Here is a 144,179-nt window from a genome sequence, read left to right as displayed (position 1 = left end):
ACCCACAAACAACCTAAGGTATTGAAGAAGTTCCTGATTCATCCTTTCAGTCTGACCACTAGATTCGGGATGGCAGGGGGAGGAAAAAGATAACTCAATACCGATCCTCTTACAAAAAGTTCGCCAAAATTGAGCTACAAATTGGACACCACGGTCAGAAACAATGTTGGTGAGAATGCCGTGTAACCGAACAATCTCCTTAGTGAAAACGGTGGCCAACTCAGAAGCAGTGGGTAATTTCTTAAGAGGAACAAAGTGAGCCATCTTGGTAAACCTGTCGACTATCACTAGGATGACGGAGTTACCTAACGATTCCGGTAAGTCCGTGATAAAATCCATAGAAAGGTGCGACCACGGTTTGTTAGCAATGGGTAAAGACAGAAGCGGGCCCTCCGGATGTCTGCGAACGGCCTTCCCTCGGGCGGAGACTGAACAGGCCCTAACAAACCTCTTAACATCCCGCGACATTTGCGGCCACCAATAAAGACGCAAACATAAATTCAGGGTTCCTCTAATGCCTGGGTGCCCTGCTAATCTTGACGAATGCACTTCCTCCAAAACCACTAATCTCAAGGTACTGGGAACAAATAACCTCCCTTCCGGAACACCTTCTGGTGCTGTCTGTTGTTCCACTTGAAGTTGAGTTGCCAAGCTAGAGGAGAGAGTTGCCACTACAGTGTCTGGTTGTAAAATATTTACTGGTTGGCACTCCATAGAATCAGGTGCCTCAAAATTGCGCGACAGGGCATCCGCCTTGACATTCTTAGTACCCGGAATGTACGTAACCATAAAGTTGAATCGAGAAAAGAAAAGCGTCCATCGGGCTTGTCGAGCATTAAGGCGTTTAGCCGTTTCCAAGTAAATTAAATTCTTATATCAGTAAGTACTGTGATTGTATGCCGGGCACCCTCAAGAAAGTGTCGCCACTCGTCAAAGGCCCATTTCATGGCCAATAACTCCCTATTGCCAATATCATAGTTTCACTCGGCTGGGTTGAATTTCTTAGAGAAGAAAGCACAAAGCTGCAAGCCCGAGCCTCCCTGGAATTCCTGCGACCAAACTGCACCCACACCATGCTCTGATGCATCAACCTCAACAACGAATGGCCGATCAAAATCAGGTTGAGTAAGAACTGGTGCAGAAGAAAAGGCCTTCTTCAACTGAGAAAAAGCTTGGACTGCCTCTACCGACCAAGCGCTAAAGTCCGCCCCTTTTTTAGTCATATCAGTTAAAGGTTTGGCTATAGTGGAAAAATTCCTTATGAATTTACGATAAAAGTTTGCAAACCCTAAGAACCGTTGTAAGGCTTTCAAGTTGGTAGGTTGTGCCCATTCAGAAATCGCCTTGACCTTGTCAGAATCCATTAGAATGTTGGTAGGGGTAATTACATACCCTAAGAAAGAAATCTTTTGAACCCCAAAAATACACTTCTCAAACTTGGCAAATAAGTTATGAGTGCGAAGACGAGATAACACGATATGTAGGTGTTTTTCATGTGTTTCCCAGTTGGGGGAAAAAAATCAGTATATCATCAAGATAGACCACCAAAAAGGACCCACAAATGTCATGAAAGATAGAATTCATGAAACTCTGAAAAATGGCAGGAGCATTACACAAGCCAAAAGGCATGACCAAACACTCAAAATGACCTAAGGGCGTATTAAATGCAGTTTTCCACTCATCACCCTCTTTTATGCGAATCAGGTTGTATGCTCCTCGAAGATCTAACTTAGAAAACCACTGGGCTCCAACAATCAGATTGAGCAAATCGGGAATAAGTGGCAACGAGCACTGGTTCTTAACCGTGATCTCGTTTAGAGCGCGGTTGTCCACGCAGGGACTGAGAGACCCATCCTTCTTTTCAACAAAAGACAATCCCGCCCCAGCGGGTGATTTAGAGGGCCGGATGTGTCCCTTATTCAGACTCTCAGTTATGTATTCCTTCATAGCACTATGTTCGGGAATAGACAAATTATAAATCCCTCCCTTGGGGATCTTGCTACCAGGAATGAGGTCTATCATGCAATCCCACTCTCGGTGTGGAGGCAAAGACTCAGACAAACGTTTAGAGAACACATCCGTAACTTCTTTAATGTATGAGGGTAGGCAAACCTCGGTACCTGATATGGGGGGGGGGGGGGGGGAGTACATGAGTTAAATGATCTCGGCTAGAAACCCCCCAGCATACTAACTCAGAATTTACCCAATCAATTTGGGGATTGTGGAGCTTTAACCGGGTAAACCCAAAACTACATCTACGGATAAATTATCCATAACAAAAAACGAACACGTCTCTGTGTGTAAAGCCCCCACAGAAAATAAAACCTCAGGAGTCTTTTTAGTAATGAAGCCAGCCTAGAGTGGTGTTGAGTCGATCCCAGAAAATCGGATAGGAGACCTGAGAGAAATAAAGGAAGAGGACAAAGACTTGGCAAAATCGGCATTGACAAAATTTGCGGCTGCACCTGAATCAATAAAGGCTCTCCCCTATAACTTGAAAGCTTTAAATGAAATGACGCAAGGAACAAACAATTTAGAAAATCTCGGAAGTACCTGTTCTCCTAGACGATCCTTCCGCAAATCGCCTAGGAGTGGGAGTTTTCCTGCTGTCTCCTCTTATAGCATACAGTGATCCCATGGCCTGGTTTGCCGCAATACAGACATAGCCGATTCTTGACGCGAAACTCTCTGCGCTCTAGCGGGGACATGGAATCCACATCCATAGGTTCAGGTGTGGACGAAGGAGAATCCTGGGCCTCCTTCCGCTGAGGTGTAACGACCGGACCCCTGGGAGGCTTGCGACTAGCACGAAGCCGACGGTCAGCTCTGACTGCTAATGTCATGGCCTGTTCCAGAGATCTAGGCTCTGGGTGAGACAAAAGCAAATCTTTTAGTGAATCTGACAATCCAATGAGAAACAGATCTTTAAGAGCGTGGTAATTCCACCCAGATTCCACCGAACATTGTCTAAACAGAGAACAATAGTCCTCTGCAGAACGTCTATCTTGACGCAATTCTAAAAGTTTGCTGACGGCAAAACCGGCACGATCAGGCTCATCATAAATGTGACCGAGGTCTCTAAAAAAACTATCAACCGACAATAGCGCGGGAGAATCGGCTGGCAAAGAAAAAGCCCAATTCTGGGACCCCCTCTTAACCTAGAAATAATGAGACTTACTCTCTGTGCTTCAGTACCTGAAGAATGGGGCCGCAATTTAAAGTACAATTTGCACCCTTCCTGAAACGAAAAAAAAAGTTCGCCGATCCCCAGAAAAAAAGTCCGGCAACTGAATCTTGGGTTCAGAAACCGGACGGGGCATCGTAGAGATAGTCTGTTCCTGGAGAACAACTCTGCTGGACAATTCTTGTACCACACAAGGTAGGTTTCTAACCTACTCGGCAAGAGTGGTAAGCGCATCCATACAAACAAAAAATGGAGCGCTGAACGCTGGGGGAGAGAGGGAAAAAAAAGGTTCCCCCTTTTTTTTATTTTTATTTTTATATGGCCAGTGTTTCTGTTAGGCGGGTACAGAGAAAAGACTGGGAGTCCCTAAAAACCACCCACCCCTCTGACCCTACCTACTTGCCTCGCCCTGGCTAAACCCAGGGGGACAACTGGGCGGCGGTCCCTATACTGTCTAGGGATACCTGATACTAAAGGGGAAAAGGAACACTAAAACTAGGAGAAACTCAAGGCTGAATAAACCTACAGCAAGGGATAGAGCAAGGGTTAAAGCAAGGGTTTGAAGCAAGGACTAAGAGGACCAGAGAGACCTGGTTAACCTCACTAGATACAAACAAACACTGGCAATGAAACTTGCCAGCTGCTGCCTCTTATCCCTAGCAAGTAGGCGGAGCCAATGACATGCTGGTGGGTGGAGGAAGAAGACCCACCCACTATATTCAGAAAAGGCTCTCAGAGCCGCGCTGCCGCCCTAAGGGAACCGGCGCCAGACCTGGAAGGCAGAACGCCGTGCCTAGACCCCTGCAGCTGGACTGGCATGCTGCCGAGAGCCGACTGCGCTGCTGGTAAGTTTCCTCCTAACAATCATATCTACCAGATTACTTAGTTTTTCTCACTGAGGACAATCACAGGGGTGTCTGAGACAAACACACAACAATACTGGGGCAAAGATATAGGATTCCCAGCACAGCTAAATAAGGAGGTAATTACCAATTAAGCTGCAGCTAGGCTGTGATCACTAAGCAAGGTTAACTAGTACAGTGCTGCTAGAAAGTGGAAGAAAAAAATACATTCATACAGAAGGAGCAGAGTGATGCCTACGTCTGCCCGGAACAGCAAGAGAGCGACAGACACGGATAGCAGACCTAATAATTACTCTGCCATTACCAATCTCCAGAGCAAACAGTCAGATCTTTCATTTACTGGTGGGGGAGGGGGACAAGTTGTTCAAACAACAACAACACCTTTTTTCCCCTTCGTGACTCTACCACACTGCAAACACAACAGTAACACCACTACACTAGTCAACAATTATACACACTTCAAAACAATCACAAAACTTACATTTACACAAATAACAGCAGGAATATACATCTGCCTGGTTCTGGGACATGGATATCAACATGACAATTGTGTTTTACCCCAACAGTGGATGCTGGACAGTTATTATCCCAGGGAAAGAAAGATAAAATTGCAAGAATGAGCTTTTACCTTTTAGTAGCTCCATTAATCTATCAGTCCCAGTGACAAAAAGTTAACCATCGAGATCCGCTAGTGACAAAAATAAAATCCGTGCTCCACGTTGGGCGCTAATTTTGTTAGCACACTGGAGTGCTGTAAGCTGTTTACAGACATAACTTTTGCTAAAAAATGCAACTGAGAAAATGTTAGGAAAATCCTACTAGATAGAACAGCTGAACCTTATATGTTCAGCCCTAGTTGAACTGTTCCCGATTTCTGTAGTACACCAAGGCTTACCTACAATCTCAGCCACATGCTCTGAAAGGTTCACTTAGGGCTGGGTAAATGTGCAGTTTAACTGCTGCATCAGCTCTTTTCTAAGGGTTAGTTCATACATAACAAACTTGGTTCAGGTTTTCTATACCAAAATCCACTTGATATTCCCAGTCAAAATCCACACCATTGGTACAGACTTTTATGTGGATTCACAATAGACTTCACCAATTTAATTGAAAGAGTGAGATCTGCTCTGGATTCGCTTTAAAAGCGCAGCAAATAGTATGGATTTTGGTGCGAATCTGAGACAAAATCCACAGCTCAAATAATGTTGTGGATTATGGTGTGGAACAGCACCGAATTCCGCTAAGTGTAAACCACGGAATTATCTATGTGAATTCTGTCTCAAAAAACATGTCAAAATCTCTTTTTGACCTGCATCCGTATATGAAATTTGCTCTGTCTTTGGGCAGAATTCACGTACGGAATTGTGACCCAGAAACTAAAAGGCGGAATTCACAAGGGAAGTTCTGCAGTAAATTCCACTGTGTGAACATACCATTACAAGAAAACAACTAATGTGACAGCTGATCCACCAATTTACTTATCACTGATACGTTAGAGCTCTGGCACAGCCAACAGTGACACTATAACCTAATGCAGGGCTGCTGTGTCAGCTGATTTCCCTTTGAGGGCCGAAAAGGGTGTTAAAAAAAGGTTAATGTTTAACAGAATATAAAACCGTAAAGAAAAAAAAAAACAAAGTGCCTTTTCATGAAAAAAAATAGAATAACCACTATGTATCAACATGTTCATAAAAATCAGTACTAAAAATATTATTATCCCATATGGTGAATGGCATAAAAAATGCCAGAATTTCATTCATCTGCCTCCCACCAAAAAAACAAGAAAAAAGTTAAATGTGTCCCAAAATCGTATCACTGGTACGTAGAACTTCGAACAACTTCCGCAAAAAACAAGACCTCACACAGCTCTGTTGGCAGAAAAATAAAAATCTTATGGATAAAGAGAGATTCAGCAGTTTTCTTAAACACTTGCTTTCCACGGAATCTGCAGAATTGCGGACGGGCTGCGGATCAGACAGCTTCTATTGACTTCAATGGAAGCCATGCGTGCGGGAACCGCACTGAAATGAAGCATGCTGCGATTTTCTTTTCCGGACCAACAGGTTCGCCAAACAAATCCAAATGCTTTAATTCAGCTGCGGACGGCCATGTTTATATATGGGTGGCTTCAACTGCGGATCCCCTTTCGCTCAGGAAATGATTGATAACTTTAGGCCAAGGCGCTCTAAGGTTTTTCTTCTTTAAAGGGGTTGTCCCGCGCCGAAACGGGTTTTTTTTTTTTTTTAAACCCCCCCCCCGTTCGGCGCGAGACAACCCCGATGCAGGGGTTAAAAAAACCACCCGCACAGCGCTTACCTGCATCCCAGGGGTCCGGCGTCTTCATACTCACCTGCTGAAGATGGCCGCCGGGATCCTCTGTCTCCATGGACCGCAGGGCTTCTGTGCGGTCCATTGCCGATTCCAGCCTCCTGATTGGCTGGAATCGGCACGTGACGGGGCGGAGCTACACGGAGCTACACGGAGCCCCATAGAGAACAGGAGAAGACCCGGACTGCGCAAGCGCGGCTAATTTGGCCATCGGAGGGCGAAAATTAGTCGGCACCATGGAAACGAGGACGCCAGCAACGGAGCAGGTAAGTAAAAAACTTTTTATAACTTCTGTATGGCTCATAATTAATGCACAATGTACATTACAAAGTGCATTATTATGGCCATGCAGAAGTGTATAGACCCACTTGCTGCCTCGGGACAACCCCTTTAAGCAAATCTAAAATCCTTGATTAAAAAAAAAATAGAAGAATCCTTTTTGGAGATTCTATGTTTCTAGGGCTGATGAGGAAGTGGCTGATTGGAGTAAGGCTCCAAAAATTAATGCATCAGTTACTAAAATTTAGACTAAATCAGCCTTTCTGTTTGAAGATCTAGGATGTTTAAAGAATGTTTTAGATAGAAGAGCGGAAGTTTACCTTAAAAAGTACTGGGAAGCAGTTACGAACCTCTTTTAAACTTTGTATTGCAGTCACCTCTGTAGCACAATTTCCTAAATCATAGTTGGAGTAGCTATAGTTACAGATCATTAATAGAACTACGGAGCAATTATTTCCTACCATGACCAAGGTGTTTGACTTTATTTCAGATGTGTCTGCTGATGCATTGAGATTTAGTGCCAAAGCAGCAGCTTTATCTAATTCAGCAACAAGAGCCTTATGGCTTAAATGCTGGAATGGGGATTTATCTGCAAAACCTAGGTTGTGTGTGGTTCCTTGCCAGGGTAACTTATTATTTGGTCATATCTTGAATGATATCCTGGAAAATGATTCAGATAAAAAGAGGGGTTTCCCAACCACTAGTTTTCCTAAACATTAGAGGCCCTTTCTTAGGGCTCAGTCACACAGACGCATCTGTGCGCCGATGTGCCAGTGTAACTGCACGAAGAAGACGGCCGCACTGCAGGTGCGAACGACTTTCCGCACCACCGGAAGAAAGAACACATGACCGGCAATGACTGAGGCCTTAGAGGAAAGAGGGACAGAAATAGAGTTTAAAATAAAATAAACTCTGGAAATTCACAGGTGGTAAAGGCAAAGGTTTCATGTTCAGTAAACAGTCTGACTTGACCAATAGAAACCAACAGTGACACCAGGCCCCAGGTCGGAGGTTGTCTTTCCCTCTATTTTCAGGCCTAGGAAAAGACTTCAGCAAATCATTGGATAAAAGAAGTTGTAAAAGAAGGATACAGTCTGGACTGCTCTTCTCCTCCAGAAGAATTTTGCCTTTCAGAACTTAAAGGGGTTGTCTCGCGAAATCAAGTGGGGTTATACACTTCTGTATGGCCATATTAATGCACTTTGTAATATACATCGTGCATTAAATATGAGCCATACAGAAGTTATTCACTTACCTGCTCCGTTGCTGGCGTCCCCGTCTCCATGGTTCCGTCTAATTTCGGTGTCTTCTTGCTTTTTTTAGACACGCTTGTGCAGATCCGTCTTCTCCCTTCGGCTCCGCTCGGCAGCATCTGTGTTTTGGCTCCGCCCCCTTGTATGCGTCATCGCGTAGCTCCGCCCCCGTCACGTGCCGATTCCAGCCAATCAGGAGGCTGGAACCGGCACACGTCATGGGGCGGAGCTACGCGATGACGCGTGCAAGGGGGCGGAGCCAAAACGCCGATGCTGCCGAGCGGAGCCGAAGGGAGAAGACGGATCTGCGCAAGCGCGTCCTAAAAGAGCAAGAAGACACCGAAATTAGACGGAACCATGGAGACGGGGACGCCAGCAACGGAGTAGGTAAGTGAATAACTTCTGTATGGCTCATATTTAATGCACGATGTATATTACAAAGTGCATTAATATGGCCATACAGAAGTGTATAACCCCACTTGATTTCGCGAGACAACCCCTTTAAGGTCACATTCCTCAAAAGAGTCTGCCCTCTTAAAAGAAGTTTTTTCTCTCATAGACAAGAATGTTTTAGCTCCACTCTTTTTCTAGTAAAAAAAATGAACCATTCCTGTAGTCTATGTTGCGTCCTACGGACGTGCAACCACAATAACATACATCAAAGGCACAACTGTGCAAAGGAAACATAACACTAGAGGGGAACACTCTCCCTATAGTCCCCTAACCCGGGAGGGGGCCCTGCCTACTCGGCGGACCGATCGCTCTGACAGGTGCGAGCCCACACGCGTGCCTGGGCCACTAACAAGTCCCTATCAAGGAGCCCTTGCACAAAATAGAAGTGAAACAGAACCCAACAAAACAGAAAAGAACTTAGCTTGCATGGAAAGCTTCCGCCAAGCTGTGTTGCTCCGTCGCTGTCCAAAATGCAACTGAAGTGATTGACCAGCACAGGAGATAGTGCTGGCCCTGTTTAAATAGGAGGCAGGCTACACAGCACCAGGTGCTGACTGACCTTCCTCCTGCAACTACCACACCCTTCAGCTCCCGGAGAAGCAAGGGCACACCCAAAACCTGGTCTGGCCTGCAGGCAAGGTGCAGGCCTCAGCACGGCTGCAACAGTCTAATTGTAATTTTAAAAGACCTGAACAGATTCCTTGTACAGTAAAACTTCTGGATGGAGCCTCTTCAGACAACGGTTCATTATCTAGATAAGTGTGTAATGCATTGATGGACATCAATGATCCCACATCACAGAAATAGCTCAGAGTAGCAGCAATGACCAAGTATTCAGTATTGTATCTTCAATTCTAGGCCTTACCATTTGGGATATCTCAGGCCCCGAGGCTTTTTACTTAATTGATTGTGGAGACGATGACTCATGTAAGAAAGCAGGATATAGTCATCATCCCATACTTGGACCATTTTCTCCTGGTTGGTCCTTCAGTGGATTCTGAAAGTTCAGATCCAAAGGGTTTTATCTATAATGTTTGACTTAGATTGGAACATAAACTGGGAAAATTCTTCCCTGTGCCCTAGACACAGAATGCAGGTTTCTGTAGTTCCTCCTGGATTCCAAGCTACAAGTGTGCCTTCTACTTCAAGAAAAGACTTAGTTAGTAAAGAGAAGTTGCGGGAGGTTAATGAGCTCCAGGAAAATTTCTCTCAGACAAGCCATGTCTGTTCTGAGTCTACTGACTTCATGCATTCCTGATAAGAGTTGGGCCAAATAACATTACAAATAACTCCAACTTCAAATTCTGGATTTTTGGGACAGATCCCTTTTCTTCTTGGGGCAGAAGTTCAATACTTCCAATTCAGTGAAAAATTCCCTTCACTGATGGACATTGCCTGCGAATGTAGAGAAGGGGTGCATTGGCTAAAGAAAGACCCTCTTATTACTACAGATGCGAGCCTCTGGGAATGGTGTGCCTATCTGGAGGGTTATCATATTCAGGATTAGTGGGATCCACCATGGCAAGTAGAATCCCAAAATGCAAGAGGGTTGAGAGGCATACTGCTAGAGATGTCCCAGTCCATACACATAATTGCAGGAAGGCATGTAAAAATATTTTCAGACAATATAACTGTAGTTGCCAATGCAAACAAATGGGGAATCAGGTCCCAGAAACTGCTGCATTTGAAGAATCAAGGTGCCATTTTGTTGAGAACATGAGGAGTTAGGTACCATCTATAAAGTATTTTACAGGAGTTTTCAAAGTGATTGGTGCATTTAGAGATCGAGTTGAAGAGTATGCCTCGCTCCACTGATCATCTGTGATCTGAGTTTTTAAATCGCTTTTTCCATTGCTAAATTTTCCATGGGATCTAATAGCAAGTGATTTAGTATGAATTAGCAAGTGGATAGACCTCTCATGGAGCCTTAAAGTGAAGAGAGCCAGGCATCTAATTTGGATGATATGTTAACTGTCGTGGGAGGGGAAAATGGTTTTAAAAGGTGTTTAATTTGGAGGTATTTGAAAAGCTCTGACTGGGGAATATTAACCCTACTAGATAGTTCCGAAAAAGACAAAAAAACTTTCCTATTCCCGAAATTGGTTGATATGGGTCAGGCCTAATTTTTTCCAATTGGAAGGTGACAAGTTTTCAGTGGCTACCTCCAATAAAGTTATATCAGTTTTATGAATTGGAAAGGAGATTAACTTTATCTTTTTTGCCACCACGTTTCAGATGCTAAGAACGGCAAGAAAAGTAGCTAAACTATAAGGGAATTTAGAATTTAAAATAATTGAGATTGGTATAATAACTAGATTATTAGGAAAATAGGGACATTACGGAAAAAAATAAAGTATTTAAGGAAAATCATCATTTTGGTCACTGAAATTTTTCCCAGCCAAGAATTCCAATGTGTCTAAACTTTATTTAGTTCCATTTTAACGGATGAGGAGAGGAGTATAAAATTGTATTCAAATAATTTAGATGAGGGGTAGTATAACAGGAACATGAAACTAGTTTAACAGGAACATGAAACAAAGCTAGGTTCAGCAGAGCAGCTTGTCCAGCAAGCTGCATAGCTCACTGGTGAGACACACCATCCAGAGCACAGGAAGTCCTAGGTTCAAGTATTGACAATGCCCTTTTTCTTATTAATGACACGAGAGAAAAAAATATGAAAGAATTCTTTATTTTTCTGCCCGTTGCATTTTTGTGCGTTTCTTGGGCACAAAAGACATCGCATTTTTGTTTGATGGCTTCTTTCCAAAACAAAAAGATTGTTTAAAAGCGCTATTGAGACCTTTACATTTAGAGAAGAGATTTCGATTGCCATATGTTGTATTAAAATACTATATGCTGAATACTCCCCCCTCTCAATTCCCTCTTCTGGAATTTCCCCCTCCAAAAAAGGTATCTCCTTTCTCCATCTCCCACGTTATAATTTAAAGTTTCTCTTCGGCACCACCGCAGTGTGCCGTTGCTGTCAGCAATTGCTGCCATGATCACTACGGCAGCCTTACGGTTACAAGATACTTGTCTTACTGACAATCCCATCTTATCCAGTTGGCCATCCCTCCCACCTCCCACTGCCCTTCACCTCCCCCCCATCCCTCTCTCTCGGGTCTGGAAAACCAAAAAATTTTTCATTTTCTATAACCTCGTAAACCCGCCCCCATGGATTTAAAAATAGTTTCACATAATGTGCAGGGCTTCAACTTCCTTAATAAAAGATCCAAAGCCTTTCGTTATTACAAAAGTATTCACGCCGATATTGTATGTTTACAGGAGACCCACTTCTCTGACCACTCCTCCCCACGCTATCTTTCTCCTCATTATCCCACATTTATTTCAGCAATGGGACCATCCAAAACAAAGGGAGTGACTATCTGTTTTGGTCGATCTGTTCCTTTCACCCATACTTCAACAATATTAGACCCCGAGGGTCGCTTCCTAATCCTGACAGGTGTTATTCAGGACGTCCCGGTCACCATTGTAGCGTACTATGCCCCAAATTCTAGACAAATTAATTTTTTCACAAAGTTATTCGAAACGGTAGAAGCTAATAAGAGTGGTACAGTTATCCTATGCGGAGATTCCAATTGCATCTTTGACCCGAGCCTGGACAGGAATGCCATCTCCCTTCAAATGCCCCACATACAACCACAGCACTCCATTTCACATAACCTTAAAATACTTCTTTCACAATACCATCTCGTTGACTCCTGGAGAGAAGTTAATCCCACAGTCAAAGACTTCACACACATTTCTGCCCCACACTCCCTATACAGGAGAATTGATCACATACTAGTACTGGCTTCATTTCTACCCCAAATTTCACAATCTAAAATCCTTTCTGTTCCCTGATCTGACCACAGTCCAGGTTCCATAACCTGCAACTCTTTAATGTCAAAACCCACTAATACCTCCTGCACTATTAACGATTCTTTGTTAGCGCTCCCCGAGATAATGGCTCTATTAACACCTAAACTTGAGGAATATTTTACCATTAACAGCCCTTCTGCCTCATCCCCCATCTCCCATCTCCCTCTGGGAAGCTCACAAAGTGGTACTTTGCGGTATCCTGATTTAAATTTCCTCTCGGAAAAAAAAAGGAGCGCTTGCAAAGACAATTAGACCTCAAGCAAAAAGCTCCACAATTAGAAGAAGCCGCTAAAAAATGCCCATCCCGAGAAAATACGAAGATCCTTTCGCAAACTAAGACAAAAATGGATCTGTGTATCACAGAACTGGTTGAAAGAAAATAATGTTGGTCCCGTCAACGATATTACATACTAAATAATAAACCAACAACGCCACTAGCCCGCAGACTTCGTGCCCACCCCACAGTGAACCCCTTCTTTAGGCTCCGCACACAACAGGGCACTGTCACGGCAAACCCACTGACCATAACAGCCGAATTCAGACGTTTTTTAGCCAAATTATATTCTCAACCACAAAACATGCCAACAGATCTTCAGGACACATACCTCCGAGACACTACACTACCAGAATCACTACCACCTGGCTGCCAAAATTGCCCCAGATGAGGTCACGGATGCGATAAAAACACTTAAAGTAAATGAACGTCCAGGGCCAGACGGCGTCTCCGCTTCCTACTATAAAAAATTCTCTCCACTACTTCAAACCCATCTTGTTAATTACTTTAATGCAATGCGAGATGGCCAGCACATTGGACAAACATCACTTATGGCAGCTATCAGCATGATTCCCAAGCCCGAGAGAGATCCGCTGGACAAACAAAGTTACCGGCCTATTTCTCTAATTAATATTGATATAAAACTCCTCACTAAAATTCTAGCCTCGCGATTAAATACGGCATTACCATCTATAATCGGAAGGGACCAAGTAGGTTTCGTCCCCGGCTGCCAAGCCCCAGACAGCATCCGCCGGATAACACACCTCGCACATATCTGTCAAGCTAGGGGCATCCCTGCAATGCTGCTCTCCCTGGACGTCTACAAAGCCTTTGATACCTTAAGCTGGACATACCTGTTTTCGGTATTAGAGCACTGGAAGTTTCCCGCTGAGTTTTTAACTTGGCTACGCATCCTATATAACTCCTCAAAGGCCTTCGTTCGTTATAAAGGCTTTTGCTCTGACAACTTTACGATCCAGTGGGGCACAAGGCAGGGCTGCCCCCTCTCCCCGCTCCTCTTCATTTTGGCCTTAGAGCCCTTAGCTATAAAGATTCGAAATAATCCTAACATTAGAGGAATAGAAATTGCGGGGGTCCACCACAAATCAGCATGTTCGCAGACGATATTCTTGCCATAATATCATCCCCTCACATTACAATCCCAAATCTCATGGCGAAACTGTCCAGGTTCGGGTCAATATCTGGTCTAAAAATCAACGAAACCAAATCAAAAGCCTTCAATCTCACCTTACCTTCACATACACTGTCCTTACTACAATCTAATTTCCCGTTTCAGTCGTTGACGGGGTCACTGAGCTACCTGGGAGTGAGCTTGACAAATTCATATGAAAAGCTATACACACAAAATTACATACCACTCCTCCGTAAATTTCATCTAATGTTGGAAGGCTGAGACAAATACCACATATCGTAGATCGGGAGGGTAAACTCCTTGAAGATGTCGTTTCTTCCCAAACTTCTTTATTTTTTCAGAGCTCTTCCAGTTCAAGTCCCAGGGCATTTCTTGAAAACACTTCAGCAGATGACCCTCTGCTTTATCTGGAATAACTCTATCCCCAGAGTGGCACGTTCCACCTTGTACAGACATAGACGACGAGGAGGCTTGGGACTCCCACAGCTTACAAAATACTACCAGGCGGCCCAGTTGGCTTCCCTACACTCCACCACAAATACCCCTCTTTAGCTTTCAATAGAGGCTATGGAAATTCACCCCCTCACAATAGATTCACTATTATGGATCCCCCCGACTCATAGGCCCGTAATATCTAATCCAATTATAAAACACTCTCCAAGAGTTTGGGATTCCATAAAGCACTCCGGGAATCTGCTCTCCCCCCACCTACCCTTGCTGCCACTCTTACGTAATCCACTATTTTTGCCGGGTCACAACTCCCCTTTGGCCTTTCAAAATTGGACACAAAAAGGCTTTACTAAGGTCCGCTACTTACTTTCCCGTGAAGGTGTGACCACATTCCCTAACTTACAGAAAAATAAGGACATACCACTCTCGGAATTATTTTGTTATCTACAGTTAAAAAACTGGCTGTCCTCCTTATTGAAAAATACAGATGCTCCACACACCCTTACCCCCTTCAAATCCCTCTGTCTCAAACACCCGCAGGGAAAAGGCCTCATTTCTCAAATATACTCGAATCTTGTTCATGCCACTTACCGCACACAACTACCTTACGTGGCCAGGTGGGAGCGGGACTTGGGGGACGTTTTAAGTGAGGGGGAGTGGTCACGGATTTGGAATTCAACCAACCAAGGGGCCCGCAACACATATTGATGTTGGAAACCTCATACAAAATTCTCTTTCGCTGGTATCTGGTCCCAACACGAATCGCACATGCGGTCTCTGGCTACTCAAAAGATTGTTTCAGGGGTTGTTCTTCTCCTGGAGACATGCTCCATATATGGTGGTCCTGTCCCAGGGTCAAAAGACTTTGGATCAGAACATACTGCCTAACTTATTCTGTAACGTTTCATAACTTGCGCAAAAACCCGTGGGAGGCCCTGTTGAACAAAAAGATCAAGGATATACCCCCAAACTCCAGAAAATTGATAGCTTTCCTCTTCTTAGCCACAAAACAAACCATTGCCCATTCCTGGCGTAAAGCATCACTAGACTTCACTGAAGTTAAATGCAGCATGATTTGGTACTTGATAAACAAGAGGCTAACCGCGATAACAGAAGATAAAAATGACAAATTCCTAAGCATATGGACCCCATGGATAAATTATGCCCTCCCTACAGCAGGAATGAACCTACTAACCTAAACCTGACCGCCATGGTGCCTCTGCCCCTACGGGCGGCAGTCCTGAGAGAGAGGGAAGACCCCCACCTCCCTATCCCCCCCTGAAATACTATTTGGCCCTGGCCAGGCCATTGTTTCTTATTACATACTGTTTTTTCAGAAATTTGCATTGACAGTTGTGATTTAAAATAACGAATGTTTGCCATTACCTTATTTGAAAGATGCTAGGATTGTTATATTCTCTTATATCAAAACTGGAAACCTTTTCATAATGCTTTATCCTTGTATGTATGTTTAATTGAAAAATCAATAAACATTATTGTTAAAAAAAAAAAATACTATATGCTGAAATTGTTGTGAATGTCCACAGGTCCCCCTCTTCTGAAAATCAATCCCAAATAAATAATACAGATCTACAGAGAACAACTTAGAAAAATGTCTATCAGTAATAATTTCTGAGAAATTTAGCAAAAGCCTAGTAAAAAGACATATAGCATTCTAAATAAGAGAGGAAAAGAGAATTAAAGATGGAGATAAAAACAAAACATTTTGACCAAGGCACAAATTGCATAGGTAGACAAATTATGGAAAAATCCTGAGAGGCTGCCACTCATAGTAAAAGAATAAGCAAAAAAAGGTGTAAGCAAATGAGTGGCAGTACTGTATTCAAGCAGAGATTTTGGAGGATGCTTCTGAGGTATTTTAGACCTTTCCTGATTGAGATATGGAGGTCTTTTTCTGGGAGACAGTTTGGATACTTCTTCTTGGAGTGGGGCAATGGACCATTTGGAGAACAAAACTTCTGCTTCTTTTGGTGAAGAAATAACATGTCTGATACCACTTTTGAAGACTAGAAGCTTTACTGGAAAGCCCCATTTATAAGGAACTTTTTGATCTTTAATGATTAGAGATGAGCGAACGTACTCGTCCGAGCTTGATATTCGTGCGAATATTAGGGTGTTCGGGATGCTCGTTACTCGTAACGAGCACCACGCAGTGTTCCGGTTACTTTCAGTTTCCTCTCTGAGACGTTAGCGCGCTTTTCTGGCCAATTGAAAGACAGTGAAGGCATTACAACTTCCCCCTGTGACGTTCAAGCCCTATACCACCCCCCTGCTGTGAGTGGCTGGGGCGATCAGATGTCACCCGAGTATAAAAATCGGCCCCTCCCGCGGCTCGCCACACATGCCTTCTGACTTAGCTGAGGGAAAGTGCTGCTGCTGGTGCTGCTGTAGGGAGAGCGTTAGGAGTCAGTGTAGGCTTCAAGAACCCCAACGGCCCTTCTCAGGGCCACATCTACTAGTGTGCAGTACTGTGTTAGCACAGTATTTTTTTTTTGTCCAAAATTGGATCTGCAGAGCATTGCGCCCTGCAATAGGGACAGAAGTGGGGGTTAGGCAGGGAGAGTGTTAGGAGTTAGTGTAGGCTTCAAGAACCCCAACGGTCCTTTCTAGGGCCACTTCTATCCGTGTGCAGTACTGTCCAGGCTGCTGTTAGCAGTGTTGCATATTTTTTTTTCTTCTCAAAACCGGCTGTGCAGACCATTGCACCCGGCATTAATACTACAGGGATAGAATTGTGTAGGCAGGGCCAGAAGACATTTATTATTCATTGAATACACGCAGTGGGTTCTTCCCTTTGCTAAAAAGGAAAAAAATTATATTTTGCCTGCCTGTGTCAGTCCTAAGGTCTCCGTGTACGTGTGTGCTGCGTGTACTACGTACAAAAATCAGACGCAACCAGCTACGCTTTACTGCAGCCTAGCGCCATTGTCTTTCCTGACTGGCAAATACCTGCTCTGCTAGAGTTAATAACTCTGCTACACTATAGTTGTGTGACACTTTTTGAGGGCCACACCACAGATATTAAACTTCTTGTTCATTGAATATACGCAGTGGGGTCTTCCCTAAGCTAAAAAGGAAAAAAATTATATTTTGCCTGCCTGTGTCAGTCCTAAGGTCTCCGTGTACGTGTGTGCTGCGTGTACAACGTACAAAAATCAGACGCAACCAGCTACGCTTTACTGCAGCCTAGCGCCATTGTCTTTCCTGACTGGCAAATACCTGCTCTGCTAGAGTTAATAACTCTGCTACACTATAGTTGTGTGATACTTTTTGAGGGCCACACCACAGATATTAAACTTCTTGTTCATTGAATATACGCAGTGGGGTCTTCCCTTTGCAAAAAAGCGAAAACATTATATTTGGCCTGCAGGCTTGCGCCAATTTATTTCCTGCCTGGGAAATCAAATCACTGGTAATACAGCATGCTGAGGGGTAGGGGTAAGCCTAGAGGACGTGGACGTGGACGTGGCCGAGGACGCGGAGGGCCAAGTGAGGGTGTGGGCACAGGCCGAGCTCCTGATCCAGGTGTGTCGCAGCCGACTGCTGCGCGATTAGGAGAGAGGCACGTTTCTGGCGTCCCCACATTCATCGCCCAATTAATGGGTCCACGCGGGAGACCTTTATTAGAAAATGAGCAGTGTGATCAGGTCCTGTCCTGGATGGCAGAAAGTGCTTCGAGCAAGCTATCATCCACCCACAGTTCTGCGCCGTCCAGTGCTGCAAATCCGAATCCTCTGTCTGCTGCTCCTCCTTCCTCCCAGCCTCCTCACTCCACTACAATGACACCTGCTCAGGAGCGGGAACACTCCCAGGAACTGTTCTCGGGCCCCTGCTTAGATTGGGCAGCAGTGGTTCCTCTCCCACCAGAGGAGTTTATCGTCACTGATGCCCAACCATTCGAAAGTTCCCGGGGTCCGGGGGAAGAGGCTGGGGACTTCCGCCAACTGTCTCAAGAACTTTCTGTGGGTGAGGAGGACGATGACGATGAGACACAGTTGTCTTGCAGTGAGGTAGCAGTAAGGGCAGTAAGTCCAAGGGAGCAGCGCACAGAGGATTCGGAGGAAGAGCAGCAGGACGATGAGGTGACTGACCCCACCTGGTGTGCAACGCCTACTCAGGACAGGTCTTCAGAGGGGGAGGCAAGGGCATCAGCAGGGCAGGTTGCAAGAGGCAGTGCGGTGGCCAGGGGTAGAGGCAGGGCCAGACCGAATAATCCACCAAGTGTTTCCCAAAGCACACCCTCGCGCCATGCCACCCTGCAGAGGCCGAGGTGCTCTAAGGTCTGGCAGTTTTTCACAGAGACGCCTGACGACCGACGAACAGTGGTGTGCAACCTTTGTCGCGCCAAGATCAGCCGGGGAGCCACCACCAACAGCCTCACCACCACCAGCATGCGCAGACATATGATGGCCAAGCACCCCACAAGGTGGGACGAAGGCCGTTCACCGCCTCCGGTTTGCACCGCTGCCTCTCCCCCTGTGCCCCAACCTGCCACTGAGATCCAACCTCCCTCTCAGGACACAGGCACAACCGTCTCATGGCCTGCACCTACAGCCTCACCTCCGCTGTCCTCGGCCCCATCCACCAATGTCTCGCACCGCACAGTCTAGCCGTCGCTAGCGCAAGTGTTGGAGCGCAAGCGCAAGTACGCCACCACGCGCCCGCACGCTCAATTGTTAACCGTCCACATAGCCAAATTTATCAGCCTTGAGATGCTACCGTATAGGGTTGTGGAAACGGAGTCCTTCAAAGCTATGATGGCGGCGGCGGCCCCGCGCTACTCTGTTCCCAGTCGCCACTACTTTTCCCGATGTGCCGTCCCAGCCCTGCACGACCACGTCTCCCGCAACATTGTACGCGCCCTCACCAATGCGGTTAGTGGCAAGGTCCACTTAACTACGGACACGTGGACAAGCACAGGCGGGCAGGGCCACTACATCTCCCTGACGGCACATTGGGTGAATTTAGTGGAGGCTGGGACAGAGTCAGAGCCTGGGACCGCTCACGTCCTACCCACCCCCAGAATTGCGGGCCCCAGCTCGGTGGTGGTATCTGCGGCGGTGTATGCTTCTTCCACTAAAGCACCCTCCTCCTCCTCCTCAACCTCTGTCTCGCAATCTAGATGTGTCAGCAGCAGCAGGACGTCGCCAGCAGTCGGTGTCGCGCGGCGTGGCAGCACAGCGGTGGGCAAGCGTCAGCAGGCCATGCTGAAACTACTCAGCTTAGGAGATAGGAGGCACACGGCCCACGAACTGCTGCAGGGTCTGACAGAGCAGACCGACCGTTGGCTTGCGCCGCTGAGCCTCCAACCGGGCATGGTCGTGTGTGACAACGGCCGTAACCTGGTGGCGGCTCTGCAGCTCGGCAGCCTCACGCACGTGCCATGCCTGGCCCACGTCTTTAATTTGGTGGTTCAGCGCTTTCTGAAAAGCTACCCACGCTTGTCAGACCTGCTCGTAAAGGTGCGCCGGCTCTGCGCACATTTCCGCGAGTCCCACACGGACGCTGCCACCCTGCGCACCCTGCAACATCGCTTTAATCTGCCAGTGCACCGACTGCTGTGCGACGTGCCCACACGGTGGAACTCTACGCTCCACATGTTGGCTAGGCTCTATGAGCAGCGTAGAGCTATAGTGGAATACCAACTCCAACATGGGCGGCGCAGTGGGAGTCAGCCTTCTCAATTCTTTTCAGAAGAGTGGGCCTGGTTGGCAGACATCTGCCAGGTCCTTCGAAACTTTGATCAGTCTACCCAGGTGGTGAGCGGCGATGCTGCAATCATTAGCGTCACCATTCCTCTGCTATGCATCTTGAGAAGTTCCCTGCAAACCATAAAGGCAGCCGCTTTGCGCTCGGAAACAGAGCCGGGGGAAGACAGTATGTCGCTGGATAGTCAGAGCACCCTCCTGTCTATATCTCAGCGCGTTCAGGAGGAGAAGGAGGAGGATGAGGAGGATGAGGAGGAGGGGGAAGAGACAGCTTGGCCCACTGCTGACGGTACCCATGCTGCTTGCCTGTCATCATTTCAGCGTGTATGGCCTGAGGAGGAGGAGGAGGAGGAGGATCCTGAAAGTGATCTTCCTAGTGCGGACAGCCATGTGTTGCGTACAGGTACCCTGGCACACATGGCTGACTTCATGTTAGGATGCCTTTCTCGTGACCCTCGCATTCAACGCATTCTGGCCACTACGGATTACTGGGTGTACACACTGCTCGACCCACGCTATAAGGAGAACCTTCCCAGTCTCATACCCGAAGAGGAAAGGGGTTCGAGAGTGTTGCTATACCACAGGACCCTGGCGGACAAGCTGATGGTAAAATTCCCATCCGACAGCGCTAGTGGCAGAAGGCGCAGTTCCGAGGGCCATGTAGCAGGGGAGGTGCGTAGATCGAGCAGCATGTACAGCCCAGACAGTGCAACAGTCTTTAAGGGCCTGGCCAGCTTTATGGCTCCCCAGCAAGACTGTGTCACCGCTCCCCAGTCAAGGCTGAGTCGGCGGGAGCACTGTAAAAGGATGGTGAGGGAGTACGTAGCCGATCACACGACCATCCTCGGTGACGCCTCTGCCCCCTACAACTACTGGGTGTCGAAGCTGGACACGTGGCCTGAACTAGCGCTGTATGCCCTGGAGGTGCTTGCTTGTCCTGCGGCTAGCGTCTTGTCGGAGAGGGTGTTTAGTGCGGCTGGGGGAATCATCACAGATAAGCGTACCCGCCTGTCAACCGACAGTGCCGAGAGGCTAACACTCATCAAGATGAACAAAGCCTGGATTTCCCCAGACTTCTCTTCTCCACCAGCGGACAGCAGCGATACGTAAGCAATACGTAGGCTGCACCCGCGGATGGAAGCTACGTTCTCTCTCACCATCCAAAACGGGGACATTTCTGCTTCATCAATCTGTGTCTAATATTCCTCCTCCTCCTCCTGCTCCTCCTCCTGAAACCTCACGTAATCACGCTGAACGGGCAATTTTTCTTAGGGCCACAAGGCTCACTCATAATTTTTCTAAACAATTTTTAGATGTTTCAATGCTCTGAAAAGCGTTGGAACTTTAACTTGAACCAATTTTTCGTTAAACTGGGCTGCCTCCAGGCCTAGTTACCACTTAAGCCACATTAACCAAAGCGATTAATGGGTTTCACCTGCCCTCTTGGTTGGCCATGGCCAATTTTTTTCAGGTACATTAGTACTGTTGATACAGCAATTTTTGTGGGCCCTCGCCTACAGTGTAATCAAATAAATTTTTAGCCCACCTGCATTAAGCACGACATTACTACCTCAGCTGTGTTGGGCAATGCAATGGGATATTTCTATGTACCGCCGGTGGCTTCCTGGCACCCACCCATGCTGTAGGTGCACACGGAGTTTTTACTACATCTGTACACTTGAAAAGAACCCCAGTCAGACTGGGGCATGCAGTGTGGGCCGAAGCCCACCTGCATTAAGCACGACATTACTACCTCAGCTGTGTTGGGCAATGCAATGGGATATTTCTATGTACCGCCGGTGGGTTCCAGGGAGCCACCCATGCTGTAGGTGCACACGGAGTTTTTACTACATCTGTACACTTGAAAAGAACCACAGTCAGACTGGGGCATGCAGTGTGGGCCGAAGCCCACCTGCATTAAGCACGACATTACTACCTCAGCTGTGTTGGGCAATGCAATGGGATATTTCCATGTACCGCCGGTGGCTTCCTGGCACCCACCCATGCTGTAGGTGCACACGGAGTTTTTACTACATCTGTACACTTGAAAAGAACCCCAGTCTGACTGGGGCATGCAGTGTGGGCCGAAGCCCACCTGCATTAAGCACGACATCACTACCTCAGCTGTGTTGGGCAATGCAATGGGATATTTCTATGTACCGCCGGTGAGTTCCAGGGAGCCACCCATGCTGTAGGTGCACACTGAGTTTTTACTACATCTGTACACTTGAAAAGAACCCCAGTCAGACTGGGGCATGCAGTGTGGGCCAAAGCCCACCTGCATTAAACATGACATTACTACCTCAGCTGTGATGGGCAATGCAATGGGATATTTTTATGTACCGCCGGTGGGTTCCAGGGAGCCACCCATGCTGTGGGTCCACAGGGAGTTGTAAATGCATCTGTTTCCACTTCTAAAGAACCCCAGTCTGACTGGGGCATGCAGTGTGGGCCGAAGCCCACCTGCATTTCATCTGACGTTAGCTCTGCTGTCCAGGGCACTGCAATGGGATACATTTATGTACAGCGGGTGGGTTCCAGGGAGCCACCCATGCTGTGGGTGCACACGGAATTCCCATTGCGGAGTTGTACCTGCCTGTGACTATTTATAAAAAACCGCGGTCTGACTGGGGCATGCAGACACCTTGACAGAATAAAGTGTGTGGCACATAGGTTCCCCATTCCTATGCCCACGTGTGCAGCTCCAGATGGAGGTGGCACAGGATTGGATTTCTCATTGCTTCTGTACAGCATTGTGGACTATCACCCCGCCCCTTTTAAAGAGGGTCGCTGCCTTGCCGTGCCAACCCTCTGCAGTGTGTGCCTGCAGTTCCTCTGGCAGACGCACTTATAAATAGACATGAGGGTGGCGTGGCATCAGGGCAGCTGAAGGCTGCGCAGGGACACTTTGGTGTGCGCTGTGGACACTGGGTCGTGCGCGCGCGGGGGGGGGGTTGGGCAGCATGTAACCCAGGAGAAGTGGCAGCGGAGTGTCATGCAGGCAGTGATTGTGCTTTGTTGGAGGTAGTGTGGTGCTTAGCTAAGGTATGCATTGCTAATGAGGGCTTTTCAGAAGTAAAAGTTGTTGGGGGGGTGGGGGGGGGCCCACTCTTGCCGCTATTGTGGCTTAATAGTGGGACCTGTGAACTTGAGATGCAGCCCAACATGTAGCCCCTCGCCTGCCCTATCCGTTGCTGTGTCATTTCCATCACTTTCTTGAATTGCCCAGATTTTCACAAATGAAAACCTTAGCGAGCATCGGTGATATAAAAAAATGCTCGGGTCGCCCATTGACTTCAATGGGGTTCGTTATTCGAAACGAACCTTCGAGCATTGCGAAAAGTTCGTCTCAAGTAACGAGCACCCGAGCATTTTGGTGCTCGCTCATCTCTAGTTAGCGTCTTAAGGATTTGGAAGATCCTTGTTGGGTGAGAGTGGAGACTGAGACGTTTGAGTTGTTGATAGCAATGCAAGAGAGTTAGATTTCCCTGTTTCTTGAGGAGCTGGAAAGAAGGAGGTCACTTTATGGGGGCTAGCACCCTTTTTTCTTAGCTCTTGTCATAATTTCAACTCCCGTGATTAGTAATACAGTGCAAATATTAGCAGGTTTAAACTGGCAGACTCGAAGGAAAGTGTAATTCTGCCTGAGCTGATTAAATCATAGAATCTAAATTCACGTGCCTTAAAGGGGTTGTCCCGCGCCGAAACGGGGTTTTTTTTTCCAACCCCCCCCCCCCCGCCTTCGGCGCGAGACAACCCCCGATGCAGGGACTTAAAAAAAAAAACGCACCGCGCTTACCTGAATCCCCGCGTTCTGGTGACTTCTTACTTACCGGTTGAAGATGGCCGCCGGGATCTTCTCCCTCGGTGGACCGCAGGGCTTCTGTGCGGTCCATTGCCGATTCCAGCCTCCTGATTGGCTGGAATCGGCACGTGACGGGGCGGAGCTACAAGGAGCCGGCATCCTGCACGAGCGGCCCCATTGAGAAAAGAAGAAGACCCGGACTGCGCAAGCGTGGCTAATTTGGCCATTAGACGCCGAAAATTAGTCGGCTCCATGGAAACGAGGACGCTAGCAACGGAGCAGGTAAGTGAAAAACTTCTTATAACTTCTGTATGGCTCATAATTAATGCACAATGTACATTACAAAGTGCATTAATATGGCCATACAGAAGTGTATAGACCCACTTGCTGCCGCGGGACAACCCCTTTAAGTTATTGCACTTTGATCTTCAGCGAAACATTACTTCAAAGGTTGCTGACGCTGTTAACTCTGCAATAGTAAATTTTTATATATGCCACTAGGTGGCAGTGTCTGTACACAATATGAGTAGTTAATGGGGAACACTTCTTTTATGAAGAGTTCTACAAAATAAGATGCTGGAGATTTAAGCAATAAGGGGGTGCAGGCTTGAGATAAAAGGGCAAGCTTGGCACCTTTACTTTTTTTAAAAATTTCTAGTGCTTTTCTTTCTTTCTTTTCCTTTTCTTTCCCTCGTTCCTTCTCTTTCAACTTTTTCTTTTTTTCTTCCCTTTCCTTTCTTCTTTTTATTTCCTCTTTTCCCCCTATCCCTTTCACCTTCTCCTCTTCTTCTCCTCTCTCCTCCACTCCTCTCCCACTTTCTCTCCCCCAACCCCAGACTCTGCACTTTTCTAGTTATATAGGGGCACATGTGGAGCCATGCTGCTTGCTCCTTCGGGTCTCGCAGATGGTGGCTGTCTGCAGGATGGAGCAGATCTGGAGGCCACCACAGCACATCTCGGACCAGGGGGCAGGAGACGCCAGAAGCAAGGCCTAAACAATGGATGCAGGCAAGTGCAGAGAGACCAGCAATCTATTGCCATAAGCACTGGAGTGCTATATCTCTTCACTGCCTTCTTCCAGATAGCGGTGTGCAGCAATCCAAACTAGGGATGCGTAGGCCACAATAAGCGTAGATTAGATGGTTGGCAGAGCGTAGAAACCCCAAGATTGTCCCCAGAGGTAGGGGATGCCAATGGAGGGACAGGGCTGACCACTTAGGGACAGAAAGAATCAGGATGACAAAGATTAGCAGTGAATTAATGGAGCTCTGCCATGTCCTCATGCTCTGATAGCTAAGCCATGCTCCCCAAATGATATCTTAAACTGGAAGCTGCACTAATAATAGAAGCCCTGCAGTATCCCCTGTATTATTAGAGCAGCTCCCTTAGTAGAAGGGAAGAAGGATCTGTGATGACATCATGAAAGGAGTCCACAGGCCCTTCACTAATAGCCTGCAGCTTAACATAGTATGCAGGGCTGAAAAAAGACAAATCTCCATCCAGTTCAGCCTATCCCCCCCCCCCATCTTGTTGATCCAGAGAAAAGCAACAAAAAAAAAACCAATGAGGCAGAAGCCGATTTACCTAATTTAGGGGGAAAAATTCCTTCCCGACTCCATAATGGCAGTCAAAATAATGTTTGGATCAACATTTGAAAGTTCCTACTTGACTCCAAGACCTGGATCATTGACCCCAATAGTTATTTAATGTCTATATCTTGCAATGTCATAGCGCTTTAAAAAGACGTCTAGTCTCATCCATTGATTTTGTCATTACCACCCCATCAGGCAGAGAGTTCCACAGTCTCACTGCTCTTACAGTAAAGAACCCCTTTCTGTGTTGGTGATGAAACCTTTCTTCTAGACGTAGCAGATGCCCTCTTGTTACCATCGCAGTCCTGGGTATAAACAGATCATAGGAGAGATCCTTGTATTGTCCCCTAATGTATTTATAAATAATTATTTGATCACCCCTCAGCCGTCTTTTTTCTAGGGTAAATAATCCCAATTTTGATAGCCTCTCTGGGTATTCCAGTCCTCCCATTCTGGTAATTAATTTAGCTGCCCATCTTTGTACCCCCTCAAGCACTGCAACATCTTTCCTGAGCACCGGTGCCCAGAACTGTACAGAGTATTCCATATGGGGCCTGACAAGTGCCTTATATAGTAGAAGAATAATGTTCTCACCCCTATACCTCTTTTAAAGCACCCCAAAACTTTATTTGCCTTTATAGCAGCTGACTGGCATTGTTTGCTCCAGTTAAGTCTACAGTCTTTTTCCATATTACTTTTCCCTAGCAGTACCCCATTTAGTGTATATTGGTGACATGCATTTCTCCTGCCCATGTGCATAACCTTAGATTTATCAATGTTGAACTTTATTTGCCATTTTTCTAACCAAGCCCCCAGCTTATCTAGGTCCGTTTGTAGCCGTATATTGTTCTCTGTTGCATTAATTATATGGTATAATTTTGTGTCATCTGCAAATATCGATATTTTACTGTGCAGTCCCTCTATCAGGTCATTGATAAATATCTTGAACAGAATGGGGCCAAATACTGAACCCTGTGGCACCCCACTAGCAACAGTGGTCCAATCAGAGTATAAACCATTTATTACTACCCTCTGCTTTCTATCTCTGAGTCATTTCCTTACTCAGCTACACATGTTTACTCCCAGACCGAGCTGTCTCATTTTATATATAACCTATTATGTGGCACTGTGTCAAATGCTTAACAAAAATCTAGATATACAAGATCAATAGACTCTCCCAGGTCCAGCCTAGAGCTTACTTCCTTGTAGAAGCTGATCAAGTTGGTTTGACATGATCAACTCTAAATGGACACACACTGATGAAGAGTTATACCGTTGTTTTTCTTGAGGTATTTCAGGATGGTATCTCTCAGAAACCCCTTGAATATTTTTACAATTAGTGAAACTTACCGGCCTGTAGTTACCAGGCTCTCTTCTTGACTTCTTTTTGGATATTGGAACCACATTAGCAATGCGCCAATCCAGTGGTACAACCCCGGTCTCAACAGTGTCCATAAATATAAGAAATCTGCAGATGTCTGTCTATCACGTCACTTAATACCCTTAGAACCTTTGGGTGTATTTAATTTTTTTTTTTGCTGGCTCTGCACCTCCTCCTGCATTAGGCAGATTATATTTAGTGGGGGGTTCATTTTATCCCCTTGCATCTCGTATGACCTTTCTTTTTCTCTCGTGAACATACTTGAGAAAAAACTATTTAATAGATTTGCCCTCCCCCCATCATCTTCTATGATTTCTCCTGCATTATTTTTTAAAGGGCCAGTACTTTCAGTGCAAATCTTTATACCATTTATGTAATTGAAAATAGTATAGGGTTATTTTTGCTCTCTTTAGCAATCAGTCTCTCTGCCTCCTCATTTGCAGTTTTTATCTTTTCCTTACATAATTTCTTTCTCCCTTATTGCCCCCTCAGGCCTCCTATCCACGGGCGTTGCGAAGTCCCGCGGCAGATCTCCGCAGTGGGAGCTGCCACCCGGGAGAAGGAGCCACCGCTGAATCTCCGCCCGTCAGCCCTATCTAATAGCTGCGAATTGCCCGCCGAGAGCGGAGAATCGCAATGATTCTTCGCTCGTGGACAGGTACCAGCGCTTTCCATAGCAATGCTATGGAAAGCGTCAGCCGGCGTGATTCGCTGGCGGTTTACCGCCAGCGAATACACGTCCGTGGACAAGGGGCCTTACAGTCTTGTTGAGCTCCATTGGTTTCCTTCTATTCGTAGTTATTTTATTTTTGAAGGGTATGAACTGCTCACATGATGTATTTAGGGTGTTTTTAAATTTCTCCTATTTGTCGCCTATATTGTTATTTTTGAGGACATTGCCCCATTTAATGTAACTGAGAGTAATTCGAAGCTGATCAAATTTTGCTTTACTAAAGTTTAGTTTTTTTTGTCACTCCCAATAAGGCTTCCTATTGAATGACAACTGGAAATTGATTATATTGTGGTCACTATTTCTCAAGTATCCTTCAACCTGCACCCCATGATTCTGTCCAGTCTGTTGGTGAATAATAAGTCCAGAATGGCCCTCCCTCTAGTTGGCTCCCATACAAATTGGGTAAGGTAGTTATCTTTAATTGCTATCAAGAACTTACCTTGTGAGATTTGCAGGTTTCATCTTCCCATTTTATATCCAGATAATGATAATCACCCATAATAATTACTTCATTGCGATTTTTACACTTTTTCTATTTGTCTTATTAATAAGTTTTTTTTATTTTTTCTGTTACTTTTAGTGGCCTATAGAAAACTCCTGTCAGGATGGTAGAGTAGGAAGGGACCTCCAGGGTCATCTGGTCCTACCCCCCTGCTCAGTGCCAGATGATCCTGGATTTTATTAGCTTTTCCTCCCTGTATTTCTACCCATACAGATTACGCGTGTTCATCTCCTACACCTATATCTTGTTGTAGCCTCGGCATTCAGTAGGATTTAACATAGACATATCCCCCCCTTCTTCCTTTCTGGTTCCCAGGATCTCTTCTGAAGAAGTTGTAACCCTGTAAGTTCACCACCCAATCGCATTTTTCGTCAAGCCATGTTTCCATTATTCCTACTATATCGTAGTTTTCCTCAGACATTCTTGCTTCAAGCTCACCCACTTTACTGACCAGACTTCTTGCATTCGTAGCCATACAATTTATATGTAGCCATACTTATAATTTTCTATCAGGACATGTTGTCTGGATGGAGACATGATGCAGCTATACATTCTGTCATCCCCTTATGCACCACACATATAGTAGAATGATTAAACTAAGTATCTAGGAGGATGCTGTACCTTTGACGTTTGAGGTTTTTTACATCTTTAACAAATAAAATGGTTTTTATGCTTACGTGCATGCAAATGGACTGTTAAAGGGGGTATTTTGTTTGTAGCAAGCTTTTCCCTATCCATAGGATAAAGAATAACCTGTGGATGGGGTCTGATTGGTCCCCAAATAAATAAAGAGCGAACATCATGCAAGCGCATCACCATTTCAATGAGTTCATCACTCGGCCATTTCATTTGGAGACTAACCGGACCTTTGTTCTCTTGATTCGTGGTGGTCATAGCAGTTAGACCCCTACTGATCACCTATTACAAACGGAATGCCTGTAAGTGTATTCGCCATTTACATGCTTTGTTCCGTGATGAACTAGCAGTGGCTAGGGGAAATGGATCGGGACTGCAATCAACTAAAATGCACTCATATTATGTTTGTTTATCCAAATGAAAATCCTTTTTGTATGAAATGGTTATATTTATGCACTTAGAACTGTACCTTGTGTTTTAAGATTATAATGTGATTGTTCTCAGCAAGAGAAACGACGTAATCTTGTAGATATGATACCTTTTAATGGCTAACAAAAATACATGATGTAATAATAGCGAGCTTTCGTACCAACGCAGGGTACTTCTTCCGGCTTAAATGGATTGGATCTGAAGAGGCATGCATATTTATACACACTTATAACATACATACTTATGACAAGGCACAGATATGGATGTGATTGGTTCGCACTTAAAAGGAATTCTGCAAACCAGAAAACAAACTTTTTTTGTCTAGGCACTGATAGCGGAGTGAAAGTTTTATGGTCTCTAAATTACTGTTGGAGGGGGGGGAAAAGGTCAACAGGCTCGAATTGTTATAAGAGATACACAAACATTTTTAGCTAAATACTGATAAGGGAGTGAAAGTTTATGGTCACTGAATTACTGTTGATGGGGGTCTTATCTGTGCAATCAAGTCTCACACTTCCCATTCACGCATAAATCCTGGGGAATAATTTAACCCAGTATTCAGCGTGTCAAAGGTTGTTATCAATTTATACTCCCAAATTCTTCTGTGGTTTTGTGACTTGAAACCACCCTTCAATATCAAAACTCTCATATCTCCTATGTCATGTCCATAAGCCGGAAGAAGTACCCTGCGTTGGTACGAAAGCTCGCTATTATTACATCATGTATTTTTGTTAGCCATTAAAAGGTATCATATCTACAAGATTACGTCGTTTCTCTTGCTGAGAACAATCACATTTTGCTCTACTGGCTAACACGGTACCAGATCTTTGTTTTCATTAAGATTATAATGAACGATACAAAAGGTACTTCAGGACCCAAAGTATGTATGAGATATGCCTGTAATAAATGAATTTTGTAACTATTGGGAGTATTTATATACTCAGCACTACTAAAAGCCAGGAAAACCCCTTTTAAGATTCCAGATGTCAAAGTTTCACATTATGTGTTGCTGTCAGAATAAAATAAGTTGAATAGCTTTGATTAGCAATATGGGCAAACCTATTCACAATGAAACGTGCTCTAATTATATGGTCGTTTTAATCAAACAAATGAGTGATTTTAATTAGTGATAGTATTTGCATTATGTGGAAGCAATATCTCCTTCGATCTCCTAGTATGTGCATTATAGAAAGACAACTGATAGACATTGCATTTGAAAACACCTGTATGTTTAGTACAAATCAGCATAAAAATATTTTACCTATTTATTTAGACACAGGTGTGTTTATGTTCTTGTAAATTGTCCCAGTATGCGATCAGTTCCTTGGGCTCAAATTGGTGGGAGGTGACTATCTGGTTGTACAGGCAGTGAGAATATGAACGTTTCCAGTGGTTGAAATCAGAATCCTTAGGGGGTGGTACAGGTGAAACCCCCAATTTATATAGGCAAATTCCAACAAATACATCTTCTAAGTGAAGCAATTTGATACTTGCAGATACCTTTAAGATCTTCTCTGCCAGGTCCCCTGAGAACACATAGCCAGTTCCTGAGCAAAATAAAGGATATTTTTCACCCGGGTACAGTTCCGGTGACATGTACCATTTACTCTCTGTGTCACGATTGGGTTCAAAGTCTCTCATTAAATAACCAGTGAAGTAATTTTTTCGAGGTGGCTGGTCCGGAAGTAGCAGTTTATTTACTAAATACTCTGTATTAACAAACATGTCACTGTCTGTCTTCATGACATAAGGAATTTGGGGACAGTATGTTGTTACCCATTTCAAACCCATCAATGTCTTTAGTGTTAAGTTGTTGTAGGTGTCCAGAAAATCTTGCTGTATGATGTCACGATATTTTTGGCTTTCATCTACAAGGGCTTGCTGTGCATTATTAGGTGCAGCATCTGTCCCTAATAAAAAGAGTCTCAGCGTTTGAACACCATGAAGAAGGTCTTCCTTTCCCCATGTTTGTCTGATTGCTTGGCGAGCCTCGCTCTGCCATGCCTGCACTGCTATAAGCAGAATAAGAAAAGGTCTGCTCACCCGGCATTTATTGGGTTCATTAATAATATATATATAGTCAGGAAGCGTTTTATCAGGGTTTCCAGTTATTTGTGAATTGAGAGATATTTCAAGGTTCTTCCTTTGCCCTGAATCGTTTTTTTGACCTTTTAGGTAATGAAACGGATTACCTGTTGGAATGATACCTGTATTATCAAATCTCTTTGGAAACCAGCTACAATTATTTATAGTCAACAGCATGAAGAATAAGAATGCCAAAGTCACAAATCCTGACACGATGCCATGGCACAGTAGGCATTTGGTGTTTAGCTTCAACCATGAAGAGCAGAAGCGTCGTATCCTCAGAGGCATGTTGGAAATGTCAAGTATTCCTTTCCACTTTTACAGCAATGTGTTTATCTCTGGAAATCCCTGCTGGAAATAAAAAAGAAAACTTTAGTATTGAACATACAACTATATTTTCAGACTAAAGGCGTATTCAAGGACTAAACTATCAGGATACGTTAATAGTTGATTGGTCAGCTGCCTGGAACCCCACCAATCAGCTAATCTTTGGGCCATTGTGTTAATGTACGGAGAACAATGTGTTGCCGGAAACACACAGCTTTGTACATGCTGTAATGGAATTGGGATGGGATTGCATAACAATACCAACAACCTTAGTGGATGTAAGGGTAATTTAATTGTAATCTATATATATAAAGGTGAAAGCCCTCACTGACTGACTGACTCGCCACTAATTCTCTAACTTCCCGATGTCGCACAAACATATAATTCGGCAGGAGCATTCTTTAGGTCCTAAATAGGAAAAGTAAAGGGGTCACAATTCGAAAATTCAACGCTAAGTGCAAAAGTATTGGCACCCCTGTGTAATGTACCAAATCTAATTCTCTGACTTCCCGATGTCACACAAACATGAAATTTGGCAGGAGCATTTTTTAGGTCCTAAATAGGAAAAGTAAAGGGGTCACAACTCGATTATTTAATGCTAAGTGCAAAAGTATTGGCACCCCTATGTAATGTACCTTCCCGGTGTCATACAAACATGAAATTTAGCACGACCATTCTTTAGGTCCTAAATAGAAAAAGTAAAAGGGTCACAACTCGATTATTCAATGATAAGTGCAAAAGTATTGGCACCCCTATATAATGTACCTAATCTAATTCTCTAACTTCCCGATGTCGTACAAACATGAAATTTGGCATGACCATTCTTTAGGCTCTAAATAGGAAAAGTAAATGGGGTTACAATTTGAATATTCAATGCTAAGTGCAAAAGTATTGGCATCCATTATGTAATGTACCTAATCTAATTCTCTAACTTCCCAGTGTCATATAAGCGTAAAATTTGGAGCGAGCATTCTTTAGGTCTTAAATGAGGACAGTGGGAGGGGTGGCACATTCTGCAGAGGGACTTCAGTACATGCAGCTTGAGGTGAATCTAATGCTCCTCTATGTGTATACATTTTTATTCCTCGGTTACTCTAAAGTAACCTTGACTTCATAAAATTTGCAGTGCAAACAACACCTGTATCAAATCAACTTGGGCGTGGCCAGGTATAGCAGCTAGTATATGTATAATTCTGTAACACTATAAAGCAAGAGAACAGTGTACAGAGGTTATAAAACCTTTGTTGTGACATTACATTATACATCTGCCTATGATCCAGTGATGTTGCATGCAATAGATTTGCCACGACCTACTGTGTGATTGCACTGTGACAATAGGTTTTTGTTGGGAATCGGGGCCTATTGAAGGCCCCCAAATCTGCTATCTTTGTGCTCCTACCCCAAAATTGTACTGCTACGTTCATGCTGAGCGTTTACACACCACGCCCAGCACAGATACAAGACAGTATTCACACAGAACAAATAAACTCCAGAAATTAGGGAATAGGGGATTTAGGTCTACCAGGCTGAAGTTGGGCGATCATCCTCACAAGGATTACCCCACGTCCCTAACTTAGGCCAACTATACTGACCCTAAGTAAAGACAAGGAATGTCAATAAGCAGGAGGTAAAAACTAATGGTAGCAGGAGCAATGCCAAGAACAACACTTCGATATAAATCAATAGACCACAAGTAAATACACCAACTACTTAGCTTAATCCAGACGGTGGCACCAAGGAAAAAATGACAAGACCAACTTCACCCAAGAGTGATGAATAATCAGTAACTAGTGAGAGCAGGGGTGGAAACATATAAACCCCCTCTCAAAGAGATTGGCCAGGAAAACACAAACCACCAGGAGGAAATTAAACATACAACTGAAATGACCCTTTATTAACAACAGGAAAACCCAAGGGGATAACAGACGCACAACCACAAAAGTGTCATAACGTGGCTCAGACTGACCTAGTACTGCCAGTCAGTTTCCACCTCGCAGCCGGTATACTACGGCCCTGGCATCGAGCCAATGAAAACTTCAGCTTGTCCTGCTAAGATCAAACTCACATACTTTGTCATCAATGGGGGAATAAAAGTTACACCGTTATGCCTCTCAGACACAAAAGCAGCTCTTTACTTTCTTTAATGTTTTTTTTTTTGTGCAAAAGTAGTAAAACATAAAGAAACTATACAAGCTTGGTGTCCTCAAAATTGTACTAGCCTGCAGAATAAAGTTAAAGGTGTATTCTCATCTGAGTGTTTTATAGCTAAAAAGAGAAACCAGGGGCAGTTTGCCAACTATCATGCCGGGTGTTAAAGAAATAGCAGAAGCGGGAGCCTTACTGTACGCTGTTTCTGTAACTTCCACTGAAGTGAATGGGAGTTATGGAAACAGTGTAGCACAACGTGTTGCGCTGTTTCTGTAACTCTTGTGCTATAGAAACAGTGTGGCTCGCTGTGCTACATGTTTCCGTAACTCCAATTCACTTCAGTGGGAGATAAGCAGCATAAGACTGCCGCCTCGGCTGTTACTGTAACACCCGGTGAGGTGATCATGAGGCAGCTGCAGGTTTTCCATCTTGGCTATGAAACACTGCGATGGGGATGCTTTCAAATACATTATATGTACTCCAAAATGGTGCCTATAAAAAATAAGTTGTCCTACAAAAAACACTCTTTTGGGTAGCACGTATGTCAGGAGCTCTAATGGCATACATGCTAAAAGTAAACAAATAGGTGTAAAGTAAATGCAACCTAATAAAAGGTTTCAAATTCAAATGTACCGTGTTTATTCTGTGGTTATTCAAAAGGGTTTTCCAAGATCAAAACTAATGGTGACCTACTTTCAGGATAAGTCACCAATCGCAGACGCCCATTGAAGTGAATGGGAGAGAGCTGCAATAACAAATTAGGTAACTGCACTATGGATGACGTTTTAATGGTTCCAACCATCCATAGCAGCTTCTTATCAGCTAATCAGCAGGGGTCCCAGGCAGTGGATCCATGCTGATGTTCTTTTCGCTACCTGTGCTTTGGATAGGTCACCATTAGTTTTAATCCAGGAAAACCACTTAAACTCTTTAAGAATTTGGACAGTTTTCATTTTTGTTTTCTCTTCCTTACTTTAAAAAAAATCATAACTTTTTTTTAATCTTTCAGCTGACATAGTCATCTTGGGGCCTGCTTTTTGAGGCATCATTTTTATTTTTCAAACACATATAATGTACTGAAAAACTTAAAAAAATGTCCAAGTGGGGTTAAATGGGAAAAATGCAATTGCTCCATTTTCACCCCACTAATCAGGATATGGGCTTCTCTGTGGGGTGAATTCTTCTATTAACACCATCCCTGTTCAGTGGTTTTCTAATACTGGACACATGAAGAGCATTTTTTTAAGTTTGTAGTCTTCTGTGCTTTTGTTGTTACCCTTGGGATCTTTCTTAACTCTTCCTGGATTCTCCATTGTGTCCTTGGAGTTATCTTAACAGGAAGAGTAGCAACAATCCTGAATTTTCTTCATTAGTAGGTAATTTGCCAAACCATTGATTGATGTGCACCCAGGTCCTTAGCAATGCTTTTGTAGCCTTTTCCAATTTCCTACATCTCTCTAACGCATCAGCTAAAACTGTCTAAAAAGTTGTTTTAGACAGTGTTCACATTAACTAATCTTTCTTCAGAAGAACAGATTTGTCAATAACCAGGCTTTATATGGCTTTATTTAAGGCCCCTTGTCCACGGCCGCGAAGAATATCGCTAGCCACAGGGGAGGAAGGAGGAGCACTAAAAGGTCTCTACGATGAGCCTATATTAATGATAGGCTCACTGCGGAGAATCGCAGCAAATCACAACATGCCGCGATTTTAATCACGCAAGTGGATAATTGCTATGATTTTCCGCTCATGTGCAGTAGGCTGCGCTTTCCAAAGTTATCCTATGGAAAGAGTGTCATGTGAGCTCCGATGCGATTTATCACCGCAGACCTCGCAATGACACCTTGCCTGTGGACAGCCAGCCTAATGGATAAAGCACCTGTGAAATGCACATGTTTTGTCAATTAGCTCTTGCCGAAGTCCTTATAGGGACTATATCATCTTTTTTTTCATATTAATTAAAACTAGATACAGAAACATTCCATTTTTCTAACTGAATTTTTTTATGCTGTTGTCTATACATGACTACAAGCGTGGCCATCTTTCCTGAGCTACATTACAGCTGCTTCATGGGCCATTCACAGAATAGGCAGGAGCTGACCCATGGACTTGTATGGGAGACAATTCTAGACATGCTCTGTTACCTGTGCAAAGGTGATTATGCAGTGAGGGGGAGAACAGTATGTATAGTAAGTGTCTGTGACAACGTGGGGGTATTGCGTTCACAGGACCGCCATCTTTCCTTCACCTAGATGGATGGCCCCACACATTAACAACATCCAGGCCCAGAATTTTGTACAAACTGGGTAAAACAGCCATTTTATTGCAGAACAGCAACCCTAACACAATCTTCACAATGTTGTTAAAACTGTCACAATGTACACATTATCCAAATATCCCTGGCTATCTGGCCGCTAAATAACAGTTTCCCTCTTTACATACCGGCCTAATGCCTTAACGTAATGTCCATCAAACCATACCTTTCTCGGGTGTCAACCTAAGGGCTGTCTACCCCTGCAGGTTTGTGGCTATTCAGCCAAAAAGAGCTCACTCTCAGGGACTACTTCTCCCAGAGACTAGACCAGAGATCAGTATGTCTGGAGATTTCCTTTCCTCCAGATACACCTACCTGCTAATTATTTAGCAGACTGCCTACTCTACAGCCTCCTGCACTACCACATGTGTAAGGTGATCCTACAATTTAAAGGACTTGTCCCATCTGGAATAATCCTTTTTAATTTTCTGCTCCTCAATAATAAGTTGCCTAGCTGCCTTAGTTTCCCCATTATGCGTCATCGAAGCTGCCCCTGTGTGAATCAAGTGGGCTACTTGTGTGTGCACAGCCTAAGAGAACTAGTCCTCGCCTAGTTTATGCAGTTGTGGTTTTGATAACTGACAGCGGGGGCACAGTTGGGAAGTCAAGTATAATACCCACTTCCCCAGACTTAGCGTGCCAGCCTCTATGAGCACAAAACTTTAGCTTATCGGGCTTAACGGGGGTGACAGAATCTATTTAAGAGGGCATAGGGACAGTGGATGTCATTATGGCAGATGGTAAGGCTGTATTATATTACATTCACAATTTCTAATTCTTACTACCAAATTTTGAAGGAAGTCTGTCAGCATATTATTGAAGATACAGTCGTGCCAAAACTAGGGAAGCCCCATAAAGTGAAGGTGCCTCATTACCTTATGTTCAGCTGAGAGTGCAGGAAAGAAGGATGTTGCATTCGTTGCATGTAAATTAGCTGCAATCTGTCCCATGGGTGGTCTTGCAACTCGAAGTGGTTCAGGCTGTGTCCATTCATTAATTCACAGTCCCTTCCCTTGATATCTAGAAGCTCGAAGAAGCTGCAGATGCCAATCATTGGGTAAAGAGAGAGGCTGTGGATTACTCAGCAGTCACAGCCCGGACCATTCTTGACACATTTAGATGACTGGATTTTCCCTTTCTAGTGGGGATTTACACTAAAACTTCATGGAAAACTTGTTCACTTCATTTAGCACTCCGGACTCGCGTGTTTAATTTCCATGCAGGGAAGTTTCAAGCATGGCAGAGCAAGTGTCTCTAATAAAATGACTATTCAGTGATTGTCTTCAATAGTCTGGATCCCACTTATCATCTATCTACAGGGGAAGTAAGAAGGGACTATACTGTCCACTGCCAGAGCGGGAAGATGACTGCCCAGAACCTGCCAGCAGCAGCAACACAAGGATGCACAGAGTAAAGTTCTTTTCCTATGCTAGAAACAAAGCAAATTAACAGCCTATTGGTTTTAAATGAATTCATAGTCTAATCCCTGAACATTACATTGGATATATACTCCTTTCACCAGCAAATGACAGACAGCATTACATATGGCAGTGCAATCACAGAGGAGAGGGAGGTGCAGTGAGTCACAATTGCCACAACACCTCCAGTTTTGCTCCTGACGCCAGCCTTGACTTTGCTGGATCTGGCCATGACTCTCCTCTTGACAGCCAACTGGGTCAGCTTGCCAGACAACCACTACATGTCAATGACATCAATCCTGGAAGCATAAGAGGAAATCAGTCTGCCATGCTTTGCTGATTGAAGTTCCTTCCTGTTCCTGGCACTCATCCTGATTGACTCTGACTCAGTCCTCAGCCTTGTTCTCCTGCTTCGCCCTTGGGATTATCTGGTACCTGTTGCTTTACTTTTGGCTTGGCTCCATTCCTAACTCTGCCCCTGTCTTAATCCTGTGGTCTGTTCTCTCGAGGACAACTTGGCTCGGTTACTATGCTACAGCTTTAACACTACTGCCACCAAGCAGTGATGGTTCTGGGAACCGTGCACAACCTAGGAATCCGACTGAGAAAGTCTATAACTTCTTAAGGCCCCCTGTCCACGGGCGTTGCGGTATCCCGCAGCAGATCTCCGCCACGGGAGCCGCTGCCCGGGAGCAGGAGCCGGCAGACGGATCTCCACTGACAGCCTATTTGACAGATAGGCTGACCGCGGAGAATCGTGGTAATTCGCAGCATGCTGCGAATTGCCGGCCACGGCAGGGAATCGTAATGATTCTCCGCCTGTGGATGGGGGGCCTAAAGGGGGGCTTAAGGAGGACCTGTCATGTCCTTATGTCAGCAGGGCCAGCTGCATAGCTTTGCTCTCTCTCATTCAATGTTTCTCTTTTCCTTCTCACTTCCTGTTCCCTTGTGCGGGTTCTTCTCAGTATTGGAGTGATTGTGTCAAGTCAATCAATTCTGACAACACCCATTGACAGTAAGCATCAGGGACTGCTCACCTGACTCATACACAGCAAAACGTGACATTGTTGGAGTGAGCAAACCCAATTGTGGACTGCCCCTAGACTAAACGTACAGACAGTTCTTATCTATTTCTGCACGGATGTTTAGAACATTCTTGCAGATATCCCCCCTGGCAGCCCCCAGCTCTGTGATCTTGGTGTCTAATGACAGCTGAGATCTTAAAGCATTGCCTGGAGACCAATCATCATGGTCTCCAGGCATGTGATCGCTGTGACAACCAGAAGAATGCTGTGTCTGTTCCTTGCATTTTGGAGCTCTACCTAATTCCCTTCCATGTATTTTCTGTGTATTTCACGGACAGCAGAAGTATCCAATATAGACTATGAGGCTATACAGATACGAGCCCTTTCATATGCATTAATGGTCCATGTGAAAAAAATTGCTGCATGTCCTATTCTCAATCATAGCATGGACCAAAATGACATGCAATTTGCACTGTCCCCGTAGATCAGACAGCACACAGATGCGAGTTATGCCTGAGATTCTCAGCTGTAACTCACAATACAGTCGTCTGAATGAAACCTAAGGCTATGGCTAATGGAGACTACATGTTGACTTTGCCCATGATACATTGCATAAGGTGACCACATTTTCCCTGGGTCAAAGCGGGACATAAAAGTGTAGTCAGGGGGCGGGGCTTATCATAAAATATGATTTTACCTCTGTCGTTCTAAAAATTACAGGGCCATTTAAAAAAAGACGGGGCGCAAATCATGAAGCATTTCCGCATCCAAAAAGCAGTCAAAATCTGTACCATAGGTGTGGATTTTGACTGGAAATACTATGCTGTGCTCCCCCTTACCCTCAGCACTCCTCAGCTTCTGGTAGTGGCCTCACCAGCATCACCCGACCAGTGTCGCCGCACCTGACCAGGCTGCTGGGAAACGGAAGCTGGGGAGAGCTGACAGTGGAAAACCTTCAGACGAGGCGAGGGGGGCGTCGCATAGCATGAAATGAGCTGCCATAGCTCGGCCGATTTCCAGTCAAAATCCGCACCAATGGTGCGCATATTGACTGTTTTTTGGATGCGGAAATGCTGCGAAATTTGCAGTGGAAATTTTTGCTGCGGAAATTCCGCAGCATTTCCTCTACGTGTAAACATACTCCTAAGTCACCTTGCGGTGTGCTGCCGTGTGGAGATTGGCCTAAGTAATAATAGTCTCCCCTATATTGACCCCAGTAGTAATAGTGACCCCACAGTGGTCCCAGTAGTAATAGTGTCCCCTATATTGGCCCCAGTAGTAACAGTAATCCCCACAGTGGCCTCAGTAGTAATAGTGATCCCCACAGTGGCCTTAGTAGTAATAGTGACCCCCACAGTGGCCCTCGGTAGTAATAATAACCCCCACAGTGGCCTAAGTAGTAATAGCGTCCCCTATATCTGCCCCAGTAGTAACAGTGTCCCTCACAATGGCCTCAGTAGTAATAATGTCCCCTATATAGTAATAGTGTCTTCCACAGTGGCCTCAGCAGTAAAAGTAACCCCCATAGTGGCCTCAGTAGTAACAGTGACGCCCACAGTGGCCTCTATAGTAATAGTGACCTGCACAGTGGCGCTCAGTAGCAAAATTGACCGCCACAGTGGCCTCTGTAGTAACAGTGACACCCACAGTTGCCTCTGTAATATTAGCATCCTCTATATCTCCCCCAGTAGTAATAGTGACCTCCACAATGGCCTCAGTAGTAATAATGTCCCCTATATCTGCCTCAATAGTAATAATGTCCCCCACAGTGGCTTCAGTAGTAATAGTGACCCCCACAGTGGACCTCAGTAGTAAGTGACCCCCACAGTGGCCTCAATAGTAATAGTGACCCCCCCACAGTGGCCTCAGTAGTAATAGTGACCCCCATAGTGTCCCTCAGTAGTAATAGTGCCCCCATAGTGGCCTCAGTAGTAAGGCTGATCCCCACAGAGGCCTCAGTACTAACACTATTACTACTGAGGCTGATATAGGAGACACTATTGCTAATAGTGTCCCCTATATTGACCCCAGTAGTAACAGTGAACCCCACAGTAGGCCCAGTAGGATTAATATCTATTTCTCTCATATCTATCTGTCTTATACCAATCTATCTGATTGCATATCTATCTATCTATCTATCTATCTCATTTCTATCTGTCTCATACCTATCTATCTTATTGCATATCTATCTATTTCTCATATCTATCTGTGTCATGTCTATCTATCTATCTATGTACAGCTGGTATAAGTTATATATCTCCTTGTACATACTGTATATAATTGCACACTTTACACACACATAAAAAACACATGCTGTTTTTAATAGTATATGCAGTTTCTTAAAAACGTATGAGGTCTTTGAATATCGCATGCAGTTTTTTAATGTGTTTATCTAAATTATGGTTCAAAAGTACAACAAAAAACGTGAACCACCCTAAGGCCACTCTCACAAATGCGTTCAGAAAACGCAGCTTGAAATCATGGCATTTTTATCGCAATTTCAAGCAAAGTTTTTGAACACATGGTACAGCGTTTGACAGCAATTTTAATGCACCCCATCATTGTGATGGGTGAGGAGGTGCGTTAAAAAACGCAAAAAAACAAAAACAAAAAATAGAACAGACAGTTCTCGAAAATCGCGGTGTTGGAAACACCGCATTCGAGCTGAGGTCTCGGAAACCTCATTAAGATCAATAGGAGCGTTGTACAACAGTTAATACGGTGCTTTTGAAACCGTGCTAATAGCGGTAAAAAGCGGTGTGTGTGTGTGTTTGAGAGAGAGTGGCCTAAGGGGCTACAAACAAATTTTCATGTAGTGCAGGAAGCGAGTCATTTTTGGAAAGATTATGCCAAGGTGCTAGATCATGTATGGAAATTCATTTTGCAGCTGTATGCAGCATGGTCTAGGTATGGTTACGGGGGAGGGTGGGCCCAAGCTGAACTTCTGCAGCCGGGCCCCTGAGCCTTTTGTTACGCCCCTGTATGGTGGGGCACAGTTTATGCGGGGTATGGCATATCAGACAAATGGTCCCAAAGGTAGCAGAAAAATAAAGCTATCTCTGCTATGAAGATTTATTAAGAAAATAATCAACCCAGAATTTTAAACCTAAAAGCAACATGATGACAAAAGGTGGTCATTCACTTAAAACCGGTCGTACACATTACACAGTGTTTGACTACCTCTGCTGCTTCCTTTAGCCTGGGTTTACACAGGTCATATTCTCAGCGGAAATCTCGCGGCTTTGCCACAGCGGAAAACTGTGAGATTTCCGCTGGTTTTGGAGCGGCTTTGCCGCATGCTTTTCTGTTGCGGCTGGCTCTCCTATAGAGGAGAACGCAACCGCAGCAAAAAAAATGGACACGCTGCGTCCCGGAAATCCGCGCCGCAGCACCGGCTTTGTCACTACAGATTCATTGCCCCGTGTAGATGAGAATTTCGAGAAATCTTGTCCACATGGCTGCTAATCCCAGGATTAGCGGCCACAGGCGGATTTGCCACAGAGAATCTTTGCGCGGAAATTCTGAAAACTGGATGAGTGATCGTACTCAAAGAGTGGTCATATATGGCTGCACATCCAAGTGGAAGAATGTATCAAGTGGGGTACCACAAGGCTCTGTCCTAGGCCCACTGTTTTATAAATGATCTGGAGGAGGGAATTTATGGGAAACTGATCAAATTTAGGAGGGATAGCTAACACTAAGCACTGTTTCACACAAGCGTATATTGGCCGCCATTTTCACAGCCAGCAGATATACTCTACAATCTGAGAAGTGAAAACTTGGGAACGGCCGCACAAATCTAACATTTGTGCACCTGTTCATACAGCATGGGCCCAGCGCATATACACCGAGGCCGCCATGCCGTTGCCCCTTCCCTCCCCCTCGCCAGCTCACCTTCTCCTCTCCCCTCCGGCTGTTTGCAATGTACGGGGGCGAGGCGGAGCTAAGCTCCCACCCCTTGTCCGCAGCCAGCAATGAGAGGAGGCGGGACTGGGTGTCACTAAGCTCCGCCCCTCATTACAAACAGCTGGAGGGGAGAAGAGAAAGGGGAAGGAGTTTAGCAGTCACGATGCTAAACTCCCTCCCAGCTCTCTTCTCTGGCCGCTGTCATTGGCTCCAATAGGCCAACGTATTCTGGGCCGAAAGATGGTTCCAGGACTATCTTTGACGTTGTGAGAATACGGCATGTGATCTAATGCATTGGAATCCAATGCATTAGATCGTAGCATATATTGGCTGGCCGTGAAAATGGCAGCCAATATACGCTCGTGTGAAAGAGCCCTAAGGAAGAGCGAGAGTATTGAAAAAGATCTAGAAATCTAAAGTCCTACATCTGGGCAAGAAAATTTTAAAAAGCACACACAGAATAGGAGGAATTGGGCTAAGCAGCACCACATGTAAAAAAGACTTGGGTATACTAATAGATCACAGACTGAACCTGAGTCAACAATGTGATGCAGCAGCCAATATTGCAAACACAATTCTGGGATGTATTAAGAGAAGCATAGAGTCTAGATAACGTGAGGTAATTATCCCCCTCTACTCTTCCTTAGTCAGACCTCATCTGGAATACTGTGTCCAGTTCTGGACACCTCACTTTAAAAAACTGGTGCCAGTTCAGAGAAGAGTCACCAAGATGAAGAGCGGTCTGCAAATCATGTCCTATGAGGAACGCTATAAGGATCGGGGAATGTTTAGCTTGCAAAAAAGAAGGCTGAGAGGAGACTTAATAGGGGTCTACAAATATCTGAAGGGCTGTCACAGTGCAGCGATCAGCCCTATTCTCATTTGCACAAGGAAAGACTAGAAGCAATGGGATGAAACTGAAAGGGAGGAGACACAGATTAGATATTAGAAAAAACTTTCTGACGGTGAGGGTGATCAATGAACAGGTTACGACAGGAGGTGGCAAGTTCTCCTTCAATGGAAGTGTTCAAACAAAGGCTTGACAGACATCTGTCTGGGATGATTTAGTAAATCCTGCACTGAGCAGGGGGTTGGACCAGATGACCCTGGAGGTCGCTTCCAACTCTGCTATTCTATGATTCTATGACTGTATAAGTGTTTTGCAGAGGTGCGGGAAACAAGACACTGCCAAACACTTCTCCAGGAGCAGTATCTCAAGGCAAAACAAATCTGCTTCTTGTTTCGCCACAAATCTGAAGTTAGGGGATAGTCACAAGGTTCCCATACATATTAGACTGGCAGCAGATTCTGCTGAAAAAAGCATCTTCGTTGATTTCATTCTCTTAAATTAGCTTCAGATATATACCAAGGGTAAACGGCACGTGCTGGGCCAGCACCTGGCAAACCCAGGCTTGTGCCCAGGGGTTCACTGCATCTGGAGAAACCCACTCTTCAGCTTCCTCCACCGCTTGGAAGCTGCAGAGAATAGAGTCTGTCAATAGAAGAACAACAAGCTCTTTCTTCTCACTGAGGCACAATTTATCACTCTAATCTCATTGCCTGCAGGACATGGCAGCTTGTGTAACTTTAATACCGCTCACCTGCCAACGCCTCTCTGATATGCCAAAGCGAAGGAGTTGACAGGGGAGCAGTAGTGAAGTTACACATGCTGTCCTGATGTGAAGAAGGTATTACATAGTAATAATGAGCAGTCCAACAGTCCTGGAAAGGAACTCATTATAATGAGGGAAGTGGGGCTACATAGGATATCAATTACTCTATTTGGGGGCCACAAAGGTGACCAACTACACAGTGTGGTGGCCACAAGAGGGACCAAATACACTGTGCGGAGGCACTATTACTGTGTAAGAGCACTAAGACGTTTCTCGGGTGTAGCAGAAGGATTAGGAGGGTGTGTAGAGAAACATTGTGGCTGGAAGAAGTCCTCATGGCATTCTGAACCTGGATAGAGAAGAGAAGCTAATTTCAGGAGGCACAGGGTAATATAATTAATTTCTGGATGCTCAGTGCAGTATTATTTATTTCTGGGGGCACAGTGCATGCAATTAATTTCAAGAGGCACAGTGTTTTATACATTTCTGAGGGTACAGTGTTTTATTTGTTTATTCATTTCAGGGGGCACAGTGGGAGCATTTCTTGGGGCATAATGTAGATCATTATTCATCAAAACACATCAAAAAGTCCATTGTCTACAGCCAGGTCATCAGATACAACCAGATTTGCTCCAACCCAACAGACTAAAGAACATCTATAACATCTTAAAAGGACATTTTACAATCAGGGCTACCATCCCACCTCAATTGATGACCAAATCACCACAGCAACCAGGATACACTGAAATCAACTACTCCAGTAGCCCTGCAACCTCTCTTCATACATACCCCAATGCTCCAGGACGTAAGGCTGGGTTCCCACGTGATGGAAATCTCATAGAATGTCCGCAGCGGGAATGCATGGAAATTCCGCAAGATTTCCGCAGCGGAAAGGCTGCTTCAAAACGTATTTTCCACCTGTATTGCACTGCAGAAATCTCTCTCCATAGAGAGAAGAGAGCCCACAGGGGAAATGGCGATACAATTGACATATCACGGATTTGAATTCCACGCCTAATGTCAGTTTCCGCGCGGCTTGTGCACAGCAGATTGTCGGCAGCATGTGAACAAGATTTTTTGCAAATCTCATCCACTTTGCTGCTTAGTCTCAGGTTTAAAATGCAGGCGGAATCTCTGTACGGAAAAGTCGCACAGAAATTCCACCCCTTGTGTAAACCAGCCTACCGGTGAATAGCAATGCTTATCTGCTATTCTGTCAGAAAACAGAAGCATGCCTCTGGCAATATTTGTTTAATTTAAAATAGCATTGCTGCTACCTGAAGTTATATGCAATGGGTAAATCGCAGTTCATGGTCCACTTTTGTTTTACAACTCTATTTGCAGAAGTACAGCATGAGTATCACGGAAATAATGAGGTTTATCGATAGTGTTCAAACTATAAACAGCTACTCCTCTTTTCGCTAGAAGGATTTTGCTCGCGATAAGGGGAACTATAAACTATCTGATCTTCCTACCGTTAGAGATAGCGCTATGTTAGGGGAAATATGGTTGCGAAGAGTTACAAACTAAAGGCCCATTTACGCCAGCAGATGATCGCTCAAACATCGCTCAAATGACAGTTTGAGTGACAGCTTTGAGCAATCATTTGCATAAACTATTAAGTAGCTACTCAGCTACTTAAGAGCAATTAAGTGTGCAAATGAAGCCTTAACTGAAAGCAGTCTATAGCCGGAGGGCTCTTATCTGCATTAAGATCCTGTGTTCTCCATGGGCAAACATTGCTATCAGCACTACCTGCGGAGAACTGCTGATAAGGCTGAAGGACGATTTTAAGTTTGGACTGAATTTAACGATCAGCTAGCAGTGCCCAAAAAGTGCATGATGGGCGAACATGTAGACACAATGATTATCGCTCAAACGATCACCGATTAGCAATTTTTCAGCGATCATCGGCTGGTGTAAATGGGCCTTTAGTTTTAGAGGTGCCCAGCCCATTTCAGGTTCATCTCTGCTGTGGAGGATATACACAGATTGGCAGACTATACAGTGATATTCACACCTGTTACTCACGGTTCAGATCTGTCACACGGTACCTTGAGGGATGCATGCAGGAAAGGTTGATCAACATGGGAGTTGACTAGCACTGTCTTAACGGTAGGCATAAGATCAGCGTATGCAAAGAGGTCTTTGTTCAGCTACGCCCTCTCTGACTAGCTCAAACAATGTAATTCTTCTAAAGTTCATCAGAACCCATCCTCCTAGTGGCACAAAGCAGTATAACACCATTGGCAGAGGGAAAGAAAGAAAGATTAAGGCTTCATCCTCACTCCAAGGAAGTTTTCCTGAGAATTCGGAGGCTGGAGGTAGGATCTTCTCCCTGAGTAGCCTGGTTATCTGAGAGGATTTCATATAAACTTAGTGAATCATTAGATAAGTTGTTTCCTGCTCTTACTTGCTAACATGCATCTCTCCTGTAAAAATTACATTTCTCAATAGCATTACATACGTGGTACTTCTTCTTTGACACTCCTGCACAATTTCATACAAGTTACATAACATATAAACCAACACCTTATATTTCCTCCTGCACAATTATCTCTTTAACGTTACAAACATTTTACAATGGCTCTTATGGCCCCAAAATTGAACCTTAATTGAGATTCTAAATCATAGGGTGGGAGTACAAACAGCCCTTTCAAAAATAAAGCTCCTCTGTGCTTCGTCGCGGGATGCAGCTCAGGGCACACAGTCCATATTGAAATCAAAAGTTCTACACCGGCTGTAATAATGATTGGCAGAATAAATAAACTTGGGGGAACTGATTAATGGCTCTGCATATGGGAGTCCATAAAAATTATTTTTTCTGTAATGTTATTTATATGGATAAACAAATCTGCCAGAGGCTCTGGGTTTAGCTCTCAACTCCGGAGAACTAAAGGATTCTCATAGGGACGAATTATCCTTGCAGCCCACGGGCCCCTCTCGCTGTCCACTCTCTGGAAGTATACCTTTTCACCTCTCTGCCAATTATGCAAGTATTCTGGGATATCCAGCCGTTTCACAGATTGGCGATTTGGGAAAACCTTTTCTGAAGTATCTTCTAACTGGAGAAATTCATAACCTTTCTCTACATGGAAAGCAGTAATAGTTCCCAATATCATATTCTTATAACGGGCCTCTTCATTCAAGGTTTGTTGTGTTAATATAGCCCGTTTTTCCTGAGCAATCTGCTCCTTCTGCAGATGTTCTTAAACTTGGGATGAAATCCTGGGCGGAGAAATAATGGATAAGGTGGGTTTTCTCACTGTCTTTTCTGAGGCAAACCTCAGTGCTGGTGCCTCTTTTGGCACATTAATTTGCGCAGGTATAAGTACATCTTTGGTTGATATGACGCTTGTTGCAGTTTGATGCGCAGACCATGGTGCAGTAACTAGCACGTGGTTAAGTGCATATTCAATTGTGTCCATTAGGGAGGCGTTTCCTGGTACGGTACTCTGATCCCAGTCCTCATCTGATACTAATTCTGTAGTGAAACCGGTGACGAAAGGAGCCTATGCAGAGCCAAAGCTCCTGCCCTATTCCAACGAAAAGAGAGAAGCTCTCCATTAGGGGTAAAGTTCCTTGTCATGGTTTACCATAAAATCAGAGTCAAATTCTAGAATACCCCCAAGGCGGGGGAAAGGTCCAGCCACCTCGTCCTCTATCCCTCTCCCCTGGACCACATATGGAACCCAACCCGAATGGGTTTTTTTCCTAGCTGAGGCAGGCCTCAGTGATGACTCCTTTTCTGGCGCTGATGGGAGCATATCTGGTTGCACTGGTGGGTTTGTGACTTCTGGTGCATCTGTTTGAAGTGTGACTTCTTGCACTGCCTGCTGTGTGGGCTTCTGTGCATATTTTGGCGCGGATGTGGGCTGGCAGACCACCGGAATGCTGGCTCCAGCCAGAGCATAAATATAATTCCAGATGGAAGTATACTGGCCCCAATTGCTTGGGAGCAGCGGTAATGGCGGGTTCCATGCCGGGTGGACCACCACACATTGTCATAGATAGTACAGGAGGTCATAGAGCTCATTGAACCACTCTTCCAGCACTATTAGCCATGGTGGTGTGTCAGAAGGCCCTGTGTAATCCCTTCCTAATGTGGAAGTTGCTTGGGCCGTAGCCTTCAGTCTAACAAGCATTTCTGGGGAAGTTTCAATTCCTTCTATCACATCAGAGGCAGTGGGGTCTACAGGAGCAACCAGAATTCGCTTACCGTTTGATGCCCCTTTTCCCCGTGTCAGCAGAGGTATCCCTTAAATAGTGGCATGGGCAGCAGTTTCTGATGCAAACAGATAATCCTCTTTATTCCTCCCAGAACAAACAAACGACGTTTCAATTCAACGAATCTTTGTCAAGTATGCTTGAATTGAAACGTTGTTTGTTTGTTCTGGGAGGAATAAAGACGATTATCTGTTTGCATCAGAAACTGTTGCCCGTGCTATTTATTGGACTGTCTATACGGTGGCCTGAATTGGATCTGGACCACGGTGGGCATTGCAGGGACTCTGTCTGGCCCTAATGGGCAGAAGATGTGCTGTTGACAAAATACTTGTATAAGCAGAGGTATCCCTGGCAGCAACGCAGGGCTCCTTTTCCTCCGACAGAATCTCCAGAAAAAAACGACTGCGGCTCCTGTGGAGAATAGTTGGTAGATGTTTCTCGTATTGCCATGATGTAGCTGGAATTAAACTGTGCCAAGGCCTTGCTTACTTGTTTGCTGAATGGACGTGGAGGTCTGCTCACTCTGAACTCCAGGGCACAACTGATTCTCTTCAGTGAGTCTTTTGGCACCAGAAGAATAGGTATCCGCCCAGGGGCACAGCTTCCTATCTTGCTCAGAGAATTCCATTTCTTTGACCTCTGTTGCGGCACGCTCCTGGCGACTAAATCCTTTCGTGTCTTTTTCTGGGACAAAGATACAGTAATTCTGAACACTAATGGCACTGCAATAAAAATTAAAACATTTCGCATTCACAGTGGTAAACAGTAGATAACACTTCTTCACTTGTCCATCTCTACACTGAATAAATCCATCTGGTAGTATCTCCTTTTATGAAATCATGCATATACGTCCAAGATGGTGGCTTAATCCTCTGAATGCTAACACATATTTAAAGTCTCGGTTTGCAGCACAAAAACACATTTTCCTTCTTTTTTGTTTGACTTATCCCATTCGCTTTAGCCAAATAGATAAATCCTGTTTGTTTTTGGCAATAAGGCGTCGAGATTCAATCCAAAGTTTTGTGGTGTGCAACCGCGGAGGGGTTGGTGGCTGGGATAACAGTGGCTCCACTGCTCCCCTCTCTACCAGCGGCGACAGCTGACAAAATTGAAAAAGTTCGTAATGCCATGCTGGGACCTGTTCCAGGCAAAATAATAAGAAAGATGGTAAAATTAAATGGAGTAGTAGTCCTTTACCCTGGAGGGTGGTGTAGTACCTCAGTGCTGCTGATGATGATGAGGTGAAAAGGAACTCCAGAGGTCAGGATGAATGGTGAAACAATAAACGATTTATTTGCAGAGGTGAATCTTCAGTAGATAATATGTTATACAGTGGGCATCACATCATTTCCTGAGATGGATAAACACATGCAAATATAGGAATCACATCTGTACACTCAGAAATAAGTACAAAAACCATATCTGTACACTAATCTTTACCCTTTTGTCTCTCTCTCTTTCTTTGCCCTATATTTCTTCTATTTCTTCTTCTTACTGTTAATTCCTCTCTTCGCTATATTTTTTTAACACATACAATCTCTCTCTCTCCTGACTTTCTTCTTTCTTAAAAGCAATTTCTCTTTTTTGTGTACTCATACCTCTTCCTTCTCACTGTACTGGCTTTTCTCTCGCTCTTGCTTCTGCTGTCTTCAACTGCTAAACTTCAACAACAACTCTAGCTCAACCTCCTCTGTTCTCACTAACCTCTCTCAACCAACCCGTGCAGGGATATCATCGTCCAATCACAGGCCTTCTCTCATCTCACTAGCCAATAGACTACATAGTGAGTTACCAGACAGCACATGATTGGAAAACAAACAGTTAATAATCTTAAAGTAGTACACACATATTACAACAAAAGCAACTACATTACTTATGTAGTGTCTAGCTGTGGGACACTACATATGGACCAATTGTAACATATTATGTAAGGCCGAAAAAGGACATATATCCATTCAGTTTAGCAAATCATCCCCCCTCAATATTAAGCCAGAGGAAGGCAAAAAACCACAATGAGGTAGAAGCTAATTTTCCTCATTAAGGCTAGGTGCATAAGGGTGTATTTTCAGGCCACATGTTGTCCTTGTAATTGGTTGGTTAGCATACAGACCCATTATAGCCTATAAGGTTAGACACATGAATGTTCTTTCACATGGAACCATGGTCTGCATTCCTGTACGTTTCACGGATGACAAATAGGACATGCAATGCCCCAGAATGTGCATTGTCCATGTATATCTGAAAGCCTACAGATGAACCTCACAGTTATGGCTCGGCACACCTAGTCTAAGATCTGGAGAATTTGGAGACCAAGTCAACACCTTTTAACTGTTTGTTATATTCCTCAAACAATTTCTGGCCAATTTTTGTAGTTTGGCAGGATACATTTTTCTGCTACAAGTGGACATTGTCATTAGAAAATACTGTTGCCATCAAGGGTTGTACTTGGTCTGCAACAATGTTTATGTACGTGGTACAAGTCAAAATAACATCCACATCACTATAAGCACTCAGCGTTTCCTAAAAGAACATTGTCCAGATCATCACACTTTTTCTGCCGGCTTGTCGTCTTTCCAAAGTACATCCTGGTGCCATCTTTTCCCCAAGTAAACAACAACAACGCACCTGGTTGTCCACATGACAGAAAAGATAACATGACCCATAAGGACAGGCCACCTTCTTCCATTGCTCTGTGGTTCAGTTCTTATGCTCACGTCCCCATTGTAGGCACTTTCAGCAGTTGAATAGGGTCAGCATGGGCATTCTGACTAGTCTGCGGCTACACAGGCCCATACACAGGAAGGTGCTATACATCGTGTTCTGACACTTTTCTGCAAATAAGGGAGATGGAACAATACCTCTGTAGTGCCCCTCATTGGATGGCAGCATTCCTTCAAATCAATGCTTGACCCTTTATACAGACCTGTATAAAAGGTCAAGCATTGATTTGAAGGAATGCTCTCATCCAATAAATGGCACTGCAGAGGAATTATTCCATCTCCCTTATTTGCATTTTACTCAGAGCATGTATAGCCTTATAATATGTCATTAGGGCCCTTCAGCGAAAGCTTTAGATGTAGAGCAAGTGTATAAATATCCTCCCACTAATCAGGTAGAAATTAATTGGAAAGGGGCATAGTCTCAATTTACAGATCATCTGAGGGGTATTGCAAAACATAAGTGTCTTCTTATAAAATGGAAGATCTTTGAGGACGGGCAAGCAGGGGGTTGTCTTTTGTCTTCTGTAATTAAGGTACACGGATCATCATCTTATGTTGCAGCATTGAAAATGCCAAATAATTCTTTAGTTATAAAGCAGGATGAAATTTTGGGGATATTTTTTCTTTATTTAGACCAATCTATATGAACCGATATTACAGACGCCTTTGACACTGAATAAGCCAAGTATCAACACCTCCTAATAAAACGTCGCCTGGGTTGCATGGTCATCCAAATGAATTTTCTAAGCGCTACCATGATATGCTTCTGATACACCTATTGATGGCGCTTACTGAATCATTGCATACAAGTATCAGGGTTCATACAGGTTTTAAAAAAACAATTTCCATGACTTTTCCATGACATTTCTATGACACAAATCTTGATTTTCAATGGCACTTGCGAAACTCGAAATACACGCAATCAAAGGTTTAGGGCTCATTCACACTGGTGATCGCGATATTGCTGCGTGAAAATCGCGGCAAAATCCCAATTTTTTCCGCATGATTTTTGTGCTTCAGAACTGCTTTTTCTTGAGTGATTTTGCCTCAATTTTTTAGCGCGAAAGTCAATAGGAGTTGCAAGGGTAATTTGCCCCTATGAGAATCCTTTAGGTCCTCCGGTGTTGAGAGCTATACCCAGAACCTCTGGCACATTTGTTTATTTTTAAGACTGAGTATTGAGATTCTTGTGTGCTTTTAGTTATGTTTATCCAAAACAATTTCTTTATTCCTTTGGCCCTTAGCGTTAAACACAATACTGGATTGTAATGGAATAAAGGAACTGTTTTGGACAAACATAACTAAAACACACAGGAATCTCAGAAATTATTATTAGGCTGCCTGTCCATGGGCGAGTTTGCATTGCGTTCCCCGTGGCGATAATCCGGCTGCGGGGAATGCAGTGAACGCTCCACAGCGTTGCTATAGAGAGCGCAGCCGCCCTGTCCACGAGCGGAGAATCATTGCGATTCTCTGCTCGCGGCCGGCAAATCGCAGCATGCCACGATTCTCCACAGTCAGCCTGTCAGATAGACTGACCGGTGGAGATTCGTCTGCCGGCTCCTGCTCCCGGGCAGCGGCTCCCGTGGCGGAGATCCGCCACAGGATACCGCAACGCCCGTGGACAGGCAGCCTTACTCAGAAAAAAATTAATGACAAATCAGAAAATTCCATGACATTTCCAGGCATTCCATGCCTTTCATCAAAATCCAGGTATTTCAGGTTATCAATGACGCGAATGAACCCTGAGTATACTTCTACCGTCAATGAGAGATGCTTAGATTGTTTTAGTTTCCAAACCAGGAAAGGATTTGTCTCTTCCCAATTCCTATCGCCCAATCTCGCTGTTGAACATTGATGTTAAAATCTTGGCGAAGGTACCTGAGAATAGATTACTAATAGACTACTAGTAATGACCTATTTAATACATGAGAATCAGTCCAGATGTATGCCAAATACATCAAATGCTATTAATTCAAAGAGATTATATCTGAATATTTAGGCAGATCTTCCAGCTTGTGGGAGCAGGGCTATGTTTCACTTAATGCTGCCAAAGATAATTGGCAGAGGAAATCTTATTAAATGGTTTTGATGCTACAACTCCTTTAAATTCTTTAGTTTGTATTTTTTCACACTTTTTTAGACTTCATGCGATATTTAGGTGTTTATTATGGTATAAGAAATCTGCTAGAATTAAATTGGAGACCTTTCAGGGGGATAAACAGCCTGGAGGCTTCGTAATTCCAAATGCTTGCATATATTTTCGGGCATCTAAGTTGCAACAGTTGCAGAGGTGGGGAGAACGAAATGGGGTGTGGTGGATAGCAGATTAGTTCCTAAAATGACAGGTCATAACCCCAATATAACGGTATGTGAGAGAGGATGAAAGAAGGAAAACAAGAGACAATGTCTGAGAATTAATTTAATAATTGAATTGGGGAATAAATGTAAGCAGATTTTGCAATTAGATGGATTTACTCTATACACTCCCTCTGGAGGAACCCTAAAATGCTAGAGTTTTTTTCAGTTGGAGGGATTTTCAACATGGGAGAAACTGGGAGTAATCTTTTTGGGCCAGTTACATTCGGGGGTCTTCTTTTTATAGTTTTGAACAATTTAGAGAGTTCTAGTTATTTATGCTTTCCAGTTCCTTCAGTTACGACACGTGTTTGCTCCTCAGGCCCAGTCAGTATCTGTCCTTACGATTCAACACTCTTTGGTGAATTTTCTTGGGTGGTCTGGAGCTCCGAAGGGTCTAATATCTTATTTATATAGAGAGATGTTTCCTTATTGTTTACAGCTATTCCCGATAAAGGTAAAATAAAAAGGGATATCTTGTTAATATTGGTCTTTATCCCAGAACCTGCATATTTGGTATGGTTGATAGGCATACTCTTTTGGGAATTCAGAGAGCATTGTATCAGGCGCAGAAGTTAATTACTGCCCAGAGGATGCAGCTTGCCCACAACCCTCAGCCGTGCCAGTAGATTTTGTTGCAAAGACAGGAGAGGTTATATCCTTGGAAAGGGGGATATATAACAAAGCTGTTTGACTATATTTAAGGAAATTTAGGGAAGATGGTTAGATAAAAATAATGGATAGATCATATCGAATGCTGGTTGCGTTGAGGTATTGTAAAAAAGTTGATAGGATGGCAGGGGGTGAGAAGGTGGAGAAGAGTTGTTTTTTTAGTCTGTGTCTAAATATATATTATTTTTAATTTTATTTATTTATTTATTTTGGAGGGGTGTGGAGTTGAGAGAGATTATGAATTGCCTAAATATAGTTATGATTGATCACATTCCTTGGGTGGGGTAATGACGTGTTTTGTGTATATTATGCTTATTCATGTGCAAATGTGTATAAATTAAGGGGTAATTGTATTCAAAAATATAATTTCAATAAAAATGTTCTGATTTTTAAAAAAGACATGCTTTACAATGGACCACTGAATTTGGAAGGGATCCAATGTGACTTATGCAAAGGTCTTTGTGCAGGGAGGAGAATAAAGTGAGCTGTGACCATAACATTGTGAAAGGTGTGATTCTCTGTTGTCTATATATAAGTCTTGCCTTTCATTGTAATCCTTCTTGTAATGATAATGAGATGACTGCTCAAAAATCAGAACAGGAAGCCTAAAGCTATAATTAGACTGTGGCTAGTGTGAAAACTGCAAGATAGTAACTTTTTTAGGGCTTCTACTCACTGGCGTTTTTTTAGCGCTTTCTAATGTTAAAATCGCATCGCACAAAAGTCGCAAAAGCACAAACTTGCAATTTGTGTGCGATGCGATTTTAACATCAGAAAGTCCCATTGAAAAAACGCAGCAATATCGCGACGTTAAAAAAAAATGCCAGTGGGTAGAAACCCTTAAAGGGGTTGTCTCGCGGCGAACGCGAATTTTTTTTTTTTAAATGGACCCCTGCATTATGCCCTGTGAAAAAGAAAGCATTTGTTAGTTTTTAAAAAGCACATTGCACTTACCTGCATCAACGTTCTGCAGCTTCTTCATTTCTTCTTTTAAAGATGGCGCCACTGGTCTTCTCCCACGGTGCACCGCGGGTCTTCCCATGGTGCACCGTGGAGTTTCTTCTTCTGTCTTCCGCGTTCCACTGCCGATACAGCCACATCATTGGCTGATCGGCACCACGTGACGGAGGCGGAGCTTCGATGACGACACACAGACCAGCTCTCCGGCGCGCGCGGCCCCATTTACCAGGCAGAAGACCGCACAGCGCAAGCGCATCTAAAAACGCCAGAAGACAGCGAAATTAGACGGAGCCATGAAGACGGGGACGCCAGCAACGGAGTGGGTAAGTGAATAACTTCTGTATGGCTCATATTTAATGCACGATGTACATTACAAAGTGCATTAATATGGCCATACAGAAGTGTATAACCCCACTTGCTGCCGCAAGACAACCCCTTTAAATGTAGATTGTGACATTGAAAATTAAAAATAGTTTGAAGGTGTTTTCTGGGACTTCAATATTAGGGTTAGGATAGGTCATCAACATCTGATTGGTGAGGTCGGTTGCTCAGGACTCCCACCAGCTGTTTGAAGAGACTGCAGTGCTCAAGTGTTGCGTCCAATTCTCAGACTAGGTAAATCACGTTCATTTGTCACATGGCTGGAGAGCAGCTCAGTCCCATTCGTATGAATGGGACTGAACTGTATACCAAGCACCACCACTACATAATGTACCTGTTTTGCAGTGAGGAAGCTTCAGCGCTCTCTTGAGCACCGAGGTCTCTCCAAACGGCTGATTGGTAGGGATCCCGAGTGGCAGACCCAGATCGATCAGATATTGATGAACTAACCAAAGAAAGGTTATCAAGCTTGCAGTCCCCCAAAAAATACTTCAACATTATAATGATTTATGCAGAAAGTGATTTCTCATGACGCAGTGTTTTTTAGGGTGCGTTCCCACGTATAGGTACCGGTTTGCAGCTGAGACTCCGCTTGGCCGCAGCTACCAATAGCCGCAAGATCTTGTCAACCTTATCGGTAAGATCACGCTTTCATTGTCAGTCACGGCTAGGCAGAGACTCAGCTAGAAACCGGCACCTTTATGTGGGAATGCACCCTACAGGTTGTAAAACACAGTTGATAATAGTGAACATATAAACCTTGCTAAGCTTAACTCTTTAGTTCCCTTCTGAGTGGTTAATGAACCAAGGTCGATGAACAGTGTGATACTCCACTGGTCCACCAAGAGTCAACTTCTGCTTATTCTTTACCGGTGTGAGTCTCTGTAGAGACTTACATTTCTGTTGGGCGGCCACACACGTATAAACTTGCCATCTCACAATAAGGTTTATATGGTCATTTAGTGCCATTGAGTCCTGCAGTGACACTGTAATCATGGGTTAAAGCTTGACCATTAAATGTCCCTGCACATGATTCACCTACCAGTCCATATACTGTCCCTGGATGTAGAAGTTGTCTTTCGGCTTCTGCTCCGTGCTCACCTCACCCTTCCACACTTGTCTGCCTTCCAGCATCATTATCCATCCACACAGCAGCATCTTAATACTTGTGGCATTCAGACAAAAACATACCCTTGTAAATTATGCCACACCCCAGACAATGCCAGTAACTTGGGCAGAACCTATAAGTGCAGACACTGTGCATACTTGAATGAAGGAAAGAAAGCTGGTGACGTCATCCACTGTTGTCTAGTCAAGTAAAGACGAAGGGTGGGGATTGTCTCTCACCAGTCATAATGATGTGTAAACAATTATTATTGGCACGATTGGTATATGTAACTACAGCTCCATGACATTTACTACTGAGGGCTCATTCACATGAGATTAGCTATTTACGGTTGGCTGAGTTACAGCCACAGCGCGACCGAAAATCATGTGAATAGACGCACAAATCTGCCATTTGTGTGCCCATTCAGACAGCCCGGGTCCGGCGCAAATACACCAAGCCTGGAATGCCGTTGGGGCTGCTAAACTGCCTCCCACTTTCTGACCCCTCAGTGACTCTTGGCAAAGAGAGAGGGCAGGGCGGGATGGGAGCTAGTGTGCTAAGCTTCCGCCCCCCCCATTGTTGGCAGCCGACAAGGGGCAGAGAGGGGGCGGGAGCTTAGCACACTAGTTCCCGCCCCACCCCCTCCCATTGCAAACAGCCGGCAAGGGGCGCAGGGGAGGAGGGAAGGATGTGGGAGTTCGGCAGACATGTTGCTAAACTCCTTCCCACCTCCCTTCTCTGGCAGCTACCAGAGGAGCCTATGGAAGCCGACGCCATATTCTGGTCAGAAGACAGTTCCTGAACTATCTTTCTTTGCCGGCTTAAAAGCACCCGGCCGAAATGAGCACCGTATGCGATATCTTGGACAGCCGGGCGCTTTTACACTGAGGGAATATGCCCATCTGAACGGATGCATTGTAAACGCATGGGCAGCGTATATCGGCCCAGGCGCGAAAGCATAGCCGATATACACTCGTGAGAATGAAGCCTTAGATTGTTACGTAGCACACAGCCACGTCCTGGAAATACAAGGCATGCTATGATGACCCGAATCTGGAATATATATATATATATATATATATATATATGAAGTGAGCTATGCTTTACTTCGCTGTCCTCGGCTCCTTCTGAACAAGCACTGAACATATCTGTATCTACGTATGCGCTGTACCTGTTCAGTTACTGGTCAGCACAGAAAATAGTGCAGCCAGGAACGTCCCAGAAAATGATCATGTGGATCCATCTTATGTCATATAGATGCGGACACTGCCACTCCATAATGTTTAAATAGCCCATACATGGGCAGCAGATGGTCTTCAACTGAATGGCTGGGGTAAGGATAGTTACAGATTTATGTGTCAAAACTTAAAGGAGTTGTCTAGTTACCAGACAACATTCCCCGTATAGCACCAGCTACTTGTGGGAGATGTTGTCACTGGAAATCATCTGAGCACTGCAGCATCACCACCCATCCTTCTGGCAGCAGCGCTCACATACTGGGCACCATGATGCCAGGAGTTCGGAACGCTGACGCTGCAGCAGGCAAGTGATTTCTGGTGACATCATCTTCCCCAACAAACAGTAGGAAAACTGCAAGGCTACAGAGCTGGATGCCCAGAGAGGACGGGTAAGGCTTTTTTTGTTGTTTTAGCACAATGGTTAGTATAGGGGAGATGTTGCCCGATAACCCGACAACCCCTTTAACAGTCCATGGCCACTTAAAAAATATTCCTATAAAGTGACCTTACCTCTTATGTCAATACCAGTAAATGTGACAAACTTTGATGCCTGCTGGTTTTTTACTTGAGCTGATTAGATTCTTATGTGCTGGTGTTGCTCTTTTTAAGGTTCCTTCACATCAATTTTTGTAATGCATGTTAAAAAATAATTGCTGCGATTGGTTGCTATGGGCAACAAAAACAGTTTTTCTTTTAGTTTTACAAATCCACCCCACCCTATTTATGTAGACTTAAAGGGATTGTCCAAGTTGTTTTTTTTTAACTGTATACCAGCCTGTCCTGGATCACCACAGCTCCAGTAAGGAAGTTCTGCCCACCATCGGGTCTGTTGTGGATTTGTCTTTCATGGATTAAAATGAAAATGTGAATTTTTTTTTGAACTGTAAACTGGATGCATTTCTTGTCTATTGTAATGATTATTGTCGTGTTGGGTGATGAGAGGACTATTCTCCGACTTGGAATCGTGCAATTAGTCAAATGAGTCCTGGTGTGCTGTTCTACCCCTGCAGGTCGTGTTCTATCAAGGCTATAATACCTGTAATCAGGCTGAGATGGGCCGCTGTAATATGGCCCCAAAAAGTGTTCTCATTATGCTTGTGTGAAACTGTTCTTACTATACGTAGGTTAGCAAAAAAAAAGGAGGTAGAAACTAATGCTGCCCATACACAATCTATTTTTACTGATTGGCCTCTAACTCATTGGCGGTCCATGTTAATCCATGGCCAAGGACAGTGCCCCATTATAGGGCTCTAAGCATTGCAGTCTTAACAGCATTATGAACCACCAGGCAAAGAAGTCTACTGGGCCCCTACAACAACTACTCACAGGAATAAAAATGTAAATGGTTGATAAAATGAAACATATATTTATTTTATTGGCACTTCCAACAAAATTGGTGTTGAAACATTAAAGACATGCTGTGCAGCAACAACTAATCAACATGATTAAAGGGTTGTTCACCTGGAAAAATGTATTATATGGGGATACAGCAAGCACGGGATGACGTTAAGCAAACTCAGGAGGACGAGCAAGTTAGTAACCAGCGACCTAGACCGGAGAACCGAAAGTCTAAGGCCTCATGTCCACTCAAAAAATACAATCTGCGCAGAATCTGCCACGGATTCCGCACGGATTTGCTTTAAATGGCATTTTTTTACATGCAGATATCCGCATACATTGCTATCAATGTGATAGCAATGTTGCCAATCCGCGCGGATTCCGCGGTAAATGGAGCATGCCGCGGTTTTTCTCCCAATGATTCACTATGGGCAAAATCCGCCGCGGAATCCACAATTCCATTTACCCAGTGGACATGAGGCCTAAGTCTCTAGGGTCCATCTTCCTCTTGCACTGTAGACGTCTCTTTGTTCATAGTGTCAGGCTACTCTGCACTAGAAAGTAGCGAGACAATGTACTACGCTACACAAGATGATCCACACATCCATTTGTCAGGAAATCTCTTTTTATTATAGAAATTATGGGTAATTTACAATAGGAATCATGGGTAATTTACAAAAGGAATTCTGGGTAATTTGAAAGTGAAACAGAAAGTGACAAAATTAAAGTCTTCACACATGGCATAGACAGATTGGAGCCAAGTTCATATCCCGCCACACAACATTATCATATATGATACATGGTGTATTAAAATGTTAACATACATAGATTAGTATGTGGCCCCTATGCTTGTAGGGCCCACAGGCCGATGCATTAAGATGGCACTGGCTATAAGGCTATGCTCATTGATGTTTTTCACACTAAATGGATGTAAAAAAACTTGTCACATGTCCTACTCCTGTCCGTTCCACACATTTTTTGGATGATGCCTACCTTTTCTTTACCGGTGTTTTGGGGAGGGGGGGTTGTCGTGTTATTTCTTTGGAGTTTATTCCTATAAAGAAGCCTATAAGAAATTGCCAGAAAAATGCCAGACCTTAGAGCATGCTGCAATTTTGAAAAATCACTTTGTACTCCTTCCACCCCTTCTGTGGGTGTGTATAAAACGCTGTACATACGCCAGCATAACCATAAAAAACTAAATATTTCACATCAACTGAATAGTTATATTTCAGACATAATTAGATTACTTGAAAGAGCGGCAAACCCCCCTCTGTGCAGTTCCACTCGCACTATGCTATAAGGCCTCTCTCACACAGGCGCTTTGTACCGCGATTAACGTGGCGTTTTGAACATTGCGTTAATTGCGGTATAACGCTCCAATTGAAATCAATGGGGCCTTGCAGACATGCGTCGGATCACAGTGCTGGACGCCGCTCACAGCGGGTGGTCTGTTCTCTAAATACATCGCTATTGTTCTCCAGCGGGACAGCTGCTGAAAGAATGTTACCAGCGCTGCCCACGGAGAACTCTGTGTGCGGTCTGTCTTATCAATCCTGATGGATATTAACCTGAGCTGAACTCAGCAATGGATAAAAAGCGCATGGTAAGTACATGATGGGCGCACATTTACAAAGATGGCTATCGTTGTATGTAAAAGGGCCTTTATAATCCCTTAGGTGTGTGATCCTAATCAGGTCAGGAGAGCAGCAAGAGGAAGAAATCCAGGTTATCCAGCCTCGGCAGTATACAGTGTGAAGACAAGAGAAAAAAGCTCAGCCCCTTTGCACTACTTAGCCACCTATAGGTAGATTATCGTGCAGATGGTAGAGTAGAAATCATTTACTTCACTGGGGGGGAGGGAGTCTGGAATCATCCATTACTCTGGCTCCAAGTTTGCTTTGAGAAGTATGGCAGCCACGGTACTTCTTCCTTAGTTTCTTTATTTATGAATATTCAAATAACAGCCAACATCCAGCAAAACACGACATGGGTAGTCACAGGTAACGCGTTTCAGGTTTTATTTACCCTTTCATCAAGCCTAGCAGTGGTGTGTGATCTTGCTTATTTATAAAGCTGTATTCATATCTGTTAGTGGCTTCTCCGTATGGGCCTGCGGCGCATGGGTCTGACGTCAGTCACTGCCCCAGGTGTGTATAGCACGTGTGTGGTTACAATGCGTTTCACGATGTGTCTCAATCACGGTCACCTGGGATGCCGCACAATGACGCAACAGAGAGTTCGTCATCGCAGCAGGCGTCATCTGCGTTCCAAATGCGTTCCACAACATACATAATGCCCGATATTGGATTAAAGTTTGATATTTAGGTATAACATCTAGCTATCTGTATCCTATATCTATCCTTTATTATTATGCTTTTGGGGGGGGGGGTTGTGTAAGGCACAAATGTCTAAGAATTAACTCATAGTTAAGTATAAACAAACACACATACTGTATATATGATTGATAACAAATAAATGGACACTATTATAGACAACTAAATTTCACATAAGTAAAGTAAAGGGGTCACAACTTGATTTTTCAATGCTAAGTGCAAAAGTATTGGCACCCCTATGTAATGTACTTAATTTAATTCTCTAACTTCCCGATGTTGTACAAACATGAAATTTGGCATGACCATTCTTTAGGTCCTACATAGGAAAAGTAAAGGGGTCACAACTTGATTATTCAATGCTATTGGCACACCTGTGTAATGTACCTAATCTAATTCTCTAACTTCCTGATATCGTACAACCATTCTTTAGGTACCAAACTTGAAGAGTAAAGGGGTCACAACTTAATTATTCAATGCTAACTGCAAAAGTATTGGCACCCCTATGTAATGTAACTTCTTGGTGTCAAATAAACATGAAATTTGGCAGGAACATTCTTTTGGTCCTAAATAGGAGAAGTAAAGGGGTCACAACTTGATTACTCAATGCTAAGTGCAAAAGTATTGGCACCCCTTTATAATGTACTTAATCTAATTCTCTAATTTACCCAGAGAGAAACCCCCCTTCTCTCTGGCAGCGGGACTCACTGAATAAAGGCCCAAGAGACAGTCAGACAAGCCTTGCAGCCTGCAGGAGACCCAGAGCCAGCACAACAAAGGGACCACCTGCATACTTGCTCTGCAGCCCCAGATCTGCGACACAGATACTACGTAACATCTGAATTCTGTAATTGCAAAGGCCAGCCATACATCATCTCCCATAAAGACACCCTACAACCGGCCATATACTTAAGCTTATATTCAAGAACAAACACAAGGACTCCTACTGCTCCTCATAGGAAAAGGGTCATACGCAGTTAGTGGAATGACTACGGCCTACCCATGAGCTGCGCTCTGACCCCGTCCCACTCTTCAGAACAGAATCATTACTCAGCACCAAACCAGAAGACCTCACAATTTTGAATACCTAATATGTCCAGGAGGATCAGCAGACAAAATAAGGGCCAGCCTACAGCATCCCAGTGTACATTACCATAACTGTTTTCGAGTAACCAATTTTCCCCACTAGCGCAAATGGAACAGTCACCCCATAATCCCGATAACGGAGACACCCAAAGCACCGGTCAGAACACTGACCCACCAGCCACGCATCATATTCCTGACCTTTCCTCATCAGACTCTACGCTCCTTACTCACATCAAGAAACTGTTTCGAGAGGAACTCGAGGCAGCAGTTCACGACATCTCCAGACAAATCAACGATCTAGGTCAGTGAACCAACGATCTTGAACACAAGACCGATGACATCATCAATGCGCTAGATCATGAAAGAGCGAGATGGGATGACTACGCTGAAAGAGTGGAAGCTCTCGAACTAAAATGCGAGGACCTTGAAAACCAGAGCAGGAGAGCCAACATATGCATTCGAGGCCTCCCAGAATCTATCATCAACCTGAAAGAAGCTGCTATGAACCTGTTCTCTGCTCTCCTCCCCCAAGTAACGCAGAAATCCCTACGTATAGATAGACTACATCGTGCCCTTTCAAGACCAGCCAACACTGACCTTCCAAGAGACACAATTTTAAAGCTACATTACTCCAAGATGCGAGACCAACTTCTAGTAGCGGCCCGCAATCTGGACTCACTGCCGGGGGTCCCCCATTCAGTCCAAATGTTTGTCGACATCGCTCCGTCCACCCTCGCAAAGAGACAAGCCCTGAGACCTGTAACCTTGGCCCTGCAGCAAGCAAATATAAGATATCGCTGGAACTTTCCATTCGCTCTGCTGGTCCGAATCAACCAAAGATCGCTCTCGATAAGAAACATGGAAGAAGGAAAGCGTATGTTAGAAGAACACATTCCCTACGTGAACGAACTGAGCAGATCCCCCAGACAACAATGACCAACGCACTCCTGGACAACAGCGGGGAACCCCCGTCGCAGAATGAACATAACCGAAAACCGAGCCCAGAATGCCTGAATCAGATACGTATCGCTTAAGTGGTAGTGTTTGTTAATCCTGACGGAGTTGGGCTCTCCCAGGCCCTCCTTTGGGGGGCGTGGGATGGCTCAACTCCCTTATGACTATTCCCCAATACTTGCTGGACACTGCCCACCGAAAGGTGATCTACCCTGAGACATTCATGGACAGACCGATGCAGATATGCGCAATGATGATAAGCGAAGGCACTGTCTCCACCGCGAGACTATGCAATTTGTTCGAAACCCACAAATGTTTTGCCCGCCTCGGGCCCTGTATCATTTAATTCTCACATAGTTGACCTCCACCGTAACGGTTGAGGAGACACAGAATTAACATCACCACAAGAGATGCATGGGCTCCACGCGGAAAAATACAATGGTACCTAGAAATATTTTCCACCTGAGTTGTAAGGTCAAAATAATCTAGTGAACTAGATTGATATATTCAGTTGTTTCTGTTAAAAGTTATGACAAATTTTCGCACTGGGACGGGGCTGAGAAACTTGACACCCAATCCTTACCAGAATTTGAGTGTCCCCTTTTCACGAACTTAAGGGAACACTCAGTTTGGGTTATCTTGGGTTCTAAAACCCATTTCTGTTTGACACCCTGCTATTGGTTTTACTTGTTATTTCTACAATGTTACATTCTGCACTGAAATCTATTCCTACACACCACCTGCCTAATGCTCACCACCATACAACTTCCCAAAAGCCTTGGCTATGCTCCAGAAATGCTCAGCCTCCTCCCTCCTTCCCAATATGGCCACCATAATCTCACACAACGTTTAAGGATTCAATTCCCCACTTAAGAGAAGGAAAGCATTTATGCAATATCTTAAAATTAAGCCCGATATCATTTGCCTTCAAGAAACCCACTTTTCCTCCTCCTCTGCCCCTAGCTACCTGCGCCCTCAATATGCTAGAACTTTTTCGTCGGTAGCAACCAAAAAACATCAAGGAGTCATGATTCTTTTACACAACTCCTTTCCCCTCGTAATAAGCAAAACAGAATCAGACCCTCAGGGTAGATACATCATACTACATGGTACGCTCCAGGAGCATAAAATAGTTCTAGTAAACTCATACGCCCCCATTAATAACCCTTACAAACTATTCACCCAAATCTCCAGAAAACTAAGAGATACCGAAAGCCTCAATATATTGGATGGGAGACTTCAACATGGTTCTTTCACCGGCCCTGGACCGATCTTCACAAAGCATAGATAAATTAAGCCCCTCGCAAAGGACTTCGATAACCGCTACACTAAAAGATCTAGCACTAGCAGATAGTTGGAGGGAGATCCACGGCATAAGCAGAGGCTATACCCTCTTTTCGGCCCTGCACAAATCCTACTCACGCATTGATTGGACCCTGGTTTCAACCCACTTACTCCCCACACTTGCTCAGTCAAGACACATCCCATGCGCCTGGTCAGATTATGACATGGTCTTCACTTAATTTATAAACTCTATCCCGCAGTCTCTGCCTAGGAGATGGAGACTCAACGAATCTATACTAAAAGATCCCATAACTTTTGCACAAACATCAAAAAAACTGGCGGAATTTCTGGCAACAAACGATAACAACACTTCAAAACCAGTTTGGGTATGGCTGGCTCATAAAGCCCACATGAGAGGCCAAATCTCCAGAATTGCCGCTTTTAAAAAGAAGAAAAAAACACAAGCTCCACAAGCACTAGAAAGACGCCTCGCCCTGCTAGAAATAGCCAACCAACAACGTCCTAGTATAGGTTTGACAAAAAACATTCGGGATACTAAGCTACAAATCAATCTTCTATATACAACCCAGGCAGAAAAGGCCCTTCAATGGACTTTATTTCAAACTAGCCAATAAACCTGATAAATTACTGGCGGCTCGCCTCAGAACGAAAGAAAAAATTAACATCGTCCACTCCATTAGAACACCTAATGGATAGAGATGAGCGAACACGTTCGGCTCCGCCCCTTTTTCGCCCGAACACCGAACTTTGCGAACACTTCAGTGTTCGGGCGAAAAAGTTCGGGGGCCGCCGTGGCAGCGCGGGGGGGTGCGGCGGGGAGTGGGGGGGAGAGGGAGAGAGAGAGGGCTCCCCCCTGTTCCCCGCTACTGCCGCCCGCGCCGCCGCGCATCTCCCCGCCCCCCGGCGGCACCCGGACACTTACGCGCGAACACTGCAGTGTTCGGCAAAGCCGGTGTCCGGGTGCGGATGTGTCCGTAACGGACACGTTCGCTCATCCCTACTAATGGATCATGCACTGCGAACCCTGATAAAATACCTAACACGTTCCTTGACTTTTACAACAAACTTTATAAATACAAACCCCAAAAATCTCCCTCTGCCCCCCCCAAGACTTTCTAAATAATTTAACACTCCCACAGCTTTCAGAACATCAAAACGACCACCTCAACCAGCACATTTCTGTAGAAGAGGTGGAGGAGACCATCAAGCTTTTGAAACCAGGCAAAGCCCCAGGCCCGGACGGCCTTGCCGCCCTGTACTATAAAAAATACATCACCTCCCTTTCACAGCCCTTTTCACAGATCAGGTGGGCTTTATCCCCTCCCGACAGGCACCAGACAATATTAGAAAAGTCCTCAACCTCATGCATATATCAAACACCAATAAAACACCACAACTAACCCTAGCCTTAGATATCGAAAAAGCCTTTGATAGTTTATCATGGGACTATCTATTTGCAGTCCTAAAGAAGGCAGGTATCCAGGGGAACTGTATTACGGCACTACAAGCCCTATACTCAACCCACTCAGCAGAACTAAAACTTCCCACCTCAACAGTAAATAAAATATTGGTCCAGAAGGGGACAAAGCAGGGCTGCCCTCTATCCCCAGCCCTCTTTGCCCTAGCGATGGAGCCCCTTGCACAAATCATTAGAAAGAACCCAAACATAGCTGGGGTGATTGCAGGAGACAAAGAATACAAAGCTAGCCTATTCGCAGATGACATCCTGCTCACTCTAACTAAACCCCTCACCTCACTACTAGAGATGAGCGAACGTACTCGGATAAGCACTACTCGTCCGAGTAATGTGCTTTATCCGAGTACCTCTCTGCTCGTCCTGAAAGATTCGGGACGCGCTGCGGAGCGGGGAGCTGCAGGGGAGAGCGGGGAGGAACGGAGGGGAGATCTTTCTCTCCTTCTCTCCCGCCCGCTCTGCCCCGCTCCCCGCTGCGACTCACCTGTCAGCAGCGGCGCTCCCCGAATCTTTCAGGACGAGCGGGGAGGTACTCGGATAAAGCACATTACTCGGACGAGTAGTGCTTATCCGAGTACGTTCGCTCATCTCTACTCACTACCAAACCTAATAAAAATCTTAGACTCTTTTGCCGAAGTTTCAGGACTGGTAGTGAACATGGACAAAACTGAAGCCTTATTCCACAATATCCCTCCACATTCACAAAAACTCATAGAACTAAATTTCGGATTTAAAGCATGCCAACTAGAGATGAGCGAACGTACTAGGTAAAGCACTACTCGTCCGAGTAATGTGCTTTATCCGAGTACCTCCCCGCTCGTCCTGAAAGATTCGGGGAGCGCCGCTGCTGACAGGTGAGTTGCGGCGGGGAGCAGGGGAGAGCGGGCGGGAGAGAAGGAGAGAGAGATCTCCCCTCCGTTCCTCCCCGCTCTCCCCGCTCCGCGGCGCTCCCCGAATCTTTCAGGACGAGCGGGGAGGTACTCGGATAAAGCACATTACTCGGACGAGTAGTGCTTTACCGAGTACGTTCGCTCATCTCTAATGCCAACATTACATCACATACCTTGGTATCAAACTCACCCCCAAACTAGACACCTTATACAAAAAGAACTACCCCGCTTTCTTCGCAGAATTAAAAGCAGATCTAAAGAAATGGAACCATTCCACCATTTCATGGATAGGACGTATTAACTCTATTAAAATGAATGTCCTGCCCCGTTTACTCTATCTGTTCAGATGCCTACCCATAGGAATCCCCCCTAACAATCTACAGGAAATGCAGAAGGCCATATTCCAATTTATCTGGAGAAATAAATAACCTAGAATCAAACAGAAGGTAATGCACTACCATTAAAGAATCGGAGGTATATCAGTACCCAACTTGAAAAAGTATTACCTAGCAGCTCAATTGTCACAAATCCCCCCAATGTTCACTGGCACAAAGAGACCCCTGTGGGTAGATGTGGAGGCTTTCCTCTTTGCTCCGATAGACCTGGGTATCGCATTTTGGGAAACCTACAAACATGCAACATTCAGCCCCACTAACCCACCACCAATTTTTCATCTGGAGAAAAAACAGATTTAAATATGCCATGATGTCACCTATCCCGCAACTACTACCGGTGATCCTCAACCAAGCCTTTCCTCTCAGCTTACAAGAACAAAACTACCAATGATGGCGAACCAAACATATCACGTCCTTATACCACTTCATGCCCTGCGGAAAACTACTACCCATGCAACAACTGATAAAAATTCAATCCCAGAAAACCTATGGTTTGAGTTAAGGCAAGTAAATAGTTTTCTACGCTCCCTGCTAAGCACTACTAGCCTGCCAACTACCCATACGTCCTTCAAGGGAACCTGCTTATGGTCCCCACTCCAACCAGGCATAATATCCACACTCTATGCCTCCATAAACAAACCTCCCGCAGAAACCAAACTCCCCTTCATGCAGCGCTGGGAGTCAGATCTAGGCATTTCCCTTTCTCTACTGTGGTGGCATCACTGCTGCACCTTCATTGCTAAGGGTAGTCACCAAATAATTTTAGCAGAAACCACTGTAAAAAATTTTCACAGATCATGCCTAGTCCTCACAACGATCAACAAATACTCCCCCACCACTTCCCCGAATTGTTTTAGGGGATGCAACAATCTAGGTACAATATCCCATACATGGTGGACTTGCCCCATAGTGACCGCCCTCTGGAGAAGAATAACCAACCTCATATCCAGAGTGCTGGGAAAGACGTTTCCCCTCACGCCATCTATATGCCTCCTGGCTGACAAACCCATGGGCTATAACAACCAACAACATAAGCTATCGCAACAGATCTGTATGGCGACCAAAATCTACATTGCATCCCAATGGCTGAAACCCGCCCTCCATATAGAACCAATCATAACAAGAACATCAAGAATGATGCTTTATGAAAAATTGTCGGCCATGAGGGAGGACAATATGGACTTATTCCTTAAGACCTAGAGACCCTGGGCTGAATCACTAGAAATACCAGGTTTAACCAAACCCCTTAGTTCATAAGAGACCAAATCGATAAAGGAACAAATAAAGAAAAACAACTTGGGGGGTGGGGGAGTGGGGGAGGGGAGACACAGAAGGGACTATATAACACACAATGGTGGAATTAAAAGACACGGAGGAGAAAAAGAATACGAGCATCTAAGCCAGCTTATTAAATGCATTAAGAATATGGTGGAATCCTACTTTACACAACATGTTATATTAATGTTTACTGTTTAATACTACTAAGGCACCCCCTGCGTTGGGATTCAAAAGCGCAAGACTTGATTGTATTTTGAAAACTCAATAAAAACTTTTGGAACTAAAAATTCAATGCTAAGTGCAAAAGTATTGGCACACCTGTGTAATGTACCCAATCTAATTCTCTAACTTCCCGATGTGGCACAGACATAAAATTTGGAAGGAGAATTCTTTAGGTCCTGAATAGGAAAGGTAAAGGAGTCACAACTTGATTATTCAATGCTAAGTGCAACAGTATTAGCACCCCAATGTAATGTAACTACCCGGTATCGTGCAAACATGAAATTTGGCACAACCATTCTTTAGGTTTTAAATAGGAAAAGTAAAGAGGTCACAACTTGAAAATTCAATGCTAAGTGCAAAAGTATTGGCACTCCTTTGTAATGTACTTAATCTTATTTTTTAACTTCCCGGGGTCATGCAAACATGAAATTTGGCACAACCATTCTTTATGTCCTAAATAGGAAAAGTAAAGGGGTCACAACTTGATTATTTAATGCTAAGTTTAAAAGTATTGGCCCTCCTATGTAATGTACCTAATCTAATTCATTTCCTGCATGTATCACTCATCTGAATGAGCCCTCATAGAGGATAGATATAGAATACAGATAGCTAGATGTTATACCTGAATAACAATCTGTAATTCAATATCGGGCATTATGCCCATTGTGGAACGCAGGAGATGCCTGCCACGATGACGAACTCTCTGTTGCGTCATTGCGCAGTGTCCTGCATGACCATGATTGAGACGCACGTGGAGCACACTGTAACCACACACGTGCTGTATGCGCTTGGGGCAGTGACTGATGTCAGACCCATGCGCAGCGCGACCATGATTAAGACGTATGGTGGAATGCATTGTAACAACACACGTTCTATACGCGCTTGGGGCAGTGACTGACGTCTGACCCATGCGCCACAGGCCCATATGGAGAAGCCACTAACAGGTGTGATTTCAGCTTTATAAATAAGCTCTCCTGACCTGATTAGGAATAACCCTTTAATCATGTTGATTAGTTGTTGCTGCACAGCATGTCTTTAATGTTTTAACACTGATTTTGTTGAACCCATGTGCCGCGTGACCATGATTGAGATGCACGGTGGAACTCATTGTAACCACACACGTGCTATACACGCCAGGGGCAGTGACTGACGTCAGACCCATGCGCCGCAGGCCCATACAGAGAAGCCACTAACAGGTATGAATTCAGCTTTATAAATAAGCAAGATCACACACCACTGCTAGGCTTGATAAAAGGGCATGTAAACCCTGAAACGCATTACCTGTGACTACCCATGTCATGTTTTGTTGGATGTTGGCTGTTATTTGGATATTCATAAATAAAGAAACTGAGGAAGAAGTACCGTGGCTGCCATACTTCTCAAAGCATACTTGCAGCTGGAGGAATGGATGATTCCAGATCCCCCCAGTAAAATAAGTGATTTCTACTCTACAATCTGCATGATAATCTACCTATAGGTGGCTAAGTAGCGCAGAGGGGCTGATCTTTTTTCTCTTGTCTTCACACTGTATACTGCCGAGGCTGGATACCTCGGATTTCTTCCTCTTGCTGCTCTCCTGACCTGATTAGGATCACACACCTAAGGGATTATAATGGCCCTTTTACATACAACGATTATCGCTCAAAATTTGTTCAACATTCGCTCAAAAGCCATCATGTGAACGATAATCATTGTGTGTAAATGTGTGCCCACCGTGCACTTACCGTGCACTTTTCGTCCATCGCTGAGTTCAGCTCAGCTTAAAATCCATTGTTCCTGATAAGAAAGACTGGATGCTGAGTTCTCCATGAGCAGCACTGATAACATTCTTCAGCTGTCCTGCTGGAGAACAATGGTGGTGTATTTAGAGAACAGACCACCCGCTGTTCTCGAAATACATGCAAATGAAATTAGTTAGCTTCTAATGGACTGATTAGCCCATTAGTAGCTAATGCAAAAGTATCACTCAAAACTGTCAGTTTCTGACGAATTTTGAGCAATCATCTGTGTGTGTAAATACAGCTTTAGACTGAAGTGCACCATTTGCTGTGGAGTTCAGTCTGCTGACGGACTCCATACTGGATAAGTAAGTCCACTTTCCTCTGGATTTCCTTAAAAGGATCCTCTATTATTTTTCTTTTTTCCATATCTGGAGCGCAAATACCTCATCTCTTTGTGTTTTGTTTCAAATTTCTTTTGATCATTTCCTGTTTGCATATTATGCAAAAAACAAGTGAACCGCAAAATAAATTTCCTCTTGCGCTACTTTCCATAATTTACAAATGACTTGTGGACGGTGGTTGATATTAATTTGCATAGATGGATACAGGAACAAATGGGAGACATCCTGTACTGAATAAAGGGCCTTTTCACACCAGTTTATAGATGATATAAACTGATATAGTTTTCACTTTTAATTATTTTTTAAGTTTCTTCCATTTCGTTATTCTGTACACATTTGGGGCGTGTTGGCCATTCTATCGATAGGGATTGGAAAATGCCTAATTTTTGCCAGGGAGAGAAATTTACATGTAACCCCCTGTCTACCCCAAAACCAGATCTACAGACAAAAGGACAGTATACCCCTTAAGGATCAGGGAGTTTCGGTTCTAAAGGACAAGACACTTTTTAGGTATTTTACCCATGTGGTGGTTTTACTGCTCTATTTTATTTTTTTGGCTCCGAAAATAATTTTTGCTGCTTTTTTTCCCCGTGACTAGGGCTATTTTATTATATATATTTTTACCGACTTTTTTTGCCTTTTGTAGTTTAAAAAAATAAAATATAATTATAGTTGTTTGTTTTTAAAACTAGTACATTTACACTAAAATAAACTACGGAAATAGGTACCTCATTTATTTTCAGACATTTTGACATATAATTTGTATTGTTTGGGATTACAGGGTGCATATGGCGACAGTTTTGGTTGGCGACAGTGGTAGGTCATGTTCTTTTTTATATATTTTTTTTATTTTTTTCTGAAATTTTCCTTTCTTATTTTTGTACATCTCCCATAACGTCAAATACAAGTTATACTGAATCTTTCTCCATAAAACTATATATCAATTTACTCAGCTCTTCCTGCTCTATAACATGATGCCAGCAGTTCGGACAGAGTGTTTAAGTTATCAGGTTCCCTTTAAGGCCAAGTTCACACTTGATATATTTGTGGACATTTTCTGTGTCATTTGCAGAATTCTACAAACATATTGAGGACATCTTGAAATCTGCTGGAGGGGCTGTGGACAAAGAGGCACGCTTGTTCACATATTCTGGGGTTGCCCATAAATGCAATGTGTTTGGAGGCCACTTTTCTCCCTGATTTCTAGGATTACGAGGGTTAGAGTCCCTCCTACCTAGGAGATAGCGATCCTCCTGCCTGGAATAGAAGACATTCCAATTAGGCTGCCTGCAGATGGCCGGGTCGGATCTGGCTGCGAGAATTCTCGCAGCGGGACCCGACCCGAGCGTTTGCAGAGAGCAGCGCGGTCACTCATCTCTCCCGTGGCCCCGGCTCTATCATGTGCCGGCTGCGGCAGCCGGCGCATGCGCAGAGCGGAGCCGGTGAGCCACGCACAGAAATAGAGCATGCAGCGATTTGCTTGCCGCGCAAGATTTCGCGCGGCCAAATCGCGGCTGTCTGCATAGGATTGCGTTTGTTAATGCAATCCTATGGCAGCTTCCAGGGGTGGAAATGCTGCCGCGGAATTTCCGCCCGTCTGCAGGCGGCCTTAGGCATAAGAAACTAGTGACACACATCCTCTTATCAGTAAAATGCAGATAGCTAGACAATGGAAAAAACCTCACACACCCACACTATCCGAGTTACAACATATGATATCAGACCACTGCTTATACGAAAAACTCTATGCTTATCGGAATGACAAAGTAAAAGATTTCCTAGACACATGGCAGCCATGGATAAATCTTATTCAGACAGAATTATAAGCATAGCTGTCCTTGGGGGAGATGAAGAATCCTGGCAGAAGTTAGAGGAGTTAGAGGCTATAAGGTGTCAATAGAAAGAGATAAAGAGAAGACTTTTGTATCTCCTGGTATAATGATGATATGTTTCGGAAAGAGTTTCTCAGATAAAAATTAAGGGCTAATACTGACAATACGATGGACTGGATCTCACCATTTTCCTTGCTGTGGAGAAACACAAAGAGCTCTATAATATTACAGGATGTAGACATTAAATAACCAGCAGGGTTGTTGATCCGGGTCTTGGAGTCAGGTAGGAACGTTCAAGCGTTGATCCAGTTATTATTCTGACTGCTATAATCGAGTCGGGAAGGAATTTTTCCCCCCAAAATGGGCTACATTGGCTTCTGCCTCACTGGGTTTTTTTTTTGCCTTCCTCTGGATCAACAAGGGTGGGTGGAAACAGGCTGAACTGGATGGACAATGTCTCCCTTCAACCTAACATACTATGCTACAAATGTTTTACGAGTGCTACTGTATGAGATATGTATGTTAATGCTTGATTTCTATTACTACTTTCAATAAAAAAGATTGAACAAGAAATCTGCAGCATTCCCCGTCTGTAGAGGATTTCTTACTGATGCGCAGCGTATGACATGGGGGACAGAGGGGGGCTTCAGACTCACTACATGCAAACCTAACTTGACTGCAGTTGTGGCTTAAATCACATGGTTTATTGTGCGAAAATTCTAATATCATAGTATCAGGAGAATAATTGGGGACCTTTCAAGTGGGACGAAATTGTGCACAGGACGCAACGCAGATGCGAATCTTGTCGATTAGTGTAGACTTTGTTGCCTTTTCAACTGTAGAATGTGTTCTTCGGAACATCTTGCATATTAATTTGAAGACTTTAATTGCGGAATTACATCTCCAGTAGGTTAGAAATCCACAACAACCACACAAGACATCCTTAATTTCACAGCAGAAGCTTCTCCATTGCAAAACTTAATCTTGTGGTTTGGAAGTAAAGACGTGCAGATTTTAATAGGTACAGAATTCACGCCCAACAGGAATAACATTGTGAGGTCGAATTATCAGCGTGTCCTAGTTCTGTGCCTTGTGAAAAATCCTAACTAAAGTCCTAACTAGTTATTGCCTAATGAACAATTTGCTTAAATATACACCTCTTTCTCTAAATATACAACTTGACAAACAGGTGTGTCCCAACAAATGTAGCGCTGTAGAACATGTGTATCCCCCATCATTGCCTGCAAATCGTTTCACGGAAACAAGCTAGTAAGGGAAGCGGCTGTATTACAGTCTGGTGCCGGTAGACCGGGGACATTGTCACATGCAGAACCCCCCACACGGCAATAATACAACCGCCATTGTTTGGGCTCCTCAAACCTCAACTGTTACCTGGAAAGTAAGAATGGAAACTCCCAACCCGGTTCCCAGGCAAAGAGTCCATTGTATGTTTGTTTTTTTATCCATTGTAGAGCGTATACTGCTACATTACGTAATGAAAGTCATTCTATTAATGTCACTTGTCAAAACACTTCTAGGTGATGACAGTTGCCAGCTAACAACTATTTTGTGAATGGCCGACTGTAAGGGACCTTTCACATGGTACATGCCGTCCCTGAATTCCGCACCTATAACTGCATATTTGCCAGAAAGATTCTGTTATTTTCAATTCCACATCAAAATCCGTACATTGGCAGATTTTGGGGCTGAATATTCCGCAGGACGTATTCCACAATGCTCTGGTGCAATAATCTGCCCCGTGTGAACAGTCCATGGGAAAGGCAGTATATCTTGAAAAATAGTTCAGAAAAGTTCCTGCACTGTATGCTATAAGCGACCCACCAGTCTAATGGGTGGCCCAACCAGCTCTGCTGCTGAGTCGGTCCAGCTTGCCCATGGGTCTGGTGGGTCATGATTAGCATATGGCACAGGAACTTTTCAAAAGCTATTTTTGAAGGTATATTGCCTTTGATTGTTTCCAAATCTTTTATGTTTACAACAATGAAACTTGAGGGCTGTTGGTGTAGCTGCTTTTACATGCTGGGAACAACTGACAGGTTCCATTTAACTACTGTAACAAAAGTTACAGAAAGAAAAGAAAAGGCATAAAACTTACTTCAGTTTTATTCTTTAAAGTACACTCCAGGCAAAACAACAGAAAAGTCCATTCAACGTAACAAATGCAACGATATACCACGCAGGGTGCTCAGAGGTTTCCTCAGGTCCAAGCTGTAAGGTTGTATTCCCTCCTCAGCTTGTCAGCTTGTCATTCTAGGGGCTTGGTCACATGGGCTACAAAATCATGGAGTTAGCCGTTCAAAAAAATCGTGGCTAACTCGCAAGAAGATCCATCAATGTACGATTTCCTGTTATCAAATCTCAAACTTAATTAGCAGTGAGATTGCCTATTCACAACTGCCTGTTGGTTTAAAAAAAAAATACTAACCTTTATCTGCGCACATAAGCGCCCCAGAATATCCAAATCCATAATGTATTTGCATATGAAATTTGGTGGTCTGTCTGTCCCATGTATCCTCAAATACTATAAAGCAGCTCACTTGGCACAGATCCCACCCATCTATGCTGGCTCCCAAGCCTCGCTATGGACCTCCATTGAAGCAACGCAATTCCACCCTCATAATTGGTCTGCCCTACTTTGCACTAAATGCCCTCCCCTTTAGAAACATTGCGCCTTTTTCATTTTTCTCCATTTTGCTTTCGAGACAGGTTAGGTTCAAACTGTCCCCTCGCTCTAATCCATCACCACTCACCCCACTACTTTCTAACCCTGCTTTTTCTCCTGGCTTAGACGCTGCACAATTTATTTAGCGACAAGCTAACAAACTTACTTTGCTATATGATTTCCTCATACACCGTAAATTAATCTCATTATCATCCTTTAATAGCAAATATAAACCACCTCCGGTTGAATGGTGGAGAACAATGCAGGTTTTCCATTACTGGTCCTTCATTATGCCACCATCGGCTAAGCTGGAGATGAGCAGCATGGAAGCCATATGTACGTTCTGCCCCATTCACCCGGGCACCTTGTCTCACTTCTACAATATCCTGAACGGAACACTACAAGATTCCAAGCTCCCCTACATGCTTCAATGGGAGTCAGAATTTTAATCCTCACTGACATTAACCCCTTAAGGACCAGACACTTTTTAGGGATTTTAACCACATGGTAGTTTTACTGCCCTATTTTTTAAATATCTTTTTCACTGCCTTTTTTTTCCGATTTATTGGAGGTAAAAAGGTAAAAAAAAGATTTTTTTAACATTTCTAGTGATTAAAATTAGTATATTTACGCTAAAATAAAGTATGGAAATGGGTTCCTCATTTTGTTACAAAAGTTTTGATATATAATATGTATGGTTTTGGACTACAGGGCGCTTATAGCGACGGTTTTGGTTGGCGTCGGCTTTGGGTTATTTTTTTTCTTATGTATATATTGTTGTTTTATTCTGTTGTTTTGTTTTACTAATGTATGTAATTATGTTTTTTTACTATCTATGTCCCCAATGATGTCATATAAGACCTCTGGGGGACATTCATATGTTTTTTTGTTTTTTTTATTTGACACTTTCCCACTGTAGCTGGGGCATCCATAGGAGCCCCAGTAAGAGAGGAAAACATCCCCTGTAGTGACATTAGTCACTGGCAGAGATGGTCAGGGTCTGGTACAACCCTGCAGCTTTGCTATAGCAGGGAATCCCAGTGGTCACGTGACCCTCGGGCTCCTGTAGTAGAAGTTACACTTCCATTTTCACTTTTTAGTACACAGCGCCCATTGAGCAATGTGTACTTGGGGAAGGAGAAGGCAGAAAGGGTTAAAAACCCTTCCTCCCTTCTCCTCCGGGTTATCAGCTGTTACTAACAGCTGACAACCTGTCTTGCTTCTGATCGATTGCAGAAGCAGGAGATTTTAATCCCCGCCGTAATTTTACATACGGCTGGGCATAAAGTCCAGGACTAGGCACCGTATAGCGCCTGGTCCTAAATGGGTTAAATCGTTGGCACCACTGTTGTGAGACTTTGAGCAAAACCAGTTGGCAAGTCTACCTGACCGAGTCATCCCTAAAGGTGCTGCACAGAGCTTATCTCATTCACTGTGAGGCTCCATGCTTTTTACCCGGAGGTCTCCACTCTATGTTTCAGAGGTTGCGATGACGTGGGCACACATCACCACATTTGATGGACTTGCCCAATAGCACAGGTGGTCTGGAAAAGGGTCTCCCACCTTATCACCCCTGTTACTGGGAAGGGTCTTGGACTCAATCCCTTTATCTTATTATTGGGAGACAAACCTGTCGGTATCTGCAATGCTCCTTTTTAAACCCCTGCAATATATTATTGTGGCAGCATGTATCTCAATAGCACAACAATGGAGAAGACCAACATTCTCATTTGAGCCACTTATATCTCATTTGAATAATATCCTCCTAAACGAAAAACTTAAACTATACTTCTAGATAAAATCACTGAATTTCCAAAAGTTTGGCATCCTTGGATAGCTTTTGTTAATGTTCCAAACCTACATTACTTTGTGAGACTCTAAAAAGCAGAATGAAGTAATGAAATGACTAAAGTTTAATGATATTACCATGCTTCCCCGAAAATAAGACCTTACCTTATATTAATTTTGCCCCAAAAGAGGTACTAGTTCTTATTTTCGGGGGATGTCTTGTTTTTCTTGCCTAGCAGGCTGGGTCCACGTCCCTCCTGCTGCTCTCCACAGCTCAGACGTGCTTCCTGCAGTCCGTGGCCACTAATGATTGGTTCTTCAACTGCTACTCAGCCAATCAATGCATCGCTGGATGAACCAATGAGATGGCTGTGATAAATTTATCCAGTGCTACATTGATTGGCTAAGCAGAGGTCGAAGAACCAATCGCAGCCATCGCTCTCGGAGGTGGGATTTATGAATTCCATAACCAGGAAGTGATGTTGTACGAGCGGTCGAGGACTGCAGAAACCACGCTGAACCTGTAAGAGAGCAGCGGGAGGGACCTAGACCGAGCCTGCTAGGTGTTTTTTATATATATAGTGTAAACTAGGGCTTATTTTTGGGGTAGGGCTTATATTTTAAGTCACTCTGAAAATTAGGCTAGGGCTTATTTTCGTAGTAGGTCTTATTTTCAGGGAAACAGGGTATATAAGCTGAACTCAACCTATACGACTTGCACTGCCTGGATAGGAGAGACAATCTGAAATGTTCCTACTTCGTACAATATACAGGGCTTAGATAACATTCCCTGTATACAATGTAAAATTATTTTGTCATTTTCCTTTTGTAGTTTCTACTGTTTGACTGTTAACGATTCTCTGTACTCCAAGAGGAACTGGCTATATTGCCCTGGGAGGGGTCTGTGCGGCAGAGTGTTGCCATTTTATTAATTAAAATCCAATAAATCTTTTTTTTTTTACCTAAAAAAGCACTGCTACTCTGGGAGGAGAGAGATGAAAGGAAGCTCTGCGGGGCTTCCCTTCATCGCTGGGGACTCCCTTTATCTCAGCAGGGATGCTGGGATATCCCCATAGCAGGGAGAGAGGAATTCACCAGCAGTGAAGCTGCGGGGATGGAAGAATTCCCCTAGAGCGGGGAGAGAAGGAGGGATTCCCCCATAGCTGGGAGGGAAGGAGGGGTTCCCGTGCAGGCGAGGAGGGATTCCCCTATTCCCCTGAACACCTTCATCTTCACTGTGTGGGAATTTCTCCGGACCCATTGTGGGGAAATCCCTTTATTTCTTGCGATTTTCTGCCACAAGATTGGTCAAAATCTATTTTTTCATGCAGTAGGGAATTGCAGTTGCTGAATTGGTCCCTTGATCTTTTGCTGAACTCCGGGTCACATGTCTAGTTTATATACAGGGAAGCTCCAATCACGTTGCTACTAGTTACCTTTTAAGTGTAGAACAGATCTAGAATATTTTTATTATGACCACTATAACTGCAATAATGCCAGTGTAGGACGGCCACAATGCACACAGATTTTAGCACCTGTATGATGGCCAAAATCCCCGGCACCAGCTGTTCTACTCAAACAAACCAGTGTGTTATCGTGATCTAAGGCCAAATATCCACTTGCACGCACAGATTTCACAGCTGAATCCCGCAGCGGTATTTGTGCGTGCCTGCGAACATAGAGAGGATAAGACAGTTTCTTACCTCTCTGGATCCAGCGCGGGTCTCCTCTGTAGCAGCCGGATCTTCTTTCTTCAGCACGGCGGGGGTACGCCATCCAATGCGCGCGCCGCATGCGCAGTGCTTTTCTTTTTTTCTTTAAATCTCCTGCTTTCCCGTGGATCCGCGTCACGTCCACAATGATCTGCAGGAAAATGGAGCATGCTGCGATTTCTTCCCATGCGTGCAATCCGCAAGCCCGGGAAAAAAATCAGATCTGCATGCTTTTCACTGCCTTGCGGGTGCCCATGCATCCCTATGGGCGGCTTGATTTGGGGATCTCCCACGCGGGTGCTGCAAATCAAATCCGCCCGTGGACATTGGGTCTAAGTGTTTCAGTGGACCCCAAGAAGATTCGGGTACTCCAGCTGACCTGACAGTGCGTTCACATGTGGAGGATTTGCTGTGGATTTTGGAATTTCGCAATACAATCTGCATCAAGATCCGCACTATTTGGTTGGTTTTGGTGTGGATGCACAGCTGACGTCAACCTTTCAGTTGACGGCTTTAACAGACGAACGTGTTTGCGGAGCTTTTTGCGTGCATGAAAATCACACCCGCAAAACGTGACGAAGCGAAGCTATTGATTTCAATGGATTCGTTCTAACGGGTGTGTTTCTTGTGCGCAATAGAAAAGGTAAGCCTTGCCCTATCTTTCTGCTTTTTTTTTTGCGCGCACAATAGTACAGAGTTTAAACAGCCACTTTGACGAAGACTTATAAGTTCTTCATGCGCAAATACACTCCATATTGCGCACACATTCGTCTAATTCCTGAGAGAGTGAAATCCGTTGCATATCTGCAACAGAAAATCCCCCATAAGTCAATGCACCCTAAATTAAAGGCATGAAATCTACTACGAAATCCGTGACAAAGGGCTTAAACGCATGAATGTATTTTAGTCCCGCTATGCAGCCGTGATTATCATAGCCGCATAACAGGACAAAATTAAACAACTAATTTCAATTGATTTCAGTTGTTTAGTTTTTACTATCAGAATTCTCGCCCATTAATAGGTTGGGCGAGAAAAGATAGGGCTTGCCAACACAACCGCAGTCCGTAGCAGTGAGCGTGGTTGCGCTCACACCCATCTGCTTATTATCAGCAAAAAGAGCTTAGTAATTCTAAAATATAACCGTTATTTCTTTACAATTAAAACGCGTATACACATAAAGGGCTTATTCCGACGACTGTATATCGGCCGGGTTTTCACGCAGGGGGAGGAGGCAGGCTTGGCCGGGAGCAGTGCACTGAGCACCCGCCCTCTCTCCACCCTTTGCCACTGTTTGCAATGGGAGGGGTGGGGCGAGCTAAGTTCTGCCCCCATCCCGCCCCCTCCCATTGCAACTAGTGGCGAGGGGCAGAGAGGGGGCGGGAGCTCAGTGCACTGCTCCCAGTCTGTCCCCCCCTCCCTTTGCGGAGAGGGACAGCGTATATCGGCCAGGCGTGAAAACCCGACCGATATACGCACGTCTGAATAAGCCCATATTCTGTATTGAAGTCTGTATTTTCTGATTCCTCTATATGACTAATCGTCACCACAACTAAATGTAGGTGATATGGTTGAATGATGTTATCTTTTTGATAACAAAAATCCCTTCTATATCATTACTACATGGATTGTCACCATGCAGGGTATGTTTCAGGGTACACCTATCAGTGTGTCTAATAAGACACTGAATAATTATATTTATTCAACCTCTACATGGATTGTCACCATACAGGGTATGTTTCAGGTTACACCTATCAGTGTGTCTAATAAGACACTGAATAATTATATTTATTCAACCTCTAATACACCAACACATCAATTACCATTCTCGGATAGATATGTACACTTTATCAAATCCCATTATCCTCTGGGTAGCTTAGATATTTCATAGATAGATAGATATAGGTGAACGCCCTCACTGACTGACTGACTGATTCGCCACTAATTCTCTAACTTCCCGATGAAATTTGGCAAGAGCATTCTGTAGGTCCTAAATAGGAAAAGTAAAGGGGTCACAATTAGAAAAATCAATGCTAACTGCAAAAGTATTGGCGCACCTGGGTAATGTACCAAATCTAATTCTCTAACTTCCCGGTGTTGCACAAACATGACATTTGGGATTATCATTCTTTAGGTCCTAAATAGAAAAAGTAAAGGGGTCACAACTCTAAAATTCACTGCTAAATGCAAAAGTATTAGCACAGCCATGTAATGTACCAAATCTAATTCTCTAACTTTCCGGTGTTGCACAAACATGAAATTTGGCACGACCTTTCTTTAGGTCCTAAATAGGAAAAGTAAAGGGGACACAACTCGATTATTCAGAGCACCTGTACAGGATTTATCCTTCTATCCTGGCTGTGTTACAGTATACAACCCTTGATACGCCAGCCCGGGTGCCCTAGACCTCACCTACAACCCCTGTCCCTGCCTACTTGCCTCCGGGCAACTGGGCGGCGATTCCTTCTCTCACTAGGGACTGAAAAAGGGACGCTGCCGTACTTGGATGGAAAGGGCAGATGTAAATAACCAACATAAACAATACTAAGCAGAACTGAGGCAGATGGAAAAACCCAGCGGATAATAGCAAAGTATAGCAGACAAGATGACAGAGGCAGGAGACCAACCGAGGCAGAAAAGCTAGCACACTGAGGGAAACCAATAACTGGCAGTGATTGCCAGTCTCTGCCCGACCTTTAAACAAAAGCCTCTGCCCAGGGGCGTAGAGAGGGAGACAGCCAACTCCCAACAGAACATAATAAAAGGGAGCTCGTGCACGGCAGCTGTACTCACAGGTGTGCGCACACGGCGCCGCGTGCCACCGGCACCACGCCGGCCAGGCACCCGCGCCCCCGGCAGCCGGACAAAAAGCTGGGGGGACACGCCCCAACTGCCGGACCCTGCACACCGTCGCCCCAGGAGGACCAGCAACCGCCGCACGGTAACAGGCTGTCTATAGTAGTAATTGGTCAGAATGAGTAGCTATTCTACCTTTCAGCACAGGCTTTAACCCTTATTTTCACTTTGCTTTACTATGGACTAGTAACTTCAGATATTCAAGAAGTATTCATCTGTTTTAAGAGAGTGGTTTGTTATGTACACTAGAGTATAAGCACATTTACGCCGCATATTTGCGCAATGTGCATTACATATTTGGGCGCGCATGTGTGTGTGTGTTTTACTGTGCTTTTTTGCTCAAGCAAACCTTGCGTGATACAGTCCTGTGGATTTTGATACAGAATTTACCGCTGCTTGCAGTGCATCCTGGGTGCTAATTCCGGCTTGTGCAAAAGGTCCCATAAATCCGGCCGCATAACGGGCCGAAACAAAACCACTGATTTCAATAGTTTTATTTTCATTACCCGTCTCCCAAAGTTAGAAAAGTCCGAGTGGAAAGAAAAATCCGTTGAAGCACAACTATACTCCGTCTGTTTCTGCCCTTCATCGGCTGCTGTAGATTCCTGTTCCGCAGCCTGCCATGTACACATGCGGATTTTGGTGCAGACTTTCCCGCATCTTTAGATGCATCTTGCAGAAATATTCTGAACGTGTGAAGGTCTCTTAGGGACCCTTCAGACAGGAAGAATTCTCCTGGGGAATTCTGTACAAAAATCTGCAGAACTAAGAACTTCAACGGACGAGTGTGTAATGCGGTACGCTCATTCCTACGCAATTTATTTGCGCAATGAACAAGTGTATTTAGCGCTCGTGCTGCACAAATACGGAGCGTGTCACTGCAGACACTGCTCGCTCCGTACCCTTGCCCTGATTTAAAAGGTTAATTTGCCTAATGAGGTGCCAGTGATTGCAGGTATGCGCTGCATTTAGCGGGCAGATGTGCGTGTTTGCAGACCTCTATGGGGTTCTTCGGTATGCAAACACTCACAAGATAAGGCAGGTCCTATTATATTGTGTCCGCTAAAGCAACTGACACAAAAAAAAAAGAGATGTGAGAATGAACCCATGGAAGTCAATGGATTCAACGCTCTGCGTCATGTGCGTGGGAGTGTCGCACATGCAAAACTGTGGTGTATCGCACTCATCTGTTTAAGCACTGACTGTGGATTCTGCTCCAGAATTGCAGGCTGATTTAAGCTGTTTGCATCAAAATATGCATAGCGCAATGCAGGAATGAAGCCGCACATGGAGCCGTGCGGAAATGAAGCCGCACACTGAGCCGTGCAGAAATGAAACCGCACACGGAGCCGTGCAGGAGTGAATCCACACACAGAGCCGTGCAGGAATGAAGCCACACACGGAGCTGTGCAGGAATGAAGCCGCACATGGAGCCGTGCGGAAATGAAGCCGCACACTGAGCCGTGCAGAAATGAAGCCGCACACGGAGCCGTGCAGGAATGAAGCCACACACAGAGCCGTGCAGGAATGAAGCCGCACACGGAGCCGTGCAGGAGTGAATCCACACACAGAGCCGTGCAGGAATGAAGCCGCACACGGAGCTGTGCGGAAATGAAGCCGCACACGAAGTCGTGCAGGAATGAAGCCGCACATGGAGCCGTGCAGGAATGAAGCCGCACACGAAGTCGTGCAGGAATGAAGCCGCACATGGAGCCGTGCAGGAATGAAGCCACACACGGAGCTGTGCAGGAATGAAGCCGCACATGGAGCCGTGCGGAAATGAAGCCGCACACTGAGCCGTGCAGAAATGAAGCCGCACACTGAGCCGTGCAGAAATGAAGCCGCACACGGAGCCGTGCAGGAATGAAGCCACACACAGAGCCGTGCAGGAATGAAGCCGCACACGGAGCCGTGCAGGAGTGAATCCACACACAGAGCCGTGCAGGAATGAAGCCGCACACGGAGCTGTGCGGAAATGAAGCCGCACACGAAGTCGTGCAGGAATGAAGCCGCACATGGAGCCGTGCAGGAATGAAGCCGCACACGGAGCCATGCAAGAATGAAGCCGCACACGGAGCCGTGCAGGAATGAAGCCGCACACGGAGCCGTGCAGGAATGAAGCCGCACACGGAGCCGTGCAGGAATAAAGCCACACACGGAGCCGTGCAGGAATGAAGCCGCACACGGAGCCGTGCAGGAATGAAGCCGCACACGGAGCCGTGCAGGAATGAAGCCGCACACGGAGCCGTGCAGGAATAAAGCCACACACGGAGCCGTGCAGGAATGAAGCCACACATTGAGCCGTGCAGGAATTAAGCCGCCCACGGAGCTGTGCGGGAATGAAGCCGCGCACAGAGCAGTGTGGGAATGAAGCCACACACAGAGTCGTGCAGCAATGAAGACGCACATGGAGCCGTGCGGGAATGAAGCTGCACACGAAGCCGTGCAGGAATGAAGCCGCAGACGGAGCCGTGCAGGAGTGAAGCCGCACATAGAGCCGTGCAGGAATGAAGCCGCACACAGAGCCGTGCAAGAATGAAGCCGCACACGGAGCCGTGCGGGAATGAAGCCACACACTGAGCCGTGCAGGAATGAAGCCGCACCCGGAGCCGTGCAGGAATGAAGCCACACACGGAGCCGTGCAGGAATGAAGACGCACACTGAGCCATGCAGGAATGAAGCCACACACTGAGCCGTGCGGGAATGAAGCCGCACACGGAGCTGTGTGGGAATGAAGACGCACACTGAGCTGTGCAGGAATGAAGACGCACACGGAGCCGTGTGGGAATGAAGCCACACACTGAGCCGTGCGGGAATGAACCCGCACACGGAGCCATGCGGTAATGAAGCCGCACATGGAGCCGTGCAGTAATGAAGCCGCACACGGAGCCGTGCAGTAATGAAGCCTCACATGGAGCCGTGCAGTAATGAAGCCTCACATGGAGCCGTGCAGTAATGAAGCTGCACCCAGAGCTGTGCATACACGGTTAAATGAAAAAAAGTTTGATTAGTAACACCATTCAGATAACTGGGACAGTTGAAGGCATTTCAGCGACAAACATTCGCTGTGTGAACCACCAAGAGTCATTTTAATGCAACATTCCCGTTAAGAGTGACTACCCACTTACGTTTTTCTTGCGCTTTTTTTCACGCGATATCGCTGCGTTTTTTTCACCCAATTGTCAATAGGGACGCATCGCAAGTTGGTGCTTTGCAATTTTTGTGAGCTGCGTTTTTAACATTAAAAAGTCCCATTGACAATCGCGTGAAAAAAACGCAGCGATATCGCGTGAAAAAAAATGCGCAAGAAAAACACAAGTGGGTATTCACCCCTAAATGAATTTCTTGTAGACCTCTAGTTTACCAATTGTGACCAGTAGGAGGTAATATTTTACTATAGCATTTCTGCCTGAGGGGAGGAATATCTACTGGTGTGATTAGCTTGTCGTTACAGGTAATGACAGCCGTCATGTCAGATTCGTCAGATTGGTCAAATTGCCTTCTGCTATACAGATCAGTATGAGGAACATCTGCGCCATCAGCAGCAATATGGGGAGAGGCTGAAGATTTCCCAGGAAACCCCTTAGACCGCTGTCACACGGGCTACAGAATCGTGTTTGCGTTACAATGGCGTCCGTCACATTAGCAATGTTTGTACTGATACTATGTTGCGAGAAAAAAGATCACGGCATGCTGTATCTTTCTGCAATTTTTAATGCCTTTGTATCTCCCATGTTTCCCTAAGCATTTCCCCCTTGTTTACTGCATCGCATGACGAACTTGCCATTTTCATGCGATGTGATTTTAACGTTAGAATCTCCTATTGACTTTTGCGATTAAAAAAAATCACGCAATTTTATCGCAGGCGGCAGCGATGCGAGATTATTCCCAAGAAAAAGCATCTCTCATGCTACAAAATCACGGAGACAAAGCTGCACAATATCACCGCGATTTTGTAGCGGCGATATCACGATCGCCCGTGTGAAAGAGGCCTTGATTGAGAACGCGGTCTTTTTTTTTTCATTTTCGTTTTTGTCTTGACACTTTTAAAAAAAAATCATAACTTTTCTTCATCCATCACTGTAGCTGTCTGAGGGCTTGTGTTTTTCGGGAATACTTTTCAGTAAGACTGATGTACTAATATATGGTACATAATTATAATGCACTACCTTATAATGTACTGCAAGACTTTTTTAGAAAATTCTAAGTAGAATGAAATGGCAAAAAATATAAAAATTCCGCCACCTTTGTAGGGTCTAGCCTTTATGGCGCACATTCTGCAGCAAAAGTGACCGGCTAACTTTATTCTATAGGTCAGTACAATTACGGCTATACACTTTTTTTTTTTTGCTACTCTTTAAAATCTTTTTTTTACATTTTTCTTTGAGATGGGGTGACCAAAAAAAACGCAATTCTGCTTTGTTATTTTTTTCCTCTCCTGGCAACGTTCACTGTGCGGGGTAAATAATGCGTTACTTTCATAGATCGGATGTTTATGGACACATTAATACCAAATATGTTTGATTTTTGTTTGTTTTTTTTAGTTATTTTTTTATTATATATATATATAAATATATATATATATGACAAAAGTTTTTTCTAACTTTTACCCTTTATTTTTTTTTAATAATTGTTAAAACTTTTTTTTTAAACTTATTCTTACATTATTTTTAAGTCCCCATGTGGGACAAGAACTTGCGATGGTTTGATCGCTTCTGCAATATGATGTAATACCATTGTGCATGGGAGGAGGGTGCATTCGGAAACCCTCCTCCCTTCCCAAACTCTGATCGGGGCATTTAAAAGAGTTTTACTGCGGCATGTAAAGGGTTAACAGCTGCGATTAACGATGGTGCTGATCGGAGGTATTGCGGGTGGGTGACAGCTGTAAGAAACAGCCCTCTGATCCCCCTCCATACAAACCCCAAACCTCCATGACATAAATGTACACCTTCAGCATTAAGGGGTTAACGTCCAGGTCCCTTGGTAAGGACTGATGCTGAGGAAGGGTGCACATGATGGTGGCACCGGAGAGGATGAGGCTAGTGATGTATGGACCCAGCTGCAGTTTGCACAGTACTTTCGGACAGCCCCATGGGGGTAAAGGTGTGCCCCTCTCCTATGGACCCCCGACTCCTCACCTCTGCACAGATTGGGTGAAGGAGAGCCCACCAATACCTGCCTCCTCCATAGCCTTCACTGGCAGCAGCCCCTTCCCACTATAGTATATGTAGCAGTGAGGTGATATCAGCATGCAGATACACAGGGGACCCCCAGACTTGACTCTTACTGATGGCCACCGGTCCAGTATACCCCCCGCAGGACACGGGATAACTCACCCGCTGCGCTGCTTCTCACTCCGGGGATGAAAGTCCTCTCCCAGCCCTCTCAGAGCCGCACATGGCACTGCCCGTCCCTTCTATGGAATGCTTGTCCCCGACGGCGCCACTTCCCTGCAGCCTACATGACGAGCGTGCACCGCCCGGGAACTGCCCGTCGGCTGTTCACCTTAGCCGCGTCCCAACCACTCCCTGCTTATACCGTGTGTTCACAGGCGCCCTGCCCGCTCAGCGCTGGCAGTGCCATCACCTCAGCCGTGTCCCAACGACTCCCTGTTTGTACCGTGTAACACAGCCGCCCTGCCCGCCTCAGCCCTCCGCGCTGGCAGTGCCATCACCTTAGCCGCGTCCCAACCACTCCCTGCTTATACCGTGTGTTCACAGCCACCCTGCCCGCTCAGCGCTGGCAGTGCCATCACCTCAGCCGTGTCCCAACGACTCCCTGCTTATACCGTGTGTTCACAGCCGCCCTGCCCGCTCAGCCCTGACAGTCCCATCGCCTCACAAACTGGGGGCTGAAGTAAAACTCTAGTGCTATTCCTAATCAGGACCCCCGCATGCCTGTCTGAGCCCCTCATGCAATCTGCTGAAGAGGAGACCATTAGGCTGGGTTCATACAGGACTGATTTCCAGCGGAAAGCCGCGCAGTGGACAGTCCATTGCAGGTCAGCCGCGCAGTGGACATTCCGTCGCAGGTCAGCCGTGCAGTGGACATTCCGTCGCAGGTCAGCCGCGCAGTGGACATTCCATCGCAGGTCAGCCGTGCAGTGGACATTCCGTCGCAGGTCAGCCGCGCAGTGGACATTCCGTCGCAGGTCAGCCGCGCAGTGGACATTCCGTCGCAGGTCAGCCGCGCAGTGGACATTCCGTCGCAGGTCAGCCGCGCAGTGGACATTCCATCGCAGCTCAGCCGCGCAGTGGACATTCCGTCGCAGGTCAGCCGTGCACTGGACATTCCGTCGCAGGTCAGCCACGCAGTGGACATTCCGTCGCAGGTCAGCCGCTGAATGCCTGCCTTGAAGCGGGTTTCATCGCAAATTCCTGAGTGGAATTCACTGGCTGCACGCAGGCATATTTGCATTGTGGAATCAGAAGCGGGCGTCCGCCTCCAGATTCCGCAGCAAATACCGCCCATAGCATGCTATGGAAAACCGCTTTTTCCTTTACGCAAGCGGATATCAATTGCAATTTTCCGCTTGTGCAGGAAAACTTGCAGCGTGGTCTATTTTTTGCGGGCTCCGCGCAGACGGCTTCGATTGAGGTCAATGGAAGCCATTCAACCTGTAACCCTTCTGCAATTAACATTGCGGAAAGGTTGCGGATTCTGCATCCTGGCTAAGCGATGACACAGGAGGAACAGGAGTTTTAAAAAATAAATCTATACTGCGTATGTCCGATGGCGAACCGTGCGGACCATCTGGTTGTGTGCAGCCGGCCTAATTGCGAGGGGTGGGTTCCGGAGCAGATAAGGCGACATAATTGACATGTCACGGGTTTACATTCCACGCCGCAGGTCAGTTTCCGCACAGGTTTTGTGCAGATTATTTCCACACCTTGTGGACAAGATTTTCAAAATCTTGTCCACTTTGCTGACACTGTAAATGCAGCGGAATTTCTGCCCCGCATGAACCCAGCCTTGGGCTAGGTCCACATGGGCGATCGCAATTTAGCGGCGAGAAAATCGCGACTTTGTTCCCATGATTTTTGGCCGTCAGAAATGCTTTTTTTTTTTACGAATGATCTCCCTTCGCATTGCTGCCACCCGCGATAAAATTGCACAATGCAAATGCGCGGTTGTTATTGCGAAAGTCAATAGGAATTTCAAATTAAAATCGCAACACAAGTTTGTAGCATTGTGATGCGATAAAAAGGAGTCTGCATAGGGAAACACGAGAGATAAAAAAAAATCGCACATCGCAGAAAAATAGAGCACGAGTGAAAATATCGCAGATGGGAAGGAAACCATTGAAAATCATTGGTCTTATAATCTGCTTTTTTACTAACTTTCGCATCACACGAAAATTGCACGATTTTCTCACCCGTGTGAAACCACCCTTAGGTTGTGGTCACACGCAGAAATCTCACGGAATGACCACAGCGGGACTGCACGGAAATTCCAAGAGATTTCCGCGACAGGGAAGCATCTTCAAAACCCGCCCCGTCCGGTTCTCAGGTGCAATATGTGCCAGAAAGCGAGTGCGTTTTCAACAGTAAATCTGCCCGATTGTTTTTACGATTGTTTATCTCCATTGCTGGTATGTGCCTGTACCAGGATGCCAACCATCTAGAAATTCCTGGGCAGTCCGTAAAACCACGGAATGTTTTACCAGTGTCTGTGAAAAATATCAGATGTTTTTATGAAGTTATTCCATTATTTTGCAGCTCCCTGTAACTCCCGGTAATGAGTTCATGTCGGTATCCGACCTACAGAATGTTTCACTTAGAATCCTTATTGTTTCTCCAATGTGTCCGGTAAACTATTGGTGAGCTGGGATTTTTTTTGATATGTTGTCCAAGAATATAAAAAATTGAGGTTAGTAAGCCTGCTCTGTACAATGTTCAATCTTAATCATTTGACCCCTAAGGACCAGGGTATTTTGGTCGTGAAGGAACAGACATTTTTTAGGGATTTTACACATGGGGTGATCTTACTGCCCTATGGTTTATTTTTCACCTACCAAAATAATTTTGTCAGCGTTTTTTTTCATGGCGGCATATACGGCTATTGTTTATGTCCTTCTTTAATGACTTTCTTTTCCATTTTTTTTAGTTTTATTTTGGGTAAAAAGTAGAGATGAGCGAGCACCAAAATGCTCGGGTGCTCGTTACTCGGGACGAAATTATCGCGATGCTCGAGGGTTCGTTTCGAGTAACGAACCCCATTGAAGTCAATGGGCGACCCGAGCATTTTTGTATATCGCCGTTGCTCACTAAGGTTTTCGTTTGTGAAAATCTGGGCAATTCAACAAAGTGATGGGAACGACACAGCAACGGATAGGGCAGGCGAGGGGCTACATGGTGGGCTGCATCTCAAGTTCCCAGGTCCCACTATTAAGCCACAATAGCGGCAAGAGTGCCCCCCCCCCACACTGTCAGCGTAAAGATCGTTCTCCTCTGCCATAGCTGTAACAGCTGTGGCAGAGAAGAACGATGTTTGCCCATTGAATTCAATGGAGCCAGCAATACAGCAGGTTCCACTGAAAGCAATGGGCTGCTGGCGAGCGCGGGGATGAATTGTCGGGAAGGGCTTAAATATATAAGCCCTTCCCTGCAATTCATCCAGAAATGTGTTACAATAAAAATATATACCGGCGTATAAGGCGACGTGGCGTATAAGACGACCCCCCCAACTGTCACCTTATACGCCGGCAATACAGTGGAGCAAAGAATAAAAATCATTACTTACTTCTTCTGACGTATTGCGGTGCTCCTGCAGGCTGTCGCTCCCTCCTGGTTCCCGGCAGAGCATTGCTTTCTGGACGCAGGGCTTGAAATCCCCGCCTCCAGAAACACAGCCAATCACAGGCATTCAATGACATCATTGTCATTGGCTGTGATTGGCTGAAGGCACGTGTGTTTCTGGAGGCGGGGATTTAAAGCCCTTCGTAGAGAAAGCAATGCTCTGCCGGGAACCAGGAGGGAGCGACAGCCTGCAGCAGCGCCGCAGAACGTCAGAAGAAGTAAGTAATGATTTTTATTCTTTGCTCCACTGTATTGCCAGCGTATAAGGTGACAGTTGGGGGTCGTCTTATACGCCCCGTCGCCTTATATGCCGGTATATATTTTTATTGTAACACATTTCTGGATGAATTGCAGGGAAGGGCTTATATATTTAAGCCCTTCCCGACAATTCATCCTGCGATCGCCGGCAGCCCATTGCTTTCAGTGGAACCTGCTGTATTGCTGGCTCCATTGAATTCAATGGGCAAACATCGTTCTTCTCTGCCACAGCTGTTACAGCTGTGGCAGAGAAGAATGATTTGTCTTCTATATGTTCTCAATGGGGTCGGCGCTGCTGCCGCCGGCCCCATTGAGCGCATATAGAGAAGAGAACAGGAATCGCAGATCGCACATAGGTGCGATCTGCGATTTCTATGGCCTTAAGAAGGAACGTTGGGGTTCTTGAAACCTAAAATACTCCTAACACTCTCCCTATAGCAGCTCCACCAAGATACCACTTTCCCTCCTCTATGTCAGAATGCATCTGTGGCGAGCCGCGGGAGGGGCAGATTTTAATACTCGGGTGACACCTAATCTCGCCAGCCACTCACTGCAGGGGGGTGGTATAGGGCTTGAACGTCGCAGGGGGGAGTTGTAATGCCTTCCCTGTCTTTCTATTGGCCAGAAAAGCGCGCAAATTTCTCAGGGAAGAAAATGAAAGTAACTCGAACACCGCGTGGTACTCGTTACGAGTAACGAGCATCTCGAACACCCTAATACTCGAACGAGTATCAAGCTCGGACGAGTATGCTCGCTCATCTCTAGTAAAAAGTAAAAAAAAAAAGATTTTTTAAAATTTATAGTTGTTTGTTTTTTAAATGTAGTATATTTACACTAAAATAAACTATGGGAATTGGTTCCTCTTTTTGTTTTGGACGTTTTGATATATAATTTGTATAGTTTTCGATTACAGGGCGCATGTGGCGACGCTTTTCGTTGGATATTTATTTTATTGTGTAATTTTTTTAACTTATTTTTGTAACTATTCTATTTAACATCTATGACCCCCTTGATGTCATGTAAGACCTCAGGGGTTCATTCACATGGTCTTTTTTTATTACACAGTTTTACACTGTAGCTTCTCCCTTCCCCTCTGGGTCCTCGACTGCGTCTGACAGCGGAGGACTTGACCTGCTTGATTGCAGAAGCAGAGGCTTTAAGCCGTATTTTTGCTATTGGCCGTGATTAAAACCCAGAAAGCGCTGTAAAAATAATTATCCTACTCAGTGATGGATTAATAGCCTTTCTTATAAAATGCGTATACAGAGATATTTGTCAATCACTGAGTAGGGCTGCCCACTGGACTCCTAAGGGCTCAGTCAGATGAGCGTTTTTTCCCCCGCATGTATAGGTGCAAAAAAAACTGGCTCTATTAGAACCAATGCTTTCCAATGAAAGTGGTCACGTGTCCGTTTTTTGCAAGTGTTTTAAATTTTTACCGGTAAAAAGAGGACAGCATTTTTTGTTTCGCCCAAAAATGCAGTTTTCGTGCAAATTGCTGCAACTTTGACAGTAGAAAATGCTACTGTCAAAGCCCTAGCTGCTGGAAAATAAATAAATAAATAATACATCACCTAGAAGCACTGTCCAGTTCCAGCGCGTCTTCTCCCCAGGTCCGCAACACCGTTCTTCATCATGTTCTTCTGGCTGGGGATTGAAAAATCCCCGCCTCCTGGAAGCACTCCCTCTGATTGGCTGAGCACTTTGACCAATCATAGTCAGAATGGCTGTGATTAGTCAAAGCACTCAGCCAATCAGAGGCAGTGTTTCCAGGAGGCAGAGATTTTTCAATCCCTGGCCAGAAAAAAATGATGAACAGTGCTGGGGACGTGGGGAGAAGACACACTGGAGCCTTGAGAGCGCTTCTAGGTGATGTCTTTGTTTGTTTTCCAGCAGCTAGGGCTTATTTTTGGGGAAGGGCTGATATTTCAAGCCCCCCCCCCCAAAAAAAAATCCCTGCAGGGGTTGCCTTCATCCCATTGCTTTCAATGGGATTACAGTGTTCAGTGATGAGGGGACTCCCCACGGGGATGAAGGAATCCCCTGCCACAGCTGTGGCAGAGGAGCGCGATCTTCTCCCTATGTTTTCAATTGGGCCGTTGCCGCTGCTGCTGGCTGCATTGACAACAAGATAAAACCCCTGTATGTAACAGCATTCAGGGGTTTCATATCCAAGAAATCTCCTGCTGCAGCTGTCACAGCCGCAGCAGGGGATAGCGATCAACTGACATTATTTTCAATGGGGCCACACTATAGGTGCGAATTTTACAATGGTGTACCCGCACAGCAAGTGCGAATAAAAAACGCGTTTGGTCACGGGTCTTTTTATACATGCAGTCTGCAGGGGTTTTTTCATGCACCTATACATGCGTGAAAAAAGCACTCGGCACTAGTTTAAAAAAACGCAGCAATGTCGCATGGAAAACGCTGGTGTGCAGGGGCCCTAAGTCAAGAACAAGCAGAGGTTTGAATGGCTAAAATACCAGCTGCACCAAATCTTTCCCCACAAATTATTGTATATATCAATCTTCGCTGCTCCACCAGCTTTATAACATACTGACTGCATTTTCTACCTGATGGGTTATCTTTAAAGGGGTTGTCCCGCGAAAGCAAGTGGGTCTATACACTTCTGTATGGCCATATTATTGTACTTTGTAATGTACATTGTGCATTAATTATGAGCCATACAGAAGTTATCACAAGTTATTCACTTACCTGTTCCGTTGCTAGCGTCCTCGTCTCCATGGTGCCGTCTAATTTTCAGCGTCTAATCGTTAGATTAGACGCGCTTGCGCAGTCCGGGTCTTCTTCTTTGCTGAATGGGGCCGCTCGTGCCGGAGAGCGGCTCCTTGTAGCTCTGCCCCGTCACGTGCCGATTCCAGCCAATCAGGAGGCTGGAATCGGCAATGGACCGCACAGAAGCCCTGCGGTCCACCGAGGGAGAAGATCCCGGCGGCCATCTTCAGCAGGTAAGTAAGAAGTCACCGGAGCGCGGGGATTCAGGTAAGCACTGTGCGGTTTTTATTTTTAACCCCTGCATCGGGGTTGTCTTGCGCCGAACAGGGGGGCTGTTGAAAAAAAAAAAAACCTGTTTCGGCGCGGGACAACCCCTTTAATAAACTTAGATTCCACAGAAAGACTAAAACTTATTTAGCAAAAAAGAAAACAGGCCCTCACATGGTTGGGAACATAAATATGTATAGCGTGTGGAATGTGGGAATGAACAAAGTCATAAGTCATAAATCTGTGTTTGTTAGCCTTGTCATAAAGGTTTATTCATTTATTTCAGAATGTCAGTAAACCTAACAGACAGGTTCCTCCACATCAGAGCAGAGATCACAGACTTTTTCCCTAGGAAATTAAATGTACAAATACAACACCTCCCAATCGCCCCAGAATCTAGCAAGACAGTCCTGGTTTTGAACAGTGGTGCCCCACCCGAGTGAATCCTAGCCCTGTTCTACATAGTAACATAGTTCAGCCCTTGTTGATCAAGAGGAAGGCAAAAAAAACAATGAGGCAGAAGCCAATTTACCCCACCTTAGGAGAAAAAACTCCTTCCCGATTCCATAATGGCAGTCAGAATAATCCCTGGATCAACACTCTTCAGAGAAGGTTCCTTCCTGACACCAAGTCCGGCAGTCAGAAGTTTCCCTGATCAGCAACCCTTCAGATTATTTAAGGTCTATATCCTGTAATATCATAGTGCTCTAAGAAGACGTCTAGTCCCCTCTTAAACCCCTCTATTGAATTTGCCATCACCACGTCCTTAGGCAGAGTTCCACAGTCTTACAGCTCTTACAGTAAAGAACCCCCTTCTGTATTGGTGATGAAACCTTCTTTCTTCTAAACATCAATGATGCTGTTCTGAGTAGCCTTTTAAAGGAAGTCTGTCGCCTCATTTTAGCAGTGTGAACTAATTATATTGTATGAAGTGGGACGTGACGATGATAATGTTACCTTCCATTATCTTGAACAGATGCTCCAGTCCAGCAATATGAACATTGGCGCACTTCCCACACAGTATGCAATGACAGCTGGACTGTCTGATGGGCTTTTCTCCTCTATCTCAGGTCCAGCTTCTCTTGCATCTACTGCCTCTTGAGACATCTTATATTTCAAGTATTGCGCACCTGTGTTGCACTGAGGGATCTCTTATCAACAAGTCCTACATTTTACAATACAATTAGTTCGCACTGATACAATTAGGTGACAGACTTCCTTTACATATGTTTTTTGTTTGAAATGCTGCAATGTGGTTCGAGCAGCATGTTCGGGTTTAGTGACAGGTTCGCTTTCAATGCACAAAATTAATTATTCAGACTCTGGAGCTATTTAAGAGAGATTAGATTACAGGAATACATTGTTCATGGTGTCCTGATAAATGATTGTCGAAGAGGTTATTGAACATGAATTATGTGGCTGAAAGCTGCTTCCTGCTAGTGTTATTAACTTAAGGAGGTTTCACATTGCACTTTGCAATGCCCATTTGCCAAATGCACTAGGAAAGCTACTGGCACATATGCCAAATGTACCCACAAGCCTCCCATTCATCCAATACAGGCTGAATGAATGCCCTTTTGGCCTCTATCCAGTTGGTATACGTCAGTGCTGTATGAAATAGTCAACCCTGCTACACTATTACATTGAGGCATCAAAAAAAATGTGTATACCATATGGTATATGTTTTCTTACAATGTGAGCCTTTGGGTAAACAATGCCATAGTTTGCCTATACAGTTAGAACTCAGATCTTGCCATTATGACTAATAATAGGCTGAGAATTCCCTTCTGTAAAGTAGCCTCATGGACACAATAGACTGCAGAGGACCCATTGACGTTTATGGAAGAATGTTCTAGGCATGCTCTGTAACTTGTGCAGGGCGAGGAGGCGAGCTGTGGACACTATGTATTGTGAATGGTAGATCCTTTGTTATGTGTATATCGGTATTACCTTTCATTGTAATCCTGCCTGTGATGATAATGAGATGACTGCTAAAAAGTTTTCTCTACAGAACAGGAAGTGTCGGACTATTATTAGGCTTATGGAATGATCATGGAAAACTGCTGTTCTGATAGTGGAAATCTTAAAGCCTTTATTATGTTAGGCCGCCTGCAGACGAGCGGGTCGGATCCGGCAGCGAGAATTCTCGCCGCGCGATCCGACCCGAGCGCCTGCAGGGACGAGCGTGTACTCACCCGCGCCTGGCGGCCCCGGCTCTTTCATGTGCCGGCTGCCGCGCAGCCGGCGCATGCGCAGACCGGAGCCGGCGGCCGGGTGAGTGCGTGCCGCGCAGAAAATTAGGACATGCCGCGGTTTGTTTGCCGCGCGAGATTTCGCGTGGCCAAACCGCGGCCGTCTGCATAGGAGTGCATATTTTAATGCACTCCTATGCAAACTTTCAGCGGCGGAAATCCCGCGGGAAATCCCGCAGCGGGATTTCCGCTCGTCTGCAGGCGGCCTTAAGTGTACATAAAAATCAGATGCTGCTCAGGACGTGTTTCAACTCAGTGAAAGGGGAGTTTCCTCCTCTCCGTCCTATTGTTGCAGGGATAGGTTCACCCTGTGAACATCTTAGTTCGTGGGTGGACCGATCCCTGCAACCACTTGTTAAAAGAACTCCTGGCTATCTTATTGATAGCAAGCATACAACTCAATTGATGGGCAATGTCATGTGGAGTACACAATATAGATGGATGTTGTGTGATGTAAGAAACTTATACTCATGCATTCCACACCATGTGGCCATGGAAGCGGTCCAATACCACCCAGTCAAATACAGTCAATATGATTCTAATTTAATTGCATTTATTTTGGATTGCACTTTATTTTTACTAAAACATTATTTTTTTTTCCTTTGACAGTAAATATTATTTACAGGTGACCGGAGCACCTATGGGCTCCAGGTTCTCCCGCACCATCTCTAACCTTGTTATGAGCTGGTTGGAGGAATTTTTTTAGTTTTTTAGCTTATAACCCCTTCCATGGCCACATGGAACATTATCACAGATACATAGATGATATGATAATTGTCTGCAAAGATTCAGATTCCAATTCTGCAGAAGTTGAGTCATACATTAATCAGAATAGTTGCAATTTAAGTTTCACTGTCACTACAGACAAACATAGTGTACCTTTCCTAGACCTCATCCTTAAGGGTGCCTACCCACTTGCGATTTTTTTTCCTGTGATGTTTTGCGTTTTTTCTCAAGAGCAATTAGTATAGAATGTGTTCTTGTCCATCTGGGGTTTTTTTCCCCGTTTCGTGGGGTTTTTTCACATAGGAGCTGTCAGTTGCATATGTGTCCTTATTTTTCTCTTAATGCACCCATGATTGTCAATGGAGGGCTGCAAAAAACGCGCCAAAAACGCGCATAAACACCGCGTTTTTCACGCGCGAAAATCGGCAACGCAAGTGGGTAGGCGCCCTAAGGGTAATGTTACTAGGGGAAAAGTTGAGATCCATATGTACCGCAAACCCACCGCCGGCAACATAATCTTACATGCCTCCAGTGCTCATCCGAGGCACACAATAGAGGCTATCCCCGTGGGGGAAATAACAAGGGCTAAAAGAATCTGCACCAATGATCGAGATTTCATGCTCCATAGAAAAGAGATTTGCAGTAGATTACAAAAACGGGGGTATAGTAAAAACATCCTCAAGAAAGCGATTAAAAAAGTAGACAGTAAAGATAGAAGTTTTTTCTTGAACACAGCATCCCATGATGCCCAAACGAAATATGCCAAGAAAATAATGTTTTCTACAGAGTACAGCAGAGACTTTTATTCCATAAAACGGATAATATTAAAAAACCTTCCCATTCTGCGGCAGGACAGTGCAATTGATACTATTTTAAATAATGGACTGCACTGCGTTGCACGCAGGGGCAAACATTTAGGGAATTCATAGCTTGATAAAGACCAAACTGCTGGTCGAAAAGTCGCTGTACTGTCTACATTGTTTATGGGAAAATAAACGCATTTGGATTTTTGCACCAATTGATGCTGCTACCTAATCTTGTTTAGGAAAAATATTCGAGGGGTTCCTGAGAGACACCATCGTACAATACCTCAAGGAGAACAACGGAATAACTCCACACCAGCATGGGTTCATGAGAGGGTGATCATGTCCAACCAATCTGATCAGCTTCTACGATGAATTAAGCTCTAGGCTGGACCTGGGAGAGTCTATGGATCTTGTATATCTGGATTTCTCTAAAGCATTTGACACCTTGCCACATAATAGGCTGATATACAAAATGAGGGAGCTCGGATTGGGTGAAAACGTGTGTACATGGGTAAAGAACTGGCTCAGAGATAGAAAACAGAGGGTAGTAATAAACGGTTCATACTCAGATTGGGCCACCGTCGCTAGCAGGATGCCACAGGGTTCAGTGTTAGCGTTCACACGAGCATGTTTTTGTGCGTACTTAGGTGCGAGCAAAAACATGTGTGAACACAGCTGTGTGCTTGTTGTCAATGGAGCCGTGGCTGCTGCCGGCGGCTCTATTGAAAACAATGCTCTACCGGCCCCCTGCATTCTTTTCCAGGGAAGGGCTTTACATAAGCATTACATAAGCCCTTCCCTGAAAAAGAAACATTTTAGTGCAAAAAAAAAAATTTACGTCTCCGCCGCTGCTGTGACCCCCGCGGCCATGAAGAACACATCTGCCGCATGCAGCAGATGTTTCCTTCACCCCCGCTAGTTAGAAGAATTCCCTGCTGCTACATCTGCCAACAGATGTGGCAAATGTAGCAGCAGGGAATTCTTTTAACTGGTGGGGATGAAGGAAACATCTGCATGCGGCAGATGTGTACTTCATCCCCGCGGGGGACACAGCAGCGGCGGACAGGTAAATTTTTTTTTTTTTTTTTTTTTAAACTAAAATTTTTCTTTTTCAGGGAAGAGCTTATATGTAAAGCTCTTCCCTGATAAACAATTCAGGTGTGCCAGCAGACTGTTGTCTTCAATCGAGCCGTCGGCAGCAGCAGCGGCTCCCTTGAAGAGAATGCCTGCATTTTTTCTTTTTACACTAAAATTTTTTTCAGGGGAGAGCTTATATGTAAAGCCCTTCCCTGAAAAAGAATGCAGGGGGCCAGCAGAGCATTGTTTTCAACTGAGCTGCCGGCAGCAGCCGCGGCTCCATTTAAAACAATGCGTGCATTCCCTATGGTGCACGCATGTCCTATCTTTGCAGGCATGCACCTGCAAAGTACGGACAGGTGCACACATGATAAGGAATGCATTGTTGCAAATAGAAGCAGGTTTTTGTGCGTGCATTGGAAGAGGTATAGGGGTGAAGAAAGAGAACATTATTCTCTCGCTATATAAGGCACTTTTTAGGCCCCACATGGCACAGTTCTGGACACCGGTGCTTAGGAAAGATGTTGCAGTACTTGAGGGGGTTCAAAGAAGAGGAACTAAACTAATACATGGAATGAGGGGACTGGAATATCCAGAGAGGCTGAAAAAAGTTAGGATTATTTACCCTGGAAAAAAAATGGCTAAGGGCCAACCAAATAACCATATATAAATACATGAGGGGACAATACAAGGATCTTTCCCATGATCTGTTTATACACAGGACTGTGACAGTAACAGCAGGGCATCCTCTACGTCTAGAAGAAAGCAGGTTTCATCACCAACACAGAAAAGGGTTCTTTATTGTAAGAGCAGTGAGACTGTGGAACTCTCTACCTGAGGACGTAGTGATGGCAAAATCCATAGAGGAATTTAAGAGGGGACTTGATGTCTTTCTGGAGCAGAAGGATATTACAGAATATGGATTTTAAGGAAGCAGAGGGTTGTTGACCCGGGTCTTACAGACAGGTAGGAACTAGTAACAGGCTGAACTAGATGGACGTTGTCTTCATTTGGCCTAGCATACTATGTTACTATGTTTTATATTACATGCGCAGGAGTCGGGGAGGGCTGCGGGTACCTGCGTCATCGCTAAGCGACGGCGAAGGAAGTATAAACAAAAAATGTATACTACGCATGACCAACTGCATGAGTATGCAGTTATGCGCAACACATTTTACGTTCGTATGCAGGGGCACGGGCGGGCTCACAGCTGAGATCCGTTGCGGACCTCTGCATGTGAATTCCACATACAGCCGTGTGAGCCTGCCATTAGTCAGATCGCTACTAGAGATGAGCGAACGTGTTCTTCCGAGCTTGATATTCGTGCGAATATTAGGGTGTTCGTGATGTTCGTTATTCGTAACGAACACCATGTGGTGTTCGGGTTACTTTCACTTCCTTCCCTGAGACGTTAGCGCGCTTTTCTGGCCAATTGAAAGACAGGGAAGGCATTACAACTTCCCCCTGTGACGTTCAAGCCCTATACCACCCCCCTGCAGTGAGTGGCTGGGAAGATCAGGTGTCCGCCAAATATAAAAGTCGGCCCCTCCCGCGGTTCGCCTCAGATGCCGTGTGAGTTAGATGAGGGACAGTGCTGTTTGTACCGGAGCTGCTGTAGGGAAAGAATTGGTAGTTAGTGTAGGCTTCAAGACCCCCCAAAGGTCCTTATTAGGGCCACTGATAGCTGTGTGTTGGCTGCTGTTAGCAGTGGCAATTTGTTTTTTCTCAAAATCGCCTCTGCAGAGCGTTGCACCCGGCATTAGGGACAGAAGTGCTGCATAGGCAGGGAGAGTGTTAGGAGTGAGTGTAGCCTTCAAGAACCTCAACGGTCCTTTCTAGGGCCATATTTAACCGTGTGCAGTACTGTGCTGGCTGCTGTTAGCTGTGCTGCATTTTTTTTACTTCTCAAAATCGCCTCTGCAGAGCATTGCACCCTCCATTGATACTGCAGGGAAAGAATTGTGTAGGCAGGGCCACAACACAGTTATTATTCATTGAATATACGCAGTGCTGCCTTTTGGTGCAAAAAAACGGAAAATATTTCTATTTGTCCTGCCTCTGTCCGTCCTAAGGGCGGTGGACACGTGTCAGCTGCGTGTGCAACCTTTAAAAATCAGACGCACCCAGCTACGGTTTACTGCTGGCTTCGCCATTTGCTTTCCTTAATTGGGAAAAAAAATACCTGCTCTGCCAGAGTTAATAACTCTGCTACCCTCACGTTCTGTGACACATTAGCAGGAAAACAGCACAGTTATTAAACTTCTCATGTTCATTGAATATACGCAGTGCTGCCTTTTGGTGCAAAAAAACGGAAAATATTTCTATTTGTCCTGCCTCTGTCCGTCCTAAGGGCGGTGGACACGTGTCGGCTGCGTGTGCAACCTTTAAAAATCAGACGCACCCAGCTACGGTTTACTGCTGGCTTCGCCATTTGCTTTCCTTAATTGGGAAAAAAAATACCTGCTCTGCCAGAGTTAATAACTCTGCTACCCTCACGTTCTGTGACACATTAGCAGGAAAACAGCACAATTATTAAACTTCTCATGTTCATTGAATATACGCAGTGCTGCCTTTTGGTGCAAAAAAACGGAAAATATTTCTATTTGTCCTGCCTCTGTCCGTCCTAAGGGCGGTGGACACGTGTCGGCTGCGTGTGCAACCTTTAAAAATCAGACGCACCCAGCTACGGTTTACTGCTGGCTTCGCCATTTGCTTTCCTTAATTGGGAAAAAAAATACCTGCTCTGCCACAGTTAATAACTCTGCTACCCTCACGTTCTGTGACACATTAGCAGGAAAACAGCACAGTTATTAAACTTCTCATGTTCATTGAATATATGCAGTGCTGCCTTTTGGTGCAAAAAAACGGAAAATATTTCTATTTGTCCTGCCTCTGTCCGTCCTAAGGGCGGTGGACACGTGTCGGCTGCGTGTGCAACCTTTAAAAATCAGACGCACCCAGCTACGGTTTACTGCTGGCTTCGCCATTTGCTTTCCTTAATTGGGAAAAAAAATACCTGCTCTGCCAGAGTTAATAACTCTGCTACCCTCACGTTCTGTGACACATTAGCAGGAAAACAGCACAGTTATTAAACTTAGATTATACATTCACTAGAGGCAGTGGGGCCTTTCGTTTTCAAAAAAGGGAAAAAATTATATTTGGCCTGCAGTCTTGCGCCAATTTATTAGCTGCTTGTGAAATCAAATCACTGGTAATACAGCAGGCTGAGGGGTAGGGGTAGGCCTAGAGGACGTGGACGCGGCCGAGGACGCGGAGGGCCAAGTCAGGGTGTGGGCACAGGCCGAGCTCCTGATCCAGGTGTGTCGCAGCCGACTGCTGCGCGATTAGGAGAGAGGCACGTTTCTGGCGTCCCCACATTCATCGCCCAATTAATGGGTCCACGCGGGAGACGGTTATTAGAAAATGAGCAGTGTGAGCAGGTCCTGTCCTGGATGGCAGAAAGTGCTTCGAGCAACCTATCGTCAACCCGCAGTTCTGCGCCGTCCACTGCTGCAAATCCGAATCCTCTGTCTGCTGCTCCTCCTTCCTCCCAGCCTCCTCACTCCACTACAATGACACCTGCTCAGGAGCGGGAACACTCCCAGGAACTGTTCTCGGGCCCCTGCTTAGATTGGGCAGCAGCGGTTCCTCTCCCACCAGAGGAGTTTATCGTCACTGATGCCCAACCATTCGAAAGTTCCCGGGGTCCGGGGGAAGAGGCTGGGGACTTCCGCCAACTGTCTCAACAACTTTCTGTGGGTGAGGAGGACGATGACGATCAGACACAGTTGTCTTGCAGTGAGGTAGTAGTAAGGGCAGTAAGTCCGAGGGAGCAGCGCACAGAGGATTCGGAGGAAGAGCAGCAGGATTCGGAGGACGATGAGGTGACTGACCCCACCTGGTGTGCAACGCTTACTCAGAAGGACAGGTCTTCAGAGGGGGAGTCAAGGGCATCAGCAGGGCAGGTTGCAAGAGGCAGTGCGGTGGCCAGGGGTAGAGGCAGGGCCAGACCGAATAATCCACCAAGTGTTTCCCAAAGCGCCCCCTCGCGCCATGCCACCCTGCAGAGGCCGAGGTGCTCTAAGGTCTGGCAGTTTTTCACAGAGACGCCTGACGACCGACAAACAGTGGTGTGCAACCTTTGTCGCGCAAGCCGGGGAGCCAACACCAACAGCCTCACCACCACCACCATGCGCAGACATATGATGGCCAAGCACCCCACAAGGTGGAACGAAGGCCGTTCAGCGCCTCCGGTTTGCACCCCTGCCTCTCCCCCTGTGCCCCAACCTGCCACTGAGATGCAACCCCCCTCTCAGGACACAGGCACTACCGTCTCCTGGCCTGCACCCACACCCTCACCTCCGCTGTCCTCGGCCCCATCCAGCAGTGTAGTTCAGCGCACCGTCCAGCCGTCGCTTGCGCAACTGTTGGAGCGCAAGCGCAAGTACGCCGCCACGCACCTGCACGCTCAAACGTTAACCGTCCGCATAGCAAAATTCATCAGCCTTGAGATGCTGCCGTATAGGGTTGTGGAAACGGAGTCCTTCAGAAGTATCATGGAGGCGGCGGCCCAGCGCTACTCGGTTCCCAGTCGCCACTACTTTTCCCGATGTGCCGTCCCAGCCCTGCACGACCACGTCTCCCGCAACATTGTACGCGCCCTCACCAACGCGGTTACTGCCACGGTCCACTTAACTACGGACACGTGGACAAGCACAGGCGGGCAGGGCCACTACATCTCCCTGACGGCACATTGGGTGAATTTAGTGGAGGCTGGGACAGAGTCAGAGCCTGGGACCGCTCACGTCCTACCCACCCCCAGAATTGCGGGCCCCAGCTCGGTGGTGGTATCTGCGGAGGTGTATGCTTCCTCCACTAAAGCACCCTCCTCCTCCTCCTCCTCTGTCTCGCAATCAAGATGTGTTAGCAGCAGCATGTCGCCAGCAGTCGGTGTCGCGCGGTGTGGCAGCACAGCGGTGGGCAAGCGTCAGCAGGCCGTGCTGAAACTACTCAGCTTAGGCGATAAGAGGCACACGGCCCACGAACTGCTGCAGGGTCTGACACAGCAGACCGACCGCTGGCTTGCGCCGCTCAGCCTCCAACCGGGCATGGTCGTGTGTGACAACGGCCGTAACCTGGTGGCGGCTCTGCAGCTCGGCAGCCTCACGCACGTGCCATGCCTGGCCCACGTCTTTAATTTGGTGGTTCAGCGCTTTCTGAAAAGCTACCCATGCTTGTCAGACCTGCTCGTAAAGGCGCGCCGGCTCTGCGCACATTTCCGCAAGTCCCACACGGACGCTGCCACTCTGCGCACCCTGCAACATCACTTTAAGCTGCCAGTGCACCGACTGCTGTGCGACGTGCCCACACGGTGGAACTCTACGCTCCACATGTTGGCCAGGCTCTATGAACAGCGTAGAGCTATAGTCGAATACCAACTCCAACATGGGCGGCGCAGTGGGAGTCAGCCTCTTCAATTCCTTTCAGAAGAGTGGGCCTGGTTGGCAGACATCTGCCATGTCCTTGGTAATTTTGAGGAGTCTACCCAGGTGGTGAGCGGCGATGCTACAATCATTAGCGTCACCATTCCTCTGCTATGCATCTTGAGAAATTCCCTGCAAACCATAAAGGCAGCTGCTTTGCGCTCGGAAACGGGGGCGGGGGAAGACAGTATGCCGCGGGATAGTCAGGGCACCCTCCTGTCTATTTCTCAGCGCATACAGGAGGAGGAGGAGGAGCATGAGGAGGATGAGGAGGAGGGGGAAGAGACAGCTTGGCCCGCTGCTGACGGTACACCGGCTGATTGCCTGTCATCCTTTCAGCGTGTATGGCCTGAGGAGGAGGAGGAGGATCCTGAAAGTGATCTTCCTAGTGAAGACAGCCATGTGTTGCGTACAAGTACCCTGGCACACATGGCTGACTTCATGTTAGGATGCCTTTCTCGTGACCCTCGCGTTGCACGCATTCTGGCCACGACGGATTACTGGGTGTACACACTGCTCGATCAACGGTATAAGGAGAACCTGCCCACTCTGATTCCCGAAGAGGAAAGGGGTTCGAGAGTGTTGCTATACCACAGGACCCTTGCGGACAAGCTGATGGTAAAATTCCCAGCCGACAGCGCTAGTGGCAGAAGGCGCAGTACCGAGGGCAAGGTAGCAGGGGAGGTGCGGAGATCGAGCAGCATGTACATCCCAGGCAGTGCAACAGTCTTTAAGGGCCTGGCCAGCTTTATGGCTCCCCACCAAGACTGTGTCACCGCTCCCCAGTCAAGGCTGAGTCAGCGGGAGCACTGTAAAAGGATGGTGAGGGAGTACGTAGCCGATCGCACGACCATCCTTGGTGACGCCTCTGCCCCCTACAACTACTGGGTGTCGAAGCTGGGCACGTGGCCTGAACTAGCGCTGTATGCCCTGGAGGTGCTTGCTTGTCCTGCGGCTAGCGTCTTGTCGGAGAGGGTGTTTAGTGCGGCTGGGGGAATCATCACAGATAAGCGTACCCGCCTGTCAACCGACAGTGCCGACAGGCTAACACTCATCAAGATGAACAAAGGCTGGATTTCCCCAGACTTCTGTTCTCCACCAGCGGACAGCAGCGATACGTAAGCAATACGTAGGCTGCACCCGCGGATGGAAGCTACGTTCTCTCTCACCATCCAAAACGGGGACATTTCTGCTTCATCAATCTGTGTCTAATATTCCTCCTCCTCCTCCTCCTGCTCCTCCTCCTGAAACCTCACGTAATCACGCTGAACGGGCAATTTTTCTTAGGGCCACAAGGCTCACTCAAATAATTTTTCTGAACAATTTTTATAAGTTTCAATGCGCTTAAAAGCGTTGGAACTTTAACTTGAACCAATTTTTCGTTACACTGGGCTGCCTCCAGGCCTAGTTACCACTTAAGCCACATTAACCAAAGCGATTAATGGGTTTCACCTGCCCTCTTGGCTGGCCATGGCCAATTTTTCTGATGTACATTAGTACTGTTGATACAGCAATTTTTGTGGGCCCTCGCCTACAGTGTAATCAAATAAATTTTTAGCCCACCTGCATTAAGCACGACATTACTACCTCAGCTGTGTTGGGCAATGCAATGGGATATTTCTATGTACCGCCGGTGGCTTCCTGGCACCCACCCATGCTGTGGGTCCACAGGGAATTATAAATGCATCTGTTTCCACTTATAAAGAAACCCAGTCTGACTGGGGCATGCAGTGTGGGCCGAAACCCACCTGCATTAACCCTTTCCAGTCCACTGTCTGACCTGTGAAGACATTAGGGTTTAAGGCTGTACAGCTCCGTTGTTGATAGACGTCCGTCGGGGTTCTCTTACTGTATATTGCCAGCCTCTCTGCTGTCGGAGCCTATCCTACGTGTCAGCTCATGCAGTACTGGCTTTAGCCAGCATACAGCGCTGTAGTATAACGGCAGAAAAAGAGTAAGCCCCCTAGGAAAACCATATACAAATTGGATTGGAAAGGGTTAAGCACGACATTACTACCTCAGCTGTGTTGGGCAATGCAATGGGATATTTCTGTGTACCGCCGGTGGCTTCCTGGCACCCACCCATGCTGTAGGTGCACACGGAGTTTTTACTACATCTGTACACTTATAAAGAACCCCAGTCAGACTGGGGCATGCAGTGTGGGCCGAAGCCCACCTGCATTAAGCACGACATTACTACCTCAGCTGTGTTGGGCAATGCAATGGGATATTTCTGTGTACCGCCGGTGGGTTCCAGGGAGCCACCCATGCTGTGGGTCGACAGGGACTTCACAATAGGGAGTTGTACCTGCCTGTGTCTATGAATTAAAAAGCCCGGTCTGACTGGGGCATGCAGACACCTTGACAGAATGAATAGTGTGTGGCACATAGGTTCCCCATTGCTATGCCCACGTGTGCAGCTCCTGATGGCGGTGGCACAGGATTCTATTTCTCATTGCTTCTGTACAGCATTGTGGGCTATCGCTCCGCCACTTTTAAAGAGGGTCGCTGCCTAGCCGTGCCAACCTCTGCAGTGTGTGCCTGCGGTCCCTCGTCATGGCAGACGCACTTCTAAATAGACATGAGCGTGGTGTGGCATGAGGGCAGCTGAAGGCTGCCCAGGGACACTTTGGTGTGCGCTGTGGGGGGGAGGGGGGGCGGTTGGGCAGCATGTAACCCAGGAGAAGTGTCAGTGGAGTGTCATGCAGGCAGTGATTGTGCTTTGTTGTAGCTAGTGTGGTGCTTAGCAAAGGTATGCCATGCTAATGAGGGCTTTTCAGAAGTAAAAGTTGTTGGGAGGGGGGGGGGCCCACTCTTGCCGGTATTGTGGCTTAATAGTGGGACCTGTGAACTTGAGATGCAGCCCAACATGTAGCCCCTCGCCTGCCCTATCCGTTGCTGTGTCGTTCCCATCACTTTCTTGAATTGCCCAGATTTTCACACATGAAAACCTTAGCGAGCATCGGCGAAATACAAAAATGCTCTGGTCGCCCATTGACTTCAATGGGGTTCGTTGTTCGAAACGAACCCTCGAACATCGCGGGAAGTTCGTTCCGAATAACGAACACCCGAACATTTTGGTGTTCGCTCATCTCTAATCGCTACCTATAATGCCTTCCTGCAGTTCCAGCAGCAGCTTGTTGATCTCCTTCTGTTTGAGAGTGCGGCACCGCATCAAGCTTACAAAGCCTCACAGAGCGCCAATTTTTACACCGCATCCCTGCCACTGAGGTCAAGAAATACCCCCCAAAAAAGTGTTGGGTTTGCAGCAAGCATGGGAGGGGGAGAGATACCCGGTTTTATTGCCCCATGTGCCCATCCAAACCAAGCCTCCGTAATTACCCTTGTTCTCAGACATACCACACAGTTCACATTATTACTTTTATCTAAGATTTAGGTAATTCCAAAAAAGGGGGGGGGGGTTATTATTTTTAGGGAGTCAATCTTTTTTCTGCCCAAGTGAGCAATGGGGCCTTGAATTTATTCAGTTGTGCCTTGAAATCCAATGTGTGTTCCTTCTATTATAGGTCTAGCCATGTGTCCAGTAAGCAAATTGGGGCTACAATGGGTATGTTTCTGAACACAGGACAAACAGGGGTATCCATTTTGGGGTGCAAGTCTTTATTAATATGTGTGCTGTACAAAAAAGACTTTTTTTAAAAATGACACAATTGGCAAAAAAAGAAAATTTTAATTTTTTTCCCTTCAGCTTTGCTTAGAGTCATTCAAAAACTTTAAGGTCAAAATAGGCAGTACACCCCTAGATAAATTTGTTAAGGGAATTTCCCGTTTCTATGACACCGGAATCTGAGAAAATTAGATTCCGTATGTAAAATTTGGATGCTAATTCTTTTGCGCATAGAATTGAATAATGGAGTTGGGGCCCATTAGCTTTTACTATTTATGACATAATCAATGCTTGTGCCAAATTTCCCATTTCTATGGCACCGGAATCTGAGAAAATTAGATTCCGTATGTAAAATTTGGACGCTAATTCTTTTACGCATAGAATTGAATAATGGAGTTGGGACCCATTAGCTTTTACTATTTATGACATAATCAATGCTTGTGCCAAATTTCTTGTTTCTATGACACTGGAAAGTAAAGAAATTACATTCCGCACGTAAAATTTTGATGCCAATTCTTTTGCGCTAGAATTGAATAATCGAGTTGAGACCCTTTCGCTTTTCCTACTTATGACATAACCAATGCTCGTGCCAAATTTCACGTTTCTATGACACCGGAAAGTGAGAAAATTACATTCCGCACGTAAAATTTGGACGCTAATTCTTTTGCGCATAGAATTGAATAATCGAGTTGGGACCCATTAGCTTTTCCTTTTTATGACATAATCAATGCTCCTGCCAAATTTCACGTTTCTATGACATTGGGAAGTGAGTGATTTAGATTATGTACGTTAAATTTTGACGCCAATTCTTTTGCGCTAGAATTGAATAATCGAGTTGGGACCCAATTTCTTTTCCTATTTTGGAGATAATCTATGCTTGCGCCAAATGTCATGTTTCTACGACATCGGGAAGTTGGAGAACTTTTGGCGAGTCAGTCAGTGAGTGAGTGAGTCAGTAAGTCAGTGAGGGCTTTCAGCTTTATATATATAGATTTACCTGCTTGTGGTGGCAGGTGCAAGGCCTCACGAATTACTTGGAAAATAAAATAATACCATGTGGTTTGCGGATTCAAGCTATGCCACCGCCTAAACTGCGTACACTCTCTTTTATGCAACTGTGGGAAAAGGAAGCTTCTGAGAGCTCATTTAGATTGATGCGTCTTCTTTAAGAGGAAAAGAATATTCATGAAAATAATGGGAAATTGTTAGATGATGCAATTAAAGAGACACAAAAATTCTCAGAGGAACCTGATTTTAAAAAAAAGGAAAAAACCTTGAAACTTACAATAGATACACTAGCTATCTGAAAGATAGAAAACATTTTCAATTTACTCGAGACTTGCGAGATTTTTCAGAAAATAAAGTCTACAACATAAGATCTCAAACAGATTCAAAAAAGGTTCTTCTGAAGGTGAAACCTCTGGAAACAAGAACAAGGGGGAAAGGTACTGGAAAATGAATGTTTAGGAATAGGGGCAGACATCATCTAGCAGCAGGTGATCATTTTTAGGCCCACCAATATCGGCATACATGCTGAGAGAACTGAGGGGATGTCTCTATCAGCAATAGAGATAGCGGATGAGCAAGTCACAGAGAGAAGTGGAACACAAGATTTGGAGACCCCTGGTCAGGAAAGGTCTATTTCTCGGGATCAGGAAAATGATTTGCAAGTAATTAATTTATCAGCCAGAAACCTATCTAGTGTTGAAACAAAGGTTTTTAAAAAGGATTTATCCTTTGTACCAACGAATAGGTTTAATTCTTTTCTTTGGATAAAGGATGTGGCTTTATTTCTTAGGAAACTAAGGTGGCATAAATGTTTTGCCATGCAAAACTGCAATAAATATGCGAAATTAGGCATGGATCCAAAGGACCTAGACGCCTTACATATCTTAAAAAATCTCTCGATGGAGGGCCAAAGATTTTTAGGAGACGGTCCCTTTACAAATATGAAACTGAAGAACACTAGTGCACCACCCCATGTGACTGTCCACATATTGACATAATTTAGAAAAGTTAGTCAATGGAGAATTAACATCCCTGTCAAAAAAGGAGTATCACTATCAAAACCTCTCAAAACCAGAGAAGAAGGCCCTACTATCTATTGAAAATGATAAAAATATCATAGTGAAACCCTCCGATGAAGTGGGAAATGCCGTGGTTTTGGACTGTGCTATGTACAGAGATATGTGCTTACATCACCTTAGAGATGGTTCCAGCTATAAAAGATTAGATAATGACCCCACTGACAAATTTCTACAGGAACTTTGGGTCATCCTACTACTGGCAAAAGAAAATAATTTATTCAATGAAAAAGAGCATGAGTACCTGCTTCCCAGATATCTACAAGTAGCAACATTTTATGGATTACCAAAAGTCCATAAAGGGGTATCTCCCCTGTAGGGGCACCCTATTGTTTCAGGAATAGATAGTATCACTCAGGGCGTTAGTCAATATGTCGACAAGATATTAAGATCGTTTGTGGAAGCGCTACCATCAAATGTACGCATTACAACTGACGTACTAAAACAGTTGGAAGATCTGTATGTACCAGAGAAGAGTAATGCTAGCTAGCCTGGATGTAGATGCCTTGTACACCTCCATTCCTCATAATGGAGGTATTGGAGCAGCAAAGTTTTTTCTCAGTCGGAGAGGCACACATTTGAGTATGCATAATGATCTTGTACTTCAGTTGCTTCAGTACGTCTTAGAGCACAACCATTTTTTATTTCAGGGTAAGTACCGTATATACCGGCGTATAAGGCGACGGGGCGTATAAGACGACCCCCCAACTTTCACCTTATACGCCGGTATTACAGTGGAGAAAAAAAAAATCATTACTCACCTCCCCCGGCGTTCTGTCGCGCTCCGGCAGGATGTCGCTCGCTCCTCGTCCCCGGCGCAGCATTGCTTTCTGAATGCGGGGCTTGAAATCCCCGCCTCCAGAAAGCTAATACACACGCCGTCAGCCAGTTACATCCATTCAATGACATCATTGAATGGCTGTGATTGGCTAAAACACACGTGGCTTCAGCCAATCACACTATTCAATGACATCATTGAATGGGTGTGATTGCTAACACACGTGCGCCTTCAGCCAATCACAGCCATTCAATGATGTCATTGAATAGTGTGATTGGCTGAAGCCACGTGTGTTTTAGCCAATCACAGCCATTCAATGCTGTCATTGAATAGCTGTACCGGCTGACGGCGTGTGTATTAGCTTTCTGGAAGTGGGGATTTCAAGCCCCGCATTCAGAAAGCAATGCTGCTCCGGGGACGAGGAGCGAGCGACATCCTGCCGGAGCGCGACAGAACGCCGGGGGAGGTGAGTAATGATTTTTTTTTTTTTACACTTTTTTCTTTTGTATTACCGGCGCATAAGACGACCCCCGACTGCAGAGCAGATTTTTGGGGGTTCAAAAGTCGTCTTATACGCCGGTATATACGGTATTTCTTCTAGCTCAGGGGGACTGCAATGGGGAGCCCTTGAGCCCCCATTAATGCAAACCTATACCTGGGCTGGTAGGAGGAAGTATACGTCTTTGGGGAATCAAAATTACCCTGGATAACAAAAGTAGATTTGTGGATAAGGTACATAGACGATGTCCTGATTTTCTGGTCAGGCGGTACAGTTTACTTTGAGGAATTTGTTTCCGAACTGAATAGGAATAATCTTGGTTTATTTTTTACCTCTGAAATTCATCACGAGTCAATTACCTTTTTGGACTTGTAAATCTCCAAAACACCATCAGATCTTTTTGAAAGTACCATCTACAGAAAGCCATCTGCCTCTAATAACCTGCTATGCTATGAAAGTCACTGATACTAAGCCAATCATGAGTTGTTATGATGTTGGGGGCGTGCATGTAATTGGTGCGTCGTGTTCAACTATATCTGTATTGTGATAGTAAAAATAAACCAGAAGGGTATTGGAGAATGACTGAAACAGGAGTCAGACTCAAATATCATTTTCATGCATAAAACTTCTCATTATAACCAATTTGGAGCAGACTGGTGAAATCTTCTGGAATATGATATTATTCCCATAAAATCACCATCTGCTGGCTCTGAAAAAAGGTATCCCTGAAGGGCAATTCCTAAGGGCCGAGAGGAACTGTTCCAGTGCTGCATAATTTGACCTCAAAGTCAAGGTTATGTCGTACAGGTTTAAACAAAGAAGATATCCAGAGGAAACAATTTTCGCTGCTCTAGAATTTGCTAATAAGAAAAAGAGAATGGAACTCTCGACACCGAAGAACAAATTTGAGGATAATAAAATCCCTATGATTGGCACTTTCCATAAATGGTCTAGTCAAGTAAGGGACATTGTGACAAAATTTTGGAACATTTTAAGAGCAGATGGAGATCTGTCAGATTTCCTGACAGAAAGGCTGTCAATAACTTATAGAAGGCAGAGAAGCCTTAAAGATCGCCTGGTACATAGTCATTTTTCACCGGCACCCGATAGCCGTACTTGGTTAGTATCAAATCCCATCAAGGGATTATTCCCTTGTTCGGGCTGCAAAGCGTGCAGATTTATGAAAAAAGGACCGACTTTCATCAGCTCTGCAACCAAAAATGTTTATATGAGATAAGAGATCATATAAATTGTAAATCCATAGGTGTAATCTATCTAGTGACATGTCCTTGTCCAAAGGGCTATGTAGGAAAAACGATCCAACAACTTAGGAGACTAATACTTGCTCATATAGGCAACATCAACCGGAGTGCGTTTACAAGTCTGGCCACCCATATAAGAGATTGCCATGGGAATAACCCAGATGCCATCAGGTTTAACCCCTTAGTGACGGAGCTTTTTTGCTTTTTTCCATTTTTGTTTTTTCCTACTCCCTTTTAAAAAATCGTAGCTCCTTTATTTATCCATCAACGTCGCTGTATGTGGGCTTGTTTTTTTGCGGGATGAGTTGTATTTTTCAATAGCACTATTTATTGTACCATATAATTTACTGAAAAACTTTTAAAAAATTCTTAGCGGAGAGAAATGGAAAAAAAACGACATTCCACCATCTTTCGGTGCGTCCTGTTTCTACAGCACACAAATTGCAACAAAAATGACCTGATATTTTTATTCTATGGGTCAGTACGATTGCTACGATACCAAACTTGTATAGTATTTTTTTTGCTGTAGTACTTTTATTTTTTTTTAAGATATTTAATTTTTTTCAATTATTTTCTGCAGTCATTTTGTGCGCGCAATACCTTTTTTATTTTTTCGTCGACGTAGTTGTGCAAGGGCTCATTTTTTGCGGGATGTCCTGAAGTTTCCGATAGTATCAATTTGGAATACATACGACTTTTTGATCACTTTTTATTGTGTTTTTTCTGGGAGACAGGGTAACTAAAAAAGTGTATTTCTGGCGTTCTTTATTTTTTTTTTCACACGACGTTCACCGTGCGGGAAAAATAATGCACTACTTTGATAGATCGGAGTTTTATGGTGATATCAAATACATATTTTTATTTTATGATTTTGATTTTTTAATAATGGATATGGCAAAAGGGGGGTGATTTAAACTTTTATAACTTTTTTTTTTTTTAACAATTAAAAAAACTTTATTGATCTTTTTTTTTACTTTACTTTGAAGTCCCCCTGGGGGACTTTAACATGCGATGCTTTGATCGCTCCTGTAGTATGACGTAATGCTATAGCATTACGTCATACTGCTTTTTTACAGGCAGTCTATGAAGCCACCCTGTGTGGATGGCTTGATAGGCAGTCTGCTAAGGCAGCCCTGGGGCCATTCATTAGGCCCCCGGCTGCCGTGACACCTGCACGGCTCCCCTGATCTCACCGTGGGGGGGCCGTGCGGGACCCCCGAACAGCATTCGGGGGATTTAAATGCCGCTGTCAGAATTGACAGCGGCATTTAAAGGGTTAATAGCCGCGATCGGCCGAACGGCCGAGCGCAGCTATTGCCCGCGGGTGTCAGCTGTAATAAACAGCTGATGCCCGCGCTGTATGGAGGGAGATAGCGGCACTACCTCCCCCCATACACGTCCTGCAACAGCAGGGCGTAGTTTCCCGATGGGGCAGTCGTTAAGGGGTTAAAGGGATCAAATTGATCAGACCTAGAGGACGGAGAGGGAATGTTGATTGTAGGCTGCTTTAGAAAGAGACCGCATGAATGCATCGTCTGGAATCGTGTGCCCCAAAGGGCATGAATGAATGCCTGTCCTTTTCCTCCTACATCTAATATAAATGAACTTACCTTTATATAGTAGGTTTACCTGTATTTAACCTTGAAGCATCTGGCATATAGAGATCCGAAACCTATGTGAATCTATATTTCTGATGATATTGGGCCAGTTTGTATAGGAATAACATATCAAGAATTTTTCACTATACCATCAATTACCCCTTAAAGGGGTTCTGACACACACAAAAAAAAATTGTACTCACCTTGCCTGGCCAGGACCGATCGCCAGGCATGTCCCCTCCAGCCGGCATCTTCTTCTGTGGCTTGTAGAAGCAGAGCAGGAGCGGTCAAAATGATCGCTTCCTGCTCTGCTCCGTCCGTCAGCCACTTCCGAGGTGAACGGACGGGCCGCCCACAGCAAGCACGTCCCAAGCAGTGCTTGCTGTGGGCGGCCGATCCGTCCTGGCTGAACTCCGAGATTCTGCGCATGTGCAGTGGAGACGCGGCCCGTCATGACTCCTGTCAGAGGGCACCTCTCCACTGCGCATGCCTGCGATCCCGGAGCGGCGCGGCTCGTTGAGGAAGAAGCAGAAGAACAGCACCTGCCGGGAGATGACCCCCCCGATGTCAACAACAACAGGAGACAAGGTAAGCATCATGTTTTTATGCTTTAACAGCCATTAATCGTGGGTTCCCTGTGTCCATTAGGCAGACCAGGGAACAATGGCTGCTAAAGCATAAATCATTATTCATGTCAGAACCCCTTTAAGGACCAGGCTGTTTTGTACCTTAAAGGGGTTGTCTCGCGAAAGCAAGTGGGGTTCAGCACTTCTGTTTGGCCATATTAATGCACTTTGTAATATACATCGTGCATTAAATATGAGCCATACAGAAGTTATTCACTTACCTGCTCCGTTGCTAGCGTCCCCGTCGCCATGGTTCCGTCTAATTTCGGTGTCTTCTTGCTTTTTTAGACGCGCTTGCGCAGATGGGTCTTCTCCCTTCGGCTCCGCTCGGCAGCATCGGCGTTTTGGCTCCGCCCCCTTGTACGCGTCATTGCGTAGCTCCGCCCCATGACGTGTGTCGGTTCCAGCCTCCTGATTACTCATGACACCCCTCAGTGAATACATTAAGGGGTGTAGTTTTTAAAATGGGGTCATTTGGGGGGGGGGGGGTATCTATTATTTTGACACTCATGAGCCTTTGCAAACTTGGCTGGGTGCAGGAAAACAAGTGTTCCTCAAAATGCTGAAAAGTAATGTTAAATTTGTACGTCCTATAAATGGTTAAGAAAAACACAAAGGTTTTTCAAGTGTGCATTCAGAATAAAGTAAACAGATGGAAATATATATCTTATCAAAAATTTGTACAGTATGTTTGGACATATTTGAGATATTACAGTTGAAAATGTGAAAAAAGACAATTTTTTCAAAATTTTTCCAATATTGGTACTTTTAATAAATATACACAAATTATATCGGTCTCTTTTTACAACCAAAATGAAGTACAACATGTGGCGAAAAAACAATGTTAGAATCACTGGGATATGTAAAGCCTTTACGGAGATATGCTACGTTGAACGACGCATGTCAGATTTCCAAAATTTGGCTCCGTCACTAAGGCGCAAACAGGCTTCGTCACTAAAGGGTTAACCTAGACTAGGAAGCACAGGAGCTGTTAACCCTGGCTTGTCTGGACAGAGCCTGCAGAAACAAGGTTTGCTGGCAAATAATTAACTAAGTGCTGACTGAATGGGAGACTATCCCCCCTCAAAAAAGGGGCCTCTGGACCCTTAGGGCAAAAAATAAAAATATATACATGTCAACTCCTTCAATGGACAAAAGACGTCTTACAGGACTTATCCATACGGGCTTGACAAAAACGCATAACTGTCACCACAGGGAGCAAAAACATACATAAGACACCTTGAACAGAACTATTGCGCTTTACACAATCGGTCTCAGCCACAATAGTCTGTAATGAACAGGTGTACGAGCCAGAGGGGAGCCAAAAAAAAGAAAGATATAAATATATATCACGCCAGATGTAGTACAAAAGGTAAACCAAAATTCATTACTTTTCCCAGAACCAGGATGGGGCTAATAGTCCCTAACAGGGGTATTCGCAAGAATATACCTGGTTAGACAATGGGTTCCCAACCCAGAAATCTCATTAGAGACCCAGTCAACAATCGGGTTATGAATCTTAAACCACGATAATCGAAGGATTATATCAGAAGGTAGGCCCTCATATACATACAAGGATATAGTTTCCACATGGAACTGCCCGACCTTTAAACGTACGTCCGGAACAATGTGTCTCAGACGTAATGGGGACAAGTCTACATTGGTAACTGACATTGGTTTAGGGAGAGTCTTTAGCTTCAGACCAGCTTTTAGGGCAAACTGAGAATTAATCATATTAATGTCCGAGCCGCTATCCAGACAAACACCAGCAGATATGATGTTATGATCTAAAATTACCTCAGCCGAGACGCCTTGCCTGGACTTCGACAACCAAGCAACTTGAGGATCCCGCTGAACAACTGGTTGCATACAGAAGTTATTCACTTACCTGCTCCGTTGCTGGCGTCCCCGTCTCCATGGCTCCGTCTAATTTCGGGGTCTTCTTGCTTTTTTAGACACGCTTGCGCAGTCCGGTCTTCTCCCTTCTGGTCGTCCGGGCACGAGCGGCGTTCTGGCTCCGCCCCTTCTACGCATCATCGCGTAGCTCCGCCCCATCACATGTGCCGATTCCAGCCAATCAGGAGGCTGGAATTGGCAATGGACCGCACGGAGCCCACGGTGCACCATGGGAGAAGACTCACGGTGCATCGTGGGTGAAGATCCCGGCGGCCATCTTGGAGAAGGAAGAAGTAGGAAGTCGCAGAGCGGGGATTCGGGTAAGTAATATATATTTTTTTATTTTAACACATCCCTTGGGTTTGTCCTACGAACGGGGGGCCTATGCAAAAAAAAAAAAAACCCCGTTTCGGCGCGAGACAACCCCTTTAACCCCTTAGTGACGGAGCTTTTTTGCTTTTTTCCATTTTTGTTTTTTCCTACTCCCTTTTAAAAAATCGTAGCTCCTTTATTTATCCATCGACGTCGCTGTATGTGGGCTTGTTTTTTGCGGGATGAGTTGTATTTTTCAATGGCACTATTTATTGTACCATATAATTTACTGAAAAACTTTTTAAAAATTCTTAGCGGAGAGAAATGGAAAAAAAACGACATTCCACCATCTTTCGGTTCGTCCTGTTTCTACAGCACTCAAATTGCAACAAAAATGACCTGATATTTTTATTCTATGGGTCAGTACGATTGCTACGATACCAAACTTGTATAGTATTTTTTTTGCTGTAGTACTTTTATTTTTTTTTTAAGATATTTAATTTTTTTCAATTATTTTTTGCGGTCATTTTGTGCGCGCAATACCTTTTTTATTTTTTTGTCGACATAGTTGAGCAAGGGCTCATTTTTTGCGGGATGTCCTGAAGTTTCCGATAGTATCAATTTGGAATACATACGACTTTTTGATCACTTTTTATTGTGTTTTTTCTGGGAGACAGGGTAACTAAAAAAGTGTATTTCTGGCGTTCTTTATTTTTTTTTTCACACGACGTTCACCGTGCGGGAAAAATAATGCACTACTTTGATAGATCGGACTTTTACGGACGCGGCGATACCAAATACATATTTTTATTTTATGATTTAGATTTTTTAATAATGGATATGGCAAAAGGGGGGTGATTTAAACTTTTATAACTTTTTTTTTTTTTAACAATTAAAAAAACTTTATTGATCTTTTTTTTTACTTTACTTTAAAGTCCCCCTGGGGGACTTTAACATGCGATGCTTTGATCGCTCCTGCAGTATGACGTAATGCTATAGCATTACGTCATACTGCTTTTTTACAGGCAGTCTATGAAGCCACCCTGTGTGGATGGCTTGATAGGCAGTCTGCTAAGGCAGCCCTGGGGCCATTCATTAGGCCCCCGGCTGCCATGACACCTGCACGGCTCCCCCGATCTCACCGCGGGGGGGCCGTGCAGGACCCCCGAACAGCGTTCGGGGGATTTAAATGCCGCTGTCAGAATTGACAGCGGCATTTAAAGGGTTAATAGCCGCGATCGGCCGAACGGTCGAGCGCAGCTATTGCCCGCGGGTGTCAGCTGTAATAAACAGCTGATGCCCGCGCTGTATGGAGGGAGATAGCGCCGCTACCTCCCTCCATACACGTCCTGCAACAGCAGGACGTAGTTTCCCGATGGGGCGGTCGTTAAGGGGTTAAGGACCGGACACTTTTTAGGGATTTTACCCATGTGGTGGTTTTACTGCCCTATTTTTTTTCCTTTAGCTATCAAAGTTGTTTTTGTTGCATTTCTTTTTCTGTGACATATAGGGCTATTATTTTAATATCTTTTTCACTGTCTTTTTTTTCCGTTTTTTAGTTTTATTAGGGGTAAAAAGCTAAAAAAAAAGATTTTTCTTTCAATTTCTAGCTTTAAAAAAGTAAATTGTATATTTACACTAAAATAAAGAATGAGAACGGGTACCTCATTTTGTTTCGGACGTTTTGATGTATAATATGTATGGTTTGGGATTACAGAGAGCTTATAGCGATGGTTTGGGGGTTGGCGTCGGTTTTGGGTTATATTTTTTCTTATGTACATATTGTTGTTTTATTCTGTAATTTTATTTCTGTAACTTCTGTAACTTATTTATGTAATCATGTTTTTTACTATCTATATTCCCCGTGACATCATGTAAAACCTCTGGGGGACATTCACATGTTTTTAGGTTTTTTTTATTTGACACCTTTCCACTGTAGATGGGGCATCCATAGGAGCTCCAGTTACAGAGGAAAACATCCCCTGTAGTGACATTAGTCACTGGTAGAGCCAAAGCTTTTTATTGTATCCTGTTAAGGTTTATGTGAATGTATTATGGGATAAATAGATAGTTCTGACCCTGATATAACATACATAGATAGTAACACAGTAACATGGTATGTTAGGCTGAATGAAGACAATGTACATCTAGTTCAGCCTGTTTCAACCCTCCCTTGTTGGTCCAGAGGAAGGCAAAAAAAAAAAGAGCCAATTTAGCTCATTTGGAGGAAAAAAAATTCTTCCAGACTCTATATTGCAGTCACAATAATCCTGAATCAAAGTTTGAGTTCCTACCTTACTCCAAGACCCGAATCAACAACCCCGCTGGTCACCTAATGTCTATATCTTGTAATATCGTACCACTCTAAAAAGACATCTAGTCCCCTCTTAAACTCCTCTATGATTTTGCCATCACCACATCCTCAGGCAGAGAGTTCCGCAGTCTCACTGCTCTCACAGTAAAGAACCCCCTTCTGTGTTGGCGATGAAGCCTGCTTTCTTCTAGACATAGAGGATGTCCTCTTGTTACCGACACAGTCCTGGGTATAAACAGATCATGGGAGAGATCCTTGTATTGTCCCCTCATGTATTTATACATAGTTATTTGATCGCCTCTGAGCCGTCTTTTTCACAGGGTAAATAATCCCACTTTTGAGAGCCTTTCTGGGTAGGTATTCCAGTCCTCCCATTCCTTTTTTTTAGTTTAGTCGCCTTTCTTTGAACCCATTCAAGCACTGCAACATCATTCCTGAGCACTGGTGTCCAGAACTGTACACAGTATTCCATGTGGGGCCTGACTAGTGCCTTCTATAGTGGAAGAATAATGTTCTCGTCTCTCGCCCCTATACCTCTTTTAATGCACCCCAAGACTTTGTTTGCTTTTGCCGCAGTTGATTGGCATTGATTGCTTCAGTTAAGTCTACAGTCCAGGTCTTTTTCCATATCACTGTTACCCTATTTAGTGTGTATTGGTGACATCCGTTTCTCCTGCCCATGTACATGACCTTATAAGTTGGTGCTTATAAATGATAAAGATTTATTATTATTATTATTATTATTATATTATGTATCAACATTCAACTTCATTTGCCATTTTTCTCCCCAAGCCCCCAGCTTATCTTGGTTCATTTGCAGCCGTACCTTGTCCTCAGGTGCATTGATTATATTGTATAATTTTGTGTCATCTACAAATATTGATATTTTGCTGTGCAGTCCCTCTATCAGGTCGTTGATAAATATATTGAACAGGATGGAGCCTAGAACTGACCCCTATGCCACACCACTAGTGACCGTGGCCCAATCAGAGTACGATCCATTTATTACCACCCTCTGTTTTCTATCTCTGAGTCAGTTCTTTACCCAGCTGCACATGTTTTTGCCAAGACAGAGCTGTCTCATTTTATATATCAGCCTATTATGCGGCACGGTGTCAGATGCTTTAGAGAAATCCAGATATACAAGATCAATAGACTCTCCCAGGTCCAGCCTAGAACTTACTTCATTGTAGAAGATGATCAGATTGGTTGGACATGATCGCCCCCTCATGAACCCATGCTGATGAGGAGTTATACTGTTGTTCTCCTTGAGGTATTCTAGCATAGCATCTCTCAGAAACCCCTCGAATATTTTTCCAATTATTGAAGTGAGACTTAACGGCCTGCAGTGACCAAAAATACAGAAGAAGGAGAATACAGGACAAGCTGCAATAAAAAAGGCCTTCCAATTACACTCAGTATTGTCACTAAATAAGCAGAGCAGGATGTAAATAACATTTCTCTTCCCATTAGGCCCTCCAGGGCTCCTTCTTCAGATGGGTCCCTATACTGACACTGTATATGTAGAACAGGAGATCTCCAGTGTAATTGGATGGCTTTATAGGGATTCTCTGGTTATATGTAAGTAGCATTTATATAGCAGATACATAGCTGATCACTACCTGCGCTATGACCTTCTGATATCCTCATCGTTACCCTACAGAACCCTGGGCGCTGATCTCTGGATCTGACCCGCAGGGGGCGCACAGTGTAAAGATGCTCTTGAGCATAGATGAAGATAACAGGTTAGAGACGCTCTAGTGACGGGTTATCTAGCAGCTATTTATATATTCCCAGGGAAACGCTTTACCATTGCAGTGTGATTTTATACTTTACGTGTATAGTCACTCACATCAGTACTATCTGTCGATTGGTGTTATCAATAAGGTAGCATACAGCAAGGCTCCTCCTGGAATGACGTACATAATGTAGAATAAAAGTCACCTAGAAGTGTATAAATATAATGTGTGCAGTGTAAGGCCTCGGTCAGATGACCGTTTTTTGCCACGAGTTGCGGATCGCATGACGGATGCGAATCCGCAAATCGCGTGACCGGCGCCAAAAAATCGCCGAAAAATCTGCACCTAGCCGCGTTTATCGTCGCAGCAAAATGGCCGTCTGACCTGAGTAAAATCGCCATGCGCATCCAAATGCACATGAATCTTAGAATGGCCGGAACTTTATTATTGGAAATTTTTCGCACCTTTTTCACCATGCGCATCAAAATGCGCATGAATCTTAGAATGGCCAGAACTTTTTTCGGAACTTTTTCGCACCTTTTTGGCCGTGCAAGTAATCATGCTGCAGCCCACTACCAGGTGTTATAAATAGCTGCTAATGAGGCCTGTTCTTCATTCTGCTTCTGGTTCTTCCTGGGTGTGCGTGACATTACTGGAGTTGGAGAGATGTCGTCATGAGATGATATTTTCTTTACCTGGTTGATGATGCGTCTATCTAGGCTTTCTGCTGGGCTGCCAGAGGATGTGTTTGGCTACCTTGCTTGTGACCAACCTAGGGCTAGCGATAGTCCAGGGCCGGTCAGGAGGAGGAGGACTAGGAGGTACTGGGCGCATCCGCTGGTGGAGCAGCGGGATCGTATTGGGAGGTTTCACTCCCAGTACGCGGACCTGAGGCAGTACCCGGACCATTTTGCTGCCGCCTTTCGTTTGTCAGTCACCATGTTCGATGAACTTCTGGAGGTGGTGCGTTCCGGGATTACGCACAGAGATACCAACATGCGTCACAGTATCTCTGCTGAGGAAAGACTCCTGGTCACTCTGCGGTAAGTTCTCATCTCAAGGTCACATCATCTGTCGTTATATGTCATCCCTTCCCCGTGTAGCCTTTGTACCTTTGACCAAGCAGGAGAATTTCAAAAGGAGGACCAGCACACTGGATAACTTTACTTAGAAAATTCCTCTTTTATTCCCCAGTAAAAGAGCATAAAAAGACTGCGACGTTTCGACCTCACATACTAGGTCTTTATCAAGCATGCAGTTTTTTCTGTTTGACTGGCCTTTGTACCTTTGTCTGTACATGTTAGGGCTTATTCTGACGACCGTATATCGCCTCGTGTTTTAACGCTGAGCCGATATACATTGTCCTTGTCTGCAGGTGGAGGATGATGGAAGAGGGATAGTGGACATCCCTGGAGCACTGAGCTCCTGCCCTTTCAACGCCCCTCACCACTATTAGCAATGGGAAGGGCGGGACGGGGGCAGAGCTAAGCAGTGGTACTTTGAGAGCAAATAGTAGGGAGGGGTGGGGAAGGAGCAGGAGCTCAGTTCCTCATCCTGGCTCTTTCATCCTCCTCCCCCTGCAGACAAGGACAACATATATCGGCCGCATCCCTTCCTGACCCATTTTTAATTATTGCTGTCCTTTGTTTTTCCAAATCTTGCTGTGGTGTGTTTGACAGCACTTGAGTAGTCTGTATCAAGGGAGCGTTGATGCAGCAGAATAATTAGTCTCACCTGTGTTCCACGGTGAGCTTCTCAGAAAGTGATGGTGGATCTATCACCATTCTTCAATTCTTAGTAGTGCTTTGACGGCTTAGAAATAATTGCACGATCTTAAAGCAGTAATACAGGCGTGTATTTTTTCATTATTTGGCCCTTTTTTGGCCAACCCTTGTTCTGTTGCCTTTTGTTGTGTGTTTGTGGGGGGGGGGGGGGGCAAGGCTCCTTGTGTTGTGCAAATACTTTATGTAGCGCCTACATTGTTTGGCCCGAGCATTAGCTTACCTTTGGCAGATGGTTACTATAGCGAACATGTTTTTGGAACAAGCAAAGAGGTAGACGCGCCAATCCAGCGCGCCAATCTACCATGTTTGGCATTGGTCTGAGTATTAGGCCTCCTTCACATGGGCCACACCGTATGGCTGTGAGAAAATAGCAGTGATCTTGCATCGCTGCACTGTATGATATCGCTGGGATGTTCTTGCAGCAATACAGCGATTTTTGTAGTGCTACAAAGTCGCAAGTGACGCTACAATATCACGTGACTTTGTAGCATCTGCTACTGTCAAAGTTGCACCGCATCGCATGCAAACCGCGTTTTCGCGTGATGCAATGCAACAGAGAGGAAGGCTCCATAGAGAAACATGGGCTACAAAACCTAGCGTGTCGCGGGCATATCGCCGGACCTGCGAGGTTTGTGTGTCGTTTTGTAGTATGCTACAAAACATCTCATGTGTGTAGGAACCCCTAGGAAACCATGGGCTTCTAATAAATGCATTTTGTAGCATCGTAGCAATGTTCCAAAATCACGCCACTTTGTCGCCCGTGTGAAGGAGGCCTTATGCTTGTAATCTGTTTGGTAAAATGATGCTTTTCTATATATAGAAAGTTCATGTCATGTTGCAAAGTTCTAACCTTTTTTTATTTCCTCTTCTCCCACAGATTTCTGGCTACTGGGAATTCCTATGCTTCGCAGCATTCACAGTTCTTGATTGGCCGCTCTACCATTGGGGGAATCGTCAGGGAGACCTGTGACGTCCTTTGGCAGTGTCTTGTACCTTTGGTGATGGCTCCTCCCTCTCGTCAAGATTGGCTGGACGTCGCTGAGGGATTTATGAGCGCTGCGCAGTTCCCAAACTGCATTGGGGCGTTGGACGGGAAGCACATTCATGTCCTGAAGCCACCTAACTTGGGGTCTCAATATTTCAACTATCAGCAGTTCTTTTCGGTGGTCCTCCTTGCTGTTGCTGACAGTAACTATCGATTCCTGCTGGTTGATATTGGGGCCTTTGGAAGTGCTGGGGATGCGCGCATTTTCAGCACGTCCAGAATGGGTAGGCGGATGAGGGAACAGCAGCTTTCTATTCCTGAGCCTCAGGCCCTTCCTGGCTCGTCAGGTACAGCAGCCCCATTTGTCTTTGTGGCGGATGAGGCATTCGGCCTGTCTAATTATGTAATGCGGCCCTTTGCTCGCAGGAACATTGACACCAGGAGGCAGGCCTTTAATTACCGCCTTACACGTGCCCAGCGTTATGTGGAGTGTGCATTTGGTATTCTCGCTAATCGTTGGCGAGTCTTACTAAGTACCATTCAGCTGGCTCCTGAGAACGTGTCTGCAGTAATTAGGGCCTGTGTGGTTCTACATAATTTCTGCCGGCGACATGATACAGTTTTGAATGTTCCGCATCCTTTACCCACTGCTTTTGGGGGCAATGTTTTGGAGGAGGCTGTGCAGCATGGTAGGCCAGCACAATCTGCTGTCCTCGTCAGGGACCTCTTCATGGCGTATTTCCTATCTCCACAGGGAGCACTTCCGTGGCAGTTGGAACATGCTCGAGGAAGCCGATGAGCTGGTTTCTCAAAATTGTTTTTTTTTTTTTAAGCTGACTGTGCCCCCTTTTTTTATTTTTTTTTATTTAGGTGATTATTGGCACATTCTCTTAGTTAGGGACTCGCAAGTAATGAGGATCCTTGACGTGGATTGTGAGCTTGGATTAACTTGCCCACCTTCAGCTCCATATAGGAAATGGCCTTTCAAAATGAGGCACTCTTTTAAAACAGTTAGCTGAAGTAGGGCAATGTAGTAAACTAATACCTCGTTTGGGGCCCTTAGCCAAGGGAACCCCTAACCATTTTTTTTGGTTTCCTTTGTTGAGGGGGAGGGGGCTAAGGCTGCAAATGTGTTCCTGTAGAGATTAGAGACTACAAACACCTAAGGGCTCAGTCGCATGGGTGCATCGGGACCCGCACCCCGGCACCGATGCGCCCGTGTGACTGAGAAGACTTACCTGAAGATGGCCGTCTCTCTCCAGCGCTGATGAAAGAACACATGACCGGCAATGAAGCCGGTCACAGGTTCTTCCTCCCGGCGCTGCAGAGACGTCTGTCTTCAGGTATGGCCGTCTACTGGCTGCAGTAACACAGGCGCCGATGCGCCTGTGTAACTGAGCCCGTTAACTGTGGGATGTCTCTAACTATTGTCGCATGTCCCACTGTGTTAAATGTGTTAGAAATGAGTATTGAGGGTTGAAATACTGTCCGTGACATGCAATAAAAACCACTCAATGCAGGCTCTAACCATGGATCTCTGCTGGAGCCTGATAAAAGCTCCCGCAAGAGTTCCAAGTTTGAGCCATGAGTTGCCTACGAGCATACTGTGTGTGTTTACTAGTCTTAAGTCTTTATTACCTTGTGCATGTGACAACAAAGATTAATAAAGAAATCAAAACACATGTTTGTTTGTATTTTTTGTGATAACACTTTTACTTAGTAAAAATTGTCAGTGAGCCAACATGGCTAAAACCGTTCTAAAAAAAGTGCACAAATGGCAAGGAGCCAACATGGCTAAAATTTTTATTTAAAAAAATTGGCACTGAGCCAACACGGCTCAAAACAGTCTGTTCTGGGACGTCGTGAAACACGGCTGTTCACATGATGGACCAGCTGGCACGATGGGCAACCACGGACCCTTCGGCACCCCCACAAAGATTTCAGGTTCTTGAAAGGTCCAAGGGCGATGGTGGGGATTGGAACTGTGGAAAGCTGGCTTGACGGGGGAGCGACCTCGTTTCCATTGTCTGGAAGTGATGCACTCCCCACTGATGGAGGTACCATGCCACCCTCTCATCAGGGGGGACATCTCTCCACACTGTGACAAAAGAGAAAGACAAGCGATCAGGCATGTGTAAATGTGTGCCTTGGTCTCCTAGTGTGTGTTAAAATTTATGTAGCCTACTCTGGAGAATGTGTGTACTACCAAAAATGTCAGAAAAAGGTCATCAGGATGTTACTGTGTGGAGGCCCAAGTGTGTCGTTCTTACCTGTCACAGGGCGGCCAGGGTCCAGGCTGGGTCTCTCCACCTCCACCAGAGGCTGTGGCGACATCAGGGGAGGCTGGCTCCATGGGGACCCCTCTGCAGAAGTTGCTGCAGATACAGGGGGGTCTGGAGCTGACAAGGAAAAAAAATGGATTGTTAGTTAATTTGGAGGCTACATTAAAGGGTGACTAGCCATGACCTTGACCCTTTTCTACGTCACTGCAAAATTAAGCAGAATTTTGTCAGTGGCAGGGGTCTATGGGACTTTTAATGTAAAAATTGAGTTAGCGCAAATTCGCAATGTAGCGCGATATCCAGATTTAAGCGCCCTTGCGATTTTAATAGGACAAGTCCCATAGCCCCCTGCTGTAAAAAACGGGGTGAATTTCGCAGTTTTATAAAAAAAAGGAGTGGGTAGTCACCCAAAAGCTGAGTTAGGTTTCCCACACACTTGCGATGTTGTTTTTGGGTAACCAGATTGACAATGTGACTTTTCATGTTACACAAAATGGGACGGGCGCCACAGCGTTGTTGGTGCATTGCGTTTTAAACATTCGAAAGTCCCATTGACAATCACGTAAGGGCTTTGTCACACGAGCGTTTGTGTCCCATCTGCAGACGCGCTTGCGATCTGCAGATCTATAGACCCAATGCATCCCAATGGGAGCCGGTACATGTCCGTCTTTTATTTAAGGACACAACGATTCGCAGAACACGCCTATTAGCGTTCTGCGAATCGTTGTGTTCTATATATGCGCTCAATGGGGCCGGCGGCAGCAGTGCCGACCCCATTGAGAACATATACTAAAGATCGTTCTCCTCTGCCACAGCTGTAACAGCAGTGGCAGAGAAGAACGATGTTCGCCCATTGAATTCAATTGAGCCGACAATACGGCCGGCTCCATTGAAAGCAATGGGCTGCCGGCAAGCGCTGTATGAATTTTCGTGGAAGGGCGTACAATAAAAGCACTTCCCTGAAAAGCAGCCTGCAAATGTGTTACAATTTTGAAAAAAAGGATACTCACCTTTTTCCTGCAGCCAGAGTTCAGCCGTGTCTTGCCAGCAGCCCATTGCTTCCAATGGAGCCAACTCCATTGAATTCAATGGGCGAACCTCGTTCTTCTCTGCCACAGCTGTTACAGCTGTGGCAGCGGATAGCAGGCAGCGCTCCGTTGATCGGGGGCCTTTTGCTGAAAACGCTGCTAGGAGCAGATATTTCAGCGAATCGTCGACCCCTCATGCGTTTTGCGGATATGCATCTGGTATGCGATCCGCAAATCGCTTTAAAAAACCCTAAACGCAATTGCAAGTGAGTGGGAGCCCTATTTTGGTGGTCAAGTGGGAGCTGCTAAAAGCAGCACAGAACATTTATTTCACTTACCGACTGCCTCCTGAGTGGCTTCTGGTGGAGGTGGAGGTGTAGCCTCGCGGGCTGGAGAGGGATGGTGTTCCTCTCCCGAATCCACCCTGTGACCTTGTGTTGCATCTGTGGGGACAGTAACACGAACACTTGTTAATGTTGTAAACAAGTTTTCGCAACTCGTATGCAAATAAATACAGAACATTTATATAACCTTTAAAGGCGTTCTTGAGCAATAAGCAACGCCCCCTTAACCCCTTTCCTCCCCATGACGTACCGGTACCTCATGAGAGCGGGGTACTTTCCGCAACATGACGTAGCGCTACGTTATCGGGATAGTGCGAGATCATGACTGACCTAGCGGTATCCCGCATCGGGAGCCGGCTGTCAGTCACAGCCGGCATCCCACTGCAACAGTCACAAAATCCCGCACCATCGCCCTTCGGACCTTGCACATTATTTTCTGTCTGCGCTTGTGGGGGTGCTGGTAGGGGCCATGGTGCCCATCATAATCTAGCTGGTCCATCATCTGGACCAGCAGCCATGTCTCGCGACGTACAAGATGAGCGGACCTGAAGCTTCTTTAGAAATGTCAACAATATGAAACACCCCAAAAAAAGGGACTCACTGAAAACACCCCCGCAGTAAATATGACTTAAAGGGGGCGGAAGCAGAAAAGGACAACAACAGCTACACACAAATGCAGAGCCAAGTTCCAGACTATGGGCAGATGCCACTTTAAATATATTGGGCAAAATAAAGGAAATAAGTGGCAGCAGAGGATGATGCAAGTGCCCAAACTTCTTTAGTGAAAGGAACATTTGTCTTGTTTCATAGTTACAAAGGCAACATTTCAAGCTCAATGAGGTCTTTATCAAGCAGCAGAACATGGACAGCACACCTTGTTTGGTCGGTTATTTGGCTTGAGAAAGACCTCATGGAGGTAGAAATGTTGCCTTTGTAACTATGAAACAAGACAAATGTTCCTTTCACTAAAGAAGTTTGGTCACTTGCATCATCCTCTGCTGCCACTTATTTCTTTTATTTTCCGCCTTAGAAATGGCTACAAACAGAGAGCTTGCGTGACTAGAGAACTGACGTTTACCATTGAAACACAGGAGTTTGTGCCTCAGTTCACTGTTTTAAAGGGGTTGTCCCGCGCCGAAACAGGTTTTTTTTTTCTTCAATAGCCCCCCGTTCGGCGCGAGACAAACCCGATGCAGGGATAAAAAAAAAAACGGGTAGTACTTACCCAAATCCCCGCGCTCCGGTGACTTCTTACTTACCTTGTGAAGAGGGTCGCCGGGATCTTCACCCTCGGTGGACCGCAGGTCTTCTGTGCGGTCCGTTGCCGATTCTAGCCTCCTGATTGGCTGGAATCGGCACACGTGACGGGGCGGAGCTACGAGGAGCCGCTCTCTGGCACAAGCGGCCCCATTCAGAAGACAGAAGACAGGACTGCGCAAGCGCGTCTAATCGGGCGATTAGACGCTGAAGATTAGACGGCACCATGGAGACGAGGACGCTAGCAACGGAACAGGTAAGTGAATAACTTCTGTATGGCTCATAATTAATGCACGATGTATATTACAAAGTGCATTAATATGGCCATACAGAAGTGTATACCCCCACTTGCTTTCGCGGGACAACCCCTTTAAGGCCTCCTTCACACGGGGGACAAACTCACGCGATTTTGTAGCATTGCTACGATGCTAACAATCGCCTGTATGAGAAGCCCATGGTTTCCTATGGGTTCCTTCACACGAGATGTTTTGTAGCATGCTACAAAACGACACACAAACCTTGCAGGTCCGGCGATATGCCCGCGACACGCCCGGTCTTGTAGCCCATGTTTCTCTATTGACCTTTCCTCTGTGCCATCGCATTGCACGAAAACGTGGTTATCATGCGATGCAACTTTGACAGTAGTAGATCCTACAAAGTTGGCTAATTTTTTGGCGTCACATGCGACTTAGTAGCGCTCCGAGATCCCAGTATTGCTGTGAGAAAATTGCAACGAGATTGTACGGTGCAGCGCTGCGGTATCGCTGCGATTTTCTCTCTGAGATGCGTTTTTGCATGTGTGAATGAGGCCTTATTATATTAAAAAAGGAGAGAAAAAACAAAACACAATGTCGCATTTTTTTTTATTGTAAAGAAAATTTTAAAAAAGGGTTTCTTCACCCAATTTATAACAAAATTAATTTATGACGCCCTCTCTTCCGCCTGCCTCGGGAGGCCGTCCACGCCACCTGGGGGTCCCGGCAGACAACACTGTCAACTCCTCTTTGGAGGGGCAAACTGGTGGAGTCCTGCTGTGGCTTGGGTGGGGGCAGGGGGCCCGACTTCCTGAGGCGGTGGCGGTGACGGAGGTGGCCGGGATGGGCCCTCACCAGGCGAGACATCAGCCTCATGGAGCAAAACAGGCTCTGGTAGGGCCGGAGAACCCTGTGGCTGAGAGGCAGGATCAGCGGGTGGGACTACTGGGGGAGGCTACAAATTTTGCCCTCCCATTCTTGCAGGCGACCCCTGCTCAGGGGAACTGCCCTCCCTACTGTCTCCAACTGGTGGTGGAGTAAAATAGTCACCTTGCGCTGCCCGCAAAACACGGGACATGCTTCTCGTATGTTGAAGCCGATCCTCAAACACAGCACGTTCTGGGTGCCTCCCCCTACCATGGAGACGCCAGTGGTCCAAAAACCAAAAAACTTCCATATCCGGACTCTCCAAGAGAGTGGCCTCAAGCACTGTCTCCATGGCAGCCCTCACCATGCCCTGTAGCCGCGTGGGCAACTGGCGCGAGCACCAGGCGATCGTACGACCAAATGCATCAGCCCCATCCTCCTCTGCCCGGGATCTCAAATACTGCAATGCAACACGCTCAATGTCACCAGGGAGAAAAGAAGGGGGCTATTGCGATCGCCGATGCTCAGGGGTAGCCGGAGGGGGATTCCTTTGGCCCCTTCTAGGTGTCCACCTAGGGGGATTCTGTCGTGAGCGATGACCAGAATCCCGACATGGTGACATCACAGGATCCCGACTTGAACTTCGGGATTGACGCCTAGGCGGAGCCGTAGGAGGACGGCCAGAGGAATCCCGAGGGGGATTCAAAACAGGAGACCTGGGGGGGGGGGTCTCCTGTTTGGACTCCTTTGGGGAGGCTGACGGGGCCTGTCAGAGTCATTCCCACGGGGAGGCGAAACAGAAAACCGCTGGGGAGTCCTGCTTCGTCTCCGTGAGGGATGCCTCCTGGGGCTCCGTCGTGGAGAATCAGATCCAAGATTACCGGGTGGCCGTTGAGTCTGTCTCTTAGACAAAGGGTCCTGCCGCGCCCTAGATGAAGATGATGTCTCGCCCGATGAGGCACTTCCTGAATCATCCTTGGACGTCCGTCCCCCCACATTGCTTGCTCTCCTAAGGACATAAGGGAGGATACAGTATGAATCCGGCAGGAACAGTTGCCACAACATCTAAGCTATCACATTTGGTTTAGCTAGTTAACAACAAATGCTACATACTATGTTAAAGCTCAATTTCCATGATTAATGTTGCACCTACTAAATATAGCGGTACATTATAACAGGAGTTTTGTTGCTGCAGACAAGGCATGTAGGACAAACCAAGAATTTCGAAGGGCCTTTATAAACACATACAACCATAATGTTATGACGATTCTAAATAAGATTTTTCAGTAGGCAACATCACCGATTGGGGGGGGGGGGGGCAGGTGAATTCCACGTTACTTACAGGGGTAGCTGCATGGATGGCAGTAGGAATCTTAGCACTGATGCATACTTATACGCATGTGCCCATGAGCCCTCCTCCATCCTTCTCTGTAGGCTCCTCCTGTAGGCATCCCGAATAGAGCGCCAAGCTGTCATGGCGGAGCTTACAAGGAAATACAAGGCAAAATTACTTACAAATTTATGGCACATTTACAATTCATAAGGCTATTGCATGCAAGTGATTCAGGCCACTAATTAACACTATGCACATTTTAAAAGCCACACAAAAGGCCCCCAAACATTAACCTTTTCCAATCCAATTTGTGCCCTGGTTTCCTAGGGGGCTTACTCTTTTTCTGCTATTATACAATGGCACTATATGCTGCCTAAATTCAGTACTGCATGAGGTGACACATTGGATAGGCTCCGACAGCAGAGAGGCTGGCAATATACAATAAGAGAACCCCGCTGGACGTCTTCCAACATCGGAGATGTATAGCCTTAAATCTTAATGTCTTTAGACATCAGACAGTGGATTGGAAAGGGTTAAAGACACAGAATGCCATAAACCAACAACAAAGTAGTGTTGCGAATATTCTTTAAAATACGATTTTGCGCCCCAAGCGATTGAGCCATACACAATTCACATTGTATGATCATTCGGGAATCTAAAGTATACTCACTCTTAGGGTGAAGTCACACGAACGTATATCGGCTCGGTTTTCACGCCGAGCCGATATACGTTGTCCTCGTGTGCAGCGGGGGGGAGGATGGAAGAGCCAAGTGCAGAAACTGAGCTCCCGCCCCCCTCTCTGCCTCCTCTCCGCCCCTCTGCATTATTTGTAATGGGAAGAGGAGGGGAGGGGGCGTGGCTAAGCTCTGAAAATTAGCCCCACCCCCGTCCCACCTCTCCCCATTGCAAATAGTGCAGAGGGGCGGAGCGGAGGCAGAGAGGGGGGTGGGAGCTCAGTTCCTGCACTTGGCTCTTCCATCCTCCCCCCCCCCTGCACACGAGGACAACGTATATCGGCTCGGCGTGAAAACCGAGCCGATATACGTTCGTGTGACTCCACCCTTATTCTGTTTCGTTCCTTCGCTCCAAGCCCTCCAGCTGCGGGCGAAGGTTTCCTGCGTAACGGCACGCCATAAATTTTCTTTGCCTAATCGGCACCACTGCGCGTATCCCACAGCGCGGGCTATTGTTTCACTGCATGAATTAGTGCACGTTTATCCATGGTTGAATAAATGTCAGACGTACTTCACCCACGCCACAAGCAGATTTATATAAGGGCTAGAGGCGGGGAACATTGAACTATAATTAATCACAATCAGTTGAGGAAACTTTGAATGACAGATCTTTTGGCGAATGCTATCGGTTGCATTTACATAATCATGGTCAAAGGGGAGCGTCATCATCAGGTGTGAAACACCTGAATCCAGTTCCAACATCATTACAGACGAGTGCAGCATGCAGCAGACGATGTGCCATTCTCCTTTGAAAACCAGGTATGTTGTGGGCTGCATTCACACGAACGTATGTCGGCTCAGTTTTCACGCCGAGCCGATATACGTCGTCCTTATCTGCAGGGGGGGGAGGATAAAAGAGCCAGGAGCAGGAACTGAGCTCCCGCCCCCTCTCTGCCTCCTCTCCGCCCCTCTGCACTACTTGCAATGGGGAGAGGCGGGGCGGGCTAAGTGGCGAGAATTAGCCCCGCCCCCGTCCTGCCTCTCCCCATTGCAAATAGTGCAGAGGGGCGGAGAGGGGCGGGAGCTCATTCCTGCTCCTGGCTCTTCAATCCTTCCCCCCTGCAGATGAGGAGGACGTATATCGGCTCGGCGTGAAAACCGAGCCGATATACGTTCGTGTGAATGCAGCCTTAAAGGAGATGTCCCGAGGCAGCAAGTGGGTCTATACACTTCTGTATGGCCATAATAATGCACTTTGTAATGTACATTGTGCATTAATTATGAGCCATACAGAAGTTATAAAAAGTTTTATACTTACCTGCTCCGTTGCTGGCGTCCTCGTCTCCATGGAGCCGACTAATTTTTGGCCTCCGATGGCCAAATTAGCCGCGCTTGCGCAGTCCGGGTCTTCAGCTTTCTTCTATGGAGCCGCTCGTGCCAGAGAGGGGCTCCGTGTAGCTCCGCCCCGTCACGTGCCGATTCCAGCCAATCAGGAGGCTGGAATCGGCAGTGGACCGCACAGAAGAGCTGCGGTCCACGAAGGTAGAAGATCCCGGCGGCCATCTTCAGCGGTAAGTATTGAAGTCACCGGACCGCCGGGATTCAGGTAAGCGCTGTGCGGGTGGTTTTTTTAACCCCTGCATCGGGGTTGTCTCGCGCCGAACGGGGGGGGGGGTTAAAAAAAAAAAAACCCGTTTCGGCGCGGGACATCTCCTTTAAAACGTAGATATGTGTTTTTCTTTGGGGTAAATGTGTTTGGGCTGTGGCAAAAGGGACTAAGTAGCATTTGTAATTAGCACACTAGCAAGTTATTACACCGTGTAGTGCGCTGCAGCATTATTACATGCACAACGAGCATTATAACTACCCAGGTTTTGGCCCACGTTCAGAAATACCCCCCTCTCAGCCCCCCCCCCCCCAAAAGGTTGGCACAATAGTTATCTTCGATGGTGCGCTAAAGTAGCGGTGCGAACATTTTGTTCTTTCATAAATTACAAATTATAAAGATTTGATAAGATAACCTGCTGCCTCCATATTACGACCACCTTGTCAGCCTTTGCCATTTCATTCAAGTTCTCACTTTCTAGAAGACTATGCACTCGGCAGATGACAGGAGTACAGTGCGGCGTGCTCACCAGCGAAAAAACGCAGCTAGCTGCAGTAAATGCTTTTTTGGTGCGCACAATTAAACGCAGAACGCAGATAGGCGCGATCTGCGATTCGTCGTGTCCTATAATTTATCGCATATCCGCATAAAAAGCGGACATGTGACCGATCCCATTGCGAAGCAATGGTTCTATATATGCGCAGATCGCATGCGCAAATCGCGCGAAAAAACGCCCGTCTGACCGAGGCCTAACAACTGCAAACTAGATCAGTTATTAGAAGGTTCTGAATCATATTGATACATTATAGAGGACAATGTGATCCTGTGCTCTGACAGATGATGACATGAGCCACATGGAGAAGTGACACATGCCACATCTGAGTATCTCCTCTTCTACAAATCTAGTCTTAGGGTAGGGACCCTTCTGAATGAGGTCGCTGTGATGGGGCAGATGGGCTCGCACAATTTGAATAAAATGTGCGCCAAGAACCTCCCATTTATACCTCTAGTCAGTAATATGTAAACTGTATGGGAAAAAGTTTATAATTGGGATCTCTACTCATTTCAGAAGTATAAACACACTTGAATGGAAACTTTGTCTGTAATACCACCGCCGCGGGGAACGAGGTGAAAGCGCTGACAGGTCACAGCGGTGAACCTATCTGACAAATAGGCTCACCGCGGAGAATCGCGGCTAAATTGCGGCATGCCGTGATTTAGATCCCACAAGTGGAGAATCGCTATGATTCTCTGCTCGTGGACGCCGCCGCTGCACTTTCCATAGCAACACTATGGAAAGCTTCACACAGCGTGATCTGTTGGCGATTTATCGCCAGCTGATTCACACCCGTGGACATGCAGCCTAAAGATCAACAGCAAAGAAATCAAAGTGGTTAATAGATCATGTTCCTTGGGTCCCTCATCGATCATAGTGGCAACCCGACAGGTGACATAAAGCATCGATTAGCCCTGGGGTGTACGGCCATGGTGAGCATGATACCAATTTGGAAGTGCAAGGTTGTCTCAAATGAAGGTTAATCACAGCCATGACCTTCCCGATTGCAACCACTGGAGTACTACTAGAGGTCACAGGAGTCGCAATTGCAACCTGCCCCATAGCAAATGGGGGCCCACAGGCCCCTGCCACATGCCGTTTCATTGCCATAGTCTCAACACTCAGGGATGGGAGTGACTGACTGACTCACTGACTGACTCACTGACTGACTGACTCGCCACTAATTCTCCAACTTCCAGATGTCGCAGAAACTTAAAATTTGACACAAGCATAGATTATCTCCAAATTCCAATTCTAGCGCAAAAGAATCAGCGTCCAAATTTTACATACGTAATCTAATTCTCTCACTTGAAATTTGGTACGAGCATTGATTAGTATATCATAAATAGCAAAAGCTAATGGGTCCCAACTTGATTATTCAATTCTAAGCACAAAAGAATTAGCGTCCAAATTTTACGTACTTAATCTAATTCTCTCACTTCCTGGTGTCATAGAAACTTGAAATTTGGCACTGGCATTGATTATGTCATAAATAGCAAAAGGTAATAGGTCCCAACTTGATTATTCAATTCTAAGCACAAAAGAATTAGCGTCCAAATTTTACGTATGGAATCTAATTCTCTCACTTTCCGGTGTCATCGAAACGTGAAATTTGGCACGAGCATTGATTATGTCATAAATAGGAAAAGGTAATGGGTCCCAACTCGATTATTCAATTATAAGCACCAAAGAATTAGCGTCAAAGTTTTACGTACGTAATCTAATTCTCTCACTTCCCGATGTCATAGAAACTTGAAATTTGGCACGAGCATCGATTATGTCATAAATAGTAAAAGTTAATGGGTCCCAACTCAATTATTCAATTTTAAGCGCAAAACAATTAGCGTCCAAACTTTACGTACGTAATCTAATTCTCTCACTTCCTGATGTCATTTTATATAAAGGAATTGTCATGGTGTTTCCTTGGTAACGCAAAGAACAATGCAAAATGGTGAACATATCTTTTTCCTCAGTATCTCTAAAGTAACCACGACTTCATAAGATTTTCCGTGTGAACACCAGATAAACACCAGTACCAAATTAACTTGGGCGAAGCTGGGTATATCAGCTAGTAATAATATATAGGAGATACCTAGGTTAGGGGCTCCTTCACACTGGCGAGAGCGATATCGGGCCGTAAATCCCGCCCCTATATCGCACTCCCCACCATGTAAAAGCCTCGTGGATGCAAGGCGTTTTTATGTGAAAACAGCCTTGTATCACTGCGGGGATGAAGGGAATTTCCCATTGCGGCTGTCACAGCTGCGGCAGAGGATCGCAGAGTTTGCCGATTGTTTTCAATGGGGCCAGTGCTGCTAGCTAGATAGGACATGCTGTGATTTGTTTCCTGCATCGCATCATGGTGCCATGCAGGAAAACATCTCTCATGTATATGACCCCATTCAAAAGAATGGGATTCATATTTGTGCATCTCGCAATGCACAAATCTCGTACGATTTTCATGCCAGTGTGAAGGCGCCCTAAGGGTGGTCTCACATCTGCATTGGGGATTACACTTTTCTGCTTTATTCAGGGAACAGGAAAGGGGAATCCCCGCAGTCGAACGGCTCCATCTCTGGACGGAACTGAACAGCATTGGACGGACCTCATTGACTATAATGGGGTCAGTCTGCTTTCCTTCCAGCTGCCAGGCTTTTGGACAAAAGAAAAAGCACTAAATGCAGCACTTTTTCTTCCAGTATTTTGAGCTGCAACAGAACCTGCGGCCAGAGATTCTGATGCAGCTGTGAAACCCGCCTTGCACCAGTATGGCCAATATCACTGGAGATATATGTACATCTCCCCGTAAATAGTGATACGGACTATGCTGATATAACCTGGGTATAATTTCACACTTTGCACATAATTAAAAAAAAACGGATGTGTTTTTTAAATTGTGGTTCAAAAATGCAATAAAAAACATGAACACGGCTGTAAGCGCAAACCACTGTGTGGGTCACGCAGACTTTTATCGGGGATCTGTCCTGTCGCCGCATTTTCGCGAAACTCTACTGCACATGACAGCGTATCTGAAGCACGCTGTCATGCGCATTCCCACAGTTTTTTTAAAATTTTATATCTCCCGCGTTGTTCCAATGTAATTGCATATGGGCAGTGTTGATTACACGTCCATAAAGAACAATGGGCTCTCTCATGCATAATACGCCGCAAAGTAGAACATGTTGCTTTATTTTTTACGCTTGCGTATTATGTAATTCCTACTTTGCAAATGTGAGCAGAACTGCATATGGCAATGTATTTAATGTATTTAATTGCCTGCAAATTACTGTGTATGCACATATAACGAACGCATAATACATGGTAATCATATGCTCAGGTGAGCCTGGCTTAAGGTGCTACAAAGAAATATTCACATAGTCCAAGAAATGAGTCATTGGTTAGCTTATGCCAAGGAGCTAGATCATGTATGTAAATTTAGTTTTGCAGCAGTAGGCTGCATGGATTACATATGGGTACGGGTACAGGCAGGGAAGGGGGAGAAGCCCAAGCTGAATTTTTGCACTCTGAACTTTTAGTTACATCCCCGTACCACACCCTTGTTTTCCAAATGGTATTGTACGATCTGAGTACTTAATCGGACAGGTCAACCCCTTCCATGGTTATCCCATAGTTTTGGGTCTTGAGGGATAACTATGAGTTGGATACTGATCTAGAAAATAATAATAAACAATGTCACCTGTGATCACTGGGGGTAGGAGCAGCTTTACACAGAATAACTATCCCCCCCCCCATTTTCAGTGATAGTTGTCTTGTATGAACATAGGACCCAACAAGGTATTTAGCAGAAAATTGTTTAGTAACTGCCAGTCACGTTGTTTCGGCTCACTGAAACTAAAGGACTAGTGAGCAACTAATTTTCAGAGTAAATAGGTAGTTGTTCATCCTTGAGTGACTGCCTGTTCACAGTGAATGGATGCGGGCGGCTGGAAGAGATCTCCCTGGCGCTCCGCCTCCATTCACTGATTGACTATTGCAGCTGTGTGTAAGCGCAGGAACAATAGTCATTGGGACAGCTGTCATGTGCTTATGCTCCCGACAGTCATCCTGTGTAAATTAACCCCTTAGTGACCAAGCCTGTTTGCGCCTTAATGACCAGGCCAAATTTTGGAGATCTGACATGTGTCACTTTAACATAGAATAGCTCCATAAACGTTTTGCATATCCTAGTGATTCTGACATTGTTTTTTCGCCACATGTTGTACTTCATTTAGGTGGTGAAAATAGTCCGATATACACTACCGTTCAAAAGTTTGGGGTCACATTGAAATGTCCTTATTTTTGAAGGAAAAGCACTGTACTTTTCAGTGAAGATAACTTTAAACTAGTCCTAACTTTAAACAAATGCACTCTATACATTGCTAATGTGGTAAATGACTATTCTAGCTGCAAATGCCTGGTTTTTTGTGCAAAATCTACAAAGGTGAATAGAGGCCCATTTCCAGCAACTATCACTCCAGTGTTCTAATGGTACAATGTGTTTGCTCATTGGCTCAGAAGGCTAATTGATGATTAGAAAACCCTTGTGCAATCATGTTCACACATCTGAAAACAGTCTAGCTCGTTACAGAAGCTACAAAACTGACCTTCCTGTGAGCAGATTGAGTTTCTGGAGCATCACATTTGTGGGGTCAATTAAACGCTCAAAATGGCCAGAAAAAGAGAACTTTCATCTGAAACTCGACAGTCTATTCTTGTTCTTAGAAATGAAGGCTATTCCATGTGAGAAATTGCTAAGAAATTGAAGATTTCCTACAACGGTGTGTACTACTCCCTTCAGAGGACAGCACAAACAGGCTCTAACCAGAGTAGAAAAAGAAGTGGGAGGCCGCGTTGCACAACTAAGCAAGAAGATAAGCACATTAGAGTCTCTAGTTTGAGAAACAGACGCCTCACAGGTACCCAACTGGCATCTTCATTAAATAGTACCCGCAAAACACCAGTGTCAACATCTACAGTGAAGAGGCGGCTGCGGGGTTTTGGGCTTCAGGGCAGAGTGGCAAAGAAAAAGCCATATCTGAGACTGGCCAATAAAAGAAAAAGATTAAGATGGGCAAAAGAACACAGACATTGGACAGAGGAAGACTGGAAAAAAGTGTTGTGGATGGATGAATCCAAGTTTGAGGTGTTTGGATCACAAAGAAGAACGTTTGTGAGACGCAGAACAAATGAAAAGATGCTGGAAGAATGCCTGACGCCATCTGTTAAGCATGGTGGAGGTAATGTGATGGTCTGGGGTTGCTTTGGTGCTGGTAAGCTGGGAGATTTGTACAGGGTAAAAGGGATTCTGAATAAGGAAGGCTATCACTCCATTTTGCAACGCCATGCCATACCCAGTGGACAGCGCTTGATTGGAACCAATTTCATCCTACAACAGGACAATGACCCTAAACACACCTCCAAATTGTGCAAGAACTATTTACAGCAGAAGCAGGCAGCTGGTATTCTATCGGTAATGGAGTGGCCAGCGCAGTCACCAGATCTGAACCCCATTGAGCTGTTGTGGGAGCAGCTTGACCGTATGGTACGCCAGAAGTGCCCATCCAACCAATCCAACTTGTGGGAGATGCTTCTAGAAGCGTGGGGTGCAATTTCACAAGCTTACCTCAACAAATTAACAGCTAGAATGTCAAAGGTGTGCAATGCTGTAATTGCTCCAAAAGGAGGATTCTTTGACGAAAGCAAAGTTTGATGTAAAAACAATGTTATTTCAAATACAAATCATTATTTCTAACCTTGTCAATGTCTTGACTCTATTTTCTATTCATTTCACAACGCATGGTGGTGAATAAGTGTGACTTTTCATGGAAAACACAAAATTGTTTGGGTGACCCCAAACTTTTGAACGGTAGTGTAATTTGTGTATATATATTAAAAGGGCCAATATTGGGAAAATTTTGAAAAAATTATCGTTTCTTCACATTTTCAATTGTAATATATCAAATATGTGCAATCATACTGTACAAACTTTTGCTAAGATATATATTTCCATCTATTTACTTTATTCTGAATGCACATTTGTAAAACTTTTTTTTTTTTTAACCATTTAGGAGACGTACAAATTTAACATAACTTTTTTAGCATTTTTAGAAACACTTTGTTTTCCTACACCAAGCCAAGATAGCAAAGGCTCATAGGTGTCAGGGGGCATTCAGATGACTGTATATCGGCTGGGTTTTCACGCCGAGCTGATATACGGTGTCCTCGTCTGCAGGGGGAAGGGATGGAAGAGCCAGGAGCAGGGACTGAGCTCCCGCCCCCTCTCTGCCTCCTCTCCACCTCCTCTCTCCGCCCCTCTGCACTATTTGCAATGAAAGGAGGTGGGACGGGGGTGGGGCTAAGTTCTGAGAATTAGCCCCGCCCTGTCCCACCTCTCCCCATTGCAAATAGTGCAGAGGGGCGGAGAGGAGGCAGAGAGGGGGCGGGAGCTCAGAGCACTGCTCCTGGCTCTTCCAGGCTCCCCCCCTGCAGAGAGAGACGACGTATATCGTCTGGGCGTGAAAAACCCAGCCGATATACGTTCGTCTAAATCCAGCCTCAGAATGATAGAAATCCCTACAAATGACCCTATTTTAAAAACTACACCCCGTAATGAATTCACTGAGGAGGGTCATGAGTATTTTGACCCCACAGTTTTTTTTCAGAAATTAATTCAATTAAGAGGAGAAAAAGTAAAATTTCATATTTTTGCAAATATGTCATTTTAAAGACATATTTTTTTTCCTATAGTTTACATAAAAATGAGGATTTAAACCCCAAAATGGATACCCCTGTTTGTCCTGTGTTCAGAAATATACCCATTGTGGCCCTAATCTCATCTCTCAATGCACAACAGGGCCCAAAATGAAAGGAGTAGTCAGTGTCTTTCAAAACAGAAAGTACTTTTAGGTCCCATAGCACAGTTGTAGAGTTCTTGAGCGGCCAAAACCATAGAAAACTCCCACAAATGACCTAATTTTGAAAACTAGATCCCTTAACGAATTTACCTAGGGGTGTACTGTGTATTTTGACCCCGCAGTTTTTGAATGAATTCAAGCAAAGCAAAAGGAAAAATTGATTTTCATTTTTTTGGCAATTCTGTCATTTTAAAAACAGCTTTTTTGTACAGCACACACATGAATGAAGACTTGCACCCCAAAATGGATACCCCTGTTTGTCCTGTTTTCAGAAATATACACATTGTGGCCCTAATCTTATGTCTGGATGCACAACAGGGCCCAAAATGGAGTAGTCGGTGGCTTTTAGAACATAAATTTAGCTTGAAGGCCTTTTATGCCTCATACCACACTTGTAGGGTTCTTGAGCGGCCAAAACTATAGAAAACCACACAAATGACCCCATTTTGAAAACTAGACCCCTTGTATTTTAACCCTACAATTTTTGAATAGATCTAAGCAAAGCAGTAGGAAAAAATTACGATTTTCATTTTTTGGGCAATTGTGTCAATTAAAAACTGTTTTTTTTTGTACAACACACATATAAATGAAGACTTTCACCCCCAAATGGATACCCCTGTTTGTCCCGTGTTCAGAATCATACCCATTGTGGCCTCAATCTTCTTACAGGACACACTGCAAGGCCTATAATGGAGGGAACACCCGTTGGATTTCAGGGTACAACTGAATAAATTTCAGGCCCCATTGCCCACTTATAGAGCCATTGAGCGGCCAAAACGATAAGGAAGCAGTAGGAAAAAATTACGATTTTCATTTTTTTTGGCAATTTTGTCATTTTAAAAACAGTTTTTTTGTACAGCTTACATAGGAATGAAGACGTTCACCCCAAAATGGATACCCCCGTTTGTCCCGTGTTCAGAAACATACCCATTGTGGCCCTAATCTACTTACAGGACCCATGGCAAGGCTAATGTAGGGAATGCCCGTTGAATTGCAGGGCCCAACTGAATAAATTCCAGGCCCCATTGTTCACTTGTACGGAATAAAAATTGACTCCCTAAAAATATTTCCCCCTCCGCACCCTTTTCACGTTCCTCAAATCTTAGATAAAAGTAATAAGGTGAACTGTGTGGTATTTCCGAAGATAGGGGTAATTACAGAGGCTGGTTGGGATGGGTACATGGGGCAATAAAACCAGGTATCCCCCCTCCACTCATACTTTTTTGGGGGTATTTTTTGACCTTAGTGGCAGGTATAGGGTGTAAAAAGTGGCGCTCTGTGAGGCTTCGTAAGCTTGCTGAGGTGCGGCGGTCTCGCAGGGAAGGCGCTCAACAAGCTGCTCCTGGTACTGCAGGAAGGTGAGTGTTCCCCCAGCTTCTTGTAAATTACGTATTACAGGTAGCGGACTGAATAATGCCGGGCTCACGCAGCTGTAGGTGGAATCCGCTTGCGGAGGCCTGCAGCTGTGAGCTTGGCTGTAACCCTGTGTACAGCCGTGTAATGTGCTGCGCAGGCGGTCATGCACAATACACCTTTTTTTGTTTGTATTTCCCGCACTGTCGCTTAGCGATGACGCGGGTACCCGCAGCCCGTATACAATGTAGTTGCGTATGGGCTGCGGGTATATCCGCGACCATGGAGCACAATAGGCTCTATGTTGCGGATATCCGCAGTAAAATAGAACCTACTGCGTTCTCTTTTCTGCGAGTGGATTACGCAATTCCGACCCGCTAATGTGAGTGGAATTGTGTAATCCAATGCGATTGATCTGCGTATTACCGCGGAACAGACACATGCGGAATCCGTAATTCGTATCCGGTCATGTGAGACCGGCCTATAGTAGATCGCTACTTTTTTATTGCGTGACCTGGGACCGGCTCAACAAGGCCACCGGTCACTGCTCCAAGCACTCAGCGACCGTTGGTCGCTGGGAGCAAGGAGATTTTAAGTTTCCTAGGCTCCCCGACTCCTGCGCATGTGTCCTGCATTTTGCCGGCGGTCACATGTCCAGAATCCGGGAAGGTTCACGGAGGAGGATCACGTCGGGGTACAAATACGGAGGCCTCCGGTAAAAAAGGTTCATCTCCAGTTTAGGGTCATTAATAGAAAAGAGAGCACAGGTTACAGTTATGATGCTGGAAACATGAGCATAGAAGTGATTGATTATGGGGAGTGAAGGAAAACTCAGAGTCAAATATGATCCCAAGACAGCGAGCATGCTACCTAGGAGTTATCGTACTTTGTCCAATAGTGGATGTGTACATAGAAAAGAGGAGACAACCTAGAATCAAGCCCTGAGGAACCCCAACAGCAAGAAGAAGAGGCAAAGAAGTAGTGCTGATCAGAAAGGTAGGAAGAAAAACAGGAGAGGAGGAGTCGGTGATCTACAGTGTCAAACACGGCAGAGAGATCCAGAGTAGAAAGTAGCTTCCATTCAAATTAGCTGATTTCTGCTCCTTGCGAAATTGTATAAAATCTCAGACAACCTCTTTACTCTAGTTTGAACTCTTTTAGGATATTCTTGTTTTCTGTATTCTTGGTCTCACCTTTGTTAAGAAATGTTAGTGTTTGTAAAGCACTGTTTGCTCTGGCTAAACATGGGTGTGCTGTATAACAAAACATTTTTATTTGAATCAAAGGCTTAAGGGTGATTAGCCCATGGCAGAACTGGAGAGCTGAGAGTTGTTTGTATTCATTATAATATTAGAGAATAAGGACGTTATTACTTTGGGGGATTAAATCTTTTATAGACATGGTCCACAGAGTATGAGAAAAGCAAAGATCAGACAACAGTCCTCTAAAGATGACAACAGACAAATATTTGGTTATCAGACAATGAACTTTCCGATTTTGTTTGTAATAGTTATGCCTTGAAAGGGGCACGCATGAAAATATTATTCCTATCGCGACAGGAGTTGTAGTGGATGGGAGGTATATTTCTCTCAGACTCCTGTCATTCTGTGAAGCAGTAGGGTGCAGGCTCACCTGATAGCTGATTAATGGCCAGCTCCACTGGGTGTGTTAGGAGGGCAGAGAAATTGAACAATTTCTCTCTCTTCTGAAGACACCCAAAGCTGTGGGAGCGGTTATAATGAGATAACTTATGTGAGTACAGGATTTATAATTGGACTTGTGTGGCTTATATGGTTTGGCTAGGAGGGGGTAGCACCCCAGTAGGCACTTAGAACTTTTCTACGTAAACTTAGAGCCAGACAGGCAGATTTTTATTTTGTGTTAATACCAAAAGTGTCTGTCTGTATACCGTGTTTCTCAGAAAATAAGACAGTGTCTTATATTAATTTTTGTTCAAAAAGGTTTAACTTTTTTACATGTCTAGCTGCCTGGACACTATTTAAATTGACTTTTTAAATTAACTGTTAGTGGGCTTAATTTTGGAGTAGGGCTTATATTTCAAGCATCCTCAAAAAGCCTGAAAAAATCATTTTGCATCCTCAAAAATTC

General features: G+C 45.1%; 2 protein-coding genes across 14 annotated transcripts; one reads left to right on the top strand and one right to left on the bottom strand.

Annotated features, from left to right (window-relative positions):
* Positions 1-30,021: 30,021 nt before the first annotated feature.
* On the bottom strand, positions 30,022-87,209 carry LOC136621562 (beta-1,3-galactosyltransferase 2-like). Of its 11 annotated transcripts, none has more exons than XM_066597100.1 (3): positions 87,031-87,209; positions 59,758-59,830; positions 30,022-31,362 (listed from the first exon to the last, which is right to left on the bottom strand). In XM_066597100.1, the coding sequence occupies exon 3, from the start codon at positions 31,297-31,299 to the stop codon at positions 30,196-30,198; it is 1,104 nt and encodes a 367-aa protein (XP_066453197.1). In that variant the 5' UTR covers positions 31,300-31,362; positions 59,758-59,830; positions 87,031-87,209; the 3' UTR covers positions 30,022-30,195. The 11 variants fall into 11 exon arrangements, with proteins under 11 accessions (XP_066453197.1, XP_066453199.1, XP_066453196.1 ...); XM_066597102.1 differs by having other exon boundaries at positions 30,022-31,359; XM_066597099.1 differs by lacking the exon at positions 59,758-59,830 and adding an exon at positions 54,694-54,955.
* Positions 87,210-87,499: 290 nt separating this feature from the next.
* Positions 87,500-125,251, top strand: LOC136619983 (uncharacterized). Of its 3 annotated transcripts, none has more exons than XM_066594710.1 (2): positions 87,500-87,755; positions 123,495-125,251. In XM_066594710.1, exons 1-2 carry the CDS (start codon positions 87,607-87,609, stop codon positions 124,399-124,401), a joined length of 1,056 nt encoding a protein of 351 aa, XP_066450807.1. In that variant the 5' UTR covers positions 87,500-87,606; the 3' UTR covers positions 124,402-125,251. The 3 variants fall into 3 exon arrangements, with proteins under 3 accessions (XP_066450807.1, XP_066450806.1, XP_066450805.1); XM_066594709.1 differs by having other exon boundaries at positions 87,500-87,815; XM_066594708.1 differs by having other exon boundaries at positions 87,500-87,905.
* The last annotated feature ends 18,928 nt before the right edge of the window (positions 125,252-144,179 follow it).

Source organism: Eleutherodactylus coqui, chromosome 3, assembly GCF_035609145.1.
Source record: "Eleutherodactylus coqui strain aEleCoq1 chromosome 3, aEleCoq1.hap1, whole genome shotgun sequence".
Classification (NCBI taxonomy): Eukaryota; Metazoa; Chordata; class Amphibia; order Anura; family Eleutherodactylidae; genus Eleutherodactylus; species Eleutherodactylus coqui.
This window is presented reverse-complemented; position numbering and strand designations above follow the sequence as displayed.

Coding starts and splice junctions, on each gene's coding strand:
- LOC136621562 (XM_066597100.1), bottom strand. CDS start 31,299: ATGCCTCTGAGGATACGACGCTTCTGCTCTTCATGGTTGAAGCTAAAC.
- LOC136619983 (XM_066594708.1), top strand. CDS start 87,607: ATGCAATCTGCTGAAGAGGAGACCATTAGGCTGGGTTCATACAGGACT. Junction 87,906..123,494: donor CAGTGGACATTCCGTCGCAG/GTCAGCCGCGCA, acceptor CTTCTCCCACAG/ATTTCTGGCTACTGGGAATT.